Here is a 134,863-nt window from a genome sequence, read left to right on the forward strand (position 1 = left end):
CCATTCCTCCCTCCCTACATCCTTCTGACAATTACTAGTTTTTTTCTATCTTTACTGATTTGCTTAGTCTGGATATATCATATACAAGAAATCATACAACATGTGACTTTTTATGTCTAGTATCTTTTGCTTCATATTAATGCTTTTGATATACATCTAAGAATGTATCAGAACTTCATTTCTTATTATGGGTGAATGGATAAACTAATATTTTCTTTTAATAAGAAGTATTTTGTAAAAGTGTCTTTATGCTCTTGAAATGAAATTAATAGATAATAAAATCTACTACACATAATTTCAAAAAATCAATGTAATGAATAACTATCTTATAAAACACAAAAGAAAAATAATTTGTAATAAAATCATGTGTATTTTGATATGAAAATGCTCAGGCACTAGTACTAAAAAATATTAAATAGTCATATGCTTGCATCCTTATATAGAATCACCATGAATTAAGAGCTAGAAATGTAGACCAATACAGTGTATAGTATCAGAGTCTCAAATACCACGCACACATCTTAAAGCAAAAAATTCTCTGTGTTGTATATGAAATCTCATTAGTTTTTAGGCTGACATAATTTTTTAGAAAACTGATTAGACACTTGCACTGATGTCTGATGGGACATTTCAGAGCTATGAAGAACACAGGACAACACTTTCTTGTGTAGGGCTATCTTACGTGTTGGAGCATGTATAGCATCACTAAATAGCAGTAATGTTCCTTAGTCACTGTGACATTGGAAAACACCCTGGAAATTTCAAAAGGGCCACTCTGGGGGCAGTAGTGACCCACAGAGAACATGTGACCCGAAGTTTACTCCCTGAATCTTGACATTTCTCTGAAGACTCCGTGTTTTATCTCTAGCATTAAATGCATATCTATGTTCTGTGATACAGTGGAAGTGTTCCTGGTTTGTTTGTTTGTTTGTTTGTTTAAAGATTTTATTTATTTGACAGAGAGAGAGATCACAAGTAGGCAGAGAGGCTGGCAGAAAGAGAGGGGAGGAAACTGGCTCCCCGCGGAGCAGAGAGCCCCAGGCCGGGCTCCATCCCAGGACCCTGGGACCATGACCTGAACCGAAGGCAGAAGCTTTAACCCACTTTAACCCAGGCGCCCTGGAAGTGTTCCTGTTTGAATAGATATATAACTCTGACGTATCTGAATTGCGTGGGGGCCAGTCCGAGTATCCTGCATCTTTCTAAGCGCAAGTCTAACTCCAGCAGCCTTCACAGTGGCATAGATGTCCCTGAGAGCTTCAAAGAATGTCTTGGAAAAGTGTTACACCTACAGCAAAACTTCATTACAATTCATTTTAAATCTCTGCTCCTTTTACAAAGTCCCTCTCTTTCCCCACCCAAATATCTATCCTTCAGCTTTTCCAGCCAGGCTGGCTTCAGATCTTTCCACAATTCTCTCTAAATCTTATACCTTAGCATGCTCCACCGAATAGAACAAAACATTACCCGTAAAATCCTGTGATCAAGTTTCCTGGTCCCTCCCTCTGGAGGGGCGTGGACTTTTCAAGGAGCTATCTTGATAATCGTTTCCTTTTGTTGTCTCCCGGTAGAACACGGTGTTTGGGCATCTGGGATTTCATTTTTGAGGCTTCTGGGCTTTAGGAACAGACTTTAGGAACACATGGGCCCTGGAATCTGCCCTCTGCGGCCCAGCCCTTGGCTTGTTCTGATATGCAAGCTGCTGTGGTGTTGACACCCCCCACCCCCCCCCCACCCCCCCACCCCCGCAGAGCTTTTCTTCAAGTATCTGCTTAAAATTTGCTTTAAAACAGATTTGTTCTCAGGGACTCTTCTGATGGTGGAAAGTCAGGTAAAGAACTTTGAAACAATGGCACTTCAGGGAAAAAAAAAAAAAGACAATTTACTGTTAGGCATTCTCAAGGCTGAACCCAAGACTGAAGTCACAGAGATGTCAGACCTATTGGGAATTTCTTTTGCACTTGCATCAAATATATAGTATACTTTCTTGATTCAAAGTACTAGAGCTATGTCCCAATATTTGAGTTGAACAATCTTCTTGAGAATTTTCCTAAAAACATCTGCTGAGGGGCGCCTGGGTGGCTCAGTGGGTTAGGGCCTCTGCTTTTGGCTCAGGTCGTGATCCCGGGGTCCTGGAATCGAGCCCCGCATCGGGCTCTCTGCTCGGTGGGGAGCCTGCTTCCCTCTCTCTCTCTGCCTGCTTCTCTGCCTACTTGTGATCTCTCTCTGTCAAATAAATAAATAAAATCTTAAAAAAAAATCTGCTGAATTACGTACAGGCATGGTTCTGGCAGATATTTGTGAAATATGAAGAGGAAAATGATTACCAGTGAACTATTGCCTCATTCAGAAGCCCAACCTATCTATATTAAGAAGCCTTCAAAGTGGGAGCTAAAATCAGTTGCTCTTTAATAGCTGTATGTGTGGGAAACATGTATATTTCAAAGTAGGTGTTCAGTAAATCTTCAGAAAAGGACCTCTGAGCATTTAGGCTTTTCTATTAAGATATTGGAGTTGGGGGTGGAGGAAGAAGTGGGTAAAATTGTTTAAGGTTAAAATTAGATAGGACACTTGCTTAAAAATAAAGTGATACAAAAATTTTCAATAATAATAAAAAAGGATATGCTAGAATCTCCAGCAGAGCAAAATTGTCCATGGAATGCCCACAGGTGAACCTACTTCCTCCTGACATAAAATGATTAATGATTTTGCAGACAGCCTACATATATACCATTTTATGCCCACGCTAAAGCAACAGCAATTCAAGTTAAGAGCAAATGTTATATGAAAACAATGAATCATGGAACACTCCATCAACAACTAATGATGTACTGTATGGTGACTAATATAACATAATTAAAAAATAAATAAATATATTTTTTAAAAGAGCAAACATTACAAATCCTAAGGTAGTAATGACACTCTTATAGGCATTATTAGGAAGTTAAAATAAAACATGATTTTTATTAGATGATAAAGAAAAATAGTTAATAACAAAAAATTTTATATTTTCATAGTTTAAATTACCATACTTGATATTGTTTCCAAAGTTTTTGAAATGTTCAGTCTCTTGGAGTCATTTTTATCTTGTAGAGCAGTTTTAGGTTCACAGCAAAACTGAGAAGAAGGTACAGAGGCTTCCCTTTTATCCTCTACCCCACACACATGCACAGTATTCCCCACTATCAATAATCCTCATCAGAGTGGTAGTACTTATATTACAATCAAACCCACATTGATGCATTATTGTCACCTACATTCCTTAGTTTACATTGGTATTCATTCTTGGCCTTGATATTCTATGCATCTTGAGAAGTGGTTAATTGTTATGGAAACCCAAGTTCAGCTAGCTGCCTGTCGCTCAAAAAGACAGTATTTAAGAGATGAGTTTTGATCAGAAAGTAATATGGGCTTTATTCAAGATGCTGGCCACCTAGGGAGAAGACAGGCTCTGTCCAATGGCCAACTCTGAAGGTTCTGCCTGGCCCAGGCGGTTTTAAGGAATTTAGGGCAGTTAACATTTGTAGAGACTCAATAGTACCAGCTACAGACATTATCTCAGTGCTTGGAGGCTGTGCCACAGGGTTTGATTTTTGCTTTGTGTTGTGCAGAAGGGCTCTATTCTTTCTAGGAAAAAATGCATGATCTATACATGTACAAAGAAAGGTTAGTTAATCACTCAGGTTAAGGGGCTTGTTAAGGCTGGAAGTCTACTAGGTTCTAGGCTAGAAGGGCCAAGGTGACTTCATAGTGACATGTATCCATCATTATGGAATCATATAGGCCAGTTTCACTGCCCTAAAAATCCTCTGGGCTCTACTTGTTCATTTGTCCCCCATTCCCAACCTCCGGCAACCACTGATCTTTTTACTGTCTCTGTAGTTGTGCCTTTTCCAGGATTTATACATTTGGAATCATACAGTATATAGCCTTTTCAGATTGGCTTCAATCACTTAGTAACATGCATTTAAAGTTTCTGCATGTCTTTTCATGTTTAATAGCTCATTTCCTTTTTAGCACTGTCTGGATGGACCACATTTTTTATTATTATTATTATTATTATTACTATTATTATTTTGGACCACAGTTTATTTACCCATTCACCTCTTGAAGGACATCTTGGTTGCTTCCCAGTTTGAGCAATTACGAATAAAGCTGCTATAAACATCATGTGCAGGTTTTTGTGTGGACATACGCTTTCAGTTCATTTTGATAAATACCAAGAAGCCACAACTATTGGGCTACATGGTAAGAGTATGTTTAGTTTTCTAAAAAACTGCTCAACTGTCTTCTAAATTTGCTGTAGCATTTTCCGTTTGCATTAACAATTAATGGGAGTTCCTGTTGCTCCACATCTTGGAAGCATTTGGTGTTGTCAGTGTCTTGGATGTTAGCCATTCTGAGTATAGTTGATATCTCATTGTCACTTTAATTTGTATCTCTCCAATGACAAATGACATGTAGTATCTTTTCATACTCTAATTTCCCATCTGTAGCTCTTCTATGGTTAGGTATCTCTTTGGAGATCTTCCCTGTTTTTTAGTTGGGTCATTTATTTTCTTGTTGTTGAGTTTTTAGAGTTCTTTCAGGATATTTTGGATACTGGTTCTTTATTAGATATGAGTTTTGCAAAGATTTCCTACCTTAAGTTTCAACTAAAATTCCCTTTTATTACCATTTCAGTTGGTTTTTAGAGTTGAACTTATATTTTTCTTTCTAATACAAGTAACTTAATTTAAGTACTTCCTAAGTAACAGTTCATGTAATACTTTTACAACATTTTGAATAAAATTATACAGGTAATAAAGAGGGGAGTTCTCAGTTAGAATTTCTCCTAACATATTTTCTATGCTAGAAGAAGAAAATGAAGATTAGAATTAAATTCAGCTGGGACAGAAAACAGAAACAACAACAACAAAAAAGAATATTGGTGGCTAAATAAGATAGATAGTTCTATCTCTTTCACGTAAAAGTTCCATGTATGTATTCTGGAGCCATCTGGACCCTCTGGTCCACAAAGTCCTCTGGCATGCAAGCTTCTTTCAGCTCAGAGCTCCATTCGTCCAACGTATGGCCCTTATCTTCATGGACAAGGTATAATGTAAGAAATGATGAAGAGGAAGAGGTAAAAGATGAGCTAACTACCTCCCTCTCTTCCTCACCTCAGCTTTATTGAAATATATTTTAAGACTGTGTAAGTTTAAGGTGTACAGTGTGATGACTTGATGCATGTAATATTGCAAAATCATTACCAAAATAATGTTATTCGATAGCTTTATCACCTGATGTGATTATCTTTTTTGTATGTATTTGTGGCTAGAATATCTAAGATCTATTCTCTTAGCATGACTATAGTTACCATGGTGTACAGTACATCCCTGGAACTTACAACTGGAAACTTCTACCTTTTGACCAACATCTCCCTATTTCTTCTAACTCCCAGTCCCTGGCAACTACTATTCTTCTCTATTTCTATGAATTCAACTTTTCTTTCTTTCTTTTTTCTTTTTTTAATATTCCACATTTAAGTGAGATCATGCAGTATTTGTCTTTCTCTGTCTGACTTATTTCACTTAGCCTAATGCCCTCAAGTTCCCTCCATGCTCATGACAGAATAATATTCCATTGTGTGTATATATACATATATTGTGTGTATATATACATGTATGTATATATACACACCAGATTTTTCTAGGGAATGTTCCTGGATGTTCCATTGATGGACTTGAGTTACATGGTCACACCTTTTGTAAGTGAAGCTGGAGAGTATAATTTTTATCTGGAGAAGTAAAAAATTCTTCTGCTGTAAATGAAGGGGAGGGCTGATGTTGGGGGACAACTGACAGGCTCTGTACCCATAAACTTATATAACCAATTGCTCACTGTTTTGTTCTTTCTTTTACCAATTTAAAAAATTAGGTTGTTTGTTTTTCTATTTTTCATTTTTAAGAGTTGTTTGTATAGTTTGGTAATAGTCCTTTATCAGATATATCATTTGCAAATATTCTCTCCCATCATCTTCTCTTATTCTCTTGAGGTATCATGGCTTTTATAAAAATAGTTCTATAAAAACACAACAGTACTTAATATATTTAGAGATCTAAAGTTCACAGATAAAAATCATTTTGTTTTGTTGCATTGTCATGATAATAACTTTGCTCCTCAGTAGAATAAAAGTGAGAAATGATCTGGAACTTTGACCTGTATTTAGAAGAAGAAAAATGTGGATCACAAATAGAGGATGAATAAGAGCTCTAGGTAACATTTAGAAATACTTTTGCAACATTTTATGATAATATGACAAATGTTTTAAATGTTTGGTAACATGAAAATATTTTCAAAGTTGCCCTTTAGATAAAGTGTTCAAAAGGCCAGTGAAATATTGTGTGTCCCTAAACAGATAAACTAGAAAGTGTTCAAAATTGTTTTAAAATTCTTTTTTTATTAAATCCTACTATAGTATACATATTATATTACATCCTACCGAGTCCCTGAAGTTAACCATTGGCTAGCAAGCATAAGCAATGGCACATAGCAGATTTTAAAATTTGTTTATTTATCGTGATATATAGGTAAGGATCACAATTAATTTTAGAGACATATGCTGCTTTTACAAAATATCACACATAAATGACTACTCCACAATTCCAAAATTCTTTCATTTTCTAGCGGGATAATCCAGCATTTCAGAAAATGACAACTCTATCCAAGCTAGATTTTATATTATACTTACCAATGCTAAAAGCAGAAACAGAATTGTGATTCACTGATAACCTAATTTTTCTCTAGCTCCAACTCCTATCTCTACCACAGTTTCCTAGCTTTGGGAGAGGCTAGTTTTGTGCCACCTTTAACGAAAGACTTTACTTTAGTTGTCAGCCTCCTCAGGGCTGGCCTTTGCTGCCTTTTCCACATCATGCCCTTTCTAGGGAAGCCCTTATCAGTGGGGTTATAAAGGCCTAGTGATTTTGGCCTTACACTAGACAACTCTAGCCCCTTAAGTTCTAGAATATTCTACTCGGTTTGGTCTTATTCTAAGAATCTACGGATCAAATAGAAAAATAAAAAAATTTTAAAAAAAGAATCTATAGGTCATTAGAAATTAGCCTATAACATTGTCTCAGTAGGGTTTATCTTGTTGAAACATCTGAACTTCAAAGGTTAAGAGAACAATTAAGCTTTTTTTTTCTACTTGATGAAACAAAATTACATAGCCACTATGATACATGCACAAAAGTAAATCTCCCCTCCCCACACTTTATGGGACAGTCTCCCTTACAGTTTAGCCTAATCAAGCTTACATATTACAAAGCCACCACTGTTGACAAAAACATTTTAGGATCTTCTTTTTTTCTTTCTTTCTTTCCTTCTAGGTGAAATGAGGGTGTGATAATTGGAGCTTTAACAGCCATTTTGAGCTAGGAGGGGGATCTTAGTAATCTTAAACACATTAAGACCAACAAGGCAGATATAACTTGTTTTTCTTACATGGGAAACCCTGTATCATCTACCTTCAGACATTTATGTTGATTAAAAATCCTAACTATGGGGCGCCTGGGTGGCTCAGTAGGTTAAAGCCTCTGCCTTCGGCTCGGGTTGTGGTCTCAGGGTCCTGGGATCGAGCCCCACATCGGGCTCTCCGCTCAGCAGGGAGCCTGCTTCCTCCTCTCTCTCTGCCTGCCTCTCTGGCTACTTTTGATCTGTAAAAAAAAAAAAAAAAAAATCCTAACCACCATCTAGATATAAGTACTATTATCTCTATATAAAGTTATATGATAGATATAGAACCATCTTGGTGAAATTTCTGCTTGCAGATTTTTGTAAGTAAAGGTTTGTTTCAACCCATTTTTAAAAATCTTGTCTATCTTGTTAAAATTAAGAACCAGAGGATGTAATTTGTAGCTATGGAACAGAGAGAGAAACTAGTTTAGACTAGAATCAGATCCATAATCAGACTTAATTAATATAAATTAATATAATCTTGGCAAAGATGTTTGTCTTATGCTATAAGAGCTAGGATTCTAAGTTAGAATTATCTTTTTCATGAATTTACGTATTCATTGTGCATAGTAACTTAGAACCCGATTTTTATTACAGTACCTAAAAAGATAATTTTAAAAAGGCTTTCTCTTTTTTTTCACTTAGTTTTTGCAGAGCTTAAGTGTACCTTTTTTTGCTTCTTTCCGTAAAATTGCTACTATTTTTGTTTTCACTTTTGGATTGAATAACAGATACTGAAAGGTCCCCCAATAATGGGTCCATGATTAAAGGAGCGAGACTGATAAAAAGCGAAGGTCAAGCAAAGCTTTATTTCACACCAAGTATCAAGAATCAAACCCAACGTTCAGGGCCGTGCCTCTTACAGAGAGGGTGACCTCTCTCTGCTTCACAGACTAGCTTTTAAGGGCAAAGGCCATGTGGTTGGGCCTGGCCACGCACAGATGGCCAATGAAATTGTAACACACAGAGAAAGCTGCACAGTTATGTTAGGTCACACATTAAGTGACTAATTGAATTACAATTTACCCTAGTAGATATCTGAACCAGCCTATCACCTTGGTTAGAATTGGTGCCCAAAAGGTGCTCAAAGGGTGGGGCCCATAGTCCTTGATATCTAGGGAGACATTATGTGCCCCCCCCCCCATCGGATGTCTCCACCTGGCCTGACCCACCCTTGTATTTGGGCTTTGTTACCTGGGACTGGTTTCCAGGACTTGTTTTTAAGTAAGTCCCCTGGGGGAAGGGAGGCAGGGACAGTTTAAGTTTTAAACAACAGAATTATTGTTTAACCGGATGGACTCACTCTAGCTAAATAGGTCCTTACAATACTTAATTTTCTTTAAAAGTTTTCATGAGAAAATCTTTTTTACTGCTTTCTTCTGGATTCTCTCATTCTGATTTATTGTGAGAATTGAACTTCCTATTGACTGGAGGTCACTGGTGATCTTGAGAAGGCGGAGGAAGGTCATCTGAATTGAAATGGGGAGAAGTGGAGATATTGCCTATGGAAAATTGTTTCTGCAAGTTTTCCTGGAAAGTGGATAACCAGAATTTCTTCTTTTTTTTTTTTTTTTTTTAATTTTATTTATTTATTTATTTGACAGAGAGAGTTCACAGTAGACAGATAGGCAGGCAGAGAGAGAGAGAGGGAAGCAGGCTCCCTGCTGAGCAGAGATCCCGATGCGGGACTCGATCCCAGGATCCTGAGATCATGACCTGAGCCGAAGGCAGCGGCTTAACCCACTGAGCCACCCAGGCGCCCGATAACCAGAATTTCATATACTAATAAAAAGATCTGGTAAAAGGGACTCTCAGGAGCAACTTAACTCCACAACAAAAGAGACATTATTATGGCTGGGCATGCTGCTACACCCTGCTAAGGATACTAAATCTTAATTCCGGAGTGTTTGGCTCATTAACAGAACAGTGGGTTGATTCGGGTGAAACAGAAAACAGGACAGGTTCACAAACATATAGGTCTGGTACCAAGTGCCATTGTAAAAGTGAAAATGTAAGAAAAAGAAAGGATAAATCATCTCTAGTTGGGTTAAATAGAAAAGGCCTCACGGAAGAGGTAACCATTTGAAGAAGTTACCTTCACAAGGTTACCTGACAAGTCACCTGTCAAATCTTCACAAGGATGTCTGATCATGTCTCATCATGGTGTTTTTGTGTGTGCAATGCTTGCCTTCTACATTGGACGGGATATAGAGACGTGCCTGGCACAGAATAATCACTCAATTTTTATCACTGTAATAAAAATATTATGAGAGTAAATATTGAGTGGATGAGTGAAGGAATAAATGCATGTACGCATTAATAAGTGGCTGTGAGCTCCTCAGGGGTGGTGGATGTTATTTTGCTCGTCTTTGCCTTGCTCTGGACACAGCGTGCACACTGCGTGTGTCACTGGCAATTTATTGGGCGCTGTTTGCTCCCATTGAAGTCTCCAGGCCCGGCCAGAGAAAGCGGGGGCGCGGGATCTAAATCCAAGCCCCGGGCGGGAGGGATGGCTCCAGCCAGTAGGGGGCACCGGCGCGCGGCTGGGCCGGGATCCCCCAGCACCGCCCTGCGCGGAGCCCGACTGCCGTCAACGCCATGCGCGCGCTGCTGCCGCTCCTGCGCACCGGCTGGGGCTGGCGCGCGGGACCCCCCGCCGCCGCCCGCTTGACCCGGGGAAAGAGTGCAGGGCCTGGGCCGCACGGCGCCATGGCCCAGGCCTTCTACCGCACGGAGGAGCGCGGCCAGCTCTACTCCCCCGATTACCGCCTCTTCTTCAGTAAGTAGCTCGAGAGGCCCCCGGCGGGCGGCGCCGCAGGGGAGGCTCGGGGTGGGGCCTGTGCAGTCCACGCGGCCTCCTCCCTCCTCCCTTCGGGCTTGCGGTGGTGGCCGAGCAGCCCAGGCCACCTCCCCGCATGCAGGGGCCCGCGCCGAGCCACGGGAGCTGTCGGCGAGGGGGGCGGCGCCGAGTCCCCAAACGCGGAACGCGGAGACGCAGGGTGGTGGGCGGCCGGTGGCGCCGCGCTGAGTCGCCCCGGGCGCGGCCAACCGCCTGCCCCCAGCGGCGGGCCGAGGCGCAGGGGCCCCGCGGTCACCGCGCCGCGGCCCCGAAGCCTTAGGCAGGGCCCCGCAGCGGCTCAGGGTTCCGGTAATTTACTTGTGCAAGGGCAGGGCAGAGTCCGCCAGCGGACCGGCCCTTTCGGTGGGCGTAACCGCGCTCCTCCTAGTGAGGGCCTCCTGCAATTGGAAAGGCGGTCGGAACTTCGGAGATGCTTAGGCCAGTGGGTCTTTTTGGGGGGTGGGGATGGAGTGGGGGAGACGCTGGCGAAGCATCTCCCAGAAGCACGATTTTATATTCACAAATTTGCACTTTGAAGGCGGTGCTCGAGCCTGGGTCATACGGGGTAGTTGACAGAGCATTGGCTTTTGAAATGGCAACTCCTAGTTGGCTCCCGGCCAGCCCTATCTTCTCACAGTGAACAAGCCCCAGAGGGCAAAGCGAGTTGCAGGGCACTAAGCGGACCGGCTGAGTCAGGAAACGACCCAGGTCCCGGTTATTTATTCACATTTTTCTTTGCACCCACGTATTTCCCTGTGGGGTGAAGATAGGGAGGTTAGTTGAGTTGCCTTCATGCCTAATGACTTCCGAGCCCCGAGAGAGTAACTTTTTTCTGTAAAGTCGGCCTTGCCTTATAAGCCCATTTCATAGGAGCACTAGCTTTGGGGGCTTTCGGATCTGAGCTGGAATCCTGGGTTTTTCAGCTCTTCGCTCTGTGACCCCGCATGAGTTTCTTCACCTGCTCTGCTTTTTGTTTTCTTATCTGCAAAACAGGGCTGTAAGAATTTCATGATAAAGTGTGTATTAAAGTGATTAGAGCGTCTACAATACAAATTATCAGAAATAATACCTGTGATTATTGCTATCTGTAATTTATAAAATGTTTACACTATCTTACGGGAACTTAGGGTCGAAGAGTATTTTATGGGAGAGAATACTGAGTATACTTTATGGATTATGATGCAACCAATATTAAAATATCTTCAAAATTGGTTGCTCTCCCCCCTCCCCCCCTATGCTACATATCCTTTCCCATCCTTGTTTAGTCAATCAAGACTCCTCAGGTGGAGAGGAACCCTTAACAAGAACTCCCAAATTTCTGAGTGGCTTGTGTTCCAGAAGGTTATGTATGATGTGGTAATTTGGGGCACAGAGCATTATGAAATGGCAGTTAGGTTTTTGAGTAGATTAAAGCTTGTCTAAACACATAACATGGTGAAAATATTCTAGATTTGCAATGAGTACACTAATAATAGACCAAGAAAGTCAGTAAGTATTTACCAAGTGTGCTAGACACAGACAGACATGGCACTGAGGATATTTTAGTTACGGGCCCTGCTCTTCAGAGAGAGTCATGATGTCAGTATAAGTAATTAAGGAAAAAATATAAAAACACTAAAAAGTATTTTACTTGAATGTTAACAGCAAAAAGTCTCGAGGAGCCTGGGTCATACGGGGTAGTTGACAGAGCATTGGCTTTTGAAATGGCAACTCCTAGGCCTTCACCCTGTGCCTTCCATGAACTCTCACTGTTATTTGGGCAGGTGATTCCTTCATTTCTTACAGGGTGTTTTTTTAGCTGTGAAATAATGATTGACCTAGCATTGATCTTCAGGGTCCTTTTTGGTGTGGATCTTCTCTGAAGGCACTGGATAAATATTAGGTATTTTAACATTCTCTATTGGACAGGGTCTCTTTTAGGGCATTTCCAAGGCTGTATTAACTTTACACTGTGTTTTTTTAGCTACAGTGTATTCACCTCATGATTTTTCTGTAACTAGAATGCCAACAGTGTTCACTGAGTTAGGGTAAATGATAGGAAGAGAAAAGGCAAGAACTGGAAGAGTAGGGTTTGGGGAAGGGGCCAGGTGGTGAGAAACTGAGTGGAAGGTATGTCAGGTTAAACAGTTCCTGGTCTAAAACGCCAGGTGGCATCCTTGGCCCAGGATGTTTCCTGCTTGCTGGCAAGGGTAGGACAAAGTGAAAAGAAGCCCCTTTAGGGTAAGGGAGGAAGTGGAAAACAGTGAACAAATTGCTTCTTATAAAGATGATCTCAAATTAGGTGTTTTGAGCATTGAGAGTGTCTACATGAAGTACTAGTATGTAGTTGTACATAACTTCAAAGAAAAACAAGAGTGTAGCACTACTTGGCTGAAAAGTGTTATTCAGCGTTATTGCAGTGGAATCATTTCCAAATATATTCCAGTTCTCTACAATACTGCACTGGGAGGTAGACCATTTTTTAGCTTTATTTCTGTAAGTGGTTTCTCTGTACTGCCATTTAGGAGAATCCGAATAAATGATGGGTTTAATACTTTTTTCCCTTTTAATTAGCACTGGACTTTGTAGAAACAGTACTGAAGTGAGATGGGATGATATAGGGGAAAGAGCATCCTGGCAGGAATCATCAGGTCTCCTTGGTACTAGCCCTGGCCTTTTATTAACTTTATGTTGGCCTTGACTGAGTCATTTAACTTACCTGTATCTCAATTTTATTAAACCATGGACAGAGGAGATTGGACTAGATTGTCATTTTTCCAAACTGTGCTGAGTTGAACACAGACATACCATAGTTTATTATTAGATTTTGTTTATACAAAGCACTTCATGGTTTAATAAATGAGCAGAACACTTCCCATTTTATCACCTTCTTTGAGAGTCACAGTGTGCATATTAAGATCTGGGAAATTCTGATATAAAGTAATTTGTAAAGATTTGAACCCCAGAGCCCATATTTCTTAGAACATTGTTAACATTTTAATGATCCTGGAGTTTTCATGGAATTCAGTTGGGGAGGCGCTGCGTGAGGTGATAACTGAAACTTCCAAAAGCAAGTGTGTCAGAGAAACAGTTTTAGACTAGTAATCAAAGCACTTAGATTGTAGGCCAAGTTGGACTGTCTTGGGCATTGGTTGACATCCCTCAGCTCAATTTCTCCATCTGCAAAATACTGATAGTACTAATGATATTATCAAATTGCTTGTGACAGTTAAATGAAATCAAGTGTGTAAGATTATCAGTGTCTCACGCATGGTGCGTGGTAAATATTTAATATTATCATTTCTTTTTTCCTTTTGACTTCAGGATGTAAGACCAAAATTCTTGTCATATTCTGTGAAGGGTGAAGAAAGTAACGGAGAGAAGCAGATTCCCTGCTGAGTGTGGAGTCCTAGGCAGGGCTCAGTCTCACAAACCTGAGATCATGACCTGAGCCAAAATTAACCTCAACCAACTGAGCTACCCATGCACCCCCCAAGTCTTGGTTTTAATGGATATTGTCCTGCAGTCTTTTGAATTGAATTCATAATGAAGTTAGACTTGTTTATATGGGACCAAAGAGAGCACTGCATGTCAATATTCCTTTGATAGCCTGCAGGTCTGTCTTTGTTTTGTTAATAACTTGAAAATTCATGGAGTACCTGGGTGGCTCACTTTGTTGAGCCTCTGACTCAATATCATTGATACTGTTCAGGTCATGATCTCAGTCAGGATCTGGAGATGGAGCCCTGGTTAAGATTGTCTCTTGTCTGTCTGCCCTTCCCCCTGCTCACACACTCTCACAAAAAAGGAAAAAAAAAAACTCATTCTTTTTTTTTTTTAACATTTTCTCAAAGATGAGTAGAAGCTATGCTTTCCATAGTTTGTATTTTTGTTACTATGGGGTAGGTGACTGATTCATTTTGAGTCATCGTGCTGTAGGTAATTCATGTTGCTTTTATTTAGAGTAAGAATGAATCGTACAGTTCTTTAACAGTGAATTTGTTTTATCATTCATAGTATATGCTTAAGTTGAAATTACTATAGGTTTTCTTTTTTTAAGCACATCATTTGAGTGGTAGGTGATGGAATCTGCCATTGACTGTACCATAGATTTGTACTTAATAAAATTTCCTGTGAATAATCCACACAATATGTGTTTGAATCTTAAATATATGAGTTCCTAAAACTTTTTTTTAAGTTGGTTTGTATCAGAGAATTAGAATTTTATAGATAACATATAGAATATAATGGTTATTGTGTGAGTATTGAAAAATTACTTGTATCTATTTGGTAATTTTTCATTGCTAAACTTCCAGTAAAAATCTCTATACATGGTTTTTAGTAATAATTTGTAATCGTGTGATGGTACTTGGCATACATGTAGCTATTTGGTGTATACACATATTATCCAATACAAGTTTTGTACTCCGTTCAATTTTCTCACTTGCTAATACCATTAATAAACTTTCGGCCTACTACAACTTGCTGTTATGAGAGAAAAACATAGGTAATTTACAAAATAATAGAATAAAATCTCATTCCAGTCTAGTTGAAGGGAAAGTTTTAACACTGTCTGACCATGTGCAGTATAGATTATGGGCATGACAGAATTCTTAGTTTATTATTTTTGACAAAGCAAAATACTGAGATAAGATGGCAGTTGTTTGTGTAATCTTCCTTCTAGTGAATATCCTATTACAGTGATAATAAGTGAATAAAAAAGGATAATCCTAAAACAACAAATAAGAAGGATCCATCAGAGCTGGAGATTTCAGAATGCATTTAGAACATGAAAGACAGTTGGAGGTATTGTTATTGATGAAACAGCATGGAGGAATTCCCAGTGTAAGTATATGTGCTGTGGGGGGTCTGTAGAGTAAGAAGAAGCCAAACTCGGGTGCAGAACCCCACAGTGGTTGTGCGGAGTTAATGTCCAATAGGAGAGAGAGTGAGAGGGGGATGTGGAGCTTAATGTAGGGGGTTGGTGTAAGTTTTATTATGGAATAGCACATAGATGTTTATCCTGGAGGCTTGGGGCTTGTGGAGTGGGCTGGTTTCTTCTACAGAAATTGAAGACAGTGGAGGGTTGTAGTACGGCCCACCCCCCAGTGTAACAGCCAACTTCTTACTCCTGTGTCTCCACGGGAAGCTGACTTTCAAAAAGGCTTTCTCGTGTACACATCAGTCTTTCTGGTCTCTTATTAAATATCAACCAAACTGTCAAGGATCACCATCAGTCAGGCTTTCACTCCTGCTGCTATTGCTGCTACTCTACCAAATTCATTGGTCAAAAGGCGACTTGCGTGTAACAAATATAATGATCAATTTTAAGTTTTCATCTCATGTGGATTATCAACAGAACTTGTCGTCATTGATCACTTTGTCTTCCTTGAAACATTTTTTTTTTTTTTCATTCTGTCTCTGGGACAACACTTTTTTATTTTGATGGCTTCTCCCACAGTCTATTTTGCGGGTCTTTTGAAATGCTCTAGGGCTCAGTACTTGGCCCACATCTCTGTCTGTTCTCTCTCTAGGGCAGGGGTTGGCTGAGGTTTTCTCTAAAGGGCCCTGATGGTAACTAGTAGGCTTTTCAGGGCATAGGGTCTCTGCCTACTTAACTCCATCTTTCTAGCATAGAAGCAACCAGAGAGAGTAAAATGAATATGGCTTTGCCCAAGAAAACTTTATTTACACAAGTAAAAACAGGCCGTGGGCCAAAGTTTGCTGACTGTAGCTATTGAGCTTTTCAGCCCCACAGTTATAGATACCATCTATGCCTCCCAGATTTGCAACAGCCTGAATCTCTTTGTGAACTCAAGATTGACACATCCACTAAACATATTCTGTTGTCTCCATCTAAATGTCTCAGAGACATCTCGAAGTTACCATGTGTAGTACCCTGGATTCTGGATTCCTCTGCCTGCTCGGTTATTTGTTTCTGTCCTCAAATCTGTAACCAGTAACTCAGCAATCATTCTTGGTGCCTTTCCTACTCTTAATCCCACTTCGGATTCAGTGGTTTCTCCCTTCAGCTGTGCTTTTGAAGTGTATCCAGAAGAGAGTTACTTCTCTCCACTTCCCCCTTGAGACTTAATCCATCTTCCACCTGCCAATTGTAGTAGCCTTCTGATTCTTCCTCCTGCTGCCACCCTGGACCCCTCCAGTCTGATTTCCACACAGAAGTTACCTTGATCCTTTTAACATGTAAGTCAGATCATGTCCAGGCTCTGCTCAAAACCTCAGTGACTTCTCATTTCGCTCAAAATAAACTTAAAATATTCACCACAGTATACAAGGTTCTGTGTGACTAATACTGGACTTCCTCTCTGAATTCGTCACCTGCCACTCTTCCTTTTGATCATTGTGTTCCAGCTGTCCTGGCCTCTCTGCAGTGTTCCTCCCTAGATAATCTGCTTGACCTGCTTCCTCACTTTATTTAGGTCTGTGCTGAAGTATTACCTATCAGTGAGATCTTCCCTGTCCTTTCCATTTAAATTTTTATCTTTTCCATTATTCATTCCTTTCTTGCTGTCATTCTTTTGCTTTTTGATGCTTATTGTACCCAGTATAGTAAGAACATACTCCTATTCATTGCTTCTATACTTGACCTGTCCTCCCAGAATAGAAATTCCATAAGAAGAGGGAATTTGTATACCCAGGACTTATGTATTCAGTAAATATTGAATGAATGAATTTAAGGAAATCTTACAAATAAAATAGAAAAGACAAAGTAGAAGAGAATTTGATTTTTAAGAAGCCCAATAAATGTCCTCTGAGATTTAACTCTTGTATATATTAAAAAGGAAGAGGACGCTGTGAAGAAAACACAATTACAGACCTTTTCAAATATTGTAAAGACAAAGAACTCAATAGGTGGTGGAGTGGGACGAAAGGTGATCTGTTGTTTTAAGCCACCAGGTTTGTGATCATCTGTTATGGCAGTCCCGGAAAACTAATAGAGAAAAGTTAGAATATAAGGTAGAATATAAGCTACAAAAATCTACCAGAAAAGTTATAAGTTAAAGAAATCTACAGAAAGTAGAACAAAGTGTCAAGGAGATAGAAAAAGGAGGTAGAGGAGACATAAGACTTAATCTGTGAAGTCTAATATTTGACTAATAAGAGTGCCAGAAGGAATGGAGAGGTAATTATCAAAGAGATGGTAGAAGAAATCTAAGAATTTAAGGACCCTAATGTTCAGAGTCCCAGATACATTGCAAAATCTCAGAAAACTGAGGCTTTTATAAAGAGGTTCTTGAAAGTCTTCAGGTATGGGGCCGGGGAGGAAGGGAGAATAGCTCACCTTAGAAGGAGTGAGAATCAAACTAATATTTGACTTATGAGCACAAATGAATGCCTACAACCTTCAAGATTCTGAGAGAAAATAACTTCCCTCCTAGAATTTACCCAGGCAAGCATCAATCTAGGGTGAAGACCAAATAAGGACATTTCAGACATTTAAGGACTTGGGAAATTTACCTCATATGCATCCTTCCTTACAGAATACAAGTTAGGGATATGCTCCTGCAAAACAAGTAAGTAAATCAAAAGAGATGAATGCCTGGGATCCAGGAGACAGATCTGAGCTGGAGACCAAAGAAGCAGAGTCTTAGGATGCCAGAAAGTCATCCAGTCTTTATTGCAGCAAGGGGATAGAGATTTTCAAAGAGAGTTGTTTGTGTATAGAGAATCCATAGTCTTTGTGGAATCTGTGAGGCATTTGAATAATTTATAGATATGATTATGACTGACGATGGAAGAAACATAATTAGAAGCACAAGTCAAAACAAGCTGAACAGGAGAGGAAATTTAATTATAACATTATACTTGGCCAAAAATCAATACATAGACAGTGCTTCTCAAACTTACTTCAGTGTAAGAAGTATTTGTGGGTATTTGCTAAAAATCTATCCAGACTTCTCTTAAGATTCTGATTCCCTAGGTATGGGAGATCAGAGACCTGTTTAACAAACACTCCCAAGTTTTTCCTATCTTCAGAGAAGTTTTGAAAATATACTAATAGGAAAAGCATAGAAAATTCAGTATGAATATAGAACATTTATTAACCTTGAAATGAAAAAATAAAAGTGCAGAAGATAAAAATTAAGAGAAGGATAAAGGTACTGAAATAAAAAAACAGGTAGTACAGTCATATACTGTGTGTGTTTGGTGGAACAAGGAATAAAGCTGTAAATGTTAAGATTGGTCAGTAGATGGGGCGCCTGGGTGGCTCAGTGGGTTAAAGCCTCTGCCTTCGGCTTGGGTCATGGTCCCAGGGTCCTGGGATCAAGCACCGCGTCGGGCTCTCTGCTCAGTAGGAAGCCTGCTTCCCTTCCTCTCTGTGCCTGCCTCTCTGCCTACTTGTGATCTCTGTCTGTCAAATAAATAAATAAAATCTTAAAAAAAAATTTATTTACTTATTTGCTTGATCCCAGGACCCTGGGACCATGACCTGAGCCAAAGGCAGAGGCTTTAACCCACTGAGCCACCCAGGTGCCCCTAAATAAACTCTTTAAAAAAAAAAAAAAAAAAAAAAAAGATTGGTTAGTAAAGAATTTAAGAGGAACAGATTGGGAGTGGAATGAACTAAACTTATCTCTTAATATTGGAATCAATAGATAATTTCTAAAATTGGTAAGGCAAAAACTAACCATACAAATATATTATTTGGAGAGATCTAGATAATTACTAGACCTCAAGTAAGTTAAAGAGGTGAAAAATTTTGCTCTGACAGTGGATCTGGATTGGAGAGAGGTGAAGACTGCTACATTTTGTCAACCATGTACATAGATTGCTTTGTTTAAACAGCAAAATAGATACTTTTTTTAAAAAAAGATTTTACTTACTTGACAGAGAGATCAGAAGTAGGCAGAGAGGCAGGCAGAGAGAGAGGGGGAAGCAGGCTCCCCGCTGAGCAGAGAGCCTAACTCAGGCCTCCATCTCAGGACCCAGAGATCATGATCTGAGCTGAAGGCAGAGGCTTAATCCACTGAGCCAACCAGGTGCCCCCCAAATAGGTACTTTAAAAAGCAAATAGGCAGCAACAACTTGGTTTCAAATCTAAAGAAACAACCAGACTGAGCTTCAAATACTGAAGTTCTAACTCAGGATTATCACTGATTGATTCTGAGGCTCTGAGAAGGGGCCATTTATATCCTGTGCTTCAGTTCTGTCATCTTTATGGAGTGGCACATATTGCTCCAACGCTTGCTGCACGGACCTCATGTCTCCGTCTATGTCTCCTGTGTAAAGTATGGATTACCCTTTCCATTTTACTGAGGATCAGGATACATAACACCTGTTTTTACATCTAGCTTTCGAGAGTCTTAACACTCTGTGGAGCATGCTGGTGTACTAATAGCACTGACCCCAGAAAACTTGATGGGGTCTCATCCTCCCTTTCTGCATTAGGTCGGTGATGAGCTTTCTGATAATGCTAAGAGGACTCCTTTGTCTTTGCACTTACTAGGTGGTGCTGATGGAGATGAGGAAGTACAAGCCCTGTCTTGGCTGTGGGCTTAGCTCACTTTTTAGCACTTGTGTTCCTGTATCTAGTGCATTACCTTTTACAAACTAAATTACATATTACTCAATTGAAAAAAAATGAGAAAATTAAGTTTCAGAGAAATTGAGTGAGTTTATCAAGCGCAGTAGCTAGAAGTCAGGTTCTTGGTCTCTGTATTCATTGCTCTGCTGAGTTTTTGGTGTATTTCCCAGTCAAAGCATTATCATCTGACATCTAAAGCCATCTTTTATTTTTGTTGTTGCAGATATAATTCTATTCTTTTTTCTTCATTAGTACATTTTAATCTATACTATTTTATGGTTCATATGGCTACTAGTAGGTATTGGTTTTCTAAGTCAGACCATTCACCCACTAATACTCTTTACTTTCCAAGATGCAAGTTAGACAACAGCTTAAACCCATGTATTGGAATTATCGTAGTCTTTGAATATCATGTTTAGATCCCGATTTGCCTCAGCACACTTCATAAATCTTTAGCTTTTAATGATCACAGTCCCATTTTCTCCTCAGGCTTGAGTAGTGTGCTTTCATTCTAAATCATAGTAAGTTTGTTGGGGCTTGTCCTCAGTTCAGGAGCATTGGAGCTTTAGAGAAATTTAACACCAAATCAATGTGCTAGAGGTATCATTTATTCTAAATTATAAAGGCAGCCCAACTGGTCTGTCAAATTTCCTATACTTTCTTAATTTTAATGACAGAGTTCCTTGCTTTATGCAGCTGCTTGAAGAGATTATTGTTAATTCCCATCATAGTGATGGGTCCCAAATGTAATGATTGACATAATCTTCCAGAGGATTGTATTTTTCTCAAAACTACCTTATCTTTGTGGCTTAAAGCTAGGAATCACAGATTGGTGACTGTTCATTGGAACAAGAGCTTACATTTGTACTTTAATACTTGTTTTTCTTAACCCATTTTTTTATTATTTATTTTTGAAATTATATATAGTAAAATTGAGTCTTTTTTGGGGAATAGTTAAGAGTTTTGATAAGAATATAGATTGGTTTAAACACCATCACGATCAAGACACAGAACACTCCATTGTGCCTGAACGGTTTCCATGTGGTCTCTCTTGAGTCACCTTCACCCTCTGCCCTCAACTCCTGGCAATCACTGATCTGCTCTTTATGCCTGTAGTTTTGCCCTTTCCAGAATGTCGTCCAAATGATACTGTTTGAGTCTAACTTTTTTCACTTGGCATGATAACATTTTAAGATTTATGCATTTTGGGGCACCTGGGTGGCTCAGTGGGTTAAGCCGCTGCCTTCGGCTCAGGTCATGATCTCAGGGTCCTGGGATCGAGTCCCGCATCGGGCTCTCTGCTCAGCGGGGAGCCTGCTTCCTCCTCTCTCTCTCTCTGCCTGCCTCTATGCCTACTGATCTCTCTCTGTCAAATAAATAAAGTCTTAAAAAAAAAAAAAAAACCTTTAAAATAAAAAAAAGATTTATGCATTTTGTTGTGTGTTTCAATAGTTCATTCTTCTTTATCGGGTACTAATACATCTTTGAGCAAAATACCATTATATGGATGTAGCAGAGTATATTTATCCATTTACTGTTTTTAACTAATGAAAAAAACTTTGTAGATAATAACAAGATTGTATATACTTTGCCATTGTGTACGCTTCTTTATCCTACCCTGTGAATGGGTCCTCAGGAGTTACCCTATTACTAAAGTGGGAAATATTAATAGAGATGTATTTATTGAATGCCAACTAAGTGCTAGGCACTTCCTGGATGCTGGGGACCCGGTGGAGAGTGTAGCAGAACAAACAAAAGCAAACAATAAAAACTATTAAGCCCAGCTTTTGGAAACAGGTGTGTTCCAATAAAACTGTGTATTAAGTTCTTGTATTTTATTTAAATAATATATACTTTTAAAAGTATTTAAAATACGCATTTCAGTAAGCAGTGAAGATAAGATAGTTTCTGTGACTAAAGTTCATTTTTGTTTTAAGCTTACCTTGATATAAGCATCCTAACACTGAGTGGGACACAATGATTTGTTTTTCTTTTAATTGGGTAGGACCTTTACATCTTTGTTCATGTGCATTGTAGACAGACATTGGGAATTCTCTTGTTAGGTTTGTCCTAGGGAAATTGACATCAGTTTTAATCCAGTCACTTACTAGAGAATCTCTTTTCAGAAGTGAGGTTTTTCATATTTGGGTGATAGTCAGTTTTAAACATTTTTCTACTTTGGATGTTTTAAGCTACAGAGAAAAGTACAGTTGACTTGAACAAGAGAGGGTTAGGGGCGCGTTGCGTGCCCACCACATAGTCAAAGATTTGTGTACAACTTCTGACTTCCTAAAAACTTAACTACTAATAGCTTATGTTAAACAGGAGCCTTACAATAGCGAAAACAGTTGATTAACACACATTTTTATATGTTTATGTATTATGTACTGTATTCTTACTATGAAGTAAGCTAGAGAAAAGAAAATGTTATTAAGAAAATCGGAAGGGAGAGAAAATACATTTACAGTACTATATTGTATCTAAAAAAAAAATCTGGGTATAAGTGGACCTGTGCATTTCAAACTTACACTGTTCAAAGGTCAACTGTAGATTATTTTGGCAAACCAAGATATGGTTTATTTGGTATGTACTCTCTTTGGTCATCATATTGGGATAAATTTTAAAAGTTGAAATAAACTTTAAATTCAGAGTTAAGGTTGATTTGAAAAATCTTTGAACACATTTCTAAAAAGTTTAAAAGTAATTAAGGATATAATTGTTCTGAAGAACAGGATAATCTGTTGCTTTAATTCTGTATTTTTATTTTTGTTTCTGTTTTTTCCCTTTGCAGAGAATGTAGCTGGTCACTACATTTCCCCCTTTCATGATATTCCTCTCAAGGTGGACTCAACGGAGGTATTGTTTTAACTTGCTTTTGGGGGGGAATATATATTTCTGATATCACAAAATGCTTTTTGGAGGCATCTCGAAAGAATGAGATTGGAAGTCAAGAAGGACAGCAGAGTTGCCCTAATGGGATTGTAAGCCTCCTTCATGCATTAGAGATGGTATGAGAACAGGATCCTTCCAGGAGGAAGATTGTGGAACACTGATGTGTGATTTGTGCTTCCTCCAGGCCTTCAGAGGACTGGACTGTCAATAGGATGGCAAGAGGGAGAATAATAGTGAAGATTTATTGACCGCTCGTAGTGCTTATGTGCACTGTGCTCAGAACTTGACTTGCATTATCTGAGTACTGCTAGGTCTACTGTTACTATCCGTTCTTTGTTAATGAGGTTCAGTGCTTTGCCCTTGGTTGCAAATCTGTTGTCTGTTGTGGGAGGCGGGATATGAATTTAGGTGCTCTAACTCCAGAGGTTGCATTCTTAATTGCTCTTGTGTAATCCTTTCAGCTCTTTGCTTCTAAGTAGTATTCGGCTATAGTACAGGAAATCATACAATTTAGAGAGAGAATGAAGCCACAGACAGGGAGGAAGAACTCCCGTTTTACTGTGTGTGCATGTGTGTCCATGTGTTTTGTTTTGGCCAGTGAACAGTCCATCCCGAATATCTTGGGATATTGAGAGGAGCAACACCCTCCTTGCTTTTGGCCAAAAGTGCATGATTTCATTTGTTTATTTATTAATTAATTATTCTTTCAGTAAATAGTCATTGCAGCATTATGAGCTTGCCGGTGTTCTAGGCACTAGACCTGTAGTGGTGAATAAGATAGATGTGAGATCTAGTTTGCACTTGATTGGAGAAGACAGACAACCAGAAAACAAGTCAGTCAGTCGTGTTAAGTGCTATAAAACTAGAATAGGGTAATGAAAGAAAAAGGGTCAGTGATTCTTTATGTGGGGATGTATCACGACAAAATCTGTTTACTTAGCGAAAGAATAATATTTGGGGGAATCATGGAGTAGGTAGGAGTGGAGCTAGAAAAAGAGTGGACTAGAAGTACCCAGTGGGCATGGTATTCTGCCTAAGAAGATGAGGTTTGGGGAATATGAAATTGGGGTTAGGCAGAGTTGAGAATGGGGCAGGGCAAAATACAACAGGCTAACCCAGTGAATTCTGGGCATGTGGAGATTGGTACCCACGGTGGTTGTGTGGATGGGTTTCCCCCATCCTCAGCTCTAATGTTTGCACCTCCTGCTTTGGAATGTGGTATTTTAGGAACAGAAATAATGTTTTAGGACCTACTTGGAATAATCATTTTTCTGTTTTGTTTCCTTCATTACTGTTTTTTTTGGTGTGTAAAAATTATATAGAAGTGTGAGCATTTGTGAATGGCATAATTTTTCCTCCCAACCCATCACATACTCTGTTTTAATTTGGAAGTGCTTGATGGAGGCATAGTAATCACACCTTGGTGGAATTTACAGGCAGGAGGTGCAGCTGAGTACTTTCATGGCTTGTTAGTCATGCTCCCTAGAGTTTCATTTCAATAATGAAATGACTGTTTTAAGTGTAATCACTGGAAACTGACAGTCTTTCCTTAAAGACTGAACACAGCCTTTGCTTATTTTATAAAAACTAGGAAATATACTTGAAAGAGACTTAGATTTTCTGATAAAATATTTTATGAAACACTAATGCTTCTGCACTGGGAATGCAAAGCTGAGAGAAAAGGAACTGGGCATTTGGTAGGTTCTCCGTAAATCATGATTCTGGACAGCCTCTGTGGTGAGTGTTTCTGTGGTAGGCTGACTTTCAGTGCTTTGCAATGCAGCTGTATTCTTTGCTGAAATATTAAAATTATAAATACCATCTTTTCTTTTATAGGAAAATGGCATTCCTACAAAGAGAGCACGAAATGATGAACATGAGGTATATCTCTAAAGGTTTTTTTTGTGAGCCACTTCTATTATCTGTTAAGGACCTTGATGATAGTTTGTGTTTGTAAAATCCTTCTAAAGTTCCCCCCTTACAAGATTTTGGTTTGCATACAGATTTTTTTTTCTTCTAATACCTGGTTAAGGCAGCTAGGGATGATCTTAGTGTTTCACTTTTTTCTCTTGTGTTAAAATACACATAAAATAAAATTTAGCATTTATTGCACAGTTTTTAAAGTGTACAGTTCAGTGTAATTAAGCACGTTTCACATGTGCAGCCATCACCACCATTCTTTGTTTCAGAATGTCTTTGTCTTCCCAGACTGAAACTCTACCCAGTAAACACTAACTCTCCATTCTCTGCTCCACCCAGCCCCTGGTAACTACTATTCTACTTTCTGCTTATGAATCTGACTATTCTAGGAACCTCCTTACCATTTCATTTTGTAACTGAAGAACCAGAGAGAATCAGGAAATAAACCCAGAGAGAATCAGGAAATGAACCCATGATAAATAAAAGTTATTTATTACAAAAGATAGTCTGAAGTAAAGGTACTTTTTGAAAATTGGTCCGTTTACCATTTTTTTTATTCTAAGGGAAAAAGGTGGTCTGAGAGGCTGTTTTAGAATTCAGAAACAAGTCTTTTGGATAACAGAGAAAAAAAGTTACACCAATTATACGCTAATAAATGTCTTCTGAATATATCTTAAATATGTGACTGTCAAACCTTTAATATTTCTTGATTTAGGACCAGAACATTTGATTGATGCCTGTCATCCCGTCTCATGCTGTTGATGCCTTTTGTCTTGCTGGTGTCAGACAGTTTTTCCTGCCACCTTCCTCAGCCTCCTTTTCCCTTAAACCTTATTTCATTTTTCTCTACTTCAGCTGAAATTTATGACCCCAGCCTTTGAATCTACTTCCAGAAATAGCCATGAATGCTGTTTAGTCCCAGCCATCCATATTGTATTTTCTTAAATTGGTGTCTGTTAAAATGGCCCTTAAACCATCTATGTTGGAACAACAAAGAACACTTGTTAGAATTTCAGATTCTAGGGTTTATTCCATATCTACTAAATCAGAATCTGCTTGATGGGGACTGTTTAGTCCACCTATGTAACAGGTGTTTCAGGGCATTCTGTACACACTGAAGTTTGAGAACCTCTGCCCTAGATGGCAGTGAAGAGATATTGAGGGCTTCGAGGCTTTATAGGTTCCTGAGGACTTGATGTATTCACCTGGAAATAGTTGTGGGTTTTTTTTTTCCCCAGTGGGAAAAATGTATTCTGAGTCCGTATAGCCAACTTAAAATTTAATTCTTAGAACATGGTTCATACGTCAGAGAGTGACTAATTTGAGTCTGTAGTTTCTGTGTTTGTTTATTTATAACTCTCTCCCATTTTTTCCAAGCCCTTGGCAATGACTTTTCTGTTCTGTTTCTATGAGTTTGGTCCTTCTTTCCTACCCCCTTCCTTCCTTCCTAGAATTCCACATATAAGTAGTACAATGCAGTAGTTGTCTTTCTCTGTCTGGCTTATTTCAGTGAGAATAATGCCCTAATGGTCCACCCATGTTGTCACAAATGGCAGATTTCCTTCTTTCTCATGGCTGAATAATATTCCATTGTATATATTAAGCACATCTTCTTTATCTTTTCATCCATTGACAGACATTTCGATTGTTTATATATCTGAGCTATTGTGAATAATGCTGCAGTGAGCATCAAAATGTAGATATCTCTTCAATATTCTGTTTTCATTGTCTTTTTTTAAAAGATTTTATTTACTCATTTGTCAGAGAGCACAAGCAGGGGGAGCAATAGGCAGAGGGAGAAGGAGAATGAGAAGCAGACGGGGAGCAGGGAGCCTCATGTAGGACTTGATCCCAGGACCCTAAGATCATGACCTGAGCTGAAGCTAGCTGCTTAACCTACTGAGCCACCCAGGCGCCCCTCAGATTTCTTTGAATAAATACCTAGAAGTGGGATTGCTGGATCATATGATAGCTTTGTTTTTATTTTTTATTTTTATTTTTTTAAGGATTTTATTTATTTATTTATTTATTTATTTGACAGAGAGAGGGAGATCACAAGCAGGCAGAGAGGCAGGCAGAGAGAGAGGATGAAGCAGATTCCCTGCTGAGCAGAGAGCCAGATGCAGAGCTTGATCCCAGGACCCTGAGATCATGACCTGAGCCGAAGGCAGAGGCTTAACCCGCTGAGCTACCCAGGCGCCCCTGTTTTTATTTTTTTAAAAAACTGCCACACTGTTTTCTGTAGCAATTTACATTCCCACCAATAATGCACAAGCATTCTCCTTTTTTCACAATCTTACCAGCACTTGTTATTTCTTGTCTTTTGATGATGACAGCCAGTCTAACAGGTGTGAGGTGATACTTCATTGTGGTTTTGATTTGCATTTCTCTGACAGTTGTGATGTTGAGTACCTTTTCATGTACCTTTTGACTGTCTCTTGGAAAATTGTGGTGGGAGGGGCAGAAGAAGAGAGTCCCAAGCAGACTCCCTCCTGAGTGCAGAGCCTGCCTACTAGGCTCTATCTCAGGACCCATGAGATCATGACCTGAGCGGAAATCATGACCTGAGCAGAAACCAAGTCAAACCAAGTTAGCCGCTTAACCAACTGAGCCACCCAGGTGCCCCCCTGCCCATTTCTTAATCAGATTTTTTTTTTTTTTCTATTGAGTCACATGAGTTCTTTGAGTTTTGGATACTAATCTTTATTTGATATGTGACTTAAAATATTTTTTACCATTTATAGTTTACCTTTTTTATGTTGTTAATTGTTTCCTTTGCTGAGCCGAAGGTTTTTAGTCTGATGGTCTTGTTTATTTTTGCTACATGTTGCCTTTGCTTTTAGTATCAAATCCAAAGTTTATTTGATCTTTTTAAGAGTTAGAGGAACTAAGGGTGATATCCTCCCATTTTTTTCCAAAGTATATAAAATTTACTAACTTTCTTCATGTATTATGAGTTTTTCTTTTTGGTTTTTGCAATAAAAATAGAAAGGAAAAGTAGAGAGACAGAAAACACCTGAAGAAGGAGGTAAATGGTTCTTGCTCATATCCAGCTTTCTCACATGAAATGTGTCCCCTCGTATCTTTCCTATTTTCTGGTAAATTTCAGCAGACCATTACTGGTTTATAGTTAACAGTAATCTTAGGATAACCAGGCTAACATTGGCTTTAAAAAATTATAAGTAATATGTATTTTAGCTGGAGGGAAGAAAAGCAGGCTGGGGATTCACTCTTCAGAGTCAGTAACAAGTGATGAAGGAGAGACGGTTTGCACACTTAAAATTCAAACCTTGTCTTTTGTTCTTTTGGCCTATTTCAAGTTTCTGTGAGTGGTTTTGGTAGGTGTCATTGTGTAAAACAGTTGTGACTAGCCAGGGTCTTCCTGTAACCTCTGAGGATTCATCTGTATGCATTTGTTCTCGTATAGCCAGGCTTTCAGGGATGAATAAATTATGTGAACATCTGCCATTTACTTGGGTTTTTCTTTTTAACAGCTACTTGAGACATATTTAAACAGGTGCTGGGGTACCTCATAAAAGAGCATAGAAAATGAAACATAACAGCAAGACTGTGTATAAAGTTGCAAGATAGGTATGAGACATACTTCTAAGGAGCAGTTGTGAATTCATTCTTGGCTTTGTTCTTTATCTCATTATGGTTTTGCGTTTCTGTCATTGGTAAACTTTAGTCTTAACTAGAAAAGCTTAACAACCATCATTACTTTTGTGACTCAAATGGCATTCTTTGAATTAATAGCATCCGTGTTTCACTAAGCCCCCACGTATTGTTTAGCAGTGCTGTAAGCCAGAGGTTTGCAACTCTGGATGAGTATTAAAATTTGCTTGCAGAGCTTTTAAAAATAAGCAGTGCCCTGCATCCATCCCCAAGCTATTGAATTCAAATATGTGGAGGTGGGCTCTAGGAAACCTTTTTTTTAAAAAATTGATTAAAGCTCTCCTGGTGATTTTGATGCGTGGCACAATTGAGAATAAGTGTATTTAATCACTGCTTTCTCAAATGATCTGTGCTAAGGAATTAGTTTTTGGTTTATTTCTGATCTGTTGTGAACTGACACTTCAAAAAAAATAATAAAAATGAATTATTAGAAAAGTGTAATTCAAGGTTTAACAGACTTAAAAATGACTCCATAAAATTGCCATTAACATTTCTAAATGAGCCAGTAACAATCAGCTTGCATATTAGCTCTGGTTCTTGGCCATACTTGTAGCACTGTTTTAACATGGCTTTCCCATGGTAAGTTGTTAGTTACTGATAACAAAATGGCATGCAAGTTGACTTTAAACTTGAGACTTTATTTTTGTAAGGCCCAAACTATGGAAAATTACAGATTTGTATACCTAAGTACTGTAGGCAGGTATTTTTACCCACCATTGACCTAGAGTCTTTTTTGTTTTAAATGCTCTGTAAAGTTCAAAAATGATAAAAAGAAGCTGGTTCTTTTATAACTTAAGGGTATCAGAAATCCTAGATAAGCAAGCTAAGTGTAGAAAGGTGTCAGTCTGACTTTTTAAACTTAATACCTATGCCAAAAGCCTTAATTTTACATGATGATCATAATAACTTGTCTTTAAATATTGCATTGGTTTGGGAGTTGTTTTTTTTAAGATTTCATTTATTTATTTGTTTATTTATTTGAGAGAGAGAGCGCGCGAGCACGTGAGAGGGAACACAAGCAGGGGGAGTGGGAAAGGGAGAAGCAGGCTTCTCGCTAAGCAGGGAGCCTGATGCAGGACTCTATCCCAGCACCCTGGGATCATGACCTGAGCTGAAGGCAGATGCTTAACAACTGAGCCACCCAGGCTCCCCTAAATATTGCTTTGTGATTTTCAAAATATTTTACTTTGTAATTTTTTTGTGTATTTTCATTTAAATAATGTAATTGATCTGTGTTACAACTTTGTGTGGTGAATAGGACAGAGATCATTACACTTATATTACAGATTGGAAAAGTGAGACTTTAGTTTACATGATGGACCCTGTCTCTCACTTCTGTTTTAGTTGGAAAATAAAAATTGAAACACGTTTCCATTCTAGTTCTGTCACTATACTGTGAAGGTGAAATATAGCAAGTTTTAATGCTGCAGCATCATGTGACATGATGGCTTAAATCCTGCTGTGTTTTAGACAACAACTTTAATTTTTCAGAAGAAATTTAAGGCATGCAGATGTATGATGTAGTCTCCACACATTTTTGTTGGGAAAAAAATTACAGTATTCTTGCACAAGAGACAAGTGATACAAAGGATAAGTAAAAATTTAAAAATTATCTGTTTTTTTTTTTTTTAACCTGCAGAATTTGTTTAATATGGTTGTAGAAGTACCTCGGTGGACAAATGCTAAAATGGAGGTATGGCTATGTTCTTTTAATATCAAGTAGAAATTACAATTAAGACTTAAAAACTTTATTTCACGTTGTCTGGCAGTATTTTGAATTTGGGATGGTTGACAAACTTCTTTTTGATAAAAACAATAGAAAACATTTTCATGAACTTGAAATGTAATTTTCAAATAGCAAAATATTATTCAAAGCTGAATTTACACTTTAAAGAGTGTGTTTTCCACTTTTGTCTCTCTGGTTTGTTATACACATATTTATTTAATTTTCTTTGACTCCTCTGTCTTTGAAAAATAACAAACATTTTCAAGGTTTATTTAAATAGATTCAGAGATGTATTTTGTTCACAGATAAAATTGAGACATATTTATTTGGGACTGATGGCAAGTTTCTAAAGACAAACTGTCCTTTAGATTTTTGTATCAGAAATGAAAGCATTTTCCTGGCCAACTCTTGATTTATAAGTGCTATCCAGGATATCTGCTATTCCCTGGTTACCTTTTTTTCCCCCTTTTTAAAATGTTTTCTTTGAGACATGAACCTATCAAGAACTTCCTTTTTGCCCTTCAGAATTTTCTTGTTCCATCTTCAGTTAGGTAAGATTCCTTAAACTTCTGAGTGAAATTTAATTTATGGCACTTAGTTTCTTTATTAAGTCTTGTCCTATTGCTTTGGATGTGATAGCAAGTATTATTTCAAGTATTTCTTTAAAAGATCTTATTTAGGTATTTATTTGAGAGAGAAAATGTGCAAGTACATGTGTACATGCATACAAGAGAGCCCATGTGAGTGGGATGAGGGGCAGAGGGAGAGAAGAGAATCTCAAGCAGACTCTATAAGGGGCTCAGTCTCCAGAAACTGAGATCATGACCTGAGCCGAAAGCAAGAGTTGGGCAATTACCTGACTGAGCCCTCCAGATGCCCCCTCAAGTATTTTAATTAAGGATTGTTATATAGGTGTATGTTTTTCAGAATTTATAGTTAGTGAATTGCCAGTAATTTCACCAAGTCCTAGTAGCATTGTTTTGGTTAATATTTTAATAGGTCAGAGTAAAAATTTTTAAAAATGGATTCTCTTTTTGGTTTTCCTTCAGAATATTCAAGCATTCTGGCTACTTTCTATCTCAGTTAGGTATAGAATCAAGAATCTGTGAGATCCTACCTAATTTAAGCAGTATTTATTCATTCAAAAATGGCTTCAAGTTATTCTTTATAGGATAGTGGGGTTTTTTGTTGTTTTTTTGGCAACTCAGTTTGAGTATATTTGATAGAAAGTTAAATGAAATTACTTGGTGAAAATCTTTACGTTAACCTTATTTTCATAAGATTGATGGTAAGACACCCAAAATTAGTATCAAAAAGCAAGTAGGTTAATCTTTATTAACATCAGTAATTGTTATTTTTGTTCGAAATGAGTGCATATATAATAACTAAAGTTATTATAAAGTAACTAAGTATGTAATCTGATGTTTCCTTTTTAGACATTCTTTCTTACCTAAAACTGTAAAGTAGAAATAAGAGTTAATTTATTTTAAAGTATCTTTGATCAGTAAGTTGGAATATAAATATTTAGCCTCATAATAGCAGACAGATTTAAAATACACAATTTGAATACAGGATTAATCATTTCTCATCCTCCTCTCTCCTTTTTTCCATGATTTACATAGATTGCCACAGAGGAGCCATTGAATCCCATTAAACAAGATATAAAGAATGGCAAGCTACGCTATGTGGCAAATATCTTTCCTCACAAGGGTTATATCTGGAATTATGGTGCCCTCCCACAGGTAACATTTTTTTATAATGGTAAAACTTCTCTGTCTTCTGAAAAAATTGCCCTGTAAATCCTGTGAACTACTTGAATTTAAATTGGTTCTGAGGGCATGTCAGTTTGAGAGATTTGTAAATTTAAAATTTTTTAATGTGGAGTTTTAGTGTATCAATAATTTTTTTTCAAACTATATATATATGTCTTTACTTAAGTTCTTAGAGTTAGGCATATAGAACACTTACATTTGGCATTTGAACACATTTCTTGCTCTGGACTTGGCAGTTAAGAGTCAGTAAAAAATGTTTTACCCACTTTTTTTTTTTTTTTTTTTTTTTTTTTAGATTTTATTTATTTATTTATTTGACAGAGAGAGATCACAAGTAGGTAGAGAGGCAGGCAGAGAGAGAGAGAGGAGGAAGCAGGCTCCCCGCTGAGCAGAGAGCCCGATGTGGGACTCGATCCCAGGACCCCGAGATCATGACCTGAGCCGAAGGCAGCGGCTTAACCCACTGAGCCACCCAGGCACCCTGTTTTACCCACTTTACCTTCAGTCGTTTCTTTGATGCTTTTATATACAGTCATATATGATAGCATCCTATCTTATCCCTTTTTGTTTTCTTCCCATGTTTCCTCACCCTTGGGAAATGGTATCTCCTTCTGCTCAAATGGTGTCTCCTACTGATCAAATTATTTAGTGAGTAAAACTCGGAGTATGCAGAATCATAAGTCTGGGTTTAGGAGACATAGAGAATCATCTCTTTTTATGATTATAAAAGCCATCTATATTAGACTATCTATCTGGATATTTAAGTTTTATATTTTATTTTATTTATTAATTTTAACATTTTGCATGAAATTCCAAAATGCTTTTGGGGAAGTAACTGAGAAAAAGGAGTCTGGCTTTATCCTACTCAAAAAACCAGCTGCCCATTGAGAATATTTACAGGAAAAGAAGAGAGAAAATTGTTTTCTAAGGGGTCAGCTGCCTTTGATGCTTTTAGGCCACCCACATGGATACATTCTTGCTTAAAACAAGCACTTCTAAAATGATGTACTAAGAATGAGAATGTCTGTTGAAAAAGTGAAGGCAGGTGTTCTGACTCCCCACGTGCCTAAGTAGACATTCTGTTTGACCTGTCAGTAAAAGGGTAAAAAAAAAAATTTTTTTAAGCTCGGGGGATACTCTTTGTAGGAGCGGATATATGGATGAGGAGAAGGCCAACGAAGCAGTTGGATTGGAGAAAGACAAAAACAGAGACATATAAAGTAGAGAAGGCAGGGGACAAACTGAAGTTCATATATTTGTTTATTTCATGAAACATTTATTAATAATTTTTGTGCTAGTCAGTGTATAGATGGTGGGTATACAAAGAAAACTGATACACAAGACAGCACATACGTGACTAAGAATGTGGGTTTTGGAGAGATGGCACTTACTAGTAATGTGACCTTGGGTAAGTTAGTTTGTCCTTCTGTGCCTCACTTTCTTCATCTGTTAAATAGAGATGATAAAGTACCTAGTGCATATGGTCTTATTGAAGTTAAATCAATTATTACACGGTGATCTTAGAAGAGTGCCAAGAGTATAGTGATCACATTATTATAGGTACTGGTATTTTTATTATATAGTCTTCCCTCTAAAAAAATTCATAGGGGGTGATCAACAACTAAACCACTGGTTACCATGGAGCATAATAAGTTTTTCTAATTCATCTACTAGTTCTCAACTTTTGTAGTTTTTCTAACTAAAGTCCTGATGAGTTTTTGTACTCGTCTAGATGTGTTTGAATTTTCAAGATGCCCCTACCTACTATTACAGTAGTCTGTTAGGTATAGTATTTTTACTGTAGACTCTAGCAGTCTCTTAATGCATCCTGAACTGTTGCCTACTGACATTTAATACTGTCTAGCATCCAAAATAGCATTTTAAAGGCTTAAATCTCCTAATGTTTTGCTCATATGAGAACCTTTTTAGTGGTTTCCTATTGCCTCAAGAATAAAATACAAAATTCTTTTTTTTTTTCTTTTTAAGATTTTATTTATTTGAGAGGGTGAGAGAGCATACAAGCGGAGGGGGTGTGGAGAGGGAGAAACAGACAACCTGCTGAGCAGGCAGCCTGATGTGGGGCCTGTTCCCAGACATTGGGATCATGACCAAGCTGAAGGCAGATGCTTAACTGACTGAGCCACCCAGGTACCCCAGAAAACAATGTTCTTAGCATGGTTCCTGAACCCTGCCTGATCTGGGCTCTGCTTCCTGCTCCAATCTCCTTTTATAGCGCTTGTCTTTCCTCATTTCCATTTCACCACAGTGAGTGCTTTAGTGTTTCTAATTTCCCTTTTTTCTATACCAAGACTGCACAGAGCTGTTCCTTAGTAGATATGAGAGCAGTGCCTGATGTTTGCCAGGCAGTGCTGTAAGTACTGGAGGTAAAGCAGTGATAAGAATGACAAAAATCCTTCTGGGTCTTTTATTCTGGACAGAGTGACCGACAACAACAACAAAAGAGTAATAAAATGTATAGTGTGTCAAATGGCAGTAAGAATGTTGGCGAACAATAAGGCAGGGAATGGGACTAGGATATATTGGGAATGTTGTAATTCTGATTAAGGAGAAGGCCTCCACAAGAAGGGGTTATTTGAGTGAGGACCTCCAGGAAGTGAGGGGCCAAGTAGCATGTACATCTGGGAGGGAATGCAACAAGAAACGGGATGTATAAAGGTCCCGAGGGGGAAGCAGGCCTAGTGTGTTTGAGTAACAGAAAGACCAGTGTGGCTAGAATGGATGTGAGGAGGAGAAAATAGACCTGTAGTTTCTCTGCCATTTTTAACCAGAGGTCTTTACCATCTTCTTAAACCTGCACCCAAAAGTGTGTGTGTGTGTGTGTTAGTTTTCAGCAAAAGAATACATGAGGTTGCAGAGAACTTATTTACCAAACAGTAAGTGAGCTGATGAATGTTTATGAAAAATTGAAATTAGACCAGTTGTTTATGGGAAAAGATAATTGTACCTAATATCTTTTTGCTTCGTTGTCAGTATCAAGACAGAATGAGTCTGGTAAAATGATAGCTAGCCCCTCGTCCTGTTTATATTTTTTATTTCGTCTCCAGTTTCTCATTCTTCTTTGCTCCCTCACTCCCATGCTGGCCTTCTCATGATTCCTCTTGTTTTCCAGGCACACTCATGGTGCAGGTTTCATCTTTATTGTGTCTTCCAGCTAGGAATGGTTTTTGCCAGAAATGCATATGGCTCACCTCCTTAAATGTTTGGTCATAAATCACCTTCTTCGTGATGTCTGCCCTGAAAATCCTTTAGAATATAACCTTGTCTCCTGCTTCCCTACTTTATTTTTTCCCTTTTCTGTAGAATCTACCAACTTCTAACATGTTCTGTAATTTGGTTGTTTATTATGTTTATTGTGAATTTTTTCCAGCTAGAATGCAGACTCCAGGAAGATAGGGATTCTGTCTTTATTGTTCATTGAGGTCTTCCAACTAACTACTTAGATTATTAGTGCCTGACACCTAGTAGGTGATTAATAAATATTTGGGGAATGAATAATGAATGCATTGTGTGTATTACATTTGTTTTGTATGTGTCTGTGGGTATTAGATTTTGCTGTTTTCTTATGATTTGTCCTGTAACAGAAGGAAATTTGTTCAGAACCGTTACCAAGCCAACCATGCTTGGAAGAACAGTAAGCAGCAGCATTTTACTTAAGTAGCAGCCTCTTCCTCAGCTTGTGATTCGTCAGCGTGCTGTCATTCTTTCAGATCTCTAGCTGTCTAGACTGGTGAACCTTAATTAATAACTTCCCCCTCACTAGCAGTAATGCCTTCCCCAAAGTTTGGGTTTGGCCTGAGCAAAAATTTTCTTTTGTTTGCTTTCCCCAAGTTGTATTTCCATGTATAATGGGTTATTCAGTGTTACAGCTTCTGAGTGAATATTTGGAAGACCCATTATGTTAATGGACTGGATAATGTTAAAGGACTAGAATCACAAAATTTAAGATTTCTTTAATTTTTTTTTTTGTGTAGTGCAACAATTCTTTCTTTCTTTCTTTTTTTTTTTTTTTAAGATTTTATTTATTTATTTGACAGACAGAGATCACAAGTACGCAGAGGGGAAGGCAGAGAGAGAGAGGGGAAGCAGGCTCCCCGTCGAGCAGAGAGTCCGATGTGGAGCTTGATCCCAGGACCCTGGGATCATGACCTGAGCCAAAGGCAGAGACTTTGACCCACTGAGCCACCCAGGTGCCCCGCAACAATTCTTTTTTAATTGAAGTATAGTTGACACACAGTGTTACATTACTTTCAGCTGTACAACATAGTGATTGGACAGCTCTGTAGTTTATGTTACACTCACTTCAAGTAAAGCTACCATCTCGCCATACAACGCTATTACAACACTGTTGACTCTATTCCTGTGCTGTACTTCTATTCCTGTGACGTACTCATTCTGTAACTGGAAGCCTATCCTTCCCACTTCCCTTCTCCCATTTTGCCAACCCTCTGCAACCCCCCCACTAAGATTTCTTCAGTCTTAATGGAATATTGTGTTTTTATTTTGAACTTCATTATGAGTCTGGTTCATTGACCCCAAGTAACATTTAGTACCACTTACTAGGTTTGTAGCCTGGGATCAGTGGCTAAATCTCTCTAGGTCTATTTCTACATCTATATCATTATACCACCTCCCCAACAGGTTGTTGTCAATACTGAATGAAATAATCAAAGCAAACTGTTTAGCCTGGAAGGAGTTCCTCAGTAATATTTCTCGATGATGACACTGTTGTCACTGATAATAGCTGCCCTTAGTGAGACAACTGGCAGTGGCTTTTGCTTCAAATTGAATCTGTTAAAGTACAGGTGCATCCTCCTTCCCTTGAGCTGGTTATAGGAATCCTGATTAACCAGGAAGTAGTTCTCAAGAAGCACTTGTATAGAGAGCTCTGTACAATTCAATGATTTTTTTTTTTTGACATAAGGACCAGAGCATGGTGATTATAAATGTATTTATTAATATTTGTAGCTTATAAGGTAATGATCTCAGACATCTACACAAGGATGAGAAAGATTTGCTCTAGGCTAGATCAGTAATCTGTTTTCTGATTTATTTTCTTAGCTTTATAGCCATTGTTTGTACCAACATTATTTGTATTTCCATTGATAGTTTCTCTTTTTATTTATGCTTTTCCTGGGTTCATGCTAAAATTTTTCTATATATGTAGCATATATAGGTATGTACTGATAGGTGTATACCTATGAATCAGATTGCTTAATTGTGAGTGACACACTTCTGTAACTCTACTAGGTATTTCTAAATTCCTTACAAAGGAAATTGTAACAATACACACTCCTACCAGCAGTGCTAGGTGCCTTATATCCCTACCAGTACAGTTGACCCTGGATCATGAGTGTGAACTGCATGGGTTTGAATCTACTTATATAGAGATTTTTATGGTATAGTACTGTAAATGTATTTTCTCTTTATGACTTTTTTTTTTTTCCTAAAGATTTTTATTTATTTATTTCTCAGAGGCACAGCAAGAGAGGGAATACAAGCAGGGGGAATGAGAGAGAGAGAGAAGCAGGCTTCCAGCTGAGCCCGGAGCCTAATGCAGGGCTTGATCCTAGGACCCTGGGATCATGACCTGAGCTGAAGTCAGACACTTAACGACTGAGCCACCCAGGCACCCCTCTTTATGATTTTCTTGATAACATTTTCTCTAGCTTATTTTAAGAATCTAGTATATAATATATGTAACATAAAAATATGTGCTGTTTATATAATTGATAAGGTTTCCTGTTAGCAGTAGGCTGTTAGTAGTTAAGTTTTTGTGGAGTCAAAATTTATATTCAGATTTTCAACTGTGCAGGGGTTCAGCATCCCTAACCCTGAGTTATTTGAGGGTCAGCTTTATTTGGCATTATCATATTTTTAGGTTTTTGACATAGTGTCTCATTATACTTTTACTTTTTATTTTTCTATTTCTCTTTCTCTTTCTATTTTATATTTCTATTTCTCATTATACAATTTACTTTTTATTTTTCTAATCAGACTAGCTATCTTTTCATATATTTATAAGTCATTCATGTTTTCTCTTTGAATGACCTGTTCTTGTCTTTGGCCCATTTTGTATTGGGTTGCCCTTTTTCTTACTTAGTTGTTGAAGTTATTTCTAAATTTTGGATGCTAATTTTTTTTTTTTTTTTTTTTTTTTTAACTTTTGTGAAGCAAATGTTAAGATTTGGAATTTCCTCTTGTGGACATTGAGCTTTTTAAGTTGTTTCTCTGCCTAGCTATACAGTTAAAGCTCCACAAGGGGGCATAGTCAAAGTTTTAATTTTGTCAAGATTTCCTCTCCTGGTGCTTGCTTAAAATTATACTATATTTTCAAGTTAAGTTGGAAGTCATTTACTGTGAATCTCTTTTGTAATCACAATGGAGGCCTTTGCATAAAGTGTGAAAAGCAGGACTAGAACTAGAACCAGTCAGTTGTTTTTGTGGTAAGGGAAATCATGAAGAACATGCCTTAAATGTATCAATATTGTGTAGCTTAAGAATTTTGTACTTATGTACTTACTTCCTTGACAGGAGGAATAAATTGATAAATAATATTGAAAGTGGAGTTCTGAGACCAATTAATAAATGGGAAGCACCCACCAAAACCAAATGTATGAAGACTGTTTTTGTCTCAGTTCAAGGAAGGAATTTCTTAAAATTACTGCTGATTCAAATGGACTAAGTTATCTCATGAAGCTTCCTCTTGACTGGTAGTATTCATGTGGATAATGAATGACCACCAACAGTCCTAGCACTCAGGGCTGGGACACATCTAGCAATTGTCTTACAGAGGCCATTTTTTAATAGGTGAGGAAACTGAGATCCGGATGTTTGGGCCAAGGTAGTTTGTGACGGAAGTAGACCTAGAGTCTAGGCAACTTCCTTTATGTCAGAGTGACCTTAACTATCACATTTGTCCCCTTTTGAGGGTGGAGGAAAGTTAAGGGAAGTTTAAGAGAGGGTTCTTATATAAGGAAGGAAGACCCTCTCAGATATTTTCTGCTTCTAGGTTCACTGATTTCAGTCTTATCTCAGTCCCATCTTGGTTTCTTTAGCACATCAAGATTAATTTTGTAGCATTTGTGACAAATGCTGTACCATTTATTAACTTGACATTCTTCAGGGTATTGACTATGTCCTCTGCATGTCTATTCCTAACTTCCCGCCCTGATTGGTACTCAATAAATATTTGCAATGTGAATGGATACCTACTTAGGAGATTTTGTGAGTGAGAGAAGGTATTTAAAAGAAGACAATCATGAAGAAGAATAAGGTTATATCTGAAAGTAATTCTCACTCAGTTGCTGTTGTTATCTAAACTTGGGCATTGTAATAGGATTAATACCTTGAGTTCTCATCCCATTGCCACCATTTAGAAAATGTGAGCATTGGGCAATTTTTAAATTCTGTGTGCTTCAGTTTGTCTATAAAATCGGTCAACAATAGTACTTTCTCCATGGGGTGTGTGTGTGTGTGTGTAGTTGTGTGTATCACTTAGAATATGTCTTTCCCCTATAATCACTATGTAAGGTTAACAGTAAGTTTATTCTTCCTATGTTTTATTATTAATATTAGTATTTGAGGTAGTGAATGTTGTTTTACTGAATTTTTTTGTTTTTTGCAAGGTGGGGTTCAGTTTACTCCTAAATATATTATAATTTGGGCCAGAAGGAAAATATTGGAGTTTATCTAGGGTTTAGCTGTAAATAAGAGTATACTTTTAAAATTATCAATATAAAATTAGAGGAACCAAGCTTGGATAATCTAAAATTATCTCTGGATAACAGTCTTGAGGTGACACAGTCTCTGCACATCTGTAATGTATATCTAAGGAAAATGATGATTTTAGGGAACTTCTGTAGTTCCATTTAGAATCAAGTAATTGTGAGGCTTTTGGGGAAGGATGGTGCCTAAGGGATATTTAAATTTGATAACAAATTTCTCTTATGCTTTTCATTTATAGAAATGCTCATGTGTGTATTTTGTAACCAGAAGGGTATAATCTTTTTAGAAAATTTAAGGGTTGACATCTTTTCAGGCTTTTGTCAAGGTTTTGAGATTCAATGGCAAGGTAGAGAATTTTTTAAGTGGAAATGAAATGAGACAAAAATAGATTCTTCTTTTATTTGGTGTAGATTCTGTCTTGTTCTTTATGAAGGGAAAACTAGGTTTCTTCTAGTAGGAGTCATTTAAAGAATAGAAAGTTAATTTTCAAACACAGAGCGCCAGACCTGATGCTGTTACCATGTCAAAGGAAGCAGTGAATGATGGAAGCAACAGTTCCCGCAGCCCCTGGAAGCAGCGCAGATGGTGGAAACCTCTGAACTGAAACTTGAAAAGACAGCATGAATTTACATGCTGACTCAGCTTGGAAAAAGAGTATGTTTGGAAATACTGCCCACTTTCAGATGTGATTATACAGAAAAATGAGATGGAAGGAGGGAATACTATAAATCCGTCTTAATTATTGTGATGTTTAGGGTTGTACTGGCATGTTGGCTCAGAGCCTGTGTAATTTCTGAGGCTTTTCCCCTTTGGATTACTACTACCTGTAAAACTTCGTGCTCATGTGGAAAGATTCAGATCTATAATATAAAGAGTATTAACCACATTTCTGCTTCCTCTCTCCCCCTTTTCTTTTTTAGACTTGGGAAGATCCCCATCACAAAGATAAGAGTACAGACTGCTGTGGAGATAATGATCCTATTGATGTTTGTGAAATAGGCTCAAAGGTTTGTTTTCTAGACTGTTATTCTATGTGTTTTAGTCTGTTCATGCTGTAAAATCTCCTTTCTCTTCGGGAGGCACCAGTTCTCCAGGTTTCCCCGGGCCTGGCCTATCGATCCCTCTGATACGAGTCCCTTTTTGTATCTTTTTTTCCTTCTCTTACGCTAGGGGTTGGTAAACTGCGGCCCAAGGCAAGTGAAGTATAGTGCACCATCTGTGTCTGTCAGTGACACGGTTATGCCCACGCACTTATGTATTGTCTGTGGCTGCTTTGGTCCCGAGGTTGAGGAGTGGCAGCAGAGACTGTACCATCTGCGAAGTCTAACATAACTACTGTCTGACTTTTTATAGAAAAACTTTGCTGAGTCCTGTTTTCAGCTTCGTTAGCCGTTATTCAGACAGGATATTCAATACTGAATAAAGCCAACTCGGACTCTTGATTTTTTTTTTTGTTTTGTTTTGTTTTCATTTTGTTTTGCTTTGCTTTATTTTCCTTCACAGATACTAGTTGTTGTTGTTGTTGTTGTTGTTGTTGTTTTTAATAAAAGTTTGTGGCAACCCTAAATTGAATAGTTCTATTGGCACCATTTTTCCAACATCTGCTCACTTTGTGTCCCTAAGTCACATTTTGATTTTTTTTTTTTTTTATAAATGTTCAGTTAGCCACATACAATGCTAGGGAGGGCTTGTGTTGTGATGAGCACTGGGTGTTGTATGCACTCTTGATTTTGTGTCTGCTTCCAGGTTGCCAAGACCTACTCAGGAAGAACAAAACCTACAAGTTCATAGGTTGCTGCTACTTAGAGAATTCTTTGTGTTTGGGGTACTTTTTCTATTTTCTGCTGCATTTATTACTAATAATTGTTGTTCCCTGTAGACATTCGACTCCTGGCACTTCGTTTTCACTTAACAGCAGAACATTTTGTCTTTAAATTTTGTTGAGCCCATAGGAACCAACAGATAAGAGCTCCCTCATCTCTTCATTTTGGACTACCAAACTACCAGGGTTTACAAACATTATTTCTTGCCTTTCTTTCTTTCTTTTTTAAAAAAGATTTTATTTATTTATTTGACAGAGGTCACAAGTAGGCAGAGAGGCAGGCAGAGAGAGAGGAGGAAGCAGGCTCCCTGCCGAGCAGAGAGCCCGATGCGGGGCTCGATCCCAGGACCCTGGGATCAGGACCTGAACTGAAGGCAGAGGCTTAACCCACTGAGCCACCCAGGCACCCCTCTTGCCTTTCTTCTCTTATTGTGAGAACTGTCTTTCTTAGGTAAGACCTGGGCTTCTACCTGTGCTCTAGATCTTGTCCCTTCCTGACTCATGAAACACAGGATTTTCTCATCCTTTCCCTGTTCTCTATTCACAACTTCTCTTTCTTTATTGACCTCCTCCCCTGTGCCTTCTTTCCCTTCACCTGAAGACTCATAAAAAGAGTTTTCAACACTCATCTGCATCTCCTACTTTCCACTTAATGTTCAACCTATTTCAAAATTGTTTACATGCCCCCAGCATTTCCATGAACTGCTTTCAAGAAAGGTCCCTGCTGGGGCACCTGGGTGGCTCAGTGGGCTAGGCCTCTGCCTTCAGCTCAGGTCATGATCCCAGGTCCTGGGATCAAGCCCCACATCCAACCTCCTGCTTGGCCAGGAGCCTGTTTCCTCCTCTCTCTCTGCCTGCCTCTCTGCCTGCTTGTGATCTCTCTCTGTCAAATGAATAAGTAAAATCTTTACAAAAAAAAAAAAAAAAAAAAAAAAAAGAAGAAGAAGAAAGGTCTCTGCTAACGTTTTTTTAGCCAAATCCTTCAGGCTTATTTCGTAGACTTTGTCTAACTTGAACTTACCATGATATTTTATACTGTTCAGTCTGTCTTCCTTCTTGAAACAGTCTCCTCACTTGACTTTGCTTATATCATACTATCTTGGTTGTCCTCTAATTCTCCTTCTTTCTGGTTTGCTTTTAAGTCCTTCTCTCTAATTCTCAACTATTGTTTGGCTTGAGGGTTGTGCATTTGTTCAGCTCTTCTCTAATTGTATTTCCCTTGATTTTTCTTCCCTGGGAACAGTTTTTCTTATTTTTGCCTACTTTCGTTTTTATCTTTGACCCAAATTCAATATTTAGGACTTTTTTCTTTCTCTCAGTAATATTTATTGTTCAAGAAAAGTGTAGTTATGTTATGGAAATAAAATCAAGCATAAAACCTTCCCTCATACTCCTCCTATCCCAATAAATCATACAGTTTTTTTAAAAGTTTTTTTTTTAGTTATTTGACAGAGAACACAGGCAGGGGGAGCAATAGGGAGAGAAAGAGAGAGGGAGAAGCAGGCTCCCCACTGAACAGGAAGCCAGATGTGGGGCTCAATCTCAGGACCCTGAGATCATGACCTGAGCCAAAGGCAGATGCTTAGCTGAATCACCCGGGCTTCTAATCATACAATTTTTATCTTTCCATGCATTCTTCTTCTTGGGATAAGTATGTAAATATTTTTATTTTGTTGGACATTTTTTCCAGTTTATTTTCTGTTATACAGTTAATATAGTTAAATGTTTTCCTGAATATAGCTTTTCCTTTTTATTTTCTTTTGGTAGAACTTGATATGGGAGGCAGGGTTTCTAGAGTGGCCTCTCAAAGATGTCTGCCCTAATCCTGGAATCTATGAATATGGTAATATCTCATTCTCTTGGTTATATTATTTTACATAGCAGTTTACAGAAGTATTCTCCTGGATTTTCCATGCAGATCCAGTATAATTAAATGAGCCCTTAAAAGTAAGGAGCTTAGTCTTACTGCTGGCAGAAGAGGAACTTGGAGGTTCAAAGTGTGAGAAGGACTGATATTCCATTGCTGGTTTGAAGATGGAGGTGGGGATGTATGAAAAGGAATGTAGTTGGTTTCTAGTTGCCTAGAGCAGTCCCTAGTTGACAGCCAGCAAGTTAATGGGGACCTCAGTCTTACAAGTACAAGGAACCAAATTTAGGTGGATTCATTTTTAGAACCTTTAGATCAGATTCCAGCCTCTACAACACCTTGATTTTGGTCTTGTCAGGTAGTAAGCAGAGAATGTAGCCATGTTGTACTTGGAATTTAGAAGACCCATGGAAACTATGAGACAATAAATTTACATTGTTTTAAGGCTGTAGGTCTGTCATAGTTCATGACAGTAGATATATGGTATAACAGGCTTTAAGCGGTTTACTTTCCATGGTTTCCTTATATTGTTTGGGCCCAGCTGCAGTTTTAGCTCATTCAAGTTGAGAATTAGCATAGAACTTTTATTGTAGACCACTGTTCTCTTCTGCTCATACCAGGCCCCTGAGAAGTTAGCAGTTGACTGGTGTGAGCTGTTAAATACATGTAGAGCCCAGAGAGAAAAAAGTAATAATATTTGTAGGAGACCTTTTATGTTCTAGTTCATGTATGTGTTGTAGCCTTTGCTCTTCACTTCAAGGAATAAGTGATATAATCTCCCTTTCACTGTTGAGAAACCAAGTTCTAACATAATGGTGGGAAATTATTTGCCTAATATCACCTTTAGAAATGGTGAATAAAGAATTCAGCTTCATAATAATTAAGACTTAAAAATCCTCTCTTTTGAAATCTTTACATAATAGCTAGAAAAGTGGTAAGAACCCTAGTCTGATTCTGCCTAAAACCTTTGAGGCACACCTACATTGTTTTAGAATCTCAACTCATTTTTCAGTGGTAGACCCTGCTGGACACAGTAGTTTCCTGGGAAGGGTAGATTGATAGTTTTATAATTAACCTGGAAAAGTAGATTTCATCTTATAGCCAGTACAGTTTATTCCTTTAGTTAATGAGACCTGAAGTACCATTAAGTAAATATGAAGTAAGTGTTAATCACCATCTAAAGAACAGTTTGGTTGTTGTTGGTACAGTGCTCCTTTTTTTGTGTCTGGCTGTGTGAAGAGTCCTTCAATCATCTGTAAGGAACATAATGGGAGAAAGCGTCTTTGAACACTATGTTGTAAATGGACAGAGGGAAGGGAGCAAAGTCTTGAAAGTTGATAATTTAGAACCACATATGTAGAAATTTTTAAGGTTGTTGAAATTCCTTGAGGGATTATGTGTTATTCAGTTGGTAGTCTAACACTATGTGCTCTGCCTACATTTGTTGAATTGATTTAGAGTATATTGTAGAAAGTTCATAAGAATTTTACCATTTGTTCTTAAGTTCTTATTCTGAGTTTTTGGTTTGTCTGAGAGTTTCCTTTCCAGTCTTTAAAGGAATTATAGCAAGACAGTGGTTTGTCTAATCCCTTTCTGTTGCTTATGAGATCGGAGCACTTGTATCATTCTGATAAAACTTGGTAACCCCCAGACATGCTTCCTATTAGCCCTTGTAACCATAAACATCTCAAATCTTCTCTTATGTTGTATGAAATTTCAAAGTAAATTATTAATTTTTGTAAATAAAAATAAAACAATTTGGGGCGCCTGGGTGGTTCAGTGGGTTAAGCCTCTGCCTTCGGCTCAGGTCATGATTCCAGGGTCCTGGGATCGAGCCCCACATCAGGTTCTCTGCTCAGCAGGGAGCCTGCTTCCTCCTCTCTCTCTGCCTGCCTCTCAGTGTACTTGTGATCTCTCTCTGTCAAATAAATAAATAAAATCTTAAAAAAAAAAACAACAATTTGTATTGCGCTTTTAAAAACTATACATCTGGGGCGCCTGGGTGGCTCAGTGGGTTAAGCCGCTGCCTTTGGCTCGGGTCATGATCTCGGGGTCCTGGGATCGAGTCCCGCATCGGGCTCTCTGCTCAGCGGGGAGCCTGCTTCCTTCTCTCTCTGCCTGCCTCTCAGTGTACTTGTGATTTCTCTCTGTCAAATAAATAAATAAAATCTTTAAAAAAACAAACAAACAAACAACTATACATCTGATACGACACCCCTACCACCAAAGTCTTCTGTAGGGTCTTCATTGGACCTGTTGACATTTTGGATGGATAATTCTTTTATAGGGGATGGTTCTGTTCGGCATCCTTGGCCTCTTCCCACTAGATGCTAGAAATACCTCCCCATTTTTGACAATCAAAAATGTTTCCAGACATTGCCAGGTAGTCTGTAGAGGGCAAAAATTGCCTCTGGTTGGGAACCCGTGATCTAGTTTATCGCTGAGTTATCCATTGTGTCCAGCCTTACACTGGTAATTATGTAGAAACTTCAGATTTGAACATTTTTGTTTTATAAAGGATCTCCTGGCATGAGGTGTGTAAGTCTCCCTAGTAAGACTGGAAACCTTTGAGAACCGGCTTCTTTCTTTCTATTGAATAGTGTTTAAATGGTGGTGAGTAGTAGAGCGTAAACATGTCAGTCTGGTTAATATAATTGTGCATATTTCCCTAAAAGTAAGATTTTACTTTATAAAGTCACACTAATCTTTTGTGTAATTAGTTACAACTAATTACAGATTCATGTAGATTTATATTAAGATTTTAGATTCATTTTGCAAATGTTCTGAAAGGATTATTTATTTGACTTCATGGTTTCAGATCTGTTTTTTTTCTTTTTCCTCTCAAATTTCAAGACGCAAAGTGACTTTTCTTTTGTATACCTTGCTTTCCAAATGTAAAAGCTGCTTTTTGAGTCATGAAGGAATTTGTTCCAAAGCATGTGTTCAAATTTTGGCTTGCAGTAAATTCTGTAGAGCAAACCAAACCTTTAAAAATAAAAGGATATAGAAAGGATGCATGCATATAAACCTGTCATTGGCAACTTGAGGGAACCACTGAAATAACTTTCTTTAACACATGGAACATCTGCTTCAACATCATGCAGTTTCTTGATTTCCTTTAAAATCTTTTTAAAGCATTTTGTGAAACCTTTTTTAATCGGTATTTTAACTTGTTAATTCTTTTACTGTCACTCATCATCTTCTTAAGGCTATACTCTAATATGTTAAAAATTTACTTTTCAGTAGTAACTGATAAATGTGGTTTCCAAAAAAGCAATTTAGAAGGATTTTCAGGTCTCTTTTTTATCCCCAAGCAGCAGAAGCAAGCTTTATTTAAAGTATGTAATGATATATATGGCTTTATTTTCTGTTTAGGATGAGTTTCTAGGCCTAGTACATTAAATTTCAAGATATATAAATAACTTCAGTTTCCAAAAAGGGATCAAGAAACTTAATTCTAAAAGGGAATTCTATCATGAAAGGCTTTATGACTGTTTTAAAATTATCTTTAATTTTTAAAGCTTTATTAAGTTTCAGTCTATAGTGTTTTTAATCTTTCACATGGGCTTTTATAATGTATGAGTAAATTTCCAAAACCTTGCAAATGCTGAATTTCTTTTTTCTTTAAAGGTTCTTTCTTGTGGAGAGATTATTCATGTCAAGATCCTTGGAATTTTGGCTCTTATTGATCAGGGTGAAACAGATTGGAAAATAATTGCTATCAATGTGAATGATCCCGAAGCCTCAAAGTTTCATGGTAAGTCTGTAACTTTCCAGAAATAGAAGTAAATTAGTATGTCATTGGAATTCTTAGATTTTAAAAGGGTCTCATCTGAAATACAATGTATATATTTGGGAGTTAAATTTGTGTGTTTTGTTTTGTTATTCAGTCTCCATCCACAGAATGTAAAGGGTAGTCAGTTATGATTGTGTCTGAGTTGGGTCATAAAAAGAGAGAAAAGGATATCAGAGAACAGGTGGTACTTCAGACTAAGAAAGTGCACACTACGGGGTTCCCTTCTCCTTCCCTCCTCCCTCCCTCCCTCCCTGCCTTTCCCATCCTCCCCCCCACCCCCTCCCACCCCCGCCTTTAAATCTCTGTTTTGTGCATTTGGGTAACAGGAAGAAAACTAAGGGAGTAGTGTTGATCAAAGATATAATCTGTGCAAAAATGGGGGGAAAGGTAACTGCTCTTTGACAAAATTTTGATGTCCCAGAAATAGCTTGGTATGATAAAGAGTTGACTTTCTTTGGAGTTGGACAGACCTCAATTTGAGTTCTTTGCTACTTCCTGCCTGAGGGACTTTGGGTAGATCATTTAACCCCTTTCAAATTCAGGTTTGTCACCTATAAAGGGAGGGAGTTCTACCTACTTGTGAGCTTACTGACAGTAAGAGATGATTTACTAAAAGCATCTGACTGTCATGTATTGACTGTTAAAAATATGGCCACTATTATTATTCTTTGACTCTTTCCCCCCTATTTATCTACCTTTTTTTCTTTCAGTTTCATTCTTTTTCAGGTTCCTGGTTCCCTTTAGACTTCAGTTCTTATCTGGAAAATACATCATTTCTGAATTGACTGAAATTCATTGACACTTCATGTGTTAACCTCTCTTAATTTATGTGCATTTAAAAACCTTTCCTTGTGCATGGAACAGCCAGAGATTTTATGCCATTCTTGCATGTAATTGAGAAAAGAAAGGGTCTGGTGAGGGGAAGTACAAGTAACCTCAGGGGCAATACTAAAGCAGAAAAACTACAATTAAAATATGAGACTTGAGTCCATAACCATATATATTTCTTGTCCGTCTTACTACTTTACCTGGGTTTCTTTATTGCCATATTTCTCATGGATACGTATGTGAGAAGAGGAAAATACACAGTTAACATTTTTTAATAGGTTAACTGCTGCTCAGTTGAGAACTGGTAATATAATGGTGCAACAGCACAGCCAAAACAAACCCACTAACTAATCAATTTGTGATTTGACACCCTGAAGTCATGAAACTCTGCTAAGGGATTCCCCCTTGAAACTGGAGAGGCTGAAAGCCTGAATGAAATTATTTGTTAGGTGGAATACACTCTACTTTAGCCCAGTCTTGTTGTGGATACAATTTAACTTTTTAAACTCTCCGCATATGCAAAGCATTGTACCTGTTCTAGTGCATATTACTATTCTTAATCTAAAAGGTGCTCCAGGGATTTAAATAATTTGCCCAAGTTTGCACATCCATTAAATAGTACAACCATGATTTGAACTCATTTTTGATTATAGTGTCCATTGTCTACCTCTAGTACTGTATGAAGCAGTTCATACTTGATTATAGTAATATGGGTTTTCTAACTAGCAGGATTGAAACCAGATTACATAAGGCTAAGTACCGTACCTCCTTCTTGAATTCCCCAAGAATTAGAATGAAAAATTTTAACTCTCTTTTAACTTTAATTCTGCTTGTATCTTGAATGGAGATGACTATGCGCTTTGGCATCTTCTGAATTTTTTTAGTGTATGCTTATACAAAAAGACATGCAGAAATACTGAAATTTACTTAGGTTGAGCTGACATCAGACTAGAATAATTACAAGAACTGGTTTTGAAAGAAAAAAGGACTTTTTTTCCATTCCACCAGAAGAAACACATATCCTCATAAAAAAATAGAAGAGTGCTTCTTCAAAATACATTTTAAAAATCCTAAAATTAAAAGATTAGATGAGTGTTATTGATATACTTTGCTCTGAAGTGGTATGCTTACATTTGTTTTGTATTTATTTCCTGAAGGAGTAAGGTATACAGAGGGAAAATGGGTATTACTTACTTGAAGGATATTTGTATAGTGTTCACTCTGGATAATACCTGAAGTAATAACTCTTATATATCTAGAGTTTGTAAAGTAAGTTTTGTAGTTTTAGGAGTTGTGTTTTCTTCTATTACTTCTCATTCTTTTTACCTTCACATTATTGTAATGGATTCTACATATCTTTTTTGAATTTTCTTTTCTTTCTTATTTTACAATGACCCAAGGAATAGATGCAGGTACAAAGTAAAAGGCTGAAAAAACTGTAGTATTAATTTTTTAAAAAATAATGAATCATGGAATACTGGATACCCTACAGAGGAGCCTTTATTTTTAATTCAAACTCAAGTTTTGATTTATGTTTACTATGTCTCCAAACATTATCCAATGTTCTCTCAACTATTTCAGACAAAAGAAGAGTTGTTGTTGTCCTGCTGCTTAAGCAAATGTTAATGGACAGATACCCTTTTTTTTTTTTTTAAGATTCTATTTATTTGACAGAGAGAAATCACAAGTAGACAGAGAGGCAGGCAGAGAGAGAGAGAGGGGAGGAAGCAGGCTCCCTGCGGAGCAGAGAGCCCGATCTGGGGCTTGTGGGGCTTGTGGTGTGGGGCTTGATCCCAGGACCTTGGGATCATGACCTGAGCCGAAGGCAGAGGCTTTAACCAACTGAGCAACCCAGGCGCCCCTGGACAGAAACCATTCTTAAGCTTAACTTTTTTCTTTATTACTTAGCCTGGTGTTGTCTGTGTTTTCATTAACACCTATTAAAGGGGGGTGGGCATTAGAGGGGATGAGAACGGAGAGATGCTCAGGAATTGCAGACGTTGAAAGCTTTCTAAATTTGTGAAGGAATTTTTTAGAAGATCATTTTATGTGATTTAATTATACTGTTTTATAGCTTTCTCTTATAACAATCTATCTTCTAAAGGCACCTAACTTATAATTCAACAGGAGCTTAAGTATTATAAGCACATAACTTATTTTATATGATGTTACAGGTTAAAAATAGAACTTCTGCAGGGGAGGGGGGACCCTAGCATTTCTTGATTTCGAGATGAGATGAAATGCCTATTGTAACAACCTATGATCTTATTACAGTAAGATAAAAATGTATATTTGGTGTCATGATTAAATATTAACTAGCAAAAATATTAGCTAACAGATATTAAAAATTTTTGCTGTTCTGTCTCTACATCTTTGAAAATTAACAATATATAATCTTCAGTTTGGCAATATGTTTAAAAATTTTTAATGTGTCCCTTTTAAAATTAAAACAAAGGATTGTGGATGGTATTTTTAATTATAAAAATAATCATATACTTTGAAATAAAAACTCAGAAGTATAAAATAAAGGTATATGAAATAAAAAGTAAAATTCTCCTTCCCACTTCTCATCCCCTGTCTGACTTCTCATCTCTTCCTCCCCATGTTTTTAGTTCTCTTGAGTGGTTGCTTCTCTACTCAAAGCATTGTACTTAAACCTCTCTTTTTTTTTTTTTTTATTATTTTTTTTTTTTAAAGATTTTATTTATTTATTTGACAGAGAGAAATCATCACAAGTAGATGGAGAGGCAGGCAGAGAGAGAGAGAGAGGGAAGCAGGCTCCCTGCTGAGCAGAGAGCCCGATGCGGGACTCGATCCCAGGACCCTGAGATCATGACCTGAGCTGAAGGCAGCGGCTTAACCCACTGAGCCACCCAGGCGCCCTTAAACCTCTCTTAATTTATGTTTTTTCCCTTTTGACTCCGGTTGCTCCTTTGAAAACCAAAGGAATTTAACTTCTTAAACATTTGAATTTTGTTACCATATTTTTGTCTTCGATTATCTTAATAACTCTAAGCATTATACGTTAAGCTCTATTTATTGCTTCATTAATTTTGAACAGTAACGTGGTTGCTGTATAGAACTAGGGCATTGAGGTTTCTGTGTTATTTCTTTCTTTTTTACAGACCAGCTTCTCTGAACTGTATGTTAGCTCTGTATGTCTAAATTTATAATGTTTAAATTCTGTTCTTTAACTGTTTTTTTATGTTTGACATCTTGAATCTGAAAATTGAAAAATAACAACTAGCATTTACAGTCTTTATGTGAATATTAGTTACCTCCTTTCTCATACTTCTTATTGAAAGACTAGTTATGGACATGAGAGAACAGCTTGCCACACAGCGATCATCACAAGGCTCTTTCAACTGCCCTGGCTTAATAGTTCTGTTTTTTCTTAGATTCTTTCATATCCTCTTTTTTTGTTTTCCATTTTTATTGTTGGCCAGTATACATTTCCCAGAATTCTTTAAAGAAAATGCATGGAAGATTGATTCTGAGTCCATACATGTTAGAAATGTCTTTTTTGGTCACTTTCTTCTTAAATAACTTTGATGTATAATGCTGTAACTTTAAATATAAATTAGTATATATGAATTGATATTTTTAATCACAAAGGAGTAAATGATTGTATGACTGTTTAAATATTTGTTGTCTGTATACTTCTTGGCATTTTTATTAGATGGATCAACAGGAAAGATTAAAACCATGTAGGAAAGAGTAACTATCTGGAATTTTTTAAATTCTTTAGTTTTCTGAGGATTTGTGTAATGCAGAAATTGATAGAGAATTTTTTAATTACCTTTTACACACTTTCATTGTTACTTAGACAATTATAAAAACAAATCCTTATTAATTTTCACTACTTTAAGAAAAAGAAGCTGTTTTTGACATGATCAGTGCCTATTTTTTCTTTTTTGAAAACAGAGAAGTCTGTTTTAATTTATAGACAGTATGTCCTTCCACATTTTCATATATATTTTAAAAATTAATTTATTTTTTGCTTTATTAATTTGTTGAATTATGATTCTGCCAGGACGTTTTAGGGTGGTTTTATTATGAAGGAACTTTTTTGATCCAAATGAATGTATGTACAAACTTTGGTAGACTATAATAGCCTCTTCTAATATTTATAGTTTTTAATTTTGACGTGACTAATTTGAAACTAGCCATTGCATCAGAGAACGTATTTCAATTAGAAAGAAGCTGCGGTTGCTGGCTATAGTTCTGTAACTTTAATCTTATTATTTGAATCTTCCAAGTTTTGCCTTCTGAAACTAGAGTAGCCACTGTGAAAATCTAAAAATAGTCTAAATAACATTTAAAAAACAAATTCTTTGTACTCCCTGATAGAAAATTGCTCACTTTGGCTAGCTCATTAACACCTGAAGAGCACTAAGACCATTTAATACACTGTAATTAGGTTCCAGGCTCTAATGCTCATAATGGTACCTTAATGGCCTGAAAGAGTTAAAAAGACTCCCAGGGCTCCTAAATTGTTACTAGAGAATGCCTTGGCCATTAGAGATAATAGCGCTTGGTTATGAAATAAACAAGTTCGGAGCTTTTTAAAAAGATTGAAAAGCTAGGGCATGTGTAATTTCTCTTTTGGTTAAATTAACCACCTTCTGTAATGTAGAGCTTCACATATTCTCCAAACAGATGTTTGAGCCTCTTCAGACCTGCCAGTGATGCCTGAGGACCTTATGTCAGGTGAAGTAACGTATTAGGAATTAATATAGGCCCAGAAGCCACTTCAACTTTCAGAGTATTAAATGAAAACTATTGTTAGTTCTCCTCTTTATTTAAATGTTGCTCGTGCAGTGATATTGCAGTTTTATAAAATGAAAAATTAGAAAAAAAATTGAAATCAGAACAACTATGTTGATATAGATACATTCTGGAATTAATAAACTGCATGAGTGAAAAAGGGATTATTTAAAATGAGGCAGTTGAAAAATTTTCAAAGGCAGGCATCATACTTGTCTTAGAATTATCATAATGTATATGTATTTGATATACGTACAGTTTCAGCTTACATGCAGAAAAATTTAAAAGTCAGGGTGCCTGGGTGGCTCAGTTGGCTAAGCAACTGCCTTTGGCTCAAGTCATGATCCCGGAGTCCCGGAATCGAGTGCCGCATTGGGCTCCCTGCTCAGCAAGGAGTCTGCTTCTCCCTCTGACCTTCTCCCCTCTCATGCTCTCTCTCTGTCAAATAAATAAATAAAATCTTTTAAAAAAAGAAAAATTTTAAAGTCAAATAAAACTACGTGGTTCCCTTATGTCTTTCAAGACAGTAATAAACATGTGAAAACCAAATCTGTTTGGCTCAAATTTTCATTTTCTAAATGAACGTCTAGTGTCCCTGCAATTATTATTTTAAAAATAAGCAAATTAACATGGTGTTTGATTTCATTACTTTCTAAAACACAATTTAATACTGTTATTAGGGGAGAAATAGAGAATAGCATAGAACTCTTAAAGGAGAAAATTTGTGTTAACCTTTATAACCAGAAAGAATAGAGTTCAGTTTGCTTTTCTGTGCATGTACTCTTTGGCACAAAAGAGAACTAGCATGTCACCGTTGTCATCCCCAAAACTCTAATATTTCTGCAACAATTCCTGCATGTTTAGTAACTATGCTGAGTTCTTCTGTGGACTATCTGTCTGATGTTTACACAAGCTCAACCAAAATGTGATAGTGTCCCCTCCCCCCCACTTTGTTTTTCAGAGTAAGAAACTGAGGCACTGCTGTGGGGTTAGGGGTGGTTTGTAACTTGTCTAACGTCATACAGGGAGCCACTGGAAACCATTTGGTTTCCAGAGCCCATGCTCTTCACTACATCTCACCACCCCTCTGAAAACTAGTGGGGTAATTAGATGTATCCCTAGCCTTGGACAGTGTTGCTTTCTGGGAGTACTGACCATTGGCTCTTAAATAATTTTGGCATCAGTGGGATACTTGTGATTAGAGGTCCCGGGAAAAAGATGGCTTTTTTTGATCTTCATTCCTCGGATTTCATTAATTGGCATACCTTAATAGGCATGGGTATATAAGGATAGGGTTAGGAGGGGGCAGTTTGAGGAACGGGGATGAATTGAGTGAAATGTACTATAATTAAGAATAGAATTAAATTACTGGGAACCTCTTACTTCTTTTTGAAATCTTGATGTCTTCCATTGCTTTTTAAGTTTCAGTCATATTCCTGTGATGTGTTGGAAGAGTAGGGGAGGCCTAAATTCTAAAATCCTCTCTTGTGTAAGTTACTGACCTTGGAAACATCATGTAACTCCTGGAAGCTTTAGTTTCTTCATCTCTAAAAGTGCAGGATTGATTCTCTAATGGGAAAAACCCTACGGATCATTTACCAATCTCTAAATTTTGGTTGTTCTAGGAAATATTTTTAATTCATTATTTTCAGCCTCTTTTAAAGTAGAAACACCTAAATAATCTTCAAAGATAATGGTGAAGGAAACAGTTTAAATTAAAGGATTGCGAGGTAGATCTCTTTGGGACATTGACACTTTTTTTTTTTTTTTTTGGAAATATTTTATTTGTTTATTTGAAAGAGAGAGAGCACATGCCAAGCAGGGGGCAGAGCAGTGGGAGAAGGAGAAGCAGACTGTGCACTGAGCCGGGAGCTTCAACTCCAGGACCCTGAGATCAGGACCTCAGCTGAAGGCAGACACTTAACCCACTGAGCCACCCAGGTGCCTGGCAAATCTTACGCTAAGGTAACTTTTAGATGATGGAGCTGGAACTTCATTGGAGGGCTTTGCAACCCAAAACCTGAATATTTAGCCACTTTGCTATATGCTTCAAATTAAAATTAGATTAGAAAAAATTTGAATTTCTGCTATGTACAAGGCACCTAGATAGTTTTTATTTTACTGATCATACAAAGTTTCTTGTGAAATGGCAATGAATATTTATATTTTCGGGAAAAAGATCTACCAGCTCTTTTCCAGGAGGTTTTTCTGATACAGTACAAATAGGCCTCTGTGTAGAATTACCTTGTTTGGTATGACTTTTTTTGATGTATGTTAATTTCCATTATTTTTCTTGATATTAATATATTCTAGTACAGGTGTTGATAAGAGTAGAATTGGTAGAAAAGGGTAACGGAGAAGGAAAAGTCAACAAAATGAGGGTTGCTGCCTCAGTCTGTGCTATGAAGCCTGGATGCATAGAGCAGTGTGAAAAGAGATCTGAGTCAGATCTAACAGAAACTATTCAGACTATTAATTCACTGAGCTCTAGCTCAGTTTGTGATAGTTAGTAGTAGATAGTAGTTAGAGGCTAGAAACTCTAGCCTCTGTTTGTGATGCAGAAAATACAGTAAGTGTTATGGAATGGAACTGTTGTTTCTTGTGAATGTTTCTAAGAAATCATTAGAAACATATGTTCTTGCTTCCCACGGATTTTGTTTAGAGGCCACTTGTGCACATGCTAAGCTCTGTGAGTGCAGCAGCTCTGGAATTGGAAGGAGAGCTTTGTGCATTTGCATCATTTCCTTTGGTAAAGTCTCATAGAATTGGAAACTCTTTTTCCTTTCTTTCTTTCTTCCTCTCTTTTTTTTTTTTTTTAAATCCTCCCTGGACAAAATTTCAAGCATGTGACCATTTCCTAATGTTTTTTCTCTTTTAAATAATGTGAACAAAGATATGGCATTACATTTGTGTTACTGATTTTTATCTAAAAATAAAAACAAAAAAATCCTCAGCTGATTATATGCTTCCTTCCCTTCATGGTTTGGTTTGGTGGAAATAAACCAGATAAAACCAGCGTTTTAATTTTTTTCTCCAGATTTTCTTCATGGAAGTACAGGTGATTCTTAGTTTGGGGATATGGATAGGAAGTAAGAAATGTGCATCTGTATGTGTAGTTTGATAAAGCTCCTTGGGTGATCTTCTAGATTTATCCAAGTAGAGAATCATTCTATTAGCTGATCCTCTGCTGGTTGGATATTCAGGTCTTGAAATCTAGAATAATTGATAGTAGATTTGGTATACATTTAAGTAGGAGATGTAATCACTTAATCAAATTTGGGGCTATCCCTCCCCCGCCACACACACCTACAGCTGTTACCCTAGATTTAAAGCTATTGAGGTTGTTACTCTGTCCTTTGAGATCCTGAGCAGATTTTGTAACCCCAGTTTCCTAATTTGTATGAAGGACATAAATAATACCTAATCTACAAATTTTGAAACTTCAATGACAAACTATTACCAAGCATTTAAAAAATTTGTTTTGCCAATCTGATAGATGAAAAATGGTATCTTCATTTAACTTTGTATTATTCTACTTAGTGCTGGGATAGAAGTCTTTTTCATTTATTTATTAGCTATTTGTATCTTCCTTTCTGTGAATTGCCTATGCATATTGCTCACCATTTTTCTGTTTTCGTTTTTTCTAATTTTAAAATTTTTTAATTAACATATAATGTATTATTAGACCCAGGGGTACAGGTCTGTGAATCGCCAGGTTTACACAGTTCACAGCACTCACCATAGCACATACCCTCCCCAATATCCATAACCCTACCACCCTTTCCCTACTCTCTTCCCCCCGGCAACTCTCAGTTTGTTTTATGAGATTAAGAGTCTCTAAGGGTTTGTCTCCCTACCGATCCCATCTTGTTTCATTTATTCCTTTCCTACCCCATAAGCCCGCCACATTGCCTTTCAACTTTCTCAGGTCATATGATAATTGTCTTTCTCTGATTGACTTATTTCACTAATCATAATACCCTCTAGTTCCATCCACATGGTCACAAATGGCAAGATTTCCTTTCTTTTGATGGCTGCATAGTATTCCATTGTGTGTGTGTATGTGTGTGTATATACACACATATACATATATATATATATATACACACACATACACACACACCACATCTTCTTTATCCATTCATCTTTAATGGACATCTAGGTTCTTTCCAAAGTTTGGCTATTGTAGACATTGCTGCTATAAATATTTGGGTGCATGTGCCCCTTTGGATCACTGCATTTGTATCTTTAGGGTAAGTACCCAGTAGTGCAACTGCTGGGTCATAGGATAGCTCCATTTTCAACTTTTTGAGGAACCTCCATGCTGTTTTCCAGAGTGGCTGCACTAGCTTGTATTCCCACCAACAGTGTAGGAGCCCCTTTCTCCACATCCTCGCCAGCATCTGTCATTTCCTGACTTGTTAATTTTAGCCATTCTGACTGGTGTGAGGTGGTATCTCACTGTGATTTTGATTTGTATTTCTCTGATGCCAAGAGATGTGGAACACTTTTTCATGTGTCCGTTGGCCATCTGGATGTCTTTGCAGAAATGTCGGTTCATGTCCTCTGCCCATTTCATGATTGGATTATTTGTTCTTTGGGTGTTGAGTTTGATAAGTTCTTTATAGATTTTGGATACTAGCCCTTTTTCTGATACGTCGTTTGGCAATATCTTCTCCCATTCTGTCAGTTGTCTTTTGGTTTTGTTAACTGTTTCCTTTGCTGTGCAAAAGCTTTTGATCTTGATGAAGTCCCAGTAGTTTATTGCCCTTGCTTTCCTTGCCTTTGACGATGTTCCTAGGAAGAAGCCGCTGCAGCTGAGGTCGAGGAGGTTGCTGCCTGTGTTCTCCTCAAGGATTTTAGTGGATACCTTTCTCACATGGAGGTCCTTTATCTATTTGGAGTCTATTTTCATGTGTGGTGTAAGGAAATGGTCCAGTTTCATTTTTCTGCATGTGGCTGTTCAGTTTTCCCAACACCATTTGTTGAAGACACTGTCTTTTTTCCATTGGACATTCTTTCCTGCTTTATCGAAGATTAGTTGACCATAGAGTTGAGGGTCCATTTCTGGACTCTCTGTTCTGTTCCATTGATCTATGTGTCTGTTTTTATGCCTGAACCATGCTGTCTTGATAATGACAGCTTTGTAATAAGCTTGAAATCTGAAATTGTAATGCCACCGACTTTGGCTTTCTTTTTCAACATTCTTCTGGCTATTCAAGGTCTTTTCTGGTTCCACATAGATTTTAGGATTATTTGTTCCATTTCCTTGAAAAAATTCATGCTATTTTGATAGGGATTGCATTAAACGTGTAGATTGCTTTAGGTAGCATAGACATTTTCACAGTATTTATTCTTCCAATCCATGAGCATGGAACGCTTTTCCATTTCTTTGTGTCTTCCTCCATTTTTTTCATGAGTACTTTCTACTTTTCTGAATACAGATTCTTTGCCTTTTTGGTTAGGTTTATTCCTAGGTATCTTATGGTTTGGGGTGCAATTATAAATGGGACTGACTCCTTAACTTCTCTTTCTTCTGTCTTATTGTTGGTGTACAGAAATGCAGCTGATATCTGTGCATTGATTTTATATCCTCACACTACTGAATGCCTGTACAAGTTCTAGCAGATTTGGAGTGGAGTCTTTTGGGTTTTCCACATAATGTATCATATCATCTGCAAAGAGTGAGAGTTTGACTTCGTCTTTGCCGATTTGGATGCCTTTAATTTCTTTTTGTTGTCTGATTCCTGAGGCTAGGACTTGTAGTACTAGGTTGAATAGCAGTGGTGATAATGGACATCCCTGCCATGTTCCTGACCTTAGCGGAAAAGTTCTCAGTTTTTTCCCATTGAGAATGATATTCACTGTCGTTTTTCATAGATGGCTTTGATGATACTGAGGTATGTATCCTCTATCCCTACACTTTGAAGAGTTTTGATCTAGAAAGGATGCTGTACTTTGTCAAATGCATTTTCAGCATCTGCTGAGAGTGTCATGTGGTTCTTGTTCTTTCTTTTATTAATGTATTGTATCACCTTGATTGATTTGTGGATATAGAACCAACCTTGCAGCCCAGGAATAAATCCCACTTGGTCATGGTGAATAATTCTTTTAATGTACTGTTGGATCCTGTTGGCTAGTATTTTGGTGCTCACCATTTTTCTACTGAGATGATATATTCTATTGATATATGGAAATTCCTTGGATATTTTGGTAGTTAATTCTTTATCATTTAGGCTGCAAATATTTTCTCCCCATCTTCAGAGAAACTGTGGCCTTTTGGCTTCTAGAGATTTCAATTTTGATATATTCTTTTTGTCCATCATTTTTATACATGACTTCAACATTTTGTTTCTTAAGGATTTCTTACATAGTCAAAAAGATGTTTTTCTTTTTGTTTCCTCTTTGTTCTTTTATATTTTTTTTTTAACAATTGGATCTTTAGTCTATGTGGAATTTTATTTTTTCCATATGTATGATTTTTTCAACACCACTTACCAGAAAAATCTGTTTTCTTCCCACTGTTTTGAAATGTCTCCTTTATCATATATTGCATTCTTATTTATACCAAGAGTTTGTTTCTGGATTCTGTTTAGTGTCAGTGATCTATTCCTGAGCCAGTGCCATATTATTTAATTACTATAGCCTCATAATAAAACATTTGCAAGACAAATCTTTCTCTTTTAGTTTTACTTTTTCAGACTTGTCTTGGTTTTTCTTGTGCTTTACTCTGTGCAAATTTTGGGATCAAATTGTCAAGGATTTATGCTATCATTAATAAATGTTTGCATCAATGAATATATTTATATATTTTGTCATTTATTCAGGAGTTCTATTATTTCTTTTAGTAAAGTACTTGTAGATTATTGTGAAGATCTTGTTACATTTTATGTTAGATTTGTGTCTAGGTATTTAGCAGTAATTTTTCCAGTACAAGGCTTGTTATAATGCCTGGCATGTTATAGGTGCTCAATAGATTTTTTAAAATTGATGAATAAGTGAATATGCATGTAGTTATTGATAAATGGATAGATGAGTGTATTGAGCAAAATCTGAAAATAATAAATCCAAAATGGGCAAATTTTCACTTATTTTAAAGGAGAAGATATTTATACTTAAAATTCTGACTTTTCTTTTTTGGCACTGTCATTACTTTATTGATGCTGATGCCTGTAATTTGCAAATTTTGAGGGACCATTACGCTGAATTGCATCTATCTCTCAAACACAAATTGATTTGTGAAATTTGGGAAACCAGAAGAAACACACACACGCACACACAATTTTTTACATTTACCCCCATATTTGCCATGTCCATACCTATATATTTTGTTAAGAAAATGAAAAGAAGCTGAAGATCTGTAGTTTCCATTTGTTGTCATTTATCTTCAACATGAAGAGTTCAGCATTTTTTTGTAGCGCAGTTCTGCTGGTGATGAATTCTCTCCATTTCATTGATCTGATACTGTTTTTTCTTGCCTTCGTTTTGAAAGTATAATTTCAATGGATATAGAATTTTGAGTTAAAGAGATTTTTTTTTTTTAAGATTTTATTTATTTGACAGACAGAGATCACAAGTAGGCAGAGAGGCAGGCAGATAGAGAGTGAGAGAAGGAAGCAGGCTCCCTGCTGAGCAGAGAGCCCGACGTGGGACTCGATCCCAGGACCCTGAGATCATGACCTGAGCTGAAGGCAGCGGCTTAACCCACTGAGCCACCCAGGCGCCCCAGTTAAAGAGATTTTTGTAAAGGTGTTCCATTTTCTTTTATTCTCCACTGTTTCTAATAATAAATCAACAGTTAATGTATTATTATCCAGTATATAATGTTTTCCTCAGACTATTTTTATGATTTTCTCTATTTTTAGATTTCAGCAGTTTTTCTGTGATACGCTGAGCTGTCCTTTCCATTATATTTATCCTGCTTAGGATATATGAACTTTGCAGATCTTCATGTTCATGTTTTTACCACATTTGGGTAAAATCCAAATTACTTACTGTAATCTTTTTTACCCATTCTCTCACCTTCATTCTGAGACTCCTAATACATATATTTTAGACCACTTTCTGTTGTCTCACTGGTTCCTAAAGCTCTCTTTATGTCTTTACGGTCTTTATTCCTTACTCTTCTTCAGACAGGATAATTTTGATTGTTTTTGTCTTCTACTTCTGTGTTTTTTTTTTTTTTTTTTTTTTGGTCAAGTCCAAGTTCTGCTATTAAGCCCATCTGATTTTTCTTTTCATATACTCCCTCATATGATTCTTTTTTCTGATAGTTGTATAATTTTTCCTCCTTAACTAAAATTTCCACATGTTCAATCCTTCATAATCATATTTTTTTGAATATCCTTGACTGTGTTAGTAATAAGTACTTTAAAATCCTCATTTGCATGGGTCATCTCAGGATTGGTTTCTTTTGGCTGTTTTTTTCTTTTGATTAAGAGTCCCAGAAATATTCTAGTATGTGCAATAAATCTTATGGTCCTCTTGCTTTTACCTTACCGGTATTTTTGTTCCATATTGAGTCTCCATTGTGCTTATCTTGTTTTTGAGTATTTTTGGCTTTCTGTTTTTAAGTTTTCTATCTCAGTATAGGTAAACCTGAGGGAGTTTGTTGAAACATGAATTCACTGCCTCATTTTTGTCAGAGGTTTCTGTTTTCTATAAAGGGAAGTGCTTCAGATAGTAGGGCATTGCTTTTAATTGATAGATGATGTGTTTAGTGTACTTGAACTGACTGAGTCTCACTTTAGAAATAAAGAAATTTTATTTATATATTTTCCTGTCTGTTCCAGATGTTTTAAAAAATGGTTGTTTAGATTTAACTTAAACATGGTAGAAATGAAAAAACTTTACAAGAACTAAACTGCAGTAATACTAGAAATAAAGGTAAATGTGTTCATCATTAAATAAGAAATTACAAATTCATTTGAGGCCTGAACTTTACCATAAGAAAAAGGATGTCTGTAGAAAAATGTTATGATTAAGTGTGCATGTGTTTATGTGTGTGTATGTCCAGATGCCTTTCCTGTTATTTTTATTGCTTGTTTACAGTGCTTATATCAATGCCTATCTTCAATTTCTTAGTAGTCATACACATTAAACATCAAATAACTGTCAGTATTAATGAAAATTTGTTCAGTAATTTTCTTAATTATTAGTTCATATTTATTTATTTTTGAGCATGTAAGACTCTAGGTTTGCCTGTGAATATAACTGTGTCTAACATTACATGGAAAAGGCTTTAGGGGATTGGAAGAATTATAATTCTTTTTTTTTTTTAAGATTTTATTATTTATTTGACAGAGGGAGATCACAAGTAGGCAGAGAAGCAGGTAGAGAGGCAGGCAGAGAGAGAGGAGGAAGCAGGCTCCCCGCTGAGCAGAGATCCTAATGCGGGACTCGATCCCAGGACCCTGAGATCATGACCTGAGCAGAAGGCAGAGGCTTTAACCCACTGAGCCACCCAGGTACCCCAGGATTGGAAGAATTATAATTCTTAAGAATTATCCCTTTTTTTTATTAAATGATTTTTAATTTATCTTATTTAATATTCACAACAACCTTGATCTTGTACATTTTGTGATTGAGGAAACACGCAGACTAAGATGATGCACTCTGTGAGTGCCAGAACTGAAGTTTGAACTTAGTGCCATTCCAAATGGGATATTTTTCATAGTTTACCTTATTTCTTCTTGTAAACTTTGAGTGTTCTTATTTTTGTTATTTTCTGAATATTCTTAAGAGTTTTTATTTCCTTTTGGACCAAAAAAGGTTTTCATTAAGTAAATAACAAAGAGTATATTTTCCTTTTTTTGTTTTCAATATCCAATTTTTAGTTATACAAAAAGTTGAGGGGACTGGGTGTGATTCTTTTTTGGTAGGCAGGAGAGTTATTTAAAATCTTTTATTGTTGATTTTTGGATTTTTTGTATTGTTTACTGGATTTGTTGTCCTCATTTTCTCATGCTTAAAATTTCTTTATGTTCTGTTTATTTTTAATACATAATTTAATATATCTTCATTTTTAAAGTTCATTATTGCTTTACTGTATCTAAAGATTAAAAGATCTCATAGTTCAGGTATTTTTCACTCTTGCTGAGCTCTCTGTATGAAATTAACCTTATCAGCTCAACTTTTCACCTCTTTTACATCATTTGTTTCTGAAATATAGGTAAAATTGAAGTCTAGGCAAGCACATATGACTAGAAACTCTCCCTTGTGTGAGAGTGTACTTTTAGTAAAAAAGAACAGAAGAAACTTCAATTCACTAACCACTTTTTTTTTTCTTTTTGCTTAGTAGATCACAATTTGTGACTTTTTTTAGGTTTTAGAAACAAGTGAATTGGTATATACTGAAAAGAAACCAGATTACAGGAAAATATACCAATATCTCTGATAACGGAAAATGATAAGTTACAAAAATTTCTTTTAAAAAATGTGAAATATTACGATCCTTTATTGTCTACAGGCAGAATGATGGGTTTTGACTAAGATATTTTAGATTAATTTCTTTGCTTTTATAAATTTCTAACTCAAAATTCATTAAGAAAAACTAAATTAAACTGGAGATTGCTAAACTTGTAAAAGCCAAATTGAGCTTTAAAATTTGTTATTGTATTGCATCATCATTTTTTGTTTTGCCTTATAGCTAGCATTTAATAAAGAAATTTATAAATATTCCAATGATTTATATAGAACTATGATTACTTATAAATTACATATCTTTAGTTTTAATATAAAAATTCTCTTAAGAAATCTCCATTTAATATTTGTTAATTAAACTTTCAAGTTTGGAAACAGATTTGTTATAAAGTAAATAATGGCTGTATACTACTTGTAGGAAGTATGACACCTTTTATGGAGCTTTAAAAAATAAACTAGGGTGATAAATATTTAGGTAGCTGCTTTTAATTGTACTGTAATTTAAATTGTTACTTAATATTGCCAATTATTCCTTTTTAGTTCTTTGAAACTTTAAATTTTATGTATGTCTGATCTTTACTGGTTTTTGTTTTAAATTTTTTCTTTCATTGGTAATCCCCTCGGTCTGCTTTCTAAAAATACCCCAAGACCATATGTCACCACCTCCACAAAACTGCCATTTATCTAGGCCCTTATCATATTTAATCTGTGTGGCTTCTCTGTGTAGCTTATTGCTTGATTTCCTTCTGCTTCTCCCTTTCTACAGTCTTTTACCTACACAGCAAAAAGAGCAAGTTTCCTAAAACCCATACTTCTTAGCCCAGAACCCTCTACTGGCTTCTCATCTCAAAAAGGATGGCCCTTAGAGTCCTTTGTGACTGACCTGTGGCTGCTCCTCTCATTTCCTCTCCTTACACTCTTTCTTCTGCTCTGAACATAGGGCTTTCTTACTGCCTTCCTTAAACGTGTGAAGCACACTCATACTTGAGAATATTGGTACTTCCTATCTTCCTCTCAGGACTCCTCTTCTAAATATTTGAGTAAGTTGTTCCCACACTTCATCCAAGAATTTGCTAAAATACATTTTATCAGAGGCTGTCCCTGACCTTTCATATGTAAAACCATTTTTGCAGAGATAGATACATAATTGTAGATTTTTATGTCTTTTTCTCATCTTTAAGTATTTTTTTACTCAGGCCTAATTTGACAACAGGTATTTTTTACAACACACTTTATTGAATTCTTTCAAAACATTCAAATTACTTTTGCAGAAACAGAATCTTTTTTGTACTGTCAAAATCATTGCCTTATATAATATTTTATTGATTCTCAAGATTTTAACTACTGCTACAGCTGGCATGAATGTTTTGGGCATAAACAAACCTGATGCATGATAAAGCTAAAACATACCTTGTATAAGGAAAGTGTGGACTTCATTCCAGAGTTGTCTACCAGACTCAACATACATACCACTATGGACATCAATCAAGAGTATTTTATAGAAGTGTGAAGTCTTCGTTAATAATCCACAGAGCTGATCAAGTAGATCTCAATTAAAAGAGTTTGATTCGTAATTAAAAACAAACTGAAAAGTTTGGCTTGATTATGTAAAAGAACTCTTCTGGATTATTCTGATTTTATTGTTCTGTTAGTTCATCTTGAAAATAGGTTGTGTAGGGGCGCCTGGATGGCTCAGTGGGTTAAAGCCTCTGCCTTCAGCTCAGGTCATGATCCCAGGGTCCTGGGATCGAGCCCCACATCGGGTTCTCTGCTCAGCAGGGAGCCTGCTTCCTCTCTCTGACTGCCTCTCTGCCTACTTGTGATCTCTGTCTGTCAAATAAATAAAATCTTTAAAAAAAGAAAGAAAGAAAGAAAGAAAGAAAATAGGTTGTGTAATTGTATGGGGTGCCTGGGTGGCTCAGTGGGTTAAAACCTCTGCCTTTGGCTCAGGTCATGATCTGAGGGTCCTGGGATTGAGCCCCGCATCGGCCTCTCTGCTCAGCGGGAAGCCTGCTTCTTCCTCTCTCTCTGCTTGCCTTTCTGCCTACTTGTGATCTGTGTCAAATAAATAAATAAAATCTTTAAAAAAAAAAAAAAACTTTTATTTGATGTTAACTCCAAGATTAGTAATAAATGACTTCTAGAGAATTACTGTTTTTCTTAACATATATAGTAAAAAAATGACATCTAATGAAAAATTCTGCAAGTGTGTGAAAGTGATGGTTACACAATATTGTGGTGTGCTCAATAGTAAATTTTATATTGTGTGTATTTTACCACAATAAAACTAAAAAGAACATCTACACTTGCATTCTTTTAACATAAGGAAAACCTGTTGACAATGTAACTCTACAGTATAGAAGAAAAAGCAGAATTCATGGAATTAGAAGACTTGTATAATACTAATTATGCCATGATTGTACTGGACAAAGTTTGGCAATTCTTTTGCATTTTCTTAGCTGTAGTTTTCTTATATTTAATATGAATGTACTTCTTAGTTTTATGAAGAACAAATGAAGTTCAGCTTATGATGGACAAATGCCTTTTAAAAATTATAAATCAGTTTACGGATTATAGGTATAATTTTTCTTATTTTCAGAAGAGTAATTAATTGATCTGGCTGTTGGTATTAGATATAAGATTTTTGGCCTGAGGCATTTGCTGTTGAGGTTTCTGTGTTTTTGAATTGTGTGTGTGTGTGAAAATGCACCTTTTCCCAGGTTATAATTAATTGAGAATGGAAATGTTTATCTTACATTTGGAGTGTTTTGTTGGCATTATTGTCAAGGTTTCTGTTATTATTGTCTTTGCCTAACAGTCCTTCATAATGTCTGAAGAGAAAGCTGCCTAAGCCGAGTTATATATTGGACAACTTAGCTTTACCTTTCTTATTTGAAGTCACTTGGTTAAAAAGCATTTATAAAAAAAAAAAAAAAATTTACCGTGGGATAGAGAACAATAGATTGGGTAAAGTACAATGATAAAGTAATAAATTAAATTTAAATAATAGAAAATTATTTATTTTAAACCATTGATTAAATTGTATTGCATTTCTGCATTAAGTTCAGTGAATTTACATATTTATTTATTTTAAAAGATTTTATTTATTTATTTATTTGACAGAGATTACAAGCAGGCAGAGAGGCAGGCAGAGAGAGAGAGGAGGAAGCAGGCTCCCCACTGAGCAGAGAGCCTGATGCGGGGCTCGATCCCAGGACCCCGAGATCATGACCTGAGCTGAAGACAGAGGCTTTAACCCACTGAGCCACTCAGGCACCCCAAGTTCAGTGAATTTAAAAGATTGTTTTTCCCTCTAAGAAAACAATGAGTGGGGGGAACTCATCAGTCAATTTAAGAGATATTTTTGCAAAAATACAGTATATGGGAAAGTGATCAATAGAAAGCTCACTTTAGCAAGAAGCACCTTCTATACGGCAAGAAGAAAATCAGAATTTGAAGAGGAAACAATGAGTATTAGATGAAATATATATTGAGTGTTCGGATTTTGGACATGACAAAGAACTCTATGACATAAGATATAACATAAAATACTAAAAAGGTCTTAATCTTTTTAGAATTCCCTATTTTTAACATCTTCCATTACTTAGAAGTATGTATTGGAAAGCAGTATGTATTGACTGTGATTAATAGAGTAAGTGTGCCCTGTTTTCAGTTTTAAGTAATTGTTTTTTTCTCTTAGTTGTAATATTTCTGCTGTTTGCCCCAGAATTACTTGAGATAGAAGTGTGGCCCATTGATGTATTTAAAAATGTTAAATTTGATTGCCTTAAGGTAGCCTACTCAGGTTTTCATTTGCTGCGATTTCTGCCATTCTTACGCTGTCTGCCTTACCGCAGTCGTTTCACTTACATGAAACATCTGGCTTCTGGAGACATAATGTAACTATTACAAAACCTTGATGAAACAGGCAAAAGGCAAGCACAGCAAACAAAAGCATAATTCCTAACTCATGCCTGCAAAATGCTTACCTTTCCCTATCAAGCCTGTGAATGGAGATTCCCACGAGACTTGGATGAGCAGGTCTGAAACCAGTGGTCTTTGAATCATCCCAATGCATTGTGTCATCTATATTTAGTAATAAGTATCTCATTTTTCAAACGCTGTCATGGCTGTTAAATTGTGCATAAAAGGCTATGATAAATTTCCCCTAAGTCAAAGTCGGGTGGAGAGTACAGATTGCTAGTTTTACCTAGTTATTCCTCATATTTTATTTAATTGATATTTATTGGAAAGGATGCATTCTTTGGAGACCTCTTTTGGAGAAGGGTCTGTTATTAATATAGTAATATTTCCAATTATTTAAATGAATGTCCTCAAAATGTGATGGTTGAGCTGTTCTTGTGGTAATAGAACTTAAATCCTGGAAATCATTACAGAATTTGAAATGAAAAAAACTGAACCATCCAGATAGCACTCTGTTTAAAATTGCCATATGCATTCTCTTTTATACTCTGCTTTATTTTTTCTTCATCAGACTTGTACCACTGAACATTGTATATTTGTCTCTCTGTTTGTTGTCTGTCTCTTCCTACTATATAAACCATGAGTGTAGGGACTTAATTCTGTTTACTGTTCTACTTTACTGCTTAGAACAATGTCTGACACAGAATGAGAAACTTAAGTATTTGGTGTGTAAGTGTGTAAAACCCTTCTTATCTCACTTTAGTGTATCCTCTTCTGGGGACTGCCCTCTCCATTTTATCTTCAGTTGTCCTTTAGCTTAATATTTCCAAAACACAGATCCTGATGTAAATGATCTTACTCTTAAGCCCTTTTGCCTACAAAATGACATCAGTCCTTAAGCATATCTCACTTACTACATTGCTGTTAGTTCTCTTTGCTTTAATTACACCTCTGAGCTCCTTGAGGAAAAAAACTTTGTTGTCTTCATCTGCTTATCCTCACCCCCCCCACCCCCGTGCCTGCCATACTATCTGAAGGTGCTTAAGAAATGTTGTAGAATGAAGGAGTAGTGTTTTACATGTGAAAAGAATCTCCAGTCCAGAGGTAGTATGGTACCTGTTAATGATTATGCTGGAAGTTAGCCCCAGAGGTAGATTCCCTTAGTCCAGGGTTTTACCACTAATGAGAATGGATTTCAGCTTTTAACAAAAAGCATTTTGTTTCTTCACTTGCAGATATTGATGATGTTAAGAAATACAAACCAGGTTACTTGGAAGCTACGCTTAATTGGTTTAGATTTTATAAGGTGCCAGAAGGAAAACCTGAAAACCAGTTTGCTTTTAATGGAGAATTCAAAAACAAGGTGAAAATGATCATCTTTATTTGAAAACGGACCTTGTGATACTTGTACAATACTTCTTTCAGTTTGGGGCATTTCTTATGTGAATATTTTTATGTAACATGGTAACAAAAGTGCTTTATATTGACTTCAATATTTAAGGACATTTTATCATATATATTTAAGAGGATTTTTTTTTTCAGGAGATCTAAGTGAATTAATAAGCTTTGATACATATATATATTCATCTCTTTATCTATTGACAACTCCCTCATCTCAGAATATGAAGGATTTCCATGGTTAGTCTAACTCTGCAAACTATGTATGAAGAAGCTTCCATTTCCTATCCCGGAGAGGAGAAAGTTATTTACTTTACTTACTGTAAATCCAAAGAGGCTTCCCCCTTAAGAGTTCAGTCTACCATGACTGACTTTTGAATTATTTTACTGTCATAGGATTTTTCTATTAGAATACCACAGAGTTACCATGAAGTTTGTCTGATACGACACAAATGGAGAAAATGAATCAAAGACATGAGGTCTTAAGTCATGGAATATTTTTTTATTATTATCACCATTATTTAAATTACACATACACCAGCACTTATGTGGGTACTAATAAGTAAAGTATATGTAAAATAAGCAATGTGAATGGAAGCTTAAAAATTATAATAAATATCTTGCTATATAAGAATTTATTGCTTGACCTAGTATTTTTGAAGAGGTGCATTCAAAGAATCCTTAAGATCTTGAGCACTTTGTCTAAGACTTAGTAAATGTAGATATAAAATCTGTTTTCAAATAGATACTCTTTTTTTTTTTTTTAAGATTTTATTTATTTATTTGGCAGAGATCACAAGTAGGCAGAGAGGCAGGCAGAGAGAGGGGGAAGCAGCAAGCAGAGAGCCCAGTGCGGGGCTGGATCCCATGACCTGAGCAGAAGGCAGAGGCTTAACACTAAGCCACCTAGGTGCCCTGATACTCTTTCTTAAAAAAAAAAAAAAAAAAAAAAAAAAATTAAAAATTTATAAGATAAATTATTTTTTGTTTTTTTCCTGTAAAAAATTTTATATTGTATATTTTTCATTTGAACTTTTGTGGCTCCTTATTGCCTCAGGGTAAAATTGCTAAATCATGAATTTATAGAATGAGGTAATTTGGGGTGGTTTTTTTTGGTTGTTGTTTTTGTCTTTGTTTTCTTTTGCTTGATTTTGATAAATACTAATTTTTTTCTGAGTGAAGACTAGGTCAATTATACAACCTGATTTTGGAGCATAATATCTTATTCATTGCTTTTTACCACTTCTGTATAAAATATAGTGCCTAACTCAGGAAAATTAAATTGTATCTCTTCACCATGTTTTTTTTTACTATTATGTTATGTTATTCACCATACAGTACTTAATAGTTCCCCATATAGTTTTCCATGATTCATTGTTTGCCTGTAACACCCAGTGCTCATTGTAATGTGTGCCCTCCTTAATCCCCATCACTAGGCTAACCCATTCCCCTAACCCCCTTCTGTCTGAAACCCTCAATTTGTTTCCTGGAGTCCAGAGTCGCTCATGGCTTGTCTCCCCCTCCAATTCCCCCCCTTCATTTTTTCTCTTCTGATGTCCTCCATGCTATTCTTTGTGTCCCACATAGAAGTGAAACCATATTTGAAAAGATGACACCATGTTTCAAAAAGATTTTTCCTGCCAACTCCTTTAAGCAGGTGGAAAAGTGATTCTAAATAATCATAATTATCTGAATGATTTGGTTAAAAATTTTTCTTTGTATTATCTGGACAATAAATTGGCTTTTTTGTCCCAAATCTTAAGTGGAACTCCCCGGTACTGTCTCTTTGGGCCATACTCCTGTATCTCAGGCAACAATAGAGCTGAAAGAACTTTTATTTCCCCCCCAGAAGTACATTTCTCATTATTACATCTTGGTTCCCAAGATTTTTATTTTCTTCATTTCTTACCATAATGTGTTTAGTTGTCATAGAAAGAGAAAGGAGGTAGTATGAATTAGTTAATATATAAGGACCCTCCTTAAGGAAAATTAGCAACATTAGGAGGAGAAAAATGAAATTTGCTGCTTTGGAATAACAAAGCAAGTGTTCCTTTAGATAGTCTTCTAGATACGGATCTAGCAAGAGGTATATATTGTTGATTTTGCATTTTGGGCCACAGTAGGAATTTATACTAAGAAAAAATTTGAGAATGTTTAAGAGGCTTACTACTTTTAGACAGTGGATATTCTAAAATGATTATACAATTAGACTGCAGTTTTGATGGTGATGGAATTAATAGGTATATGCTTACTTACAGGCAAGGGGCTAGACTAAGCACTTTGCATACAACTTGTTTATCCTTTCAGCAGCTGGTTAATTTAAATCAGGTGTTGGCAACTTTTTCTGTAAAGCACCAGGTAGTAAATATTTTAGATTTTGTAGGCTATTTGGTTTCTGTCACAACTTCTCACCTCTGCCATTGTGGTGCTAAAGCAGTCATAGGCCATGTCACAAATGAATGGGCATGACTATGTTCACTAAAACTTTATTTACAAAAACCCGTGGTGAGCTAGATTTGGCCTATTTGGGCCTACTTTACCAACCCCCAAATTCCATGATCTCAATTACCTTCTACTTAACAGATGAAGAAGTTGAGAGTTAGATAAAGTAACTTGCTCAAAAGTCACACAGCTGATAAATAAGGGTGCCAGAATTATACTCAGGTTTGCCTGACTCCAGAGCTCGTATTCTTAAAAATAAGCTGTCATAGTGAGAATAGTTCCATGTTAGTATAATGATGTGATCTTTATGTCTATTTTTGGTTTGAAATAGGCTTTTGCTCTTGAAGTTATTAAATCTACTCATGAATGTTGGAAAACATTGCTTATGAAGAAGTGTGATGGAGGGGCTATAAGTTGGTAAGAATTCATCTTTTCTATGTAATGTTATTTTATTATTAATGGTACTAAACAGCTATATTATACTAGTCAGATAAAAAAGGAGAGTTGGATTTTTTTTTTTTTTTTCATTTAAAAAATGCTTATGGAGCACCCATTTGGAAAGCAGTACCAACTGCTGGACACTATCAAAGTAGGAATTGACATGGTCCCTTTTCTCAGATTTATAGTTTAGTGGGGGATTCTATTGAGTAAATAGGCATTTTAATTATAATACGTTGTGATGTATGCAAAGATGGGATTAAAAAAGTGATTTTTCAATATGCAAATAGTTATTTTGTTTATGTGTGACTACTACATCATTTCTTGGTGAAATAGTAATAAGCCTTTTTATCCAACATGATCTGGGTCACTAGCTGATTGATGAAAGGGAATCAAACGATAGTAACATACATAACTCGTTTTTTCCTATTTTAAAACATTTAAACGTACATTTATTTATTCCTCTTTGGATATAGGGCTAAGACCTTTTCTGTATATGTTCCAAATAAGTTACATATATTCTAACATAATATAGAATAGAAAACCACTATAAGATCCTCTAATCCTTAAACTCCTTACAGTTAAGAACTCTTAAAGATTCTTAGGTTCTGTTTCCTAAACCTTTTTTTACAGTTTTCATACCCACACTACTTTGACACCAGTTATTATAGTGAGTTACCTTTATTGAGGCTTTTTAGCCTTTGTAGTTCTAGAGCCTGCTTAGTGTTTATAGAATCTGTTCTTTTTCCATACTCCCATCTTTGATGAGCATAATTACCACTTAAATTATGAAATAGTAACAAGGGCAACTCACATCAACAGGTTTAGAAAAAAAAAACAGTGGGCTCTTGATAAGTCTAACTGTAGGAAGCAAACACAGATAGTCATTTTAGAGAGTAGAATGGCACCCAACTTCATTGTCCCCTTCTCGGAATCAGGAGAAATTCAGAAGTTATTCACTCTTCAACAAATACTGATTTGAAGGTCTTCTGCCAGGGACTCTGCTGATACTAGGATTATTGGTGTGACTATAATAAAAAGAATCCCTGCCCTTCTGGAGCATGAAGTCTGGGAATCAATAGAAGTGTTAAAGCTATCATTATAATAGGGTTGCCTGGGTAGCTTAGTCGGTTCAGTGTACAACTCTTAATTTCACATCAGGTCATGATCTCAGGGTTGTGAGATCAAACCCCTTGTTAGGCTCTGTGCTGAGCATGGAGCATCCTTGAGACTCTCTGTCTCCCTCTCCCCCTATTCCCTGCTCACATACTCTTTCTCTTAAAAAAAAGATGAAATAATTAGAGTAATCAGGTGGAATAAATAATTAGTCTAAAGAAGTAGTTTATCCATGTCATAGAGAGGCTCATCTTGCCTATAACACACATGCATGGGAATTATACTTCTCTTGTAAGTTCAAGTAACACTGTCAGTTCACTAATCTCCTTATCTCCTTTCTTCTTATGTCTTATGCAGACCACTCTTTTTTAGCATAATCTTAAAATTGACTTGATTGTTTCTAATTTAATTAATACAGTTTATTAACAAAACTGGGTATAACTGAATGCCTTCTGGTCCTGACTATCCTAGTAATTAGTAGACCTAGGTATCCTTCATGATATTCTGAGATATTCTAAGTGAGATATTCATGTGGTGAGCTCCTCTAAAAAGGAGTCTCTCAGTGTCCAGAGAAGTATTTGCTTGCTGTTTGCTTTCATCTCCTTCCTTAATGGTACTTTCTGAAAAGCTTTTGCAGTCCATGTTTTCCAGGTTCCTCAGCTACACAGCTAGAGGCTGTTGATTTGGTTAGCTTTTCTATAGCTTGATGTCATTCCTTCCATGCTGAGTGTAATTATCTTTACTCTGAGGGTAACTTCATTTGTACTCTCTGGAGTCATTTTTCTGTAGTCTCCTAGGTAATGATAAGGATTATGTTAACAGTAAGAATTGTCATTTATTGAACTTTGTACTATTTTTTGGGTTCAAAGTGTTTAGTATGTGTTATCTTAATAGTCAATAAGAATTCTGTAAGATATGTATCATTGTCTCCATTTTACTCATGAGGAAATTGACAGCACAGAGAGATTAAGTAATCTAACGTCACACTGAGTAGTAGAGCCAGGTTTTAAGCCAGATTCCAAATGTACTCTTACCTTTGTCTTTTCAAGGAAATACAACTAAATAATTTTTTAGCTTAAGAATTTTCAGGACATAAATTTCTGGGCATAAATTTTATGCATCTAGATATTGTAAAGTCAGAATCTTCAAATTTTAACTCGTTTTGTCCATTATTTTTTGTCTTATTTTTATCACTACTTGATTTGTAAAAATATATTCACAATAGTAAAGTTTTTATTCCCTTTGTCTTAGTAAATTTCTTCTTTCTCTTTATTCCTTAAAATATACACTGTTACTGATTAGTGACCCCCCGCCCCATTCCTTTTTAGCCTATTTTCCCTACTCAGTTGAGTTTAGGTCCACATTTTTTTTTTTTAATCACAACATTTCTCTCAAATCACATATAGTATGTTATATTTACCTAGGAAAACTGGAAAATTCAGGTGCACTGTCTCCTTCTTTAAACCCAGTGAATTAGGCTGAGGAGTAGGGTCTAAGCATCTGTGTTTTAAAGCTTCGTACGTAAGTGCCTCTGATAAGCCTCTCTGCTCAAGAACCACAAAGTCCCAACTTCTCAGAGAAGAATAAATAAGACCTTCTAGGATTTGGCCCCTGCTACCTGTCTGGCCTCATTTTCCATCACTTCTGACCTTGTCATGTGCAACAACGTAGAAACACTTGTTACTCCACAAACACCATGCTCTGATTGACCTCCAGTCCATCATGCTGTTTCCTTTGCCACTATTTTCTTCTCATTTCTTTCTCTTTTTTTTAAATTAACATATAATGTATTATTTGCTTCAGGGGTACAGGTCTGTGAATTATCAGTCTTAACAATTATCTCTTAACAATTCACAGCACTCACCATAGCACATACCCTCCCCAATGTCCATAACCCAGTCACCCTATCCCTCCCGCTCCACCTCCCAGCAACCCTCAATTTGTTTGCTGAGATTTGGTTTGTCTCCCTCCCCAGTACCATTTTGTTTCAATTTTACCCTCCGTACCCTCCACAACCTCCTGCCCTGCCTCTCAAATTCCTTACATCAGGGAGATCAAATGATAATTATCTTTCTCTGTTTGACTTATTTCACTTACCTTCTAGTTCCATCCATCTCATTGCAAATGGCAAGATTTTGTGGGTTTTTGGATGGCTGCATAGTATTCCACTGCCTATATATACACACATCTTATTTATCCATTTATCTGTTAATGGACATTTAGGTTCTTTCCGTAGTATGGCTATTGTGGAGATTGCTGCTATAAACTTTTGGATGCACATGTCCCTTGGGATCACTACATTTGTATCTTTAGGGTAAATACCCAGTAGTGTGATTGCTGGGTTATAGGGTAGCCCGATTTTCAACTTTTTGAGGAACCTCCATACTGTTTCCCAGAGTGGCTGCACCAGCTTGCATTCCCACCAACAGTGTAGGAGGGGTCCCCTTTCTCCACATCCTCACTAACACCTGTAATTTTTAGCCATTTTGACTGGTGTGAGGTGGTGTCTCACTGTGGTTTTGATTGGTATTTCCCTGATGCTGAGTGATATTGAGCACTTTTTCATGTGTCCGTTGGCCATCTGGATATCTTCTTTGCAGAAATGTTTGTTCATGTCTTCTGCCCATTTCTTGATTGGATTATTTGTTCTTTTCATGTTGAGTTTAATAAGTTCCTTTTAGATTTTGGATACTAGCCCTTTACCTGATATGTCATTTGCAAATATCTTCTCCCATTCTTGTCATTTGTCTTTTGGCTTTGTTGACTGTTTATTTGCTGTGCAAAAGGTTTTGATCTTGATGAAGTCCCAGTAGTTCATTTTTGTCCTTGCTTCCCTTACGTTTGGCAGTGTTTCTAGGAAGAAGTTGCTGCAGCTGAGGTCAAAGAGGTTGCTGCTTGTGTTCTCCTCAAGGATTTTGATGGATTCCTTTCTCTCATTGAGGTCCTTCAACCATTTTGAGTCTGTTTTTGTGTGTGGTGTAAGGAAATGGTCCAGTTTCATTCTTCTGCATGTGGCTGTCTAATTTTCCCAACACCATTTGTTGAAGAGACTGTCTTTTTTCCATTGGACATTCTTTCCTGCTTTGTTGAAGATTAGATGACCATGGAGTTGAGGGTCTTTTTCTGGGCTCTCTATTCTGTTCCATTGATCTATGTGTCTGTTTTTATGCCCGTACCATACTGTCTTAATAATGACAGCTTTGTAATAAGCTTGAACTCCAGGATTGGGATGCTACCAACTTTGGTTTTCTTTTTTAACGTTCCTCTGGCCATTTGGGGTCTTTTCTGGGGTTCCACATAGATTTTAGGATTATTTGTTCCATTTCTTTGAAAAACATTGATGGTATTTTGATAAGGACTGCATTAAACGTGTAGATTGCTTTAGGTAGCATAGATATTTTCACAATATTTGTGCTTCCAGTCCATGAGCATGGAACGTTTTTCCATTTCTTTGTGTCTTTCTCCATTTATTGCATGAGTACTTTCTAGTTTTCTGAGTACAGATTCTTTGCCTCTTTGGTTAGGTTTATTCCTAGGTATCTTACGGTTTTGGGTGCACTTGTAAATGGGTTTGACTCCTTAATTTCTCTTTCTTCTGTCTTGCTGTTGGTGTATAGAAATGCAACTGATGTCTGTGCATTGATTTTATATCCTAACACTTCACTGAATTCTACGAGTTCTAGCAGTTTTGGAGTGGAGTCTTTTGAATTTTCCACATAAAGTATCATATCATCTGCAAAGAGTGAGAGATTGACTTCTTGGCCGATTCGGATTCTCATTTCTTGAGCTAGCTAACTTACTCCTCTTTTTGAGACTTGGTTTTGACTTTTTACTTTCTATAGGAAGCTTTCCTTCAGATGAGCTGGCATTCGAGGACACTACATTCCTTGCTCCCTGTGAGCTTCTGTCATTGCATTTATAGTTACTGCTTGGTTTATGAATTTGTCTCCTCTTCTGGAACATAAGGTCCTCAAAAGCAGATAAATAAAGATACTTTATTCATCTTTATGTTCCTTATGCCTGGCATGTAATACCTGTTGGAGTAAATTGTTTACTGATATTTTAAAACCAACAGGTAGTTGTTGTTTTTCAAATCTAGTACAACTCTTCTGCTTCCAGGATCCCTGCATGTATTAAATTCTGTAACTGATACTTTGAATAATCTTCTTTGTGTTGTTTTATTCTTTTTTTCCATTGCTTAGTATTTACTAGTAAGAAAGCTACATATTCTTTTACTACTTTTTCTACTTTCCTACTTTATACTACTACTTTTACTACTATTCTTTACTACTGAGAAAGCTACATATTTTTTAAACAGAGATAATTTGATTATTTTTATTCTTCCATAAAGTAACTTTCTACTGTGTTGTAGGAGAAATAGAGTTTTGCCATTTAAGCTTTACTCTTCAGCCCCTCTTAGTCTTTCTTCCACCATGGCTTATTTATCTAATTTTTAAGAAATCAGAGATGTACTGTTTATTTTGCTAGTTTATTTTATTTCACCATTATTTATCCTGACCCATCTATTTTCCAGATTTTTCAATTTTTTCATGTTTTGATTCCCAGATGCACTTCTAGAGCATCTGAATTTTTTTAATTTAATTTTTAATTCATTTTTACTTAAATTCAGTTACTTGTCATTTATTCATAAGTTGTTTTATGTTACTTTATATTACAACTACTTTCTTATTTAATGTACTTTATATAGTACTGTCAGAATTATCTTTGACAGATACACATGTGATTGTCATTTTTTTGCTTAAAAACTTCTTGTGGCATCCTTTGATCTTGAATATAATCCAGCTCTTCTATATATTAAACAGCAGGTCCAGACCTACTTTTCCAACCTCATGTTCTATCCCCTCCTATCTCATTGTCTTTCCTCCATGAATATGTGCTCATTCTTCAAGAAGCAGTTCTGCAATGAACTTTTATTTCTTTTGGGCAGATTACCTGTGCTCTCAGGTCATTGCTATATACTCCTCTGTGTAGAACTTGGTATGTTTTATTATTTTTTTCAAAGATTTTATTTATTTATTTGACAGAGATCACAAGTAGGCAGAGAGGCAGGCAGAGAGAGAGGGGGAAGCAGGCTTCCTGCTGAGCAGAGAGCCCCACGTGGGGCTCTATCCCAGGATCCTGGGATAATGACCTGAGCTGAAGGCAGAGGCTTCACCCACTGAGCCACCCAGGTACCCCTGTTTTATTATTATTTTTTTTTATGCTTTGAGTTTGTATCTCAGCACTTAGTGACAGGACTTGACACATAGTAGGTAGTTTACACATGCTTACTGAATAACTCTTAAGTATTACAAATATATAGATATGTTCTTCCAAATTGTGTAGGTCTTAAAATTGTTTCTTTTTACCTTTCTAGAGGAAGGTGTATTTGATCTATGTATGTAGAGCTCCAGTTCTTTTAGCTTTCTATAGATTTACTTCGGTGTCAGTTTTCTTCTGTAAACTCTTGAGGTTATGGTCCAAAATCATTATCATTCTTAGCTCTTTAAATTTTTTCTCTTCTTTTTTCTTGACTACTTTGCTTTAGAATGAAAAGTCTTGGCAAATCTGTATCCTGGACACTGTCTTTGAGGATTCTAATGAGTGTGAGCCTTTGTCTGTTTTGAGATTGTGTGGAAGAAAATAATTTTATCTTTACTAAAGTGTTCCATATTGCTTGCCTTGTAAATTTCATCTTCTATATGTCTATTTATTATTTGAAGGTATCTTTTTATATAGTGAGTCATTTTGTACTATTAGGTATCTATTAACGCACCTTTTTACTATTTTTGATTGAAGTTTGGTTTGTCATCCGCAGCATTTTTGGTATTGCTGATCATCTGATGTCATGTCTGCTTATTTTGGTTAGCAAGATTGTGTATAGACTATATAATATTTGTAAATTTAGAACAAAATATTTAATATCATATTATAAAAAGGAAAGCAGCAGTCTCCTTAGGCCTTATTTTAAATCTCATTTATTACAGACACCTTCATCTGAGTCATTCCTTCCTTTAAAAGATTATAGTGCTTCTTCTTTTGCAGGCCATAATTGTAGTTTAAGACTAAAGAGAATGCCTAAGTATTATAAACTCCACAGGGGTTCAGTATTATATCCCCAGCATCTAAATATTTCCCTAACATTTAGTATAAGAATAATTTTTGAATCAGTAAATATGAATCAGTATTAACTATTTTTACATAAGGGCAATTTACAGAAAATAAAAATGTTTCTGATAACATGCCTTCAAACTTTCAAAGTACATTAAATCCGGAGGGAAATATATTACAACCCAGATTGTATACTTTATTAACTAAAAGGATGTCAGTGAGGAAGTTGGCACTGTTTTTCGCTAATGGTAGTAGAAGAGCCTATTGGAGAAAAAGTAAGAGGCTTCGTGATCTCTCATCTTTATATTGGTGTACCTTGTAAGAATCTCTTAAGTCTATTTGTATATACCTTCCATTTCATTCTTGAAACAGCCATACACATAATTTGTCCAACATGAAAATGGCAGAATCTCTTGGCTTTCCTCAGTTCCATTGGTTACTTGTCAAGATATTTTACTGGGGCTATTAAAAAGTTACTCGGGATTTTAAAAATTTACATTGTTGGCTTTAATATTGACTCTTTTCTACCATTTCTGTTGATGGTTTGCTTTGTTGTAGCAGCAGAGGGTTACTTTAGAAATAGGTTATCAGATTTAACATAAAATCCTGGATATCCAGTTAAATCTAAATTTTAGAGCGATACATCTTTTAAAAATAAATGTCTCATGCAATATTTGAGACATACTAAAAAATAGTTTGATCTTATTTGAAATTCAAATTTAATTGGGTATTCTGGATTTTATCTGGCAGCCCTATTTAGAGTAGATTCCCCTGTTTCTTAGCATCATTTTCCCAGAATTTCCAAGGTATGTTTTACTTAGGTTTAGTTGTAATGTTAAAAACATTGTAACTAGCATATTTAGCATACCCCGTGCTTTCTTCAGAGGACTAGGACTTAAGACTTCGCAGTGTCTAGTTTTTTGCCCTGTTCTTTTAAAATGTAGTTTTGACATTCTTTAGGAAACATCTGACTTATAAGGCCTTACCTTTTTCAGTTTTTAGCGTACTTAAGTATGGGCTGTGGAGAAGAGAATACAAAATAGTCTTAAAGATAATGCCAACTTGCATCAGATTTTATTCATGCCAAGAATGAAAATAAATCCCACATTGTGAGTCTGGATAGAAAGCAGAACAGCCACTTAACAGTCATTGCTGTATACCCAATGTCTGATTACAGACAGATGTAATTACAAAGATAAATAACTAGACAGATCTTTTTATCCATATATCCCAAAATTTCACAAAAACCATTATGAAAGTGCATTTGATAATATATCATTTGATAATATATATCTCTCAGGTCCACTTGGAGGGCAAGTATGTGTGTGTGTTTCATCTTCTTTAGGGATCTGCTAATTACTTTCCCTTTGGTTTTAACTCCTTCACTGCCTCTTTTTGTATCCATTTTAATCTAATTTCTTTGATGAAATTTTTAAAAACTATTCTTAGTATCTTTGGGAGGAATGATGCCTCTGCTTCCCTCCAGGAGATAGGAAATACACAGTGGGCAACATGCTTAAGGGGATAGCCTACCATTCCCTGTCCTGTGGGAAGGCCTTGACCATGGAAGGGGCTTCTCTCTATGCCTCCCTGAGCTTCCCTCCCCAGAAGAAGACTGAGTTGTCTATTCATGTGCCTTCCTCTCACCACCCTTAGCTTAGCCTTCCATACCTAGATGAGGGATTCCATAGCATCTTTCACTGGCCAGTTGTAGTGTTTATCACCTCACCTAGATGAAGATTCTTCCTTATAGTCATCATTCCATGTGTCAGGTTTGGTTTTTCTCACTAAAGTCCAAGTATAGTTGTGTTGTACAGTCTTTTATATACCAGGAGATTATTTAGATTTCTATACTATTATTTAAATTAAAAAAAAATTTAGAATGCATAGTGCTATGGAACACTATGTTTATAACTGCCTGAAAGAATGTACAAATATCTCAGTTTATATTCATTAGGTCCTTTTTCACTGAATGGAAATAAATTACTGGAGTTCTGCATTCAGTGTAGAGTATTTGGAATTGGTTTTCTTTTTTAATTGCTTCTTTTTTTATCCCAATTAATAATAACATTGTCTTTTCCTCTCCAGCACAAATGTGCAGGTATGTGACAGCCCTTTCCATTGCACTCAAGAGGAAGCAAGATCAATAGTTGAACTGGTAAGGGGCAAATACTCAAAGCATCCTTTAACCTTAAAAACTTCATGGGGAAATCTAGCAGAAATTCTGAAAAAATCCAGCAATGAAATGTACCAAGTATTTTGAGAAGGATAGTTAAAAAACAACATTAGAATCTATTCTTTTTTAATCTGGAGAATTGAAAATCTTTTAGTTGAATTTTTAAATTCTGTTTTCTGAAGTACATTAACCACATTGGGGCACCTGGGTGGCTCAGGCAGTTTAAGTGTCTGACTCTTGCCTTCAGCTCAGGTCATGATCTCCTGGTTGTGGCGCTGTGCTCAGCAGGGAGTCTGCTTGAGGATTCTCTCTCCCTCTGCCCATCCCCCCACTCATGTTCTCTCTTTCCTTCTGTCAAAAAAAATTTAAAAAATAAGGTACGTTAACCACTTATTTCATATGAAGCTACTTTTCTTAATATCACCAACTCATTGTTTATATGCGTTTACTCTCCTGGTACTGTCCTGTTCCCATGAGTAACCTACCATCCAGTGTCTAAATTATGATTGGCTGCTGGTGCATGTGCATTTTGGCTCAAGAAAAATGAAAGAAAACTATTTCTCCTTTTTTTTCCCCATTTAGTTGGGCTGTCTAGCAAGCTTTCCTGCTAGCTAATGATATTCTTCGATTTTTATATATCTTAGTGATAAGGCTGCCTGGAGGCAACTGAATTTTTTTAGGAAATTAATGCTTGATTTGGAAACCACTAAATAAGAAAATTCATATTCAGATAACCAGGTAATGTTGCTATATAAAGTGTGTTCAGGAGTTGTCATAGGCTAGAAATCCCATTTATAAATTAAGTTTTTCTTTTTAATCTTAAACTGATTATGAGATTGAAGCTAGTGAATTTAGATCTTTACTTCAGGAACAATAAAAGTGTTTTCGCACTATGGCTGCTTTGAATTTCTTCCCCCACTAATTCACCAGCTGTTGAATTAGTACCTGCTGGGTTTGGTAAGATTCTAGGTACTAGGGATGCAGTATTAAAGAAAAGACAAGAAAAACCTCTGTCCTTATATAGTTAACATTGTAGTTGGGGAAATGGATAATAAATAAATACGTGGAAAATATATATAGCTGACCCTGAACAATGCAGGGGGTGTGGGTTGCTGACTCCCCTGCATAGTCGAAAATCCATGTATAACTTTTGATTCCCAAAAACTTAACTACTAACATCCTACTACTGACCAGAAGCCTTACTGATAACACAAATAGTTAACACATGCTTTGTATGTTATATGAATTATATATTGTATTACAATAAAGTAATCTAGGGAAAAGAGAGTTACTAAGAAAATCATATGGAAAATACATTTATGGTATTGTACTATATTTATTGAAAAAAATCCACTTACAAGTGGACTTGTTCAAGCCCCTATTGTTCAAGGATGAACTGCAGTGTGTCTGAGTGCAATAAATGCTAGTATGAAAAATGAGCAGGGCAGAGGGGATGAAGTGCCAGGAGTAGGATTAAAGTTGTAGTTATTAAAAAGGGGTTAGGGGTAGCCTCACTAGGAGAAGACTGACATGAGTCAAGATTTGTAGAAGGTAAGAGTATTAGCCAAGTAGCCATCTGGAGGAAAAGCATCCCAGGCCGCAGTCCGAAAGGCCGTGATACAAGAGGATTCCTGACATTTCAAGAAATACCCCAGGTATCACAGTGATGAGTAGAGTAGAAGGAGACTAGGGGAGATAGGAGGAGGTAAGATCAGAAATGTTTGGATCTGGATGTGGAAGCTGTGGCAAATTATTATGAAAGACCTTGTAAAATAGTCTATAAAGACTGTCTAAAGAAATTTGTTTCTTATTCTGAATGAGATATGGAACCACTAGCTAGTTTTAAGTGGAGGAGTAATGTGAATTGACTTAGATTTTTCAAGACCACTCTGGCTGCATTGGTGAAGACAGATTATAGGAGGTAGGGAAGATCAGGGAAGCCATTATTAGTAATGCAGGGTACAGTATCAGTTTATTTTCCCCATGTTTTCAGTTTTGTATATATACGTAGGTTATATTCTGAACTTAGTTGTCATCAACATTTATAATTACTTCCTTAAGGAGAAAAATAAAGGAAAACAAAAAACTTTTTATCTTTGTCCAAGTAGTCTCTCTCTCAAATTAAGATTTTTAGTTTGGGATTTATAAATAATAGGTATAGTAGATTCTTGTCTTAAAATTAACTAGAAGATTAAAGTTTCTATCTTATATCCTGTTTTTTATTTGTCTCCTATCATGTTAGTAGGAAAATAATCCTCTTGGAAAAAAGAACAATTGGAGGCTATGGATGTGATTTAGGTAGATCTGAGTAATAAGATTAGAGCAGAAACCCTAACATCCAGGCTTAATTACATGGTATGGTAGCTTTGTTGTGCTTCATAATGAAGAAGGTGCTAAAACTGAATTTTTACTGAGAATACCACAGAAAATCCAAATGCAGAGAAATCAGTCCACCTTCACTACTTCTAATGGAGCATATTGTATATGGGATTTCAGCATTAAAAATGTGTAAGTCAGAGAACTGATCTTTTAGCATCTAGTGATTCGAACCCAGCTTAGATACTACTTTCTTGGGAAAATTTTATTAACTTGTCATAACAGAATTCTTTGTAGTTGGAGTATTCTGACTTGACATTTCATTTTTTCAGAACCACACTGAGATGTTTGAATCAAAAGTATTCTGGTCTATATTCCCAGATCTCCCTGTTTTGCTGTATACTGAGCATTGCATTGATGTCAAAGTGTTATTAGTTTTTGTTTGTCCTTTGGTTACTCAAAATAACTTAAGACATTGAAGTTACCTATCAGACTTGTTCACTTTCTGACCACATCAATCCTGGGATTATGTGGAATCAAATTACAACCTCAGAGTTTATTAGTGGGCTTATTAGAATGACTGAACACATTCTAACAAGTTTAATCAACAAGATCTATATTGATAGAATGCTCAGGACGAGTTGATTAGGTGAGATTTTTGGATAAATTAACTGCTTCGGCGAATGGATACTTTCAAATACAAAAAGAAAAGACATGGATTAATTAATAGAACTGTTGCAGGAAGCTTATATTCCTGAATATGTATTGATCAAAGCACAATTAAGTCTAAGTAGCACTGAGATAAAAAATCATTAACCAATTACCTGACAATATGTACAGGTCAAGTAGGAAGAATATTGTCATTATGACCAAGACAAAATAAAAGCCAACAGCCTGATGAGTATTATTTGGAAGTATTTGAGAAAGAAAACAGAAAGTAGCTACAGAAGTGATTTGTCATGCATAGGTCAGATCTTAAAAAGGATAGTAGATCTGAAGAAGAAGGAGAATCGAAATGATCAAAAGAATTAGGAGAATTTGTTTATGAATATGGATGTTTGATTATTTATCATCATGAAAGGCAAGGCTGTGTGTCAAAAGCAAGACTTGTGCAGATCTCTACACACGGGACCCACAGAGGCAGAGAACACTGCCCTTTTACCCTGGGAGTCTGGGCTACAGCCTATGTCTCTGGCAACAGGAGTTAACCGTCTGTAATAGTTCAGCCACAGGACCACCCAATTTCATGTTTGGAGATATTGTGTCTTTCTTTTAACTTTTAGGTAAGTTTATAGCCAAAAAAATATGAGACTTTGGCAATTTTTGAGGATGGTGTGACTATAAATTGGAGTTTTATTTCCAGGAGCAAGATTCAGCATTTATAGGGAACAAAGACCGTTTGTGTATATATGTGCACACATCATGTGATTTGCCTTCCAGATCTAATATTAGCTGCTATTGATGGCAATTTATTTGACTGCTGGGATTTAGGATGCTACTTTGAGGATCCTTTACTGGATGTAAATATTTCTTGAAAATATGAATGAGTTGATTGAAATGAAGTTTACAAGTTAATCTAATAGACATAAAATTAGAGAATGCATAGTTTTTTTCTACTACATGTGGACATGTCCAAAAATTGAGTATTCATCCACAAAAAGAGTTGCAAAAAAAAAAAAAAAATGCCAGAGTTAATGTCATGTAGACAACATTCTCTTGTCTATATATAATGAAGTTACTAATCATTTATGAAAACATTAAAAGAAAAAACCCAAACCATATGTTTGGAAACTAACAACACTTCTGGATATGTTATACCTCAAAAAAAAATGTAAGGAATCATTAAATACTTAAAATTGAATGACAGCTGAATCACTATATGTCAAAACCTGCACAATACAGCAAAAACAGTTTTTGAAAGCAGTAAAATGATATAGCAGAAATAAAAATAGAGAGGTCAAATACTGAACTCTGTTCTTTTTCTTATCTTTTAACATAAAAAAGAAAATTACAAAGAGTAGAGCCATTTTTTTGTTTGTTTGTTTTTTAGTTTGGGGAAGGAGAGAATCTTAAGCAGGTTCCATGCCCAACATAGAGCCTGGCATACTGTTCAGTCTCATGGCCCTGAGACCAATAAAATTGCTACATCTTTAGTCAGAATGATCAAGAGTTGAACGCTTAACCAGCTGAGCCACCCACGCACCCCTACAGCAAATGTTTAATGAAAGAAAACATAAGAGGGGCACCTGGGTGGCTCAGTGGGTTAAGCTTCTGCCTTCGGCTCGGGTCATGATCTCAGGGTCCTAAGATAGAGCCCCGTATCTGGCTCTCTGCTCGGCAGGGAGCTGCTTCCCCCTCTCTCTCTCTGCCTGCTTGTAATCTCTCTCTCTCTTTGTCGAGTAAATAAATAAAATCTTAAAAAAAAAAAAGAAAGAAAGAAAAAATAATGGCAAGGATCAATTAAAAACAAAAGCTGGGTTTCTTTTTTTAAGAATAAAACTATAGACAAAACTCTTATAGGAAGTATGATGAAAGAGAAAGTACAAATAAAAATATCAAGAATTAAAATAAAGATATAAATATGGGCATAGGAGATATTTAAATAATCAAGGGAATACTATGATATGCTTTTGTCAATACCTTTCTAAACACAGATGAAGTAACAATTTTTAATTGAACTTGACAAGATGATCCTAAAATTTATATGGAGTATAAAGGGCCCGGAATAACCTAGAAAGATTTGATAAATTTAAGTGAAGTTTAAAAAAAAAAAAAACACCTCTGTAAACAGTACAAGACATGATAAACTGAGTCAAAACACAAGCCTTTGATTGGGGGAAGATATTTGCATGTAAATGGCAAGATTTAACAGCTTATTCAGATCAGCAAGAAAAGGATAATCTAATAGGGAAAAAAATGGGCAAACAATATAAATGGACAGTTCATGAAAAAGGATACTTATCAATGGCCAGTAAACGTGAAAATTTGCTGTATCTCACCAATAATCAGTGAGCTCAAGCTCAGACACAATATAAATTCATAATTACCAGGTTTGCAAATGTGTGAAAGTCTGATTTTTCCAGGTGTTTTTAAGCAAGTGGGGAAAGGAGACCTCTCATACTTGTTGATATGTTTGATGGGAGTGTAAATTGGTACAACTACTTTGAAGAGCAATTAAGTAATTATAAGTAAAGTTGAAGATACTTATAATCCACTACTCTGAAATTGCTCTTCTAAGTATACATTCTACAGAGGCACTAATATGTGTGTTTATGTGATGAGACATGGCAAAACTGGAAACTGAATAAAAGTCTATGGTAAGAGCTGCGGGAATAAACTATGGTATATTTATATGGTGGAGTGTTATGCCACAGGGAAATGAGAGCTATGCGACTCTACATGGATAAAACCTGAAAGTGCGGTGTGGGGCAGAAAAAGCTTTTGCAGCAAGACATACTGCATAGTATGCAAAACACCCAAAGCAGTACCATATATATATATTTTTTAAGATTTTATTTATTTATTTACAGATAGAGATCACAAGTAGGCAGAGAGGAGGAAGCAGGCTCCCTGCTGAGCAGAGAGCCCCATACGGGGCTCTATTCCTGAGCTGAAGGCAGGGGCTTTAACCCACTGAGCCCCCCCAGGCACCCCAGTACCATATATTTTTATGGGTACAAACTGATAGAGTGTTCACATTTTAGAAACATAAATAAGAACAGTAAACACCAGCATTAGAATGGTGGTTACAAATTACTTGAGAAGGGAAATAAATATGATTTTTATTTCGGATGAGTAGGGAGAAAAGAGACTTCAGTTGTAAACTTTCTGAAATAAGATTAACTCTTTTAAAAGTGTAGGGAGTTAGGTAGGTGCTACAGTAGTCTCTGCATTTTCTGCATGTTTGAAGTATTAATAATTTTAAAAATTTGAACACCTAGGAAAACAGTAGAGAAAATTGGTAAAAGCAAAAGCTAGTTCTTTTGAAATGGTCAATAAAATTGCTACATCTTTAGCCAGAATGATCAGGAAAGGAAAGAAAGAAGACAGATCTTTTGCATCAGCAATCAAGTGACTTACTGCTGGTTCTACAGCTGTTAGTAGAACAATAGGAAAATATTGTGAAAAACTTTATTAAAGTAAATTTGACAACTTGTATGAAATCGACAGATTTCTTGTGATATGTAAATTACCAGAGTTCACTGAAGAAGAAATAGGCATAAACAAATTAAATGTGTACTTAAAGTCTTTCCATAAACACAACGCTTGGCTGAGCTGGCTCTCTCTACTCTTATTCAGCATTGTAGGTTCTACCCAGTGCAATAAGAAGGAATAGGAAAGGGCATTCATCTTACAAAGGAAGATACATGAAAGTCTGTGTAGAATATTCAGTAAAATCTACCTGAAAGCTACCAGAATAAGTGATTTTAACGTTTGTTGCAGATACAGAATCAAAATACAAAAAAACAAGTTCATTTTAATAGGCTAGCAGTAAACAGTTGGAAACTAAAAATAAATATGGTATTTGTAGTGGCATCAAAAGTGCGAAACACCTAGGGATAAATCTGAAAAATATATAGGAAGAGCCTTTAAACTATAAAGCATTGCCAGCAGAAATCAGAGAACTAAATTAATCTATTTGTAAATGTAAATATATCATGGTTGTAGGTTGGAAGACTCAGATAATGATGTTATCAAATTGATCTATAGATTCAGTGGAATGCCAATCAAATTCTAATACACCATTTTATAGAAATTAGCAAACTCATGTATATAGAGACCTAGAATAAACGAAGCGACTTTATAAAGAAGGAAGTTAGAATAGTAACCTCCTGATTTGGGGACATTTTATAAAACCACAGTAATCAAGATACTTTAGTAATGGTGTAAAACTAGACAAACCAATGAAATCAAATCCAGAAATAGACCTACATATATGTGGACAACTGATTTTCAAAGTGATAATCTTTAAAACAAGCAGTACTTGAACAGTTGGTTATTATTCCATATGGTACCAAAGAAACCTCGCTTCATTCCAAACCTTGCACAGTATATATGATAATTTTCCAACATGTATCCTAGACCAAAGCTTAAAACATAAAACTATAACCCTATTTTGACCATGGGTTAGATGGGCAAAGTTTTTTAGATATGGCACTAAAAGCATAACTTAATTTTAAAAATGATCAATTGAATTTCATCCAAATTAAACATTTCTATAAAAATACTCTTTAGAGAATGAATAGCCACATTCAGTAAGAAGATATTTGAAAATCATATCCCTGACAAAGGGACTTGTACTAGAATATATAAAGAACTCTGACAGGGGCGCCTGGGTGGCTCAGTGGGTTAAGCTGCTGCCTTCGGCTCAGGTCATGATCTCAGGGTCCTGGGATCTAGTCCCGCATCGGGCTCTCTGCTTGACAGGGAGCCTGCTTCCCTCTCTCTCTCTCTGCCTGCCTCTCCATCTACTTGTGATTTCTCTCTGTCAAATAAATAAATAAAATCTTTAAAAAAAAAAAAAAAACTCTGACAATTCGTTAGTAAGAAAATAAAACATCCCTTCACCCCCAAAGGAAATGCACAAAATACTTCGGTGGTCACTGTGCCACAGCAGATGTAATGAAGACATGTGAGATGATGCTCAATTTAACTAGTCTTTGAGGAAATATAAATTAAAAACCACAGTGACATGCTTATGCACACTTTTTAGAATAGCTAAAAATGTAAAAGATTTGTCATTGTTGGTAAGAATGTGGAGGAACTGGTAGTTCCATAGCCTGCTGGTTGGAATGAAAAATGATAGAACCAATGTGGAAAAAAAACAATTTGGCATTGTCTTGAAAAGTTAAGCATATACCTACCATATGATCTAGCCATTCCACTTTTAGATACTTATCCAAAAAAAATGGAAGTTTATGTCCGTACAAAGGCTTGTACACCAGTGTTCATCTCAGCTTTCTTTGTAATAGGCAAAGTGAAAACAACCCAAATGTCCACCAACAGATGAATGGATAAATTGCGGTATATTCAGATTGTGTGTTCAGTGTGGGTATACTGCTCAGCAATAAAAAGAAATGACTGTTTGACACATGCTATAACATGGCTGCATTTAAAAATATATTGAGTGAGAAAAGGCAGACATACATATTATATCATACCATTTATATAAAATTTCAGGAAAGGCAAATGTTCACATATAGCAACACAAAACATCATTGGTCGGAAAGTTTCAGGGAGAGCCAGCAAGGAAAGGTTTCATAATTTCTTCTATAGAGACAGGAGGAAATTGGGGATAGTGGTGAATATGTTTATTATCTTGATTGTGATAATGATATTACGAGTGTGTATATTTGTCAAAACTTAGCGATACTATAAATACAGTGTGCACCATTTATTTTATGTCAGTGTTAGTCCAGTGAGTTTCTTTATGTAAAAAAAAATTTTTTTTCCAGAGTCAGACTGTCTAGGTCCAAATATCAGGTCTTTCATTCATAGCTTAAGGCAAATTATTTAACTTATTTATGCCTGGTTTCTTTCTTTATAAAATGGAGCTAAGAATAATATCTTCCTTGTAAGAGTTATTGTAGAGCACTGAATAATATAATCCAGGTAAAATGTGAAACAGCTAGAAAGTATTCAATACACCTTAGGTTTTATCATCACTATTGACATTAATGTTGTTGAATTAAATTGACCACAGAGGGGAAAAAATCCCTTCTATTCCAGCTTCTTGAATACTTCTGGTGATGAGAATATCACTCCTTCATGAGGTAGCCCATCCCATTGTTGGAGATTGGAAAAGTCATTGTGACTAATTTAGATTATTCAGTGAGAATCCATCCTATATTCAGAGACTTAAACAGGAAGAAAGGGAAGAGGAAAGAGAAGAAGTTAGTTTCCACAACATAACAACTTATTCTAATACGTAACCACTTTTCCCATCTGGGAATTTTTTCCCCAGAATTTTCCCACATGCTTCTATTTAAGCACTTTCCTTGTATTCTGCTCTCTGAGGAAATGGAAAACCTCTAGGCATCATGCGAAGTTAGGGAAAGTTTGAATTAGGTAATTTGTGGGGTTTTTTTAGTATTTGGTGACTGTAGTCATTTTACTAGAGGGGAAGAAAAAAGAATTGACCTTTGTGAGGTTGCGCACACAAACTCAGTGCATGCAGGACTGAGGAAGTACCACACTCATTGCTAAAGAAATTCCCAGACTTTCCTAAGGCCTTACACAGCCTGGTAGCCACAGGGATTAAAATTCCTAGAATTTAGGATCCAGGTTAAGCACACTCCTGCTCAGTTCAAGGACCCAATCTCATGATACTGTGAACCTTTAGCTCACAGGAATGCTGGAAAGCACTAGAAACTTCTGGAACTGTGAGGAGAGAATACCTCCTAGGGAAGTCTCAGCAGCGGCAGTCTGACTTTATGCCTTCCCTTGGCAGCCTCAGGAAAACCTGGAGCACCCAGCGCTCAGAGACAGCCATGATGACAGTTCACAGGTTCATGAGCAGTGCGTTGAAGGAGAAGAATAAGGGGGAAATTTCTACTTTAATTAAAAATGTACTGACTGTATTTGGTAGACTTTATTTCTTTAGTAAAGCATTGATATTCACAGTGTTGTATGAAATTTGGGACAGTGATTTTGTGTTTGATGTCAGGACTCTTCAGCTGAATCTTAGAGAACAGTGCACTAGAACCAGATCCTGATTTATCAAGAAAGGACATTTTTTAAAAATTTAATAATGAATTACCATAAAGATGTTCCTTTTTTTTTTTTTTTAATTTTATTTATTTATTTGACAGAGATCACAATTAGGCAGAGAGCTAAGCAGAGAGCCTGATGTGGGGCTTGATCCCAGGACCCTGGGACCATGACCTGAGCCAAATGCAGAGGCTTTAACCCACTGAGCCACCCAGGTGCCCAAGATGTTCCTTTTTGACTTGAGAGCTCATTCTGCATCACTACTCAAAGGGGAATAGAATAAATGAAAATAAGGTCAATCATTTTGTTTGATTCTAGCCAATTATATACATTATTGAAAAGGAAGTAGATTAAACTTACATAACCTAAAATATTCTACATTTTTGTCTGTGGGTAACTAAGAACTGGTCGTATTTTGTTGGGTTTCTAAAGCAAAAATCAGAAAAGAAATGTAAAAGTAAAACTAATGTACAGCGAATGCCTTATGAACTTTATGAATTGGGACAGAGGCTAGAGTAAGCTTTCTTTGGTGGGTAAAAGAAAGAGGAATACTTTGGTAATGCAAACTCTAGATTAATTGGAAAGAAAAATATGAATATGAATATTCATGAGAAGTATTTTTGGAGTGGGAAAAGGAGAGAAGATAGCATTTTTAGAATAAGAGTATAAAATAGTACTGTTTTGCAGAGAATTTATATTAGTTGATTCAAGGGTGCCCAGTTTTTCCCAGTAAGTAACTGAGATGGTTTCTTTGTTTCTTGCCATGAAAACGTCGTGGTGGTGACTCCTGACAGAGTTGGGATTGGGTCACTTCTCGGTGCTCTGTGCTGCTCTTAGTTCTTCCACGTTTTATAAGCAGGTATGGTTTGCTGTTACTTCAGAATCAGGAAGCCATTGACTGTAGGTGAAGAACTGAAGAGCAGATGTGTCTCATGAACCCTTTGTTGTTTATAGATTTAAATGTTGGTTTCTCTTTGGCATTCTTTTGGCATTCTCATTTGGCATAATATGGAGAAATGTTTAAAAAAAAAAAAAAAAAAAGACCTCCAGACCATGAGTTCTTATCTCTGCAGGTTCGACTTATTGGTGATGTTTGTTTTCTTTTTTATAAGGCTTTTTACATACTGGATATATTCTAACCAAGAAATATATTTTAAGATTGGAGAAATAAGGAGGTATCTGGCTGGCTCAGTTGGTAGAGCACATGACTGGTTTTTGTTTTTTTGGTAAAGATTTTATTCATCTATTTGACAGCGAGAGAGGGAATACAAGCAGGGGGAGTGGGAGAGGGAGGTGCAGGCTCCCCGCTGAGTAGGGAGCCTGATGCAGGTCTGGATTGCAGGATCCTGGGATCATGACCTGAGCCAAAGGCAGATGCTTCAGGACTGAGTCACCCAGGTGCCCTGAGCACATGACTCTTGATCTTGGGGTTGAGAGTTTGAGCCCCATGTTGAGTGTGGAAATTAGTTAAAAATAAAAATAATCTTAGAAGAAAAAAATGAAGAAATAACATTCTGGAAAAAAAAATTAAGATTTTATTTATTTGAGAGGGAGAGGCAGAGGGGGAGATAGCATGAGCAGTGGGTGGGGAGGGGCAGAGGGAGAGGGAGAAGCAGCTCCTTACTGAGCAGAGAGCCCAATGTGGGACTCCATCCCAGGACCCTGGGATCATGACCTGAGCCAAAGGCAGATGCTTAACAGACTGAATCCCCCAGGTACCCCTGAGAATTATTTTTTAAATGAAATGTTATGATAAATGTTTCAGCTAGAGTAGTTTTTCATTTCTGTCATTTTATACTTTTTAGGTTAATGAGAAGTTGCTTAGTTACCCTATTTTATACAGGCATACCTCATTTTATTGCTGTTCACTTTGTTGTGCCTCACAGATGCTGCACTATATACATACTGAGGTTTGTGGTAACTGTTAAGCAAGTCTGTTGGCTCTATGCCACTTTTCTAAAAGCATTTGCTCACTTTGTGTTTCTGTCATGTTTTGGTAATTCTCACAATATTTCAAACTTTTTTATTACCATATTTGTTATGGTGATCTGTGATCAGGGAGCTTTGATGTTACTGTTGTAATTGTTTTGGGCTGCCACAAACCACACTCATAAAAGACAGTGAACGTAGTGGACAGACATTATGTGTTCTGACTGTTTCACTGTCTGGCTGTTCCCCATCTGGCTCAGAGAGGCTTTCCTATTGCCTGAGACACAAAATATTGATTAGGCCAGTTAATAACCTTACAGTGGCCTCTGAGTGTTCAGGTAAGAAAGAGTCCCATGTCTTTCATTTTAAATCAAAAGCTAAAAACAACTGAGAGCCTTCATGGAGAAGGCACATGTTGAAAGCCGGGGTGGGACCAAATCCTAGGGCGCTTCATAAAATGAGCCAGACTGTGAATGCAAAGAAAAGTTCTTGACTACTGCAGTGAACACCCAACTGATAAGAAAACAAAACAGTCTTACTGCTGCTAGGGATATCCAAGTTTGAGTGGTATGGACAGCTCAAAACCAGCCACAGCATTCCCTTAAGCCAAAGCCTAATCCAGAGCAAAGCCCTAACTTTTCTCAGTTCTGTGAAGGCGGAGAGAGGTGAGGAAGCTGCAGAAGAGGAGCTGGAAGCCAGCAGAGGCTGGTTCATGTGGTTTTAGGAAAGAAGCTGTCTCCATAACACAGAAGTTCAAGGTGAAGCAGCAGGTGCTAATGGAGAAGGAGCTGCAACAAGTCAGCAGAAAGTCTAGCTAAGATAATCAATGAGCGGCAACACCAAGCAGTGGATTTTCAGTGTAGATGAAACAGCCTTCTGTTGGAAGAAGATACTGTCTACAACTTTCAAAGCTAGAGAGGAGAAGTCAGTGCTTGGCTTCCAAAGCTTCAAAGGACAAGCCAGCTTGTCAGGGGCTCATGTAGCTGGTGACTTCATTGCCATGCAGCAAATCCTTGGACTCAAGAATTCTGCTACCTTTACTCTGTCTGTGCTCTGTAAATGGAACAGCAAAGCCTGTATGGCAGCACATCTGTTTACAACATGGTTTACGGAATATTTTAAGCCTACTGTTTGAGACCTACTGCTTAGAAAAAAAGACTCAGGTGATGGTTAGCATTTTTTAGCAATAATTTTTATATTAAGGTGTGTACATTGTTATTTTAGATATAACGCTTTAACACTTAACAGACTAGAGTGCATTCGTAGCCTTTAGGAAATAAAAAATTCATTTGACTCACTTTATTGCAATATTTGCATTATGGCAGTGGCAGAACCAAAGTCACAGTCTCTTTGATGTATGCCTGTATACTATATGTTTCTTTCCTCTGAAATGTTTGGCAGCTCCAGCAAGAAGCAGCTGCTCATTTTAAACAGGAACTCTGAACAGCTAACTTTCCAACAAACTTTGTTATAAATGTTTTGCACAATTGAAAGAGCATACCAATTTCAAAGAATAAATAATTTACTCTGTCTTGTTCTCTGTGTGGTTAAACGGCCATCAGATGCCAGAGGCCTACTCTCAATGAGTATAATTTTTATACTATGATGTTACTTTCACACCCAGGTTTGCTTAAGTTCCATCTTACTCCAAATCAATCATCATTAAGCATTTTCTCTGTGCTAGGAAGCTGAATAGAATTTTTTCTTGTTTTGAAGTACTTGGGAATTTCAAAGATGTTTTACATAGAATTCATACAGAGCTTGCTTTATTTACATTGTTACATCATGTTTCTGTGACAGAACAGAAAGTATATTTGATTAGCCTTTTTCTTAAAGAATAGAAAGAAAAATAACTTTAAACTGTTTATGATTCAGAGGAATATTTTAGGGTTCTCCAAAGAAACAGTAGGATGTATAGATATATGTAAACAGTGATCATGGAGGCTTAGTGAGTCCAGATTCTGCTAAATAGGTCAGGAGCTAGAGACAGAGGGAAGCCAGGGCTGCAGATGAAGTCCAAAGGCAGTTTGCTGGAAAATCTCCTCTTGCTTGGAGAGGCTGGTCTTTTTGTGTGTGCTTTCACCTGGTTGGTTGAGGCCCACCCACATTATGGAGGGCAGTCTGCTTTTCTGAGAGTAAAGCCTATTAAAATGTTAATCTCAACTACGAACACCCTCCAAGTTGACACATTAACTGTCACAGGGACTATTTTAATGTTGAAATTTTAAGTTTTTCTTCCTGCTTACTTGTTCTTACTCAGTACTGCCCTTGGACCTAAGCAAGGAAGGCCCTACTTTGCTTTGGCCTTCATCAGTTATATCCATCCTCCCAAGGCAAGACCAAAGGACCAAAGCTGTGCCTTCATCAGGAGCCAAGCCCCCGATTCCATACCACCCTCTCTCTAGCTACTCAGAATCCTGGTATTCTTTGTCCAAATAGCTGCAGGTGTGTTTCCAGGGTCTTAAGGGCATCTCCCCAAGTCCATGCTCATTCCTTTGTGAATGGTGTGCTCACTGTTACTTCTTCAGGGACCACTGGGAGGCTCTTCAGAGGTAGGGAGTACATAGATATATGGGCTGGAGCTCGAGCCTGCGGATGGGACCTAAGTGCTGCAGGATGAGAGCCATGTGCCTTTTTTCCTTACTTGGCTGTATTCAGGCCGTCTCGGGTGTCTAGAATGCTAAACGAGGGCTTCCAAGTCATTACAAAAGTACATTTCTCAAGATAGGAAGATGGACCTTACTCTAAACTCCACTCATCACTTTTCTTAGCTTGGTTTATAACTCTTAAGTATTCACATGTATGGTATGCAGTCTTCCATTTTGTACCTTTGCACCAGACCTCAAAGGTTGGAAGCAGATCTTTCCTATTGTGGGCAAGCAAAATGAGAGAATTAAAAGTTGATTAATCAGTTTGAATCTCATATGTGTCATAAAATCAAGGTAGTGGTTTCCTGAGGAGAGAAAACATTATGACTGGGGAAGGGCCTGGCCTGTTCCATTTCTCAACTTGGGTGGTGATTAGTAGATGTTTATTCTTGGGCTTTGTGCATTCCTCTCCATGGATGAGGGATCTCTAAATTAAAAGTTAAAAAAAAAAAAAAAAACTAAAAAATGTATTGTTTTTAATTAGGAAAAAAAACCCTGATATCTCAGAAAAGCCTTTCTTTCAAACTTGTCTGTCACAGATTATACTACATTTGTTCTAAATATCTTGGCCCAGTCATGGAAATAAACAGAAAAATTAATTTAAATGCTCTAGATGGCAGCTAAATAAATTGTGTGTGTGTGTGTGTGTGTGTGTGTGTGTGTGTGTGTGTAGGGTGTGTGTTGGATTTTTGTCTTCTAGTCCTCAGCCAGGGAGGCAACGGAAAGAAAACCTCCCTGTCCTCTTTGCATTCTCAGTATCCCGTGGGTTAATGAAAAAAATATTTTTAAGCATGCTTTTGTTATTTGACTCAAAGTCTGTGGTTTGTTTATCCAAAAGAAGCAATGATAATTAAAGGCAAAGAGGAGTACTTACTTTTCTCAGGTTCTAGTTTGTTCTATAGTTTCATGAAAAAACAAAAAACAATTGTGGATGTGGTATCCACATCCAGATACTCATAACGAGGGTCTCTTCTCTGCTTTTATCTTTCAGGTGTCATCATCACCAAATAAGGGAAGTAAAGAAGAAGGTATGGTTTTTGGTTCTTGAAGAGCCTACATGTATAAATTTGATTCTAGTGGGGGAAACCAGAAAAAGTATAATAGGTTATTTTGAACATTATATAAACCAAGTAAAAATACTTTTTAAAATAGTCATTAAATTTTTCAGATGAAATCAATTTTTTTCTAATTTCAGAAAATGAGAAGGAGCAAATATATTACTTTTAGGCTAGAAAATAGTTTGTGTCAGTGACTTTTTTGGTGAAGTACTGAGAGGTTTCAGGTAGTTCTAATAATTTTTTTTTTAAGATTTTATTTATTTATTTGACAAACAGAGATCGCAAGTAGGCAGAGAGGCAGGCAGAGAGAGAGGAGGAAGCAGGCTCTCTGCAGAGCAGAGAGCCCAATGCGGGACTCTATCCCAGGATTCTGGGATCATGACCTGAGCCGAAGGCAGAGGCCTTAACCCACTGAGCCACCCAGGCGCCCAGTTCTGATAAATTTAATGGACTCCATATATCTGCATTTGGGAGATTTTTCTTTATTATCTAACCATTTTAAAGAACCACTCATTTTAAATATCCTAAAATCAAAATTTATAGTAAGTTTGAAAATACTGTATTTTTTGTTACCATTATTTGAAGCTGTTGTGAAAAACAAGTAAAAATGTTGTGTAGTAAAAATTTCAGAATATAAGCATAGGCACAAAGCATTCATCTTTGAAACTCCGCAAGATTTTTGGCCCTTTGTTTTAATATAAAACATTAGAAGAGCATTCAACTTGCAAAACTGGAGGAAAAATGAGAACTATTTACTGTGTCACATTCTGCGACGTGTAGAAAAGAGCAGATCTGTAGACATTCCATGGGAAAGCAAGTTATATTCCTTATATGGGAAACTAACAGACTGTTTCTTTGCAACACTATCCCATTTTGGATATTTGACAGGCAGTCAGATTTTACAGTACAAGGTTTTCCTAGACCTTCCAATCTGTAGCTGGGACACTAACCTCTGTGTTATTAGTAGAGACTAAAATGATCCAAAAAGATGTAGGGAATAAAATGGGAAGGCTCTGGAGTTTTTAAGCACAGTTTTATATAAGGCTTGAGCCAAATGAGAGAACTTAGGATGAGAGTTTAAAGGGGAGTAACTTGAAATAGGGAAATGTGTCGTACCAAACGTATGATTGTTTTTCTCTGCCTAAATACTTCCTCAAGGTCTAAATTAAATTTGTCTTCCTTCTTCCCTCTTTCCCTCCCTCCCTCACTCTTCACCCTTTCCCCAACACCCTTTTCCCATTTCAAACACAGAGCAAGTGTGGCACTTCCTTGGCAAGTGATTTGAACATTTGAAGTTCTGCCATGAAGACTCCAATCTCCAAGGACTCAACTCCCTCTCCCCAAGTTCTAGCAACAGGCAGATCTATGAGAATTTACTGACTTCCTGTTGAAACTTTTCCCCCCAGCCTTATTCGAGATACACAATATGTAAATAAAGACCAATATTTTTAAATTGTTTGGATATTTATTGATATGAAAAGATTTAAATTTCATAGCAGAAATTTAGAAGCATTGAGTTTTGACCAGTTCTAATTTCTGTGGCTGAAGGAACCCATCAGTTTTATTAGCTTTCATTTCTATAGGTTAATAAATTACAAATTTTATAAGTTAATTAGATTGTTATAGATAATTACTCTCATTTTCATACCATATGATCTTCTCCAGGTTGCTGGTGGAAACTTTCTTAAGTCAAACTCTATCCTCTTACTAGGACTGTGTAAATGTGTTTACATTTATTAAGGCTTTTTCCTAGAATTTATTATTTTAGAGGGCCTAAACTCTCTGATTCTCATGCAGTCCCCTTCGTCTCAATTCTCATCTCTCTGGCGATGATGCTGAAGTCTTCATAAGCAGCTCAGCTCTCTCACCTGAGCTCTGTCTCTTGGCTGTCTCTTGGACGTCTGCAGCCCCTCTGGTCCAGAACTGAACTCTCTTTTCTTCATTCTTCAGCAGGGGAATTCACATTCTCCTAGACCCCCACTCAAACCCTTGAAATCACATCGAGCCTTCCCTTCCATCCCCACCATGCTGGTTCCCCTCTGATTTCACTTGGATGCTTGGACCAGCCTCCCAGCCCCTCTCCATGCCTCCCAGATCCAGCCCTCCACCTCAGCCCCATTGCTCTTGCTCCATTGCATATCCTCTTGTCTCCTGAGCGACTTACTCTGTGTCTGCTTCTTTCCCTTTTCATGTCATCCTCCACTTTGCCCGTCATTTTCTTAAAGCAAAGGTCTTGCCTTGTAGTATTTTTATTGAACACCTTCAGTGGCTTTCCATGTTCTGGAGAATCAGACCCTCTGATTTCCTCAGGAGCTCCACCCTCCAGCCGTGCCACACTGCTCACTCCTCTCCAAGCACATCTTGTCTGCTTATGTTCCCCTTACTGAGCTTCTTAGGCCAGTTCTGTTCACATCTTTTCTTCTTTGTTATCATTATAGAATGTTCTATTTGCATAATCTGTTTTGAAGTTGTGGTAGCTGTTACAATAGCTGCCATTTCTTGAGCTCTTCTATCACGTAGTAGGTTTTAGATGCCACGCGTGCATATGCCCTATAAGGTAGAGATTGTCCACTTCATGTTGAGGCTCTGAGATGTTCTATAACTTGCCTTGGGTCACGCAGTAACTTTTAGAACCAGAATTAGACCTCTTGACAATATGGCTCTAAATCCTGTGTTTTTCCACCCTGCTATGCATTCTGCTTCCCACATACAGCCTCATTGTGATGTAGGCAGAGCTGAGAGTATGCCTATTTTACAGGTGAGGAGACAGGCACAGAGGGTTACAGTGATAAGCCCAAGTGACATAGTAAGTAATTTTCACTCAAGACGGTTTGGGGAATGTGGAAACTTTTTTGGAGGACATCTAAGAATGTGAGGAGAGTAACTGTTTTTAAGTTTATTGATACATTGATTTTTTTTTTTTTATGTTGTGGGAATAAAGCATAGAGAAAATAAGGAACAACCATTATTGCAGTAGTTGTAAACAATAAGCTGAATTATCAAAGGACAAATTAGTGGGCTTGTGGCATATCGTGTATTAATCTCCCGAGAGTTGGAAGAGAGAGGCCATGTCTGATGGGGCAGCTCACACCTGTTTACTCTTCTCCTTCTAGAAGTCAGTAGTACTTAGATGCTACTAGTTAGGAAGCCTTCCTCATGACAGTAGGGTTAGTCAAAATTCGCAGAATATGACTTTGCATAGTTAAAATCTTAATAAATATATAATTTTGAATATTAATGTTTCTCTTACAGGCATCTTTCTGTGTCGCTACATGGCCATCATGATAATGGTGACAGTTATATTTAATTGTATGGCTATTATGGCTATTTCATGATTGTTTAATAGTGTCTTCCGTACTAGCTGATCTGATCTTTGTCATCCTTTTCCCGTGGGACAATTAAATTGAATAGATTTTATACTATATAGTTATAAAGGAAAACTCCTCAAAAAAGTAGAGTAAATCATTGTTAAAATTGCCTACAACAAATCAGGAAACCAAAAGTGAACCATAGATGGATTTAGGTGACGCGTACTAGAGCCAGTAACCGTGGATGTGAAAAAGCAAAGAGGTAGACTATCGACGATTCATCTTTCCCAAACTTGCTGTTATTATAAGTGTCTGACATTTTTTTTATTTTTATTTTTCACCTACAGACAGAATCATTTCATAAATGGCACATTGAATTTCACTCCATTATTTTGCAGAAGGAACGCATTGAATTTAATAAAATCCATTTCTCCATCAAGGACTACATGTATTTTTAGCTATTTGTGTACTCATTAACAGCAACATTTGATTTATTCCCAGAAGAGGGATCATTACATTGTCATAGATGAAGATACGTCTTGTGACTGCTCATTTATCTTTATTACTTACTACTATCCTATTACAGAGTGGATCACATCTACAGATTCTGGGTAGTGTGTTTTTTCATCCTCCTTGTACATTCTGTCCAAGCTGCGTGTCAGGGTTCACCTATGGGGTCTTTGAAACACCAGCTTCAGAATCACTTAGAATACTTCTTAAAAATCTTTCCAGCTTTCCCTAAAAATCTGTTAAATCAGGATCTTGGCAGAGGGAGCCCCAAACATGTTTTCCCCTCATCCCCATAACGTCTTATGTATTAAAGTTTTAAATCCATTGGTTTAGATAATCGAGGGCTAGATCATTCTGGGAATTTCTCAGTTGATGTTCTGCTTGAGACTGTTCCCCTAAAAGGAGGAGAATAAAACCAGATGTCTGTCTTTGTAGTGGGCTCGTGCACAGAATGTTAGCGTTGCCTCCTCCTAGGAAGAAGAAAGCCAAAAGGGAATAAAGTTAATACCAAATTTAGTGTTAAATATTAAATGTCTTTTCGGCTTCAAATCAGAAAAATTTATATCCAATGAGAATAACTTTTGCTTTCTAAGTTATCAAACTGTTTGGATAAAGTAACTGAGCCCCCAAGAACCGGCCACCCCACCATCTGGCACCTGGCACCTTAAGGCAAAGTGACAGAGAAGCCTCTCCTGATGGGACGGCCTCAGAGGAGTCGCAGCAGTGAGGTGCTCGGCTGTGCTCTGACAGGAGCAGGAGAAGACCAGGGCGGCGATGAGACATGAGAGCTTTGTAAAATGTGTGAGGCCAGCTGCCTGTCAGGGCTTCTGCCAGTTTGCCCTATTTGGATGACCTGTGCGAACAAACTCTACTTCTCAGATTCTTTCCCAACTTAAAGGGAGCCAGGAGGAAAGGCATAAGCTGTTCTTTATTGAGTTCTCTGTGTCAGAACCAACAACACATCTATCGGTCATACCCTGAATGCCACGACTCTGGAGGTATCCTGGTGCACCCCAAGGGGAAAGCTGTCAGTGCATCTCTTCTCCGTTAAGAATACCTGATACATCAAGGACTCTTTCCTCTTTCCAAGTACCTATTTGCAGAGGGTAGAAGCATGTGGAAACATTAGGGGGCTTTAACTACATCAGTCCTGAATGAATCTGGTTGCAGGGATTTTAAGTAGCCAACCCTGTATCTAGAAATGCTTCTTTTTTGCTCTTTTAAAATTCAGTTATTTATTGAGTGAGTACCTATATGTATGCCAGGCATTTTCCAAGTCCTTTGGCTATGTCAGTGCAAAACACAAAAAAGCCCCTGTCCTTGTAGACTTAGCACTTGTGTGGGGAAGACGGATCGTGAACATCGTAGGTAATATGTACAGTATGTAGAAGAACAAGAACAGGGTAAGGTGAACATGGGCATTCCAGCCTGTGTTCAAGGGTAGGAGTGTGGACTGAGGTTCTAAATGGAGTAGGTCAGACGACAGCCAGGCAGAGGGTTGAAGACAAGCAGGAGTGGGCCCACGTGGGTCTCTGGGGGAAGACCACTGAGGCAGAGGGAATATCAAGAACAAAGGGCCCTTAAGCAGGGATGTGGCTGGCTTGCAGGAGGAGCAGCAGGGGTCGCAGACACGAGGTCCCACAGGTAACAGGGAGAGGGGAAGCAGCCTTGTAGGCCAATGCAAGGATTTGGCTTCACACCCTGATAAAATCAGGAGCCATGGAGGGTCCTAAGCAGAAGAGTGGGTCACTCTGCTTGCTGTGAGGAAAACAGACTGTGCTTGAAGTGAGGGGTTGGGGGCAGTGTAGGGGAAGGATAGAAACAGGAAGATCACTGGGGATATCTACAGTGATCCCGGACACTGGAAAACAGATTTGCTTTGTTTGAGATCATTTTCCTAGTGTAAGTTCCACAAGATGTACTCCTAGAATAAGAACACTTGAGGACCAAAAAGATCTTGACAAGGGTTGTTCCATATTATATTGGCACAACAATATATGAAATTTCTAGTTTCTTTTTTCCTACCCTTCCTGTAACAGGATATTTTGTTATTGTTATTCATAGTAGGCTTAAATTTTTTCCTGCATCTTGTTTAGTAATAGTGTCTTATAATGTTCTGTTTTCTTTATTTACCCACTGGGTCTGAATGTTCTTATCAATGTGTATGATATCCTTAGTCTTCGGTGCAAAAATTGGATCCTCAAAACTGCATCCAAGTTGAAAGAAGCCCACATTCAAATACAAACATCCAAATCTGGATCCTGAAAATATTTATGCTGAGCTAACTGTGGAAACAGGGGCATAATAGGCTAATTTTCCTTGTTTCAAGCAGGACTAAATACAGGACTATATTATGTTACTGCTTCCTGATGTCTGTCAAAAGTTAAACATGAAAAGTAAGATAAATTTTTAAGACTCACGCTCTAAGTTAAAATGGACAAAATCTAGTGGAACCAGTACAGTTTTAAGAGAAACATGAAAGAGTAGCAAACAGTGAGGCTTCTCCAGTCCAAGCAGCTGAAACCAGATGGCAAAACAGCATCTGCGGTCGTCCAGCTAGCAGAACTTGGCAGCTGGCAAGATCAGGGATGACCATCCTTCAGCAAGGGTTCTCCCCACTTGGGAAGTAGAACACACACACTGGGATTCCAGCCAGAATCTCTTACGTCAGGAGCCCTTCTGTGCACAGGTGGATAAGAACAGCTGAGTCCAAGTTAAAGCCATGTACACTTTGCTGCTCCTTCCCGCCTAAACCGACAGCAATGTGGGCAAAGGCACGCGCTCAGAGGCCCTTCTGGGCCGGAGCTGCATGCAAGTTCGGTGCCTGGGCAGGCAGAAGTAGAATAGAGCTCAGGGTGCTGACTCCATTGTGATGACGTCCTTTCCACTGTATCCAGATGCTGCTTGAGCTCTCTTCCTCACAGCCCAACTCAAACGCTGTCGATTCTGTGAACCCTTCCCCAGCCCGCCTGTTGAAATCAATCATTTTCTCCTCTGTGAGGGCGGAATGGCACAATTGATTTATTCCTCCTTCCCAGGATTTGGGTCATTCTGGCTTCTATTAGAATTGTTCGTATGGTCCCTATTACTGGGTTATAAACTTAGTGAGAGCAGAGATTGGATAATGACAATTTAGGCATTTTTGTTTTTACACATTAACAATTCATGTTTGTTGTCCTATACTGATACAACATCCTGTGAGGAAGACAGATACTCTTTCCATTATACTTATCACACTAAGTAAATTTAGAGGTTCCAGATGTCTGGAAATCACAGGCCTTCAGCATCTGCAGTTGGTGTTTATTACTGCAATGAAAGCATTTTGAGGGCTATCTCTGCTCTTTTCTGAAAGCCCATGTAATATCTTTGAAATAGAAGAGTCTATTCCTGGGCCATGTGGGTGGTTCCGTCGTTAGACTTCTGTCTTTGGCTCAGGTCATTATCGCAGGACGCTGGGATCAAGTCCCACGTCGGGCTCTCTGCTTAGCGGGAAGCCTGCTTCTCCCTCTCCCAATCTCCATGCTTGTGTCCCCTCTCTCTCAGTGTCTCTCTCTGTCAAATAAATTTAAAAGCCTTTAAAAAAATAAGGAACTCCAAAAGAGGAGATTTAACATACCTAATATAACTACTTTTAATTTAGCTTGTTTTATTTTAAATATATATGGACCTGATCACTGTACTCTGAGAATTCCTCATAAGTCTCAGGCATAAAATTAAGTATTAATTTTTTCCCCCAAGTTCTGTAATTCCTAGTTCCTCAAAGTGTACTCTTCATTGAGAATTTTCTTGAAATCCTTTCCAAATTACTTTGTTATCTTTAATATCCCCCTGTGGAGCCCCAAAATGAATAAACATCTGCCCTGTGTTTAAAATTAAAAAAAAAAATTTGAAAAAGAAGAAAACTAATCCTTCATTTTTTTTCAATGCATTCCACATACCTTTTTAATGCAGCCTAGAAAATTTTGTCCTTTCTGAAACAATGACTGGTGTTACCTGTTTTTTTTTTCTCCTGTTTTTTTTTTCTCCTCGTAAGTGAGTAAAGGGTATCCAGAAAGATAAGGATCTTATCTCTGCATTTTGAGAATTTTGAAAAGGATCTTATCTCTTATTAGTATTTAAGGCATTTTGAGAATTTTTACATAAGATTTCTTAACACTTGGGAAGAAACGTTTAACTTACATAAAAACAATACCTTAATTGTGAAAATATTAAGAGTGATCATCACATGTTTACTGCTACTCTTTTTGAGGATCATGGGACAAAAATAAACATGAAACACTTAAAAATAGGCTCAGGGCCCAAAGGCTAAACTTCTTGTTCCAGAGTGCCTTCCTACATGGGTTTCAGTGTAATTGTTAACAAAATAACTTCCGTGTTTGAAACTTGATCTCCCAAACTTGAAAGTATGAAATCACACATTTTTGGTTCTCCAATTAGAAATACTGTGAGTAGCACAGTGCTAGAAGACCTAAATAATCTTGAGAGAGGGACCGAACAAATGAGAATGCTATAGACTGAGAAATCAGAAAAACGCAACCCATGTGGATCTCATATAAATAGTTTAGCTGAGGAACTCTCATGAAAAAAATAGTTTTAAAGGGCATCTATTGCTCTTAAAATTCCACTTACTTTAAGCTGTATGTCAGAGAACAATTTTCTCACAGAAAATTTTAGTTTTCCTACTTCTTTCTGCAATACCAAATGCTCCTCTGAATTCTCCTTTAGTTTTTATAGCAATTTAAAATTGCTAATTCATTCATGAAGACTTAAGGAGTCCCTGGTAAGTTCTCAAACCATAATTCAATTTTTTTAAAAGATTTTATTGATTTATTTGACAGAGATCACAAGTAGGCAGACAGGCAGGCAGAGAGAGGGGAGGGGGTGAAGCAGGCCCCCTGCTGAGCAGAGAGCCCGACGTAGGGGTCGATCCCAGGACCCTGGGATCATGACCTGAGCCGAAGGCAGAGGCCTAACCCACTGAGCCACCCAGGTGCCCCACCATAATTCAATTTTTACCAATACCCACCCCAGCCTCTCTTCTCCTGTCCTTCAAAACAAGTACTACAAATGTAGTTTTCATTAGTAGCAGCGTCGTCTCTAGAATATCCTTAACCACTTACAAATAGATTTTATGTAATTCGGCAATCTGCCAAAAGCACAATAGCTATAGGCTACGAGTTGCTTTTCTGAATCTAAAGGAAGATTTAGAACATAGAACGTTCTGAAAAGGAAAGACTCTTGCATGTAAGATGAGGCAAGTAGAGCCCAGAGAGGACGGTTGCCGAGAGCTATCAAGCAAGCAGGTAGGGAAGACTGACCAGAAAGTAGATTTCCTGAATCCAAGCCTCGAGTTTCATTTTTGCTCTTGTTTTTTGCCTTGCTTTCCTGTGAACTTTGCCACCTTGAAAGTAGAAGGGTAATCGTTTATCCCTTTGTGAGGATATGTTTAAAAATCTCTGTCAAATAAATAAATAAAAAATCTTTAAAAAAAAAAATCACTGTGCTGGAATACCTGGGGGTCTCCGTCAGTTGAACGTCCAACTCTTGATTTTGGCTCCTGTCATGATCTCCGGGTCCTGGGACAACGCTCCCAGTCAAGCTCTCTGCTCAGCGGGGAGTACGCTTGAGGATTTTCTCTTGCTCCCTGGCTTCCTGCCCCTCCCCTGCTCATGCTTGCTCTCTTTCTAAAACAAATAAAGAAATCTTTTTTGTTTTTTTAAATTGCATTGTCATGACTGTGGAAATGAAGATAGGCAACATTTTGCCATTCTTCGCTGTAAATTTCTTCCCAACTTAAAGTTATTTGAAATGTCTGTGGCTTTCTTTATATGGAGCTTTTTCATCTTAAGAACTTCCTGGTAGGCTCTCAAACCCTCCTCTGAGTTTTACCACAGCACAAATTTTTATTGACAATTGGAAAATAGTACTCGTGAGTGACTTACAGCCACTTTTTCAGGCAAAATTATGTTCAATCTTTGTGTGTGAGTCTGACAATAAGCTCATCTCTGGTGGCCTGTTTTAGTCTGTGGCTCCCAGTATCCCATACTGGGAATGGGAAAGAAAGGAATGCAAATCCGTGGCTCTTTTCCCTTTCACATTTACACTGTAAATGGGCCATGAAACTGTAGACCAGTCTTGGGCCATGAAACCGTAGACTGGGCCATGAAACTGTAGACCAGTCTTGAGTTTTTCACAATGTGTCAGTACTTGGAGCAAATGGCAGGAATATAAACCAGCCATGCTATCAAAAAAAGTTAGTCTTTATACTAACATCAGTTTGGGTGGATGTTTTCCCATGATGTAAAACAAAAAGTGCAACAAATTAGGTGTGCCACTCCTTTCTGCGTTTTTCCAATGTGCAGGGAATGAAAGATTTAAAACAGAACTTCAGAGGAAATAGGTGGCATGGGCGCTGGAATTAATGCTGGCCAAATACTCCGAGGCACAGGTTCATCCTTTCTAACCAATTGTCTGTCTATCCCATGAAAGCTCTTTGTGATTTATTACACAAAACATATTATGTGAGGAGTGTTAAGGGCTGGCCTCAGGGCTGGATACTTGGGAGGACTGTGACGAACAATTACTTGCCGCTACTGATAGGCACATGAGAGTGTCCAGCTTAGAATGCAATTTTAATTTAGATTAGTAGGTTAGTACAAATGTCTTGGTGAGAGATACTTTTTACATGCAAATGGCAATTGGTTTCTTGTCCCCCTTTCTCCCCTGGCAAACATTATTATAACATACGTTATTACAACATATATTTGACCATCTTGGTGTGTGTACCCATAAGTATGATGTCAGGTGGTGCCTCTCAGAAGAAAAAGGGGAGAAGCAATGAATCCTTGTTTATTTTTTTTCATGAACAGAAATTTCGCTATTGCTCTAATGGGACATAAACCTTTGATGACACAAACAGTAAAAATTCTGCTCCTCAGGTGGAGAGGGGGGTGCAAGGCGCCAGCTTTTGCTCTGTCCTCAGCCAGCCTCCTGCTCCCTCATCACTTGCCTCCCCTCACCCCATAGGATATGCTCACTACCCAGGGGCAGCACTTTTCTGCCCCCCGCCCCGTCCTGTCCCTGTGCTTTAATAAACCACTATTTTGCTCCAAAAAAAAAAAAAAAAATTCTGCTCCTGAGAACACTGTTCAAAAAAGCAATTATCTTCCTGTGATTTGTGAGAACAGGACTCAGGAAACTTCACATGTAAGGAATGAATGTTAATGTCAGATAGGGAGGGGTGCCCCTTTTTGCTCTTCACTATGGCAGAGAACATGGTCATTAATGCCAGTGTTTTGACAGCATCTTAAGAAGGGGTTGGTAATTTTAATTTCTTCATGACAACTGATAATTTGATTATTTGGCAGTAACTCTGGGATTGATGTTGGAGTCATTATCAGAGCTTAAAGAGAATTTCCCCTGATATTCTCATTTATTCAAGACCTCAGAACTAATATGTGCTATTTTTATATATTGAAATTTAAATCACCATTGTGTGGGATTTAGACAAAACAATATTACATCAAAAGTTTGGTGTAGAAAGGGGTGCCTGGTGGCCTAGTCGGTTTAACATCTGCTTTCAGCTCAGATCATGATCTCAGTGTCCTGGGATTGAGCCCTGCAGCAGGCTCCCTGCTCAATGGGGAGTCTGCTTCTCCCTCTCCCTCTGCTCCTCCTTCCCCTGCTCATGTCTCCCTGCCCCCCACCAAATAAATAAAATCTTAAGAAAAAAAAAAAGGAGAGAAGAAAAACACTGTTGTAGAAGGAATGTTAGCCAAGTGACCATTAGTGGAAGTCTATTGAAAGACTTCCATATGAGAACAATTATCTAATTATCTTTAGACTGAGGTGTCCCATGATTATGTTGGAAGTGTGCTTGATCCCATTTCCAAATGGTGGAGCATGACAAGGGAAACATAGGCTCAGTTTTGCATTTGCCTCCTTCTCTGTTTCTAGCACAGTATACTGAGCGCCATAGACTAATAACACTGAGAATGAACATAAACAGCCCTGTTGTCTTAATTAGGTAAAAGTTAAACAGTTATGGGGCGCCTGGGTGGCTCAGTGGGTTAAGCCGCTGCCTTCGGCTCAGGTCATGATTCCAGGGTCCTGGGATCGAGCCCCGCATCGGGCTCTCTGCTCAGCAGGGAGCCTGCATCCTCCTCTCTCTCTGCCTGCCTCTCTGCCTACTTGTGATCTCTCTCTGTCAAATAAATAAATAAAATCTTTAAAAAAAAAAAAGTTAAATGGTTATTAAAAAACTGACTTTTGGGGGGGCACCTGGGTGGCTCAGTGGGTTAAAGCCTCTGCTTTCGGCTCAGGTCATGGTCTCAGGGTCCTGGGATCAAGCCCCACATCGGGCTCTCTGCTCAGCAGGGAGCCTGCTTCCCCCTCTCTCTCTGTCTGCCTCTCTGCCTACTTGTGATCTCTCTCTGTGTGTCAAATAAATAAATAAAATATTTTGGGGGGGATGCCTGGGTGGCTCAGTTGGTTGAGCAGCTGCCTTCGGCTCAGGTCATGATCCCAGGGTCCTGGGATCGAGTCCCACATCGGGCTCCTTGCTCGGCAAGGGAGCCTGCTTCTCCCTCTGCCTCTGCCTGACTCTTTGTCTGCCTGTGCTCTCTTGCTCTCTCTCCCTCTGTCTCTGGCAAATAAATAAATAAAAATCTTTAAAAAAAATAAAATAAAAAATAAAAATAAATAAAATATTTTTTTTTAATCAAAAGCTTTTGCACAGCAAAGGAAACAGTTAACAAAATCAAAAGACAACTGACAGAATGGGAGAAGATATTTGCAAACGACATATCAGATAAAGGACTAGTGTCCAGAATCTATAAAGAACTTAGCAAACTCAACACCCAAAGAACAAATAATCCAATCAAGAAATGGGCAGAGGACATGAACAGACATTTCTGCAAAGAAGACATCCAGATGGCCAACAGACACATGAAAAAGTGCTCCATATCACTCGGCATCAGGGAAATACAAATCAAAACCACAATGAGATATCACCTCACACCAGTCAGAATGGCTAAAATCAACAAGTCAGGAAATGACAGATGCTGGCGAGGATGCGGAGAAAGGGGCACCCTCCTACACTGTTGGTGGGAATGCAAGCTGGTGCAGCCACTCTGGAAAACAGCATGGAGGTTCCTCAAAATGTTGAAAATAGAACTGCCCTATGACCCAGCAATTGCACTATTGGGTATTTACCCTAAAGATACAAACGTAGTGATCCAAAGGGGCACGTGCACCCGAATGTTTCTAGCAGCAATGTCCACAATAGCCAAACTATGGAAAGAACCTAGATGTCCATCAACAGATGAATGGATCAAGAAGATGTGGTATATATACACAATGGAATACTATGCAGCCATCAAAAGAAATGAAATCTTGCCATTTGCGACAACATGAATGGAACTAGAGCGTATCATGCTTAGCGAAATAAGTCAAGCAGAAAAAGACAACTATCATATGATCTCCCTGATATGAGGAAGTGGTGATGCAACATGGGGGCTTAAGTGGGTAGGAGAAGAATCAATGAAACAAGATAGGATTGGGAGGGAGATAAACCATAAGTGACTCTTAATCTCACAAAACAAACTGAGGGTTGCTGGGGGGAGGGGGTTTGGGAGAAGGGAGTGGGATTATGGACATTGGGGAGGGTATGTGCTTTGGTGAGTGCTGTGAAGTGTGTAAACCTGGTGATTCACAGACCTGTACCCCTGGGGATAAAAATATATGTTTATAAAAAATAAAAAATTAAAAAAAAAATCTTTAAAAAAATTACATTACTAAGGTTCTGTAAAAAAAACATTTTTTTAAAAAGCTTTTTGAATTTTGTTACTTTGTTCTGCATAATAAACTATCATAGCATTTGGCAGACTATAACTCATCTCCCTTTCTGTGGGTCACAGTTGCTGTGGGTGAGAAACACAGGCAGGGCTTAACTGGGTCCTCCAGCTTGTGGTTATCTTAAGGCTTGACTGTGGAAGGATTTTCTACTATGCTCACATGTTTGTTAGAAGGATTCAGTTTCTTGCCAGCTATTGGCTAGAGGTCACCCTTAGACCCCTGCCATGGAGACCTCTCCAGCATGGCAGCTTGCTTCTCCCATGGGCAAGCCAAGAAGGAAATAGTGCCCCAGCAAGATGGCCATCACCGTCTTTTGTAACCTAATCATGGAAGTGACATTACATCACCAATCCTTATCCTATTGGTTAGAAGCAAGTCACTGGGTTCAGCCTACACTTGAGAGAGGGGACTAAACCAAGGAGTAGATACCAGGAGGCAAGCATCACTGGGCACCATTAAATTCTGCTTACCACAACCACCAACTATAACCAGTAGAAATTCAACACGGGCCAATAGAAGGTGGTGCGTGATAGGTGGTCAATGCTGCCATATTCCCGGGGAAAATGACTCTGGCAGAGAATTCGTGAGGTTTACCTGAGTTGAATGCCAAGAAAAAAAAGCATTATTATAGAAAATTAAGGCCCATTATGAGAAAAGATTTTCCTAGAAATAATAACAGGCGTCTGTAAGGGAGGGACATCCAGCCAAGGAAAAGGTGAAGTCTGTTTCGAAGGTCAGCAATCAGTAACGTGCAACTGAAGAACTGTATGCTTGAGATTTTTGCAAGGTGCCCGGTGAGTCATGAAAAACATAGGCAATACAGAGGAATGAATCATTTAAGGGAAGAGAGAACAAGCTAATACATTTAATTGCTTTAAAAAAAAAACCCAAACTTTAAACAACTATTAGAGATTTAACACACAAGTGTCAAGGAACATAACACCATGACCACTGAGGGTCTGGGTGTCACACTTAACTCCAGGTTCCCAGGGGAGTTTCAGAATTCTTAGTGGCTTTAGGGGAATGGCAGTGCCAAGGTTATTCCAGTAGATGCACAAGGTGATTGGAGAGGAATTTGTAGGATATGAGACATCAGAAATATTAAGTAACAAGCATGTTTCAGAAGCAATAAGAGAGTATGGCATGATTGTTGAAAGCTTTGGTTCTGAAATGAAACTAATTTAAAATTGCTTGTTAGCACCATTACTTAGTGGCTGTGTGACCTTGGGCAAGTTGTTTAATTTTTTTTAGCCTCAGTCTCCTTTAACTATAATGGCTTCATCAACAGTATCTACCTTTTGGGTTTGTTTTGAGAATTAAGTGCAATAATGTACACACTATTTAGTGGCACACGGTAAATGCCCACTGAATATTAGCTATTACTATTATGTAAACTGATGTCTGCATCACAGAGGAAAGAGAAAGAGATGAGCCATGATGAGTCAAGGCTTTGGCCAGGGATGTGGGAAGTGCTGTTCACCGATGAAGAGTAAAGGCGGGGGTGAGGATGGCATATGATTTGGATGAGAAAGGACAAGGTCAGTTTCAGGCTTGTGAATCTGAATTGCTGAATATCCAGCAATTCTTTATTTACGTATGAGGTTAAGTCTGGAGGTGAGGAATTTGTAGGATACCATGTTAGACTTGGTATCCTACAACTGTTAGACCATGTTACAATTAGAGATACCATGTTCTTCTGCCCATTGGGTAATAGTGGCACCAACCAAAGTAAGCACGTGACCCTCTCCCATTTTGGCACCCCCCAAGTTAAAATGGATTTATTCAAGACATACCCCAAGCTGAGCCGGTCAATATCTTTTCTTAAAGATTTGAAATTGAGACCAAGACATTACAGTCCAGGCTTTCTAGTCTCCTTATCAAAACAGATATAAATTCAGACTGCACAAAGAAGAAGGAAACTGCCATACAGAAAAAGAAAACAAAAGAGGTAAGAAAGGCTACATGTTTTGAGTCCCTGATCTGAGGTGTTTCTGAGGCTCAACTTTAATTTTGCCTAGGATCCCTTAGTTAAATATCTTTTAAATTTTTATGCTGGTTCAAGTTAGGTTGTTATTCCTTGCAACTCCCAGCCAATACCAAGAAGCCATATATTGGTGATAACTGCAGGTATTTTGAGTGAATGAACTCCCTGAAGGAATAGGAAGTACCGGGAAGGGAACAGAGAAGATGTGACGAGATTGAGAATGGGTACAAAATTGAGTCAGTGGGGGGGGGGGGGGGTTGGGGGGAGCAGAGAATTGAGGCCAGACTGGAGGGACAGGTGGCTGGCCACCCAAATGCAGGAGTAGCCAGTGAGAATGAGGTCGAAGGAAAGCCCAATGAACTTAGTTTTTAATTTTAATTAAAGCTTTTAATTACATTTAGTTCTTTTGACATTACCACTGGTAATTTTCAAGATACCTACCATCCTCAACAGATAAGCTTTAATGAAATCTCTTTGTAAAACTTTTTGGAACTTGGCAAACAGTGTTCCCTCTTTTATGTCATCATAGCACATATGTTTGGTGTATCTGTGTTTAATTCAGAATTGTTGGGTAAAGGGATTGATTGCATTAAATCTACATTGGTTATTGCTCAAATAATCTGATCTTTTAATGGTGAGTTTACTCATCTGGGCTGAGTCACTGAGTCTTGAGCTTAGGAACCAGTTCAGAAACAGTGGGGAGGAACATCATGGTGGCCACTACAAAAGGCCGGAGAAGATGGGTATTTCAGGCTGCTAGGAGGACTAGAATGGAGACCTTTGGGGAAAGAAGTGGCCCCGGTCAGAACAAAGTATGACCCAGAAGAATGGAGCTGATGGAAGATAGGCTTCTCTGAGGATCCAGAAAGATTCAGAACAGGTGAGTGAGTACATTGTACAATGTACATTGTAGCTCATGGCAACTGAGTAATAAAGTAGCAAAGCATCTGGCTTCATAAACACTGAGATTTGATGTAAAATAAGAGTGAATCGCCTTGCAGAAGTTATGCTGAATGACAGTCCTCATATGTACAGGAAGAAACATAGGATACTTTCTACTCCTCCTGCCCCCTTTTTTGTTGTATGGTTCCATGTATTTGTGTTTGAAGAGGAAATGAACTGATTTGTTTTGAAAAGTGTGTGTGGGGGGGGTATGTGTGTGTTAGGATAAATAGTAGGCTTTTTCTTGCCCAGGTTTACATTTCTCCAGGCTTAAATCACTGTGTCTTCTACTAGCCAAAAGAGGCACACAGGCTTCTAGAGGAAGCACTGACTGAGGGTCTGGATGAGAAACACACAAAGCTGTCCACTAATAGTACTAGAGATGCCTCAAGTCCTTCTGAGTCTCAGCTGGGATCAGAAGGGAGAAAACTACAGCCGAGATTTCTCTGTAATGTATCTGGGACATATTTGGACAGAAGATGGAGGCACATAACTTTAAGTGCTCATAGAAAACATGAATTTCAATTAGGACTGCATGTCCCTGGCTGAACTGACTTGCCCTTAGGATAAAAGACATCATTGCCATTATCCCCAGTTTCTTTTTCTGTTGCTTTTGGACCCTAAGTTAATTATGAAGAAAACTCTCAAAATCTGCCAAGATTATTGCCAAGGAAGTGATAGACCAGGCTTTACCCCCTACCAGGCAAATGATTAACTGATAAGTTCCTGAGACTAACTCCCCTGTTGCTAGTTTGGCCTCCTTTTGCACTTGGCCAGTGCTGGTCCATGCTCATGGTAAGGGGCGGGGGGTGACGATGCGCTTGTCATCTAAAAGGCTAAGTGGTTACCAGATTTAGACTTGCTTGAAGAAGTAACTGGAAACACACAGAGTTTAACATCTAACATTGGTGGGTGTAGCCACTCAGTGATAATTTCAAAAATTAGCACTACCTTCCTGACCAGTTTGGTGAAGGGAAGGTAAACACAAAGTAACACCTGTTATGGTTAAAAGTGAATAAAAGTATACATTTATACAAACAGCACACAAAAGAATGTAGATGCACTGAAGAAGGTGATTTATTAGAGTGGCGGGCATCTGGATAATCTTTAAAAATGCTCATTGATGTTATAGTATTATGAGTGTAACAAATTTAAAGTAACCACAGTTGATGGATTTACAGCAAGTGATGGTTTTTTGCTTGAACTACAATAAAAACATCTTAACCTAAACCATGCACATAATCACTGAATCAGAGTGGCCCAAGTCCAGATTTTGTGAGCCAAGCAGTTATATGGGGTGATAGATTGGTGAGGCCTCACATCCTAGGATGAGAGCCAAGAGAGCTCAGAAGGGGTAACAGGATAACTTAAGTGAGCTTTCTTTCTCCATAAAGGAGGGCTAATAGCTAAACTCTAAAGCTGGGCTGTTCAGAAGCTATGTGAGTTACTGAGTTTGCAGCTAGTTACAAAAAGAGAAAAAAATGTATGTCAATTTCTTCTGGGAAATAGTCCATGAAGATAAACAATAAGGATGGTCTAGTGATGATAAATTGTGCATAGAAAATTGACCAGAAGAAAATGAAATTTGTTCAAGGGAGGAGATCGGTCTAACTTACTGGAGGTATATATGTTCTGCAAAAGCAATTAGAACTGGAGTCCTTGAAAGAAGGCCAACTCAGCTAGAAAGCAGGAAGTTTCACTTCCCTCAACGTAATGATGTAGATAAAAATATGGACGCTCTTTGCCTATCTGTTTCCAATGAACATTTGTTTTGCATATTAACTTCAAGAAGACACAGCAATAACTTCTGAAAATCACAATGCCTCTCGTTTAGTAGATCCAGACGGCTTTAGCAGTCCTTAATGTATGCTAAAATTTTGAGATCTAAATTAATCTAGTGGTGAAAAGCCCAGACTTAGGAGTCCTATAGAGTTGGGCCTGAATTCTACTTGTCACTATCTGCCTGATCGTGGGCAACGTGCTTAAACTCTCTGAGTCTCTTTCCTCATCAGTAGAGTTGGGGTAAGAATACTCTCTTGGAGACCACTGTGCTGTATTAAATGAAATTCTCTCAAGTTAACTTAAAAAAAAAGGAGAAACGCTTGTAACGATATGGGTGTCTTATGAGCCCCCGAGGGCAGGAAGAATAGTGGGCCTCAAAAGCAAATGAATCTGGTAACTGAAATGCAGTCTGGCGCCAGTGTGACTTAAGGCCAAATGGTCTGTGTACCATTCTTCATTCTCTCCAAAGACTTGTAAATTGGTCCAACATGGCCTCACCAGTAGAACATTTATTGGTTCTAACGTTCAATGGAGACCAACCTCGTTATCTATACACAGCTGCAAATTCTTACCAGTATGAATGTGATTGGCACAGTTAACCTGAGGTCAGGTGTCCACCTCTGGTCTCAGCAGTTGTGACCTGGTGAATCAGGATCTTGTCATATGAAGGTCAACCCTTCCTGGAGTGTAACATTAAAGGTGTGGGAGCAAAGAGAAAAAGATAGGCTTCTCAATAACTGAAACTTGACTTGCTAAGGATCAACTGAGATAATGTATGTGAACTATCTAGAATAATGCCCGGCATGTAGATCAATAAATGTGTGGCAACTGTGAAATAACACAGCTGATAGGCACGGGCCATAGAATCTCATCCACTTAAGCTTTGAAATCGTGTTTTCCTGCACTTGTCATCAGAGAAGGAGGCTCACAGAAATATTATCAAGTGATGTCTCTGAAAATTTCTTTCGTGACCAAAGTGGCCACTATGAAAAGGTGCTACCTCAGCAGCTTTTGTTACTGGGATCAAGTTCTGCCATCTTTCCTTTCCTCTCCGCGGTCTCGTCAGTGCTTCCCATGGATGTTTGCTGTTAAGTAGATGGCTATTTGAAAAACTGGCTAGCAGAATGACTAAATTATATGGATATTGTCCTTGAGTTTGTGTAAAAGACATGTGGCTATTGACTATCATTTTTTGTGACATAACCTTCTCTTCCTTCATTGATTTTGGTGAGTATAGAGTACCAGAAGCAAGACGTGGGGTCCAAGTGAAAGCTCCTTGTTTTTTTTGTTTGTTTGTTTGGTTGGTTGGTTTTTGTTCTTAAAGATTTTATTTATTTATTTGACACAGAGAGAGAGAGACAGTGAGAGAGGGAACACAACCATGGGGGAGTGGGAGAGGAAGAAACAGGCTTCCTGCTAAGCAGGGAGTCTGATGAGGGGCTCCATTGCAGGACCCAGGGGTCGTGACCTGAACTGAAGGCAGATGATTAACAACTGAGCCACCCAGGTGCCCCAAAAGCTCCTTGTTTGAACACTGAAGTAGTATTTACCCTTCATGATCTCCTTTTTGGCTGTGAGAAAGTATTCCTCAAGCAGAAAGAAGCAGTCAGTCTCCCCTCAAAGCCGAGCTCAACTGAAACACAAACTACGACCCAAGATGTGCTATTTAATTTCTGCTTGAAGCGGTTGTCTATTTTTAGAATTTAAATATCCCTTTTCATTAAAGAGACATTATGGAATAGGGATGAATGCACTTTTTCTCCGACACCTGCAGCAGCTGGATTTTCTAGGTGGGTGCTGTCTATAAAAGAAAAATTATCCCAATAAACTTGCATTCTATAATTGATATTGTAGAGTAGGTAACTTTTCGAAAAATTCAAAAATTCAAACACACTGAATCATTTTTCTTTGAGGTGATTTGAATGTATCATCGTACCAAATGAAAGAAGGGCCTTCACTTGCTGGACTATCAGCTTTTAACAACTGAAAAATATAAATGAGGGCAAAACAGTTAACTTTTCTCTGAAAGATTTTTTAATTATTTCATAGTGGGAGACATGACCTAATACACTTCCTTCTTTTCTCACTTGCAACTTTCCAGACTTTACCCTTCCAGGCTAGGTTCTACTTTAGTCTAAGACCAATATTTATTTTAGAAGCAAGGGTACAAATGCAGTTGTCAGAAGACACCCTAGAAAACCAGGATGCATAAGGTCTGAGAAGAAACCTATGTCTTGCGTGTGTCGGTGAAGCGGCTGTGGCTACCTCTGGTTTTAGGTGGAGAACTTGGGGGAGAAGTCCAGTCTTTAGCCTGGTTTAGGATAATATCAATAATTTATATTTGCCCTGGCTGGACCCAGTTCACCCTGGTGCAGACTTCCTGCAGCTGCCCCCAAAGGCCTTGATCGAGTGGACTTAGAAGGCCCTCTCCTGCTAGGGAGTAAAGCTGTGGTTTTGTAGTGGGTACATTACATCTCGCTGACACGTTCAGGATTGCATGGACACTATGGAGAACATCAGAGGTGCCCTTGTTATTAAATGACTAGGACTGAGAACAGATGGATTGAAGGGACCAGTCCTTAATCCTGATGCCGGGGGAGGCTGCTCTCGGCCTTGCATCAGGGACCCACTATCTTGTCAGCTCAAACATCTGTCCTGAGCCTGACCGGTTGTGTCTAACAGCTTTTTAGGTATCTCTAGTTGGAAAATCCACAGGTGTCAGCATGTCCATAAATTGAAGTCATGGTTTTTCTTTCCAAATTATACACCTCCATTCATGGATGGGTTTCAGCGTCTGTCCCCATGACTAAGCCAGAAATCCAGGAGTTACTCGCAGCAATTCCCCTTCCATTTGCTTCCACATTTCGTTTCACTCAGTCTGGTCAGTTCTGCCTTCCAGTAAACCTATGACTTGGTGACTTGGTGGTTTGCACTATTCCTGGGCTATTTTTAAAGTCCATCATCTAGAGTAATCTCTTCTTTTAATTAAGGGATGGTTCATTTCCTAAAAGTGAATCATTTAAAAAAAATACAAATGAGGGGGCACCTGGGTGACTCAGTCAGTTAAACATCTGCCTTCGGCTGAGGTCATGATCCCGGGGTCCTGGGATGGAGCCCCACATCAGACTCCCTGCTCAGCGGGGAACCTGCTTCTTCCTCTTTCTCTGCCCCTCCCCCTGCTTGTGCTCTCTCTCTCTCGCTCTCTCTGGCTCAAGTAACTAAATAAAAATTTAAAAAAATAAAAATGAATTTTCTGTTAAAAAAACGGCAGCATCAGAGGTATATATTCAAGTAAGTTAGAATAGTCATATTGTAGTTATGTAAATAACAGAAAGTTTATAGAAAAATGAATGTACCAAGTATTTTTTTTTCCATTAAAAAACATGTTAATGACAGTGCCCCCAACAAAGCACTGATTTAAGCTTGGCTATCTGCAAATGCTAATGCGCTTACAAGTCCCCTGGAGATCTTGATAAAATGTCGATTCTGATCAAGTTGGTCTGGGATAGGGCCTGAGTCTGAGCTCCGCAGTGATGCTCATGTTGCTGGCTAGAAGACCATGCTTACTGTAGCAGGACCTTAGCCTCTCCACCCAAAGTCATGTTCATTTGCATTTCAAGGAATTCTTGCTCCATATCATCTCCATCTTACTGGGTGAAGTTTCAGGCTTGGCTCTTCTATATCCACAATGCTGTGCCGATGCTTCCTCTCTGGTGAAGGGAGTCCTTCAGAGAGATGACCCCTTCACATTTTTCCATGGTGAGGATAACCTCTATTTTTATAAAGCTTCAACTTGCATGAATTCCAGTGACATTTTATATTACATTGTACAGACATGTAAACTCTTACAAGATTAAAAAATAAGGAATAAAAACACCATTCTGGGAATACACGTGTTCGCACACTGTGAACCTAGAAGCTTCTCAAGGGCAACTGAGATGTCAATTTCCGGTGTCCTTAGCCACTGTCAGTGCAAGAGCTTCCTTTGCCAGCAAAAGACTCCAAAAATGTCACCAGGCAATATAAGCCATCTTATCCCGGAAAAAATACGGGAGTATTTTCCCTAAAACAATTGTGAAGTTTTTCATCACTTTATTCTGAAATTACAAGGAGATATATTTTTTTTAAGATTTTATTTATTTATTTGAGAGAGAGAGCAAGAGAGAGCATGAGTGCGATGCAGGGGAGGGAGCAGAAGGCAGAGGGAGAGAGAGAAACAGGCTCCCCGCTGAGCAAAGAGCCCGGTGTGGGGCTCGAATCCCAGGACCCTGAGATGAAGGCAGATGCTTAATGACTGAGCCACCCAGGCACCACAAAGATACTTTAAGAGTTGTAAAACTTGATACTTCCCTGAGACAAAATTTTTATATAATTTTTTACACAGAGAAGATCCTGTTGTATGTGCCATCAGCTTGCACTTTTTTCACTTACTGATGATTTGGGGAATCTATGTGTACAAGTACATATGGTTTTTAGCATCTGCTTTTTGATACCTGAGCAATCCTTTCTTTTGCGTATTTGTCCATATTCTGAAATTATAGTTAAAATCCTTTTGGCCTGAGGTAGAGGGTTCATACTCATTAATTGAAAACAATTAATTAGTTGTAGACTTTGAATTGGATTATATTGCCAACACTTTCTGAATGCTATACCAGATACCACACCAACTGCTTTACAAGCATTATTGCATTGCATTCTTTTTTAAAAAATTTTTTATTTTCATTTATTTTTAAATATCTTTACTGTTATGTTAGTCACCATACAGTAGATCATTATTTTTTGATGTAGTGTCCCATGATTCATTGTTTGCATATGACACGCAACGCTCCATGCAATCTGTGCCCTCCTTAACCCATCACTGGGGGGGTCTCATCCTCCCACCCCCTCCCTTCTAAAACCCTCATTTTGTTTCCTAGAGTCCATAGTCTCTCATGGTTCATCTCCCCCTCGGACTCTCCAGTCTTCATTCTTCCCTTCCTTTTCCTAATGTCCTCCATGCTATTCTTTATGTCCCACATAAAAGTGAAACCACATGATAATTGACTTTCTCTGTTTGACTGACTTCACTCAGCATAATCTTCTCCAGTCCCATCCAAGTTGATCCAAAAGTTGGGTGTTCATCCTTTCTGGTGGCTGAGTAATATTCCATTCTGAGACAAAATTTAATGTAGGATCTTGTCAGGCTAATATGTAGGAGCAGATCACTGAGCAATCTGCCCAAACCACCTTGCCTTCAACTTTGTGTTTCCTTATTTGTTCTAGTATTTACAGTGACAAATGCAAAACTTTACTTCTTATGAACTATGATCCTCGTTAGAACTTAATACTTAACTACCTATTGCTAATGACGAAAATGAAGAGAAAGATAAGACAATCTAAAGGAAATCATTTGGATAGATGAATCAGTAGAGTGTCCTATATGGCAGTGGTTCAGGTCAGCACCATAACCAACTTCATCATTGTGAAGGAAATGTAGTGAGTTTCCCTTTGAAGTACAAGACCACTCAAGTGGAAGAGCAGGAGTTAACGAAAAATTAAAAATTATTCAATTACAGGATAGGAAGCCTTAAGCAGAAATGGAAAGTTATGTGGAAGAAAGCCAGGCACTTCTGTAGACACTGCCATGGCCATCAGATGGGGCATTAACAAGGACCAATCTCTTGTGAATATCAGAGACCTGCTGTACCAGATCTTCTGAACTGGCCTTCTCTCTGTCCCCTCTGGCACTAATCTAGTTCAAATTTTTGTAATTCTCATCTGGGTGATTACAGGAAACGCCCATTTGGTCTTGATACCCACCCCCCCAATTCATTTCCCACACTAATGACAGACCACCTTGGAAAATGCAGATCTGACTTCCTCTACAAATCCTTCAGGGTTGCTGCATCAAAGATGGTGATTGAAGTCTCAGCACCTTTCTTGGCACGTGAGTTCTCCACAGCCTGGCCTCTCTTTGCTTTTCGCTTCCTCCCTCTGCCCTAACCCTTGACTCTATGCTCCAGAAATACCATGTTACATTCATTTCCCCACAATATTCTAGGCTACCTCATTCCTCAGGGACCATTGCATCTGCCACTTTTTTCATCTGGAACCTCTGGCCACTGTGGGCATCTTGAATGCATGTTTCATCTATTTCACTTACTTCTTATTCTCAGAACCTAGCATGGCACTTACATTATGGGTGGAATAAATGTCCCTTTATTTCCTCTCCAACCTTCGCTGTGTGAACTATTAAACCTAGAACACACCTCAGGTCATGTAATTTTTGTTCATCATATTGCAATTTTTTATATCCTTGTCTTCTCACACCAGCACAGTGAAGGGATTTAAGTTTGTAACTGAAGGAAATTTCCCATTCATCTTTGTGGAGTAGGCATTTAGGACAGAACCAGAGCCCATCGTTTTTTGGCTTGTTTGTTTGTTTAGACATGAATTTCAGTATATGACTATTTCTTCTATATAGTTATTCATTTTCAGACACATTCTTCGAGGTGGGATCTCTTAGCCAAAAGGTATAAACATATTTTTAGTTCTTAATACATATGACCAGATTGCTCTCAGGGTGTCACCAGTTAAGTTTTTTATTACTTGGGAATGCCAGCAGTACCATATTGAATGCCCTCAATGTTACCACAACTTCATCTATATCCATTGAATGGTTTTAATATTTATTATTTTTAAAAATAATCTAGTAGGATTATGTGCATGGCAAATGGCATGGCAGATTGTTTTTAGAGAGATTTCCTTCAGCTTTTCTAAGCTGCTTACTTCAAAAAGAAAAGGCAGGCTCTGGAAGTGTGCAGAGGAGGAGGGAGCTCCAGGGTGTGCTGGGATTGCCTCCAGGAATTTCAGCACATTTCTCTGCAGTGCTCCCCACTTCCATCACATTGGCTTGTTTCAAGAGTTTAAAAGTCCAACCCGAGGCATGCATCGAACAGGTTACTATTCCAAAATGAGCTGAACTTTCGTTATAGAGGAGATTAATCTAGAAAACAAGTTATTCTATATTAGGATGAGTAATTGAGGCAAAATCTCTTTTTCCACTTTCCCAGCTCTCACTAGGCAGCTTTCCAGTGTTTTCTCACGTTCGTGGATGATTTCCGACTTTTAGACATTTTAGTTCGCTGGAGCAACGTTCATTTGGTAATTTGTAAGTCCTCTGGGTCTCTCCTCCTCATCCTCATCTACCCTTTGGGGTAGGAAATACCTCTGAGTGACAGTCTCGCACACGCACCGAAAACATACCTACTAGGTGACTGATTGAGGTTCGCACCTTTCTGACGAGGCAGAATCTGCGGCAGAGCCTCCTGCTATTCATGTGCACACGGATCACCGATCACGGGATGGGAATTCAGCGTGCAGGAGGTGTGTGGAAAAGGAGAAGTCCCAAGGAGGGGAAGAGGAAGCACACATGGTCCCTACTGCCGTCCTCATCAGACTTTTCTGTTTGGATAGCGCATCGCATTTGGCTGTGGCTGAAAAGCAAAATTCTGTATTTAATGAGCCAGTAAAATGCCTGGAGCACCAGTGGGCTTGGGGAGGCTTGACTTTCCATGAAGCTAAAAGCCGATAATTGAGCCGGTGCGCCAGCTGGGACCTGGAGGTTTCTACTCAAAGAGCCGTGGCTTGAACATCTTTTTTTCTTCTTCCCCTCTCATGTGCAGCCAGCTTCTGATGAGGACTCCGATTCTCCCGAGAGTTAACTGCTATCACCTCAATTATTTTGATTAACCCTTAACTCTGAGAGTCTCAATTTACTGACATGCCACATTAACGGCAATCCTCCCACGTAAATGCCTGCCAGGGGGTGGGGGAGGGGCGCGTGATAAACCAGGTCTGCTGCCAGGAGGAGGAGGTTGAGCCTTTTTCTTTTTTTTAAGCTCAAAATAGAATTGTAATTGTTTCTGCCTCAGAAACACATAAGGGAGATGAAAAGGTAAGCAGGAAAGTCCATTTTATATCATTTTAAGCTAAACTCCCCCTTCAAGGGACAGCTTTAGTTGTGAGATTGCTTTCTTGGGGATCTTTTAGAAACAAATGGAAGGGCGCCCACTCCTCCATCGTGTGCTTCAACAATTTGCACGACATGTTTGACCTCTCATTCCCAAAGTCTTGACTACTTATGCCCTAAGTCAGAGTTGAATCTGTAAGGAGTCTCACACAAACACTTTGGGGAGATTTGGGGGCTGGTGGTGGAGGATTGTCTTGGGTATTTTGGAAACATAAGCAACAACCAAACAAAACATTATTGTCTTAGTTCACGCAGGCTGCTTTAAAAGAATGCCACAGACTGGGTGCCTCCAAACAGCAGAGATTTATGTCAGAATTCTGGAGGCTGGCAAGTCCAGATCAAGTCACCAGCATGGTAAGCCAGACGGCGGGGGGCCAGACTCCTGGTTCATAGAGGACTGTCTTCTTAGTGCCCGCACATTTGGGGTCTCTTTTATAAGGGTACTAATCCCATTCACGGGGGTCCTATCCTTGTGAGCCAATCACTTCCCGAAGACTCCACCTCCTAATGTCTTGAAGATGGGCATTAGGGATTAATACAGGAATGTTGGGGGTACCTAGACCTTCAGTCTCCAGCAATTCTGATAGACTAGCTTAACTGCAGTTATGGACTTAGAAGGCTAATATCGTGGCCTTTGAGCTTGATCCAGTACCTGGATCCTAGGGTGTGAGAGAGGATAAAAGATGAAAGATAAAAGAAGCAGTTGTATGTCCAAAATCCACTGAGGTTTTGGTTGATTTCTCAAGGTGTATGGAAAGAAGTTAAAGGAAATGTTCTATAATGATTTATATGTCAAGTTTAATACATACTATGATTTCACACTCCCAAACTTTAGAGACAATGGGCAAATTTAAGTGAAGATGAGTCATTACAATTTAGGGAAGTATATTCTGTTACAGGCGAGAGCAGCTATGCCAATCTTTTGCCATTTCATTTGCAAAGATGTTTCAAGCCACATTATTCTTCTTTCATTTAAAAATGTCTTTAGAGCATGTAATATAACTTTATTGTAGTTATATAGGATAAAAGGTCTGTTTAGCATATTTTAGTCAGGAAATAATTGCCTTCTGGCCTACATTTGCAAACTGTCTGTACACACAATCCGGACAATTGGGAAACCAACTTGTAGATTCATTTTCTTTCTTTATTTTTTTTAAAAGATTTTATTTATTTATTTGAGTGAGGATGAGAATGAGCTGTGAGGAAAAGCAGAGGTCTAGAGAGAAGCAGACTCCTTGCTGAACAGGGAGCCCAGTGCGGGGCTTGATCCCAGGATTCAAGGATCACAACCTGAGCCGAAGGCTGATGCTTAACCCACTGAGCCACCCAGGCGCCCCAAGACACTCATTTTCTAGAAACAACTTTTGTCTTCTTTTTGTTTTAGAGGGAGGGGTGGGGCAAAGGGAGAGGGAGAGAGAGAATGCTGAACATGTTCCATTTCCCACACAGAGCCCAGTGCAGGACTCGGTCTCACAACCCTGAGATCATAACCTGAGCTGAATTCAAGTGTTTGGCATTAACAGACTGAGCCATCCAGGTGTCCTGCTTTTGTTTTCCTCCTATTGTCTCTTGCTGCTACCCCTCGGAACAATTTGTTACTTAAACTGTAACCCCTGGAGGATTTTACTAGTTGCCAAGCACATTTAGATATGGCCTTAAGAAATACATATACTGGCAACAGGTCTTTGGGGAGAAGGACGATGTAGGACCGTGAAGCTGGGCAGCTGGGGATGCCCGGCTCGCTCAGGGCGGAAGGCCACTCCGTCACAGAAGCCGGGCAGCCGGGAAAGCCTGGCCCACCCAGGGTGGAAGGAAAACCGCCTGCTTCCCTTTTTTCGTTGTCGCTCCTTTCTCTTCCCAGAAGTGCCCGTTGTTAGTTAGATGAGTCCTTTGAATGTGCTTGGTTAACTATAAACCTCACCCTCCTCCTTGCTGGCCTGCAAGACGGGATTAACGTTTGACCTTCATCAGTCCTTCGTTGGCTATTGTTTTCTATCCAATAAAAATGAGACTGTGGAGTTGCTCGTGGCAGCCGTCCTGTTCAACTGTTGTGCCCTGTTCCCAGTCTCTTGCAGCAGACTTGTTTGTGCCTAATTCTTCTCTCGTCGCCGACTGGAAGCGGCAGTCTCTTGTACCCCAATTCTTCTGCATTAATCTCACTTCATTTTGAGAATTAGAATTGAGATTTCAGAGGAAGCTAAGAAGAAATAAGAAAAAATTGCAAATCAAGGAGGTAAATAACGAATAAATGGTGAGAAATGCCTGAAAGTCTTGCTCAGATGCCACGCCCCCCAACTAAACAGAATAAAAGGGGTTTCTAGACTCCTGTATGCAGTTTCTCATGTGTTCTTAATTACATATCATCCTCATGCTTAAGACTTTCCTCCATAAACCAGACTCTTTTAAGAACGTACATACACAGAAAACTTCTTTGCTTGGGGAAGTAAAAATTTCATTTGTATCAATTAAACTTCAATTAAGATCCATCACTATTGAGTAAAACTGAAATCATAAATAGCTGATAAAATTAATATGTCCATGTCCTATACACTAATTTATTAAAGTATGTTCCAGAGATTCACTTTAAAATTGAGAACAGATTTCGTTGGCTTTAAGTTTTGAAATCAAGCCAGATGCTTTAACCCTTCCACTTATCTCAATTGTTCTCAAATGTTGGCGTGCATGAATCAGAAGCAGTTGAAGGGCTCGTTAAACCCAGATTGGTGGACCCCACTCTGAGAGTCATGATTCAGGAAGGCTAGGTTAGAGCCAGAGAATTTGAATTCCTAAAAGCTCCCAGGTGTGATGGCAAAACTCTTAAAGACGTCCCACCAGGAATCCCATTCCCTGGTTACACAATCAAATACCAGTCTGGGAAATGCTGTGAAGGGTCTTTGCAAGTGGGATTCAGGTTGTTAATCAACTGACTGCAAAATAGATTATCTAGGTTTATCTGGGTGGACCCAGGTGTAATCACAGGAGCCTTTACAAGGGAAAGGGTAGGTCAGAGAGAGGTCAAGCTCGGGAAGCAGTCACTCCGTCCTTGCTGGCTTTGGAAATGGAGGAAGGGGGCTGCAAGCCAAGGATGTGGTTGGCTCTTGGAAACTGAGAAGAGCTTCAAACACCTTAAGGGAACAGAGACTTTAGTCCTACATGGAACTGAATTCTGACAACACGAATGAGCTAGAAAGTGGATTCATTCCCAGAACTTCTAGAAAGGAGTGCAGCCCTGATGACTCCTCGATTTTGGACTTGTGAAACTAAACAGAGAACCAGCTGAGCCATGCTATGCCCAGAACTCTGACCTACAGAAACTGTGAGATAACACATTTCTGTTATTTTCATCATTAAATTGTTGATCGTACATTGCAGTGGCAATAGCAGATTCACACACATGGTAATACTGATGTTGCTGGTTCCAGGAACACAACTGGAGAATCACTGGCTTTTCTTTCGTAAGTCTTGTTATTAACTTACAGCCTTCTGAAAAAGTTTCATCATTTCTTTTTCTTCAGAGAGTGAACACTAAGAGGAAGGTTGCTATTTTTATTATTTAAACTGAAAAAACATGTAAAATGTTTAGAAGAGTGCTTAGCCCTTGCTGAGTGTTCAATGAGTAGCTATAATAATAACTTACATGAGTAGATAGCATTTCCTAAAATGTTCTCTGCCAGTCATTTTGCTAATTATTTATTCTGAATTTGCCTGATATATCCTCATATTAGCTCCATGAGGTAGACGCAATTATTGTTTTCATTTTATAGACATGCAAACTGAGGTTCCCAGGAAACTTGCCCAGAATCAGGCAATCAGAAAAGAATGGAGGTGATATATAAACGTAGGGGGTTTGATTCTAGAGCCTAAACTCTTCATTGCTATTGATTTCTTCTGTTTGTTTTTTTTTTCCTTACAGCTGATCAAGTCTTCATGTCTTGTTTACCACTTTAGTTAAACATTCGTACATAATTTTACAAAACAACAAAGCTTAAGCTATATAATTTTGTCTTTATCAAACTTTGCTAACATAACAAAGCATTATCAGTCCCTGAGCCAGAATCCATTGAACAACTCCTGGAGGGCAAGCTCTCTGCTGGGATTGAGTTGTGAGTCGTCCCTAACCCTGCCGAATTTATAAAATCAGCATCATTAAAGTACTTAGAGAAATACTGTAGAGTATTTCTAGTAAAATCAGACACAGTACATCAACTCTATAATCACTTACTTGGCATGACTCTTGGTTTGTCAGATAGAGTGAAAAAAAATTTAGGGCAGCCAGTTAAATGTGACATTCAGAAAAATAAAATATTTTTTTTGGTATTGATATTTCTAAAATATTGGATGGGAGATACTTAAGAGTTATCTGTTGTTTAGCTGAACAAATAGGATTTTTGGTTTTTGGTTTTTGTTTTCGTCTGGCTGCCCTAAATGCAGCTTTATAAGAAGACTAATGATATATGACTATAATTTGCAACTAATCAACTGAAAAACTATTAGTACCAATATAAGAGAAGTTAAATGACTGGTTATAAAATATAAAAGTCAATGGCTTTTGCATACACTAACCATAATTAGTTGGAAAACATAACAGATAATAGCACTTTTTAAACTTATTTGTTAAATTGAGGTATAATGGACATAATACACTGAATTAGTTTTAAGTGTACAACATAATGACTTGATATATGCATATATTATGATATAATTCCATAACAGGTTTTTAATTAACAACCATAACATAACATAACACACATAGTTATAATTTTTGTCTTGTGATGAAAACTTTTTAGATCTTTTCTCTTGGCAACTTTCAAATAACCAAACCATATTTTTAATTATAGTTACCATGCTACATGTTATGTCCCTAGTACTTTTTAATTTTATAACTACAAGTTTATACCTTTTGACCACCTTCACCCATTTCTTCTACTCTCCACCTTCCAACCCCTGTGTCTGGCAACCATCAGTCTTTTCTCTGTATCTCTGAATTTGGTGTTTTTTTTTTTTATTTTTATTTTACATATAAATGAGATCATTTGTATCTTCTTTATTTCATCAGTGTGTTATAGTTTTCAGTGTACAAGTCTTTCATCTCCTTGGTTAAAGTTACTCCCAGGCATTTTTTTTTGCAATATTTTTATGCAATTGTAAATAGCATTGTTTTCTTAATTTCTCTAAGAGTTTATTATTAGTGTATACAAATACAACTGTTTTTCCACATTGATTTTTTTGTTTGTATTCCACAGCTGAGTTTATTAGTTTCAACAGAGTTTGTGGTATCTTTAGGGTTTTCCATATATAACATGTCATCTGTAAACAGTTTTACTTGTCTTTCCCAAATTGGGTACCTTTTTATTTTTAGTCTTTTTCTTCCTCCTTCTCTTAAACCTCCCCTTCCTTCTCCCACTCTTCTCTCCATTTATTTATTTATTTATTTTTGCCTTATTGCTCTGGCTAGGACTTCTAATACTATGTTGAAGAAAAGTAGTGAGTGGGCATCCTCATCTTGTTCATGATCTTAGAAGAAAAGCTTTGAAATGTTCATTGTTAGAGTATGATGTTAGCTGTGAACTTGTCATATGTGACCTCTATTGTGTTGGAGTATGTTCCTTCTATACTTGGCTTGTTAGGAGTTTTTATCAGGGATGTTGAAATTTGTCAAGTATTTTTTCTGCATCTGTTGAAATGATCATATAATTTTCTTCCTTTGTTTTATTTTTTAATCAAAGTATAATTAACATAGAGTATTAGTTTCAGGTGTATAATTTAATGATTGGCAATTCTATATATTACTCTGTGCTCATCACAATGAGTGTATTCTTAATCCCCTTTATCTATTTCATCCATCCCTTCATCTACCTTCCCTTTGGCAACCACCAGTTTGTTCTCTGTATTTAAGGATCTATTTTTCTGTTTCTCTTTCTCTCTCTGTCTCTCTTTTTGTTTGGTTTCTTAAATTCACATATGAGTAAAATCATATGCTATTTGCTTTTCTTTATCTGACATATTTCACTTGGCATTATGCCCCCCAGGTCCATCCATGTTATTACAAATGACAAAATCTCATTCATTTTATGGCTGAGTGATATTCCATTGTATATATTTACCTGTATAGTTACCATGTCTTTAGCCATCCATCTATGAATGGACACTGGGTTGCTTCCATATCTTGGGGTGCATATATCTTTTCAAATTAGTGTTTTCACTTTCTTTGGGTTAATATCCAGTAGCAGAATTACTAGGTCATATCGTATTTCCATTTTCAATGTTTTTAAGAACCTCCATAATATTTTCCACAGTGGCTGTACCAATTTGCATTCTCACCAACACTGCATAAGCATTCCTCTTTTTTTTTTTTTTTTTCCCACATCCTCATCAACATTTGTTATTTTTTGTCTTTTTTATTTTAGCCATTGTGACAGGTGTGAGGTGCTTTCTCATTGTGATTTTGATTTCTATTTCCTTGATGATTAAAGATGTTGAGCATCTTTTCATGTGTCTGTTCGCCATTGTATGTCTTCTTTGGGAAAATATCTATTAAGGTTTTCTGCTCATTTGTAATTGGATTATTTTATTATTTTTGTGGTGTTGAATTGTATAAGTTCCTTATACCTTTGGATATTAAGTCCTTATCAGATACATCATTTGCAAATGTCTTCTCCTATTTGGTGGGTTACCTTTTTATTTTGTTGATGGATTTCTTCACTATGCAGTTTTTCATGTTGGTGTAGTCCAATAGTTTAATTTTGCTTTTGTTTCCCTTGCTTGAGGAGACACCTAGAAAAATGTTTCTATAGCCAATGTCAAATTGTTGCCTATGTTTTCTTCTAGAAGTTTTATAATTTCAGGTCTCATATTTATAGATTTTCTCTAGTATGCTTAGACTCCTTACTCATTATCTTTTGTGTATCTACCATAAGTTTTTGCTTTGTGGTTACCATGAAGCTTACATAAAACATTTATATGTCTATTTTAAGTTAATAACAGCCTAAGTTTGAACATATTCTCAACTTCTACATTTTTATTCTCTTCTCCCACCTTTTATGTTTTTGATGTTACCATTACCTCTTTATCTTGTATATCCATTAATAATTGTTATTCTTACTACTTTTGTCTTTTAACCTTCATATTAAATTTATAAGCAATTGACTCACCACTGTTACATTAGAGTATTCTAAATTTAACTATATATTTATCTTTATTATTAAGATTTATACTTTCATATATTTTCCTGTTACTAATTAGCATTCTATTGTTTCAGCTTGTGGAAGTCCCTTTAATAATTCTTATAAGACTGGTCTAATGTGATGAATTCCCTTAGCTTTTGTTTGTCTGGAAAACTGTTCATCCAGTTTTAAAGAACAGTTTTCCAGATGGAGTATTCTTGGTTGGCAGTGGTTTTCTTTCAGTATTTTTTCTGCTGAAACAATTTTTTTTGCTGAAAAAAATCTGCTGATAGTCTGGTGAGGGTTGCCTTGTACATTACAAGGTTGTTTTGTCTGTTTTTTTTTTTGTTTTGCTGCTTTTAAGACTCTCTTGTTGTCTTTAACATTTGACAGTTTAATTTTTTGTCTTGGTGTGGGTCTCCATGGGTTTACTTTATCTGGTACTCTGGACTCTCTGGATCTGGTATCTCTGCCTTCTACAGGTTAGGGAAGTTTTCTTCTTCTGTTTTTCGTTCTTCTTCTGAGTTTTCTACCTCTTTCTTCTTTTTGGGGGGCCCTCCATAAAGTGAATGTTGATTGTTTTGATGGTATCCCATAAGTCCCTTAAGCTATCTTCATTTATTTTTTCATTATTTTTCCTTTTTGCTCCTCTGATTGGGTAAATTCCACTGCCCTGTCTTTGATTTCACCCATCTTTTCTTCTACTTCATCTAGTCTATTATAGAACTCCTCTAATAAATTTTTCAGTTTAGTTTTTATATTCTTAGATCTTTGATTTTTTGTTTGGCAATTTATTATGTTTTCTCTTTGTTGAAATTCTCACTTTATTCATGCATTGTTCTCCTGACTTCTGTGAACATTCTTATGAACATTGTTTTGAACTCCTTTTTAGGTAAAGCATTTGTCTCCATTTTATTAAGATCTTTTTCTGTGTTTTATCTTGTTATTTTATTTGAAACCTATTCCTCTGTTTCTTCATTTTCCTCAACTCTCTTTTGGTTTCTATGCATTTCATAAAGCAACTGCCTCTTCTAGTATTGAAATAATTTTGTGTAGGTGAACCTTTCTATTCAACCCTGCCCTAGCTCTTAGCTGTCTCCCAAATCTTTTGACTGAGCAGGCTTCTTTACTTTTAGTGGCTTGCAGTAGTTGAGGGTGTGCCAAGACCTGTCAGTGTCCCAAGGTGGAGGATCTCAGTCAGTGCCTAGATTCACACTGACTGGAAGCCAGATTCCCAGGCAGCACTTTTAAAATATGCAAATAGACCTCTTTCAGAGGAGACTGGGTGATGAGTGTTTCTGTCTGTTCCTTCTGCACTGAGCTCTGGGGGGGAATAGTTAAAAACTATTTGTTTGCTACTTTCTTGTTGAAACTTTGAACTTAAGCCCCACTGGCCATCAAATCCAGGCAATCAAGGGATTCATCCCCTTGATGGCAGTCACAAAAGTCAGTGTGTCAGTCAAGTGCACAATTTCCTTCCCAGGAGATAACTGGCACATGGAATAAGGCAAAATGAGATCATGAAAATGACAACTGCCAGCCTCTGTGGTCTCTGGAGATTATTAAAGTTGCCCCTAAATGTGTGTTGAATTAGATGCCTTCCCCTCAGATCAAAGCTTGTACGATAAGCAAATAGGCCTCTTTCACAGGATGGCTGGGCCCATTTTTGTCTGCTGCCTCTGCACTGTGCCCTGCAGAGATAGTGTCAGTGAGTCCACGGGAGTCTTTTAAGGACTGCTTCATAGTCCACTGTAGCCTTGTAGACCTCATGGATTCAAGTCCCACTGACTTTCAAAACTAAATATTTTGGGGGTTCTTCTCTAAATGTGAAGTCTGAAGTGTTGGGATACCTGATGGAAAGTCTAAACCCTTAAGACTTTTCATGGAGCCCCGGGGAGTTGTGAGTTTCTTTCTGGCCATGTATTGCTGCATTAGAGGTGAGGTTTTTTGGAGAGTTTTGCTTCCTCTTCTAGCTGTTTTAATGTAGGTGTTTGCTTGCTTAACCAATGTGTAGGAGTCTTTCATTTAGTTTTCGGTTTTCTTCAAGAGGGATTTGTTCTATATATAGCTGTAGATTCAGTGTGTTCATAGGAGGAGGTAAGTTCAGAAGCCTCCTCTGTCACCATCTTGATCCAAAGCTACTTAAATTAGCAGTCAACAATAAAAAAATAAAGATCAAGCTATCAAGATATGTATAGGATAATATGGAGAAAATTGTAAAATGTGAAGGGCATGAAAGGATTCTTGGGAAAAAGAAAGTATAGCCAGATACAATATGTTCAGAAGTCATTTTTTCTTAAAATGGTATATTTAATGTAATCATAATTAAAGTCTTAGTAGTGTTAGGGGTTGGAAGTGAAATGGAGATGTTTGAAAAATGAAATCTAAAATTTTCCGGACAAATAAAAGTAAGAGAATAGCTTAATTCTCTGAAAGGGAATTAAAAGGGATGAAGATGTGGCTAAACTGAATTTTGGTGCAAGAGATCTGGGTCTTGGTAAGTGTAATTAAGTTCAGGAATTATTTATGTAAGTCTTCTGAGATGGGATGTAACTTCAAGTATTAGAGAATTAGGCTTAGTGTGGTACCCCAGCATAGACAGAATAGTGTCACTGGGCACCCTGTAATTAGCATATTGTGGTGTGGGCGGAGATAAGCTGTACTAAGATACGAAGTATTTGCTTCTGCTTTGGACCGTTACCTCATGTTCACCAAATTAGATGAATAAATCAGGAAGTATGTATATGTATGTGTGTGTGTGTGTGTGTGTGTGTGTGTGTGTGTGTGTTGTACACTCTTTCCGGTAATCTGTGTCCCTCTTGAATTTCTAGAGAGGCATAAATCAATGTGCATGTATTTTGTGAAGTAGAGGACATGACACAAAGATGAAAATCCACAAGATAAAACATGCTTAGATTTTATTAAAAAATAAAACACACATTTAAATACTTATAATACTTACAGTTTCTTTTAGCCTATCAGACAAAAGGCCAATATTCCTCATGAACCAAGAAGTCTTCCACTTTTATATAAAAAAAAAAAAAAAGACACCGTAGAAAACTTAGTATTTACTAAAATGATAGAAATGCCCAGTAAATCTATAAAAATCACAAATAAAACAAGATTCTACTATTGTAAAAGTATTAGCCATATGAGGCTTGAGGTAGAGAATGCTCTACATTAGCAAGGGTAATGGATGCTGTCATAAATTGTGGTAAAAATGTGTCAAGAGTAGGAAAGCATCTGAGATTCTACATTCCTGGCAAAAGCAGCGAGTTAGGTCGTCATAGTTCATGAGTACCTGGGTCAGAAACAGAAGACTGTATTACCCACATCAGTGACAACAGCCAGAACAACCACATCTTTTGTATCAATTTCCCAAGCCTCATTTCCCACAGGGACACTTGGGAATTTATCATAAGAAAATTGTTGGAAAGAGTGTAAACATACATATACATATAATACATGTGTTTTCATTGCAGCATTTTTTACAGTAGCAAGATAAAAGAAACAACACAATTGTGTAATTGTTTAAATGATAATCCTTCCATACAAGGGAATAGTAGGAAACCCTTAAAATGATCATATAGATCTATATTTATTGATGTGAATTTAAATATCTCTAAAATTTTTATAGGGGATGTTATAGACTGAACTGTATCTTTCCAAAATTCATATGTTGAAGGCTTTATCCCCTATGTGACTGTATTTGCAGATAAGGCCTTTACAGAAGTAATTAAAATTAAGTAAGGTAGCTAGAGTTGGTCCCTAATTTCGTAGGCCTAGTATCCTTTTAAGAAGAGGAAGAGATGCCAGAACTTTCTCTTGGCATGCAGAGAGGAAAAGCCATGTGAGGGCACAGTGAGAAGTTAGTAGTCTACAAGCCAGAAGGAAGAATCTCACTAGAAGCTGGTCTTTATCTCCTCTTGGATCTTGGACTTCTAGTAGCCTCCATACTTTGAGAAAATAAATTTCTCTTGAGCCACCCAATCTATGATATTTTATGATAGCAGCCTAAACAGACAAAGAACGGGATAAAGTAGCTCACATGAATTGTGAACTTATTTATATATAATTTTATAATGATGTCTTTGCATAAAGAGATGTTTAAAGGATGTTCACCAATGACACTCACAGTGGTCATCTTTGGTAGATTTGGGTTGACATTTAAATTTTTTACTTATTCTCTTCTATACTGATTAGCTTTCTATAGCAAACATGTTATCTTTACTGTTCTAGGGGAAAAATTTAAAAGCTAACTTCAGCATAACTCTGTTAAAAAAAAAAAAATTCTGGCTTGTCACCTCCCAGTCACTTATATGATTTTACCCTTTCAAGTTAACGATTTCACTGATAAGTCAAGTGTATCCTGAGATGAACAATCTTAAATGTTATGATTAATGGTCCTGATAAAAAAGTGGTTAGAATGGGGCACCTGGGTGGCTCAGTGGGTTAAAGCCTCTGCCTTTGGTTCATTCAGGTCATGATCCCAGGGTCCTGGGATCGAGCCCCGCATCAGGCTCTCTGCTCAATGGGGAGTCTGCTTCCCCCTCTCCCTCTCTGCCTGCCTCTCTGCCTACTTGTAATCTCTGTCAAATAAATAAATAAAATCTTTAAAAAAAAAAAAAAAGAAAGAACAAAAAAGTGGTTAGAAGTGTGGGGCTAATTCTACACAGAATTATGTTAGATCTCCCTTTGAATGTAAACTTGAGCTGGCTGAAAACTGCCCAGGAATTAGATGGATGAACATCTTTTGCTTCAATCTCTCTGTTCCTCAAAATAATGCTGACCTATTTAAGTGGTTCTTTTATGGTTTTCTCTTTTTCATAGCTTTGGTTCAGATGTTATTGGTATTGGTAAAAATTTAAAAGGCAGAGATCTGGAGTTAACTTTTTAAAATTTTAGTTAGTATTTTTGGGTAGGCGTAAAAGCAAGTGCAGGGGG

General features: G+C 37.6%; 1 protein-coding gene and 1 long non-coding RNA gene across 2 annotated transcripts; one reads left to right on the forward strand and one right to left on the reverse strand.

Annotated features, from left to right (window-relative positions):
- Nucleotides 1-10,063: 10,063 nt before the first annotated feature.
- PPA2 (inorganic pyrophosphatase 2) lies at nt 10,064-97,817 on the forward strand. Its single transcript, XM_059171702.1, has 12 exons — nt 10,064-10,279; nt 22,657-22,721; nt 24,594-24,638; nt 29,992-30,045; nt 31,701-31,820; nt 40,517-40,603; nt 46,916-47,042; nt 68,258-68,385; nt 71,194-71,279; nt 80,616-80,685; nt 96,298-96,334; nt 97,616-97,817. Exons 1-12 carry the CDS (start codon nt 10,099-10,101, stop codon nt 97,642-97,644), a joined length of 1,029 nt encoding a protein of 342 aa, XP_059027685.1. The 5' UTR covers nt 10,064-10,098; the 3' UTR covers nt 97,645-97,817.
- A 2,145-nt stretch (nt 97,818-99,962) lies between these two features.
- Nucleotides 99,963-105,768, reverse strand: LOC131829686 (uncharacterized). Its single transcript, XR_009352955.1, has 3 exons — nt 105,695-105,768; nt 105,501-105,583; nt 99,963-100,652 (listed from the first exon to the last, which is right to left on the reverse strand). It is a non-coding gene; the product is annotated as an uncharacterized LOC131829686 (long non-coding RNA).
- Between the last annotated feature and the right edge of the window lie 29,095 nt (nt 105,769-134,863).

Source organism: Mustela lutreola, chromosome 1 (assembly GCF_030435805.1).
Source record: "Mustela lutreola isolate mMusLut2 chromosome 1, mMusLut2.pri, whole genome shotgun sequence".
NCBI classification, from domain to species: Eukaryota; Metazoa; Chordata; class Mammalia; order Carnivora; family Mustelidae; genus Mustela; species Mustela lutreola.

Excerpts from the sequence above, each read along its gene's own strand:
- PPA2 (XM_059171702.1), top strand. The coding sequence starts at position 10,099 with ATGCGCGCGCTGCTGCCGCTCCTGCGCACCGGCTGGGGCTGGCGCGCG. Across the intron at positions 30,046-31,700 it reads GGACAAATGCTAAAATGGAG|ATTGCCACAGAGGAGCCATT; the intron begins GTATGGCTATGT and ends TGATTTACATAG. Across the intron at positions 47,043-68,257 it reads CGAAGCCTCAAAGTTTCATG|ATATTGATGATGTTAAGAAA; the intron begins GTAAGTCTGTAA and ends CTTCACTTGCAG.